The sequence below is a fragment of the Anomalospiza imberbis genome, chromosome 3 (genome assembly GCF_031753505.1).
Source record: "Anomalospiza imberbis isolate Cuckoo-Finch-1a 21T00152 chromosome 3, ASM3175350v1, whole genome shotgun sequence".
In the NCBI taxonomy this organism is placed as follows: Eukaryota; Metazoa; Chordata; class Aves; order Passeriformes; family Viduidae; genus Anomalospiza; species Anomalospiza imberbis.
The window spans coordinates 56936864-57070903 of NC_089683.1; the positions used below are offsets into that span (position 1 = coordinate 56936864).

The 134040-nt window shown below is 38.5% G+C and overlaps 2 protein-coding genes across 6 annotated transcripts; both read right to left on the reverse strand.

Moving 5' to 3' along the window:
* Positions 1-48648: 48648 nt before the first annotated feature.
* On the reverse strand, positions 48649-59921 carry ALDH8A1 (aldehyde dehydrogenase 8 family member A1). Its single transcript, XM_068184541.1, has 7 exons — positions 59642-59921; positions 55489-55636; positions 54955-55110; positions 53064-53213; positions 52174-52430; positions 51211-51372; positions 48649-49773 (listed from the first exon to the last, which is right to left on the reverse strand). Exons 1-7 carry the CDS (start codon positions 59777-59779, stop codon positions 49321-49323), a joined length of 1464 nt encoding a protein of 487 aa, XP_068040642.1. The 5' UTR covers positions 59780-59921; the 3' UTR covers positions 48649-49320.
* Positions 59922-62188: 2267 nt separating this feature from the next.
* HBS1L (HBS1 like translational GTPase) lies at positions 62189-121444 on the reverse strand. Of its 5 annotated transcripts, XM_068184539.1 has the most exons (19): positions 121283-121444; positions 118580-118645; positions 116668-116805; positions 114342-114536; positions 113519-113677; positions 87247-87355; positions 78870-79126; positions 78235-78400; positions 77086-77203; positions 74533-74679; positions 73828-73902; positions 72969-73086; positions 72716-72784; positions 69407-69511; positions 67304-67394; positions 65591-65699; positions 64886-64986; positions 63819-63963; positions 62189-62858 (listed from the first exon to the last, which is right to left on the reverse strand). In XM_068184539.1, the coding sequence occupies exons 1-19, from the start codon at positions 121323-121325 to the stop codon at positions 62847-62849; spliced, it is 2223 nt and encodes a 740-aa protein (XP_068040640.1). In that variant the 5' UTR covers positions 121326-121444; the 3' UTR covers positions 62189-62846. The 5 variants fall into 5 exon arrangements, with proteins under 5 accessions (XP_068040640.1, XP_068040636.1, XP_068040639.1 ...); XM_068184535.1 differs by lacking the exon at positions 113519-113677; XM_068184538.1 differs by lacking the exons at positions 113519-113677; positions 114342-114536; positions 116668-116805; positions 118580-118645; positions 121283-121444 and adding an exon at positions 113376-113397.
* Between the last annotated feature and the right edge of the window lie 12596 nt (positions 121445-134040).

Sequence of the window (134040 nt, forward strand, 5' to 3'; positions counted from 1 at the left end):
TCTGCAGCTCTCAGTGTTCAGCCTTTGCATTAGAGGTGATCAATCTTTATCCTTTGCGGAGGCATGATGCACCAACACTGTGTCAGAGACGCTTATAAAATCAGCATATGCCTCATGAGAGGACAAGAGAGTAAGTCCACATGCTGGGTTTCTTATGGCTCTACTACATCACTGTATGGCAAATGCCAGCTATAACAAATTATGGGATTTTCATATACCTACTGATATAAGCAGCAAATCTGTGATAATGCAGACAACAGAAAGTCTTTAAAACTATATCATAGAACAGCTCTCTTAGTGAGCTTGTGAAACAAAGGTGCACGATAAAGTGTAATGCTGCAGCATTTCTCTACCACTGCCATTTTCCAAGCACACACTGTCAGGAGAAATTCACTCACTGGGCTGCTTCTGATTCTCATTTTTAAGCTATTATTGCAAGTGCAATCCCCAGCAATGAGGTAACAGAGATATTTTAGTTTCTGTGTGGGAAGCCTCTATATATCAGGCTTGTGATCGCAGGGATCTTCCAGAGCATTACACCTTCCTTGCTGACAAGAGCATCACATCAGAGTTGTGCCAGAGGGGTGGAGAAAGCAAAATGATGCTCACACAGCAATGTCACCCACAGCATCACTCTGCTGTGGTAACACGGATTGGAATGCCTGCAACCAAACTGAGAGGAGCTGAATTTCTATCAAAAGGCACAGCCTCAGAGAAGGAGCCTTACAAAGGGAATCTGATGAGATATATGTATATGCATATGTGTCTGTGGATATGCACTTCTGTAGGTGATGCCATATGGGATGCTGTGCCTCTGGCTGGCAGCCAGCAGGCAGTGGTTGTTAGAGCCTGGTTCCCCCTCCCAGGAGTGAAAAAGCTGCCAGCTGTCAGCTGCAGGGATGACTTTCATGCAAGATTGTCCTTGAAAGAGATAAGGAAGCATGAGGATAGTTAACCTGATCATAAGCAGGTCACTTAACTGTGAGCAATTCGAGCAGATTGAGCAGGTATTATAGAAATGTTTTTCTTTTAGTTAAAATTCCAGTCCCACAGGAACAATTGAAATTTTGTAGATTCATTTTTTATGTGTAATGTTTGGCTGTAAGATGACTGAAAAGAAAATCAGTTCTGCTTCAAACCCACAAGCTTTCTGCAGTTTCCTATGGTAAAATATTGTTACTGAGGCACATTGTTTCAAGGAAACTTGTTTTCCTGGAAGCATCTGGGAGTTTAGAAATAATCAAAACAATAAGACAAAAAATCGAAATTACCATTAGGTCCACCAATCAAGCTAAGTAAGAAAAGAAGCTTTTGAAATCCTTCAAGCCACAGTTACAGAAAAAAAGCCAGTCTTCAGAGACATGACTGACAGTTTTGTCTTTTAATCTCAAAAGCTGATTTTGCAAATTTTAAATTTTAATGCAATTAACTATGGTCACAGAAGGTTGTTTGGTGGGTAACCTGATTTAACTATCAGTAAGACATATATGCTTCTAACATGCAGTATAGGGTGATCAAACTAAAACCTTTGTTTATTAATTGGGTTATAAAGGTTAGTGCCAGTTGTGACTATTAAGAGTATTTAGCTTTATGTCATTATTTTTCCTTGAGAAATAAGCAAAGCCATTTGCAAATCTGAACGAGTGAAGCCTTGCCATGCCTTTGCAGTCATCAGTGCCACTTCCCTGCTGAAGACACCATGTTGTGCTCTGTACACCAGCACAGAGGGGTAACAGGACCTTGCAACAGCAGCAGAGAGGCTCACTGTCGGGCTAGAAACAGGACCAGGGCAACCAGAGTCCTTTGCATGCATGTTACATGCAGAGGTTCAATCTGAGTCTTGCCTTCCCATCTAACACAAGCAGAAATAAAATGAAAAATGCCACAAGGCTTCAGACTACACCTTATAGTAATATACCCATCTCTCAAATGGCAATATCCTCCTTCCTCTGGGTCACCCAAAGTGGTCTGGGTTCTCTTTCCCTCACCAGCTGGAGACAAACAGCAAAGCTCAGCTGGGGCTATCTGATGGCAGCAAGGGCACACCAGGCACAGAGTTAGTTCATTACTGAGCACAGCCTGGCCTTCTCGTGCTCGGGAGGAGGATGTGCAGGATCCTCACAGCAATTTAGGCAACCTGGCCTGCAACCAGCACATTCCTGTTATCAGCACAAAGGTGATTTCCACAGTCACCCAGTTCAGCCCCTAGCATAATGGTTGTTATGAAATGCAACCCAAAATCAATACCATTTAATAGAGGAACGTGTGAAAGCATGTAAAAGGGCTGGCAGTGAAATTCTGAGGTTAAGCTGTAACTTTTCTAGCTCCAGGTACAAGTATAGGGACTTGAGACAGACATTTAACATTATTTCTTCTACCATCTCTAGATTTCTAAGAATAATTCTGCATTTCTCAAGCCTTTCCAGAAGGAAGAATGAAGATCATCTTTATGGGACAAGAAAATTTCATCTGGAAAAGAAGGGCCATTTTATACTGTGAGAGAACAGAGATGTGTAACTGCACATATTCATTTAGAGCAGGGAATATGGTGAAGTAAAACAAGGAAAACTAAAGCACAGACATGGTTATCAGTATGAAATCTTCTCATTTACTTCCCACTGTGTAATTTATTCATATCATAGCATAGGGAGCATCGAAAGAAACAAGGAAAAAAGTGGTTTGTCAGAGTTCAATCAGTGCTGTTGAAAAAGAAAAGGCCATCTTTATCCTCTAGGCAGCCCTTAATTGTGAACACAGTCCAACATTCTTACAAGGATGCTCATTGCAACGTCTCAAAAATAATTAGTGTGGAAAATGTTCACAATTACCAATTTTAAAAAGGCCAGAGGAACTGAGACATCAGTGTGAATCCCAGCTTCCTGCTGCACAACACTGGAACAACAGCAGACCAAACCAGCCTGTTCACCTCATTATGCTGCTGATGGGGACTTGTGTTCCCCACATCCCCTTCCAGCTCTCACAATGAGGGGGAAACAGGTATGCAATAAGGACAGTCTCTCTTTGTTGAATATTTTATGGGAATGGAGGGATTGAGCCACTCCATTTCTTTCCTCTGCCTCCAGTGCAATGAAAAGGAACTTCAGGGCAGCAGAGAATAATGCCTGAAGAATTTGATTCCTCAATTTTTTATGCCTTTTAAAAGTTTTTAAAACCCTACTGCATGAGGATAATGGCATTTTCCACCAAAAGTGCATTGCTGCTGACAATGGCAAAGCATTGAGTATTCAACCCCTGCTTTCATCCAATTCCCCTCTGTAATCTCCCAGATAAGAGCAAGCAAAGCGTTTTACTTGTAGACGTTTCATATCCCTCCTGGGAAATTAAAAGTTGCAAAAATCCACTGTGGGATACTGGGAAGCTTAAGGGAGAAATAATGAGCTCTTGTTAGTGAGAAAGGAAGAAAAGTCTGAGGAACCTGAGGACAGAACTGTAAGGAAAGTCAGCAATGACTGAATGGCTCTGGAGAGCAGGATATTAGCCAACAACAGTGAACAGATCATTATGTATATGGCCTTAAGGGACTCCACCCAGAGATAGCAGGGAAAGTTTCTGCAAGACAGGAGGGAGACATAAAGTTTCTCATCCCTTTCTTTCAGATTCATGAGAAAAAAGGAACATCACACTCTAAGGATGGCTCCATGCTGAAGGACAGCAGTAACCCATCTGGCCTACAAAATGGTAGGGAGAAGGGTCAGGCTTTTGAACTGAACTTCATTTCAAGTAAAGAATTTACTTTGAAGAGCCACAAAATTTGGCATCCCTTCATTTTTATTGTTGCAAGTTATTTGCAGCGGAAATAAAGAACAATGACAGAGAGGATATACTCAGTTTTTGAAGGAATTTTCCATTATTTATAGCCGAAGAATGAGCACCAACATGTTTTACATTTCCCACTTGCAGATGTCATTTGATGCCTGGTATTAAGTGTCCAGGTTGCCCACTGCAGCCTACCTGTGGCCCTGGGCTGCTAGGCAGTAAGAGTTTTTAAGTGTCTTAAGAGTTTAGGGCACTCACATGGACTGGGACAGCAAGTGCTCCCAGCAGAGGTGAGCTCCATGATCCCACTCTACAATGCCCAGCACTGTGTGAGACTGATGGAGTAGAAAAAAGCAGAGGGAATGTGTATAAGAGAGGCTCAGAGTCTGGGAAAAAGACATTGGGAGATGAGGGACAAAGTGAAGAGCTGAATATCAGCCGAGACACATCACCTCATGTGGTACCACATTCCTTACTTTTACCATTACTGGTTGTTCTTAGCACTCTAAAATAGACACACAGATCCATTTCAGGCGAGTCTCAAACCATGAGTGTTTAACAACATCCTGATATACAGGGTCCAGGCACGGTCCTCTGTGCTAAGACAAACCAAACAAGAAGTCACTCTTTATGTGTCAGTCTATAATGAAATGAATCTGAAAATTCAGAGTGTGTTATTGAATAACATGCAGCCATTAGTGAAATATAAATCTGTTTTTCTGAAACCTTAGATGACAACTTTCTAATCTGAATACAGATGGCTATTGACCTTATTAGAGCAATACACATGTAATGAGGACTGATTCCAGAGAGTAACCATTTTTTGGGTACAACGTATGGATGAACAAGTCATCTCCTCCTCTACAATTTACTCTTGCTTCATAAGCAGGAATCATGACCAAATCAAAGGAAATCAGAGAAAGTCCCAGTCAATAGTGTTCACACTTCTGTTTTCAAATAGCTACTTTGAAGATAATCAAGGAAAACCTGACTGATAATGATGAAATACTTCCAGTTTGCAACCAAGTAGGAAGAATATTATAGAATTTTAATTAGAGAGAAATGGATGAGTAGATCAAGAGAATTCATACCAAGGAGTGCCAAAAGTGATGGATGAGGTGTTAGCTGTTGAGAAATTTTCATACTTCTGAAAATTTCAGATGCATGTTAGTGTTTTATTTTTTACTAAAGCAAAAATTGAGGTAAATTCATTTAACTATAGCTGACATCTGTTTCAGGCAGAATTATGGCAAACTAGGCCAGGAGTTTATGACTAACAAGATTGGAATGCAATGGAAAAACAATCCTGATCCCACATTCCAGTGAGATTTCACTTCTGTTTGATAAAGTTACCAGCACTGGTGTAGAAAATTCTGATAAAATCAAGAGAAGTAGTGATACAAACTTGTGATGAAGGAAGTGCACCTGTAGCCTCCAGCCCCACAGGCAATAACATGGCTGTCAGAGGGGGACTGACATAGATGTGGTTTTACATCCACATGCCCTGTGGAACTGGGTTGAAAATTCAGTTTGGAGACTAAGGACCAGAATGGGAGCCTGCCACTCTTTATGGTATGGATGTGATGTTTCATATGGTTTTAAAATGAAGAGTATTGTGGAGTGTGGAGATGGCCTTTGATGCCAAAGTTCAGATTGACACAAGAAGATCTGGCAATAGCATAAGAAAGAAAAAAAGGAGGAGGGAAATATGCCAAAATTGCAAATTAACAGTTATTTATAGGAATTGTTTGGCTGATAAGAAATGAACTGTGTGGAAGATACACACATTGTCAGATTCTATCAGGTTCATAAATCCTCCCCTTTTTACTGACAACTTAGCTAATAAGCAAAAGTTTTAGAGGCATGTGCACAGTGGGGAAATGAGCTTTTCAATGCACAGGTGGTCCAAACCCCAGAGGGAAACAGCCCCATGTGGGACTGGGACAGGGACGCAAGAGGACACATGGGACCTTATGGTTGGCTCCCTGGAGATGGGAATCTAAGAAGTCTAAGCCAGAAGAGATCTGCAGCTGCCAGCTGCATCTGAAAGTGATTTCCACAGATAAGACTTGAAGTACTCCCACTTCAAAAGGGCAGAGATGGCTGGCCTGACTGCAGGCTCAGAGTGAACTTACAACACTTGTGAAGCTGAGTTCATCTCTAGATTCAGGCATGCTGGTCATGAAGCAGTAACAGAGACTTTCTGCATATCTCAGTGAAGAATTTATTCTGATGCTGAAGTTTTAATTTAAAAAATAACTAATTCTATTACACTTTTACAGACAACTATACCAGAACATGATTTTCCCTGGCACTGATTTGTGAAATATGTAAGGTAGATAGATATGAAATATATATAGCCCATGATTATGGGCCAAAAAATAACCTTCAGATTCAATTTGCAGTACAAATCTGCCACAGTAATCAATAAAGTATTGTTAAATGCTAGGGAAGAGAGAACAAAAGGGGAAGTAGCATACCAGAAAGATACCACTTAGATTTCAATCAGCTGTCAAAACCCTTCACTTTTTAACCTCCAGCAATTCAGCATTGTTTGACATTGTCATTTGTCTCCTTTACTTACACAGTCACTCTTTGAATGCCTGCAGCAGCCTGATGGGAAACATTAGTGGAAAAAGATATTTCTGAAAAGACTTTGTTGTGTTTGGAAGAGCCCAATTCAATAGCGTTAAGAAGAAAATGTGATTCAAGAGGGCCACATACATGCTTACATTTTTATTTTTAATCACAAAAACAGAAGGAGAACTAAAAAAAGGTTTAGAGTGTTGTTTTTTTTTTTTTCCCAAAGAGAATTTTAGTGAAGAAGTGGGAAAAACCAACTGAAACTGGTTAAAAACAGCGTATCTGACCAGTATTGTCTTCTTGTTACCTCAAGTTCCCTCTTCTGAGTATTTTTCTAGCTTTAGCACATGCCCAGAGCAAAGCATAGCAGTGAATGCCTCCAGCTTTGAACAAGCTTCCTCAGACAGCCCAACAAGTCCAACAGACTGTGCTGTACTTCATGCTCCCACTCTGGAGAGGTCAGGCTCACCAGCAGTGGGTCACAATACCAGCAGCAAGATGGTTGCTCACAGACTGAAGCTGTCCATGGTGATGCCCCAAGTCTGGCAGTCCCCAGGACATGGGTACTGTCCCCACATGACACCAACAAAGTAAACGTGCTGTGTTATAGTCCTCCCAAAATTCAAGATCTTTTGAAGAATTTCACCAGCCTTACAAAATGCCTCTCTTCTCTGACAGATCCTCTGTTACAGAGGAGACAGCAATTTTTCAAGAGGGAATATTCTCCATGCAGTAGGTCTCTGTGATGTAACTAACCACTAACATGATGAGGAGATGAAGCCCCTGAGGATGGTGCAGCCACAAATCATTGCTCATTACCTACCAACAGCAATGCAAACTAAAGCCTTACTGGCAGGTTTTTTTAATCTTAATAATTTCACATTTAACAGCTGGGAAATGCACCCTCAGGAAAAGGATTGGCGAGTCATGGTGGTCACCAGGGAGCAGGATACTAAAAAAGAAAAACAAGTAGTGATTCATAGATTGCTGTAGTGTCACTGAATGTAGCAGAGCTCTACTGGTCCATGTAAGCTCTGGCTCTGTCTGACAGGACCAGATCTTGTCAGGTCTCTACAACAAATATGTGGGCCACACTGCCCACATGCTAATTCCTCATGCTGTCCCACAGATTTTTCCAGTCTATCTACCCCTGCACAACTCCTTTGACAGTGTGGTTTTGCAGCACAAATATTCACATTAAATACTGCTCACTGCTGATAAAGGATCACACTGTCATTTTCACCCAGGACAGGTGCCAGGGAGCTACTGCTCAGTCTAAGCGGGGAAGTAAGATATGCTTCAAGGAGGGAAATCATAAGCAGCAAATTAAACACACTGAAAGTCTCCTTGAAGAGTCATCTGCAAGCCCTTGTGCTTATCCAATGCTGACTACCCAATGAAAAGCTCATTTGATTAGGAAAATAGGCTGACAAATCCATGTGACTAAGAAAAACACGTCCTGAGGAGGCTGTCCCTGCTTCAGTACAAAAAAGCACATTGTGAAACCATGATGTGGGTGGGAGAAGCAAATTCCAGAATTGCAGATGGTATGTGGCAGCATACTGATCACACCCTGACAGGACTGTCCTAGCTCCACACAGGCAGTTTGCTTGAAGGAGATAGAAAACAGAGAAGCAAATATTCCTGCAACACAGGAATTATTCTAAACAGTCACCTCATAATCTGCATGAAATTGTCCACCATGGTTAGAGCTGTTTAGTTTATTCAAAAAGTCTTCATACTCCTGGGGTTTGGGCTTTGAGACTACAGAAACTGGGAAAAGGACTTTCCAAATCAGCTGTTAAACTGCAATACATTTACTTTAGCTCATTACATAAAAGTATGAGTTCTGCTTTTAAAATAATGTAGTTTCCTTTTTTTTGTTCTAAAGTCCTATGCAAACTGTTAGCTATGTAGCACTAAACTTTAGAAGACTTGACCTTGTTCTTCATAACAAAAACATGTGGTAGGGAGCCTCTAAGATGGAAGGCCTGCATTTCAACCCATACACCACATTCAGCTGTAAAAACAGTCTTCACACTCCTCTTGAGAGCTATTGAGCAGGTTTAGCAGTCTACTGCCTCAAAAGGAATTGCCTTCATGGCCCAGAGAGCCAACAGCCCTATTTTACCTAATAGTGAGGGAGAAATCGGAAGGGAATTCTGCTGAAAGGCCATCACACACTGGTAAGTGGAAATGGGAACAGATTCAAGTACAGACATACAATTTTTGCTCCTCATGACTGAGAAGCATGTGGAATTTTTGCCCACACTGCAGGCTTTGTTTGACCCAAATCTTCCCAAGACATGCACCTACAACTCATAGCCTGAGTTCAAACATTTAAGAGATGGCAGCATCCCTGAGTCCAAGAGAGCAAATTACATCTGGAAACGATTGCCATGCCTTCTGGGAGACCTGTGGTGAATCCTGGACCTGCCTCTGATCCACCTAGACTGCCTAAACAAGCAGACTCAGGTCTGCAACATTATTTCCAGTATACTCGATGCTCAGGATCTCCAGAGACTGGGATAGATTTCAAATTGTGCAGAGGTGGTGAACAGATTCAGCCCTTGGTCACACACCCAGAAGTTATCAAAAACATATTCTGCTTCTCCTGCCATGCTTCTCTTGTCTCACTTGCCTGCTTGGTGGTCTTCAGTTCCCTGAGGTAAAATAACAGCATTTCCTATCACTCTTCTCACACCTTTGCAGATAGTCACAGTGAAATTTTCTTTTTAATGAACATCAGAAACAGGCCTTATTGGAGTGAAACACGTGCCATGAACAGCAACAGAGAACTTCAGGATGAAGAAATATCTCCAGCTCAAACCAGATCTTGTCAGTGTAGATGCAGATTCAGGCTCTATCAGCCTTTCCCCCAAGCTCTATCCAAAGCAGGCAGAAATACTATTCTGCTCTAGCTGGATCAAGCAAACAGCCAGCCAACAAACAAACACACAAAGCTCAGTGATTTAATTTTGTAATAGACAATTTGCAGAACAACTACTCTACAGTAATAGGGATGATGTTTCATATAATTACATCAGCTATATACAGGCACTCTGACACATTTTTGCAAGGATGAAAGATTAAAGTTTGTAGTAGTCTATTTCTGTTAGGCAATTGGACCAACTGTCAGAATTATCAGATGCCATTTAACTTGGATGCCTTGTAATCTGGGTGCCAAATTTAGGACATATTAACACAGGTTTTCAGGTTTCAGGCACCAGGTAGTGGCAAGATGGTTTCAGACCCGTGGAAAATACAAGCTCTCCACACCTCAGAAAGGATACTGACCTCTTTACACTTTAAACCAGGTGATACAGCTAGGGAAAAAAGATCAGACAATCTTTCAGGTACACAAGCTGTTGAATGGAATGAAAGAAGACTCACTATATTTGACTGATGCTGTGCACCTGCAGACTGAGTCACATCACAGTGCAGATGTAGTCTTTTACATCATGGCTCAGGGAACTGAAAAAGTTGTTTGCTTGTTTTACGTGACAGCTACCAATTTCCTATTGAGAAACAGAACCACTATCTTTTAAGCTTCTTTCTTTGCTTTAGTCACTGGATCGTGCTCTCTTATTGGAACAGCTCAGTGGAGAGTGGGAAGGCTGAAACACAAACACCAAATGGTAGGACTTTTCCTCCAATGGCACTTTAAAAAAGTAGAAAGCCATGGTGAGTTGAGCAAGATGATAAAATAGAAATACAAATGTGCATCACTACTAGAACAGTGAGGAAATAAATTAAGGCAATGAAGGAAAATGCCTGATCAAAATGTAGTCATGTCCAGGTAAAAATGCACTCATATAGAGCAAGGCACACTTTTGCTCCTATCACAAGTATACAACCTCATGTGTATAGGACCTCACAGACAAATATTAGCCCTTACTTAAATAATTTTAAGGACTTCTAATCATGAGTACTGAAAATTTTTATGGTCCAACTTATTGATTAGGTGCTAGATAACTTAATTTTTTAAATTCTAAATAAAGAAAACAATCCTCCCAATTAATTCTAGTGCTTACTAAATTTTTTCCAGTACTAATTGAGCACATTCCTAACTAGGCTGAGCCATTCAGTATAGCTTACTGCAGTACAGATAATCATATTATCCTGTGCACACTGTTTGTTTCCTCAAAAGCTTTTAATTCAGGCTGTAAAAAACAGTTATAGATGGAACAGGGCCTTCTGGGCTTGGAGAGGCTAGAAAAATGGCAGACAGTTTTTTCCTCCCCAGCATGGCTGTACCCCGACTGCTCTGGGCAGGGAGAAATCCTGATAACAGGTGGAAATATACAGAAGTGGAACCATATATGTGCTGTCAAAAATCATACTTATGGCTTTCACTGAAGAGCTGTGAGCTGTAAATTTTGCATTCTAGCCATTCTCCCTTCATTTTTAATAAATAAAAAGGTGCTCTTGCAAAAATCAATGACTCAGGGAAAGGTTTGTTTGCTCTCTGAGTGATTTGGGAAGGCAGAGGAGAATGCTGCTGGGGAGTTCTTGGCACAAATTTACGGTGCAGAGAAAACAGCCTGCAATGGAAGTTGGGAAATATTTAGAAAATTTTGAAAACAGATTGTGTTATATTGTTCTTGTCTCAAGTGATGTGTGGATGGTGTTCACCTCCTGGCGGGAGGGACGGGGGTGAATGGCTGAGGAGGGAGTCAGTGGAATTTGCACACTCCAGTCTCACTGGCTTGTGCTTTGTTTTGGTACAGGGGAGGATGGAGGGTGAGGAAAGGATCTTGCTTGTACATCTGAAAAATAAAGATGTTTTTTAACTATTGGGAATATATTGTCTTGTATTAATAGTTTATGGGCAAATGGTAGCAGGGAGAAAAAAGGTGGACGTAATCTTTACCCCTGAACCAGGCAGCACAGTAAAGTACATATTTAGACAGCCAAAAATTTTTCCATATTAAATTTTGCTAAAATTCTGTCCATTTTGCACAACATAAGCTGTCTGTTTTGACAGGAAGGAAGGAAGAGGGTGGGGTAGGGGAAAAAAGTAAAGAAGAGAGGAAGACAAAGCACATGAGAACAGACACATGTAGCACTTCCCATACAGTTCAGAAAAATATGCATAGCCTTAGAAGAATTACAGCACTTCAGGAAGCTTGGGGTTCGATTAGGATCACCTGACAATTTAACCAAAGCAGCCAGTCCATATTGACCCCTAGTAAACTGCCCCATATTTTCACAGCATTACAAGAGGGCATTTTCAACATGATTGTTTGCCTTCTAATTACAATCAGTGACGCCTTGCTTATGTAAGATTACCCCTATTACATCAGGTGTAAAGCAGATCACGGTCTTAGAAAAACTAAAGCTCAGTTGGCTCTGTTTCTGAGCAGTAATCTTATATTTCAAGATCATTGCAGTTCAAGCTTCAAGGACTGCACAGTGTTGGAACCCTGGATGATGAGAATTTTAAACTTTCTGTGCTGAAAGGCACAGACCCACAAGAGAATACTACATTTGACCTAAGGCTGTGGAGAAAGCTTCCAAAATTGATTGGTAGCACTGGGATTACAGGTGTGTAGTTTGAATAGAAGTGTGTAATATCACGTGGTGGAAAACTTAGAGTTTAAGATTTTAGAATATAGTACTATCTACAAAGTTAAGATGGAGGTTGTAGGGCAGTGACTGGCCCTTCTTCTTCACCTTCTTCTTCATGGGTTTCGGTGGTGTTTTGTAATTGGACAGAAAAGTCCACATTGCGGGACATGAGGGATTAGTTATTGGGTTAAAAGTGAAAATAATTTAGCTGTCATTTCTTAATTGGATAGGTTAGCCTTAAAAGACCTTGTAGAGAAAGATAGCTAGCCATTTTGTAGCTTGTTAGTAGAATGCTCATGACTTGTGAGACTGTAATATAGATAGGAAATAATAAACATTTGAGTCTGAACATGAAATATCATCTCTAGTGCCTTCAATCCCAACCATGACAGAGGCAAAAAAGAAGTTAAAGAATCGACAGCTCAGCTCAGAATGCAATGGGTTGACAGTCGCTGTACAAAAGAGCCAAGTTTTCACCTTCCCTGCCTGCCACTGGCTGCAGCAGTCCCAGACACACGACAGGAAGGGAACTGGAACTGCCACATGAGGTTACAGAGCAAATTGTCTTTGCATGGTTCCTAGCATCACTAAAGGCCATTGCTTAGGGGGAAAGACTGTTTGGCAATATCTAGGCATCTAAAATTTAAAGTCAAGAGGGAGTCAGATGTGTGCTCCCCAATGCCCTGTGGCACACAGCCCTTCTACATAAGCCTTCCTCTCTCCTAGACTGGGAAGGGGCAGGCACTTGCCTGCCGAGTGCATATGCAAGTACTCATCACATCCTGCTCAACCAGAGGGACCAGTGCTAGATTTCAATATTCACTACCATTTCATTCCACTTACATGATCTTTGGGAATCCTTAGGGGAGTGTTTGCACAAGCTAGTCTGAAAAAGAAGGTCAGCCAATCCTAATCTGCTGAGAAACTGGCAGCCCTACAAGCTCGTAGCACCAGAACTCTTTTGCTTTCAAAAGCAGCAACGTCAGATGCAAACAAGGTCAGGTCAATAACCTCCAGTTTGGTGCCAGTGTACGTCATGGTCAGACTAGAATGGACAGTCTTGCGAAATGTGATAAAGCGCTTTATCATATCCACCCTGGCATCTAATTTCCATGTTAACCCCTTGCTGAGTTCTGTATCCTCCATCCCTTAAATATTGTCATGACATGACACCATAGTTGGGGAGATGGGAATGTTTCCATGATAGTTACCAGTTCCAGGCATTTGTTTACTGCACACTAATTGTGTCACTGAGTCACTAGCACTCTAATGTATGTGATGCACTGGCTGCTGTCTTTCAATGCATGGTAAACCAACAGTAGCATTAGGTATTGCTATTTTTATGGCCAGCAAGAGCTGTGCAAATGTTAGGGTGAAAAATCTTAGCTCCTCTTAAAAAAATATAAGAACAGTTGTTTACTACTGTATTCACATCTTCTTCTGCATTCTTACTGGAAGCAGTCAATCAGCTATTAAAATAGGTTACAACATGTGAAGAGATAGAGCTTATGCTTACACATGCAAGGGTTTTACATTTTTACCTCACGAAATCATCACACCAGAGACCTGGTTGCAATCATACTTCACAATTGAGTACAAAGGAACAGTCTCTCTTATCCTATCCAAACTTTCAGTCCTGAGCTACAGAGTTTGCATTTTGCATTCTCAGTTCTGAAAATATAGGGCCAACAAAAGCTAGGAACGAGTTTGTGAAACAGTTTTGACTGATGACGGTAAGTTTGTTCACAGTACATTGCCTCACTGAGCAGTAGGAGGCCTTTCTACAGGCATGAGTCAGTGTCTGTAGCTGTAACTAGAAGCCTAACAGCAGGTTAATAAGAAATCTAACACAAAGGGATCGCCAAGGACTAAAAATCATGCTAGTACCTTCAACAACAAAAAGCTGCTGCAGGAAAAGAGCACAAATGTCCTTAAGCATGCTCCTGTCACATATCCCACAAAAGCATTTCTCCAGACTAGCACTGGATGGCTTTCTGAGGGAACTGCTGGCAATCAGAACTCCCAGATGTTTATTCTGGGTTGATTACAGGGCTCAGCTCCAGTATTCTCTGAAGTGCTCTCTGAATGGGAGCACACAAAGAATTTCAGTTGCCCTGAAATCTTCCCAAGCAAATTGGCACGTGGACATGGTGGTACTCTTTGAGACGCATCTGAAAGCAAAAAGTGATGCAAGCCTGCATCATAATGAGACATCAGATGGTTAGAGGTACATCAGGTTCTGTTAATGGATTACTAAACCCTTAAGGAACAAATAGTACATTTAACCTGTACGTCCTGAAAAGATCAGGGGAGCAAAATGATCCAATTTATTTCCTGTGCTCCCTTACAGGTCTTGCTTTCTAAAGACCCACATTTTTTGGCACAGGTGTCTTGACAAAATTCAATGGTTTTAAATACTTAGTACAGATGCACTGTCACATTTTTCATCATACACACATTTGGATACAGATCTCTCTATTTTTCTCTTAAGAATGGATGGTAGGTGTTATCTTTGATTATGGTTTAAAATTTAAAAAACACTCAGGTGCAACATATGCCAAAAGTGGCATTTGAATTAACAGACAGCTTTGAATGAAGCACTAAGTATTATCACATATTTCACTTGTATACCCTACTCAGTTCTTCCATGCTCATCATGGAATATCCATTGACTTACTTTCATTCAGCCCAACTGAGCAAAAAATTTAGCAGGTAGAAACCTGCCTACTTTACAGTGAAGGCTGAAAGATACTTGTTGGTTGGATGATTTCAAGTATCCAGCTTGAGAAAGTTTTCATCTGTCCAGGTTTTGAGCTGAGGTAATCACATTTTATTGGCTCTACACCAGAGCAGTTCTCCCAATTGAAATATGATAGCTAGAACATTCATCTGCTGAAAAACAGTCCATCTGGAATGATGAATCATCAGCTCTTGTCTGCCAGTACCCACCCATACAAAACGTGTGTGTCAACCATCCTTTGGATTTACCGAAAGTGGATTTACCACACTTGTTTCTAAGGAATCCGCTAAATTAAAAGCCCATTCATTAAAGTACAGCTTTAATTCATTTCAGGCTCTTTCATGCCCTGTCATGTTGTGGATATTCCTATTTCACAATCCAAGCAAGCAAAACAGAACAATCTATCCTTTGATTTGTCAAAACATTCACATGAGTTGATGACAAATATCCATCATGGAAGAAATAAGAGTTTTCACATGATGCCTAAAAAAGAAATGTTCAAATGGAGTAACTTCAGTAAACAATTTAAGTTATTTTGAACAAATATTTGTGCAAATCAGGAAACAAAACACTCATTTTGTTTTTCAGCTACTCATTATAAACAACAAAAAATGAAGAACATTTGTGAATTCAAAATTACCACCAACTCCCTTCTTTCCTCTGATGTTTGTAAATTGTCTGCAGCAATGTCCCACATATACTGAGCAAAACTGCTGATCGCTGTCAAAAACGAGACAAATGGCACTCAGAGAAAATCTTAGACTGAAGATGAGGTGATTGACCCTTCCATCATGCACTGTCTGAAAGGGGGCTGCTGCTGATTTGTGAAGAGGCAAAACAAAAGAGCAAGTTTTTCTGATTCTTGGGCCAAAGGGCTTGCAGCACAGTTTGTATCTCTACCCTTCACTCACAATAAGAGGCCAGAGTTTGCTGAGCTTGTTTCTCCCAGCTGCTTCTTGAGCCATGCACCAGATTCAGTTTAGCCTCAGTTATGTGACTCAAAAAAGCAATATAATAATTACAGAATACTGGTAAAAACCGAGGGAATTTTAGAGTCTTTTAAGCATCTCCTCTCCTCACATGTCTTTTTTTTCCCTTTCTTAATTTCCAGATTGAAAGTTCTCTGGTGCTAACGGCTTTTGGTTTTGACTTAATAAACCCTGCACAGGATGTTTTAAGCTCTCCTATCTAAGTGCACTAGAACCCTTAAGGGGTTCAGCCCTGAGGACATTGACTATCTATAAACAGTAGGAAAATGATCCATCTGTTAAGAGGAAATTGTATTGCAAAACCATACACAGCAAAACTTTGATTTTGTATACACTCCACAGCTGAACTGCCACCATTTTCTTTAAAAATCTTTTATTGCTTTCCTTTAATTTGATTCACAGTTTGCTCCTTTGCATTCAAAGGCTGTTGGTAAAAAAGGAAACTGGAGAACTACCATAAGCAAATACAAGAATAGCAGAAGTGTCTTGGTACATTTTTTTGGTCTAATCTTGAAGTTTTACCTTTAGAAGGTCAGCAAGAGGGTACCTACTGACCATACTGGACGTCATTACTTAGGCAAAACAACTAATCTTAAATTCATTTTTACTTTGACTCATAATAATTAATATGGAACCTTTGAAATAGACTCCTCTTGCCTTGACTCACTCTTTAAATTGGCTGAAAACTCAGGGCAAGGGCCAGTTTTCCAATGAAGGGATACAAAAGTCAGATAAGCCAGTCCAGAGGCAGCAAAACTACCCTGTTATTTTTCCCCTTAGAGGACATGCCCACAATGCTCCCTACCACAACTTTTTCTGTTGAACTGCTTGCAGAAGATTATGCAGGGGATGCCTGTCTGACACCCTCTGGCAAACATCTGTCTCACAACTTGACAAGTGACTCACCAATACAGTGAAAGTTACATTATGGGAAAGCAGTCCCAGAGTGTGGAAAAAGAGAATTTGTGGCATAAGAGGGAGAGAGGGAGAGAGGGAGAGAGGGAGAGAGGGAGAGAGGGAGAGAGGGAGGGAGCTCTCTAGCAAGCTCAAGCCCACTAGAACAGGTGGTTTTGGTTTTTCAGCTCAGCTCACCAGGGATAAAAAGGGAAATTACTTCAGCCACTTAGTTCATCAAGATTGTATTTAACAACCTCAGGTGGGAACCATCAGGCCATAGGGAGCCTAGACCAGTTAAAGGATGTGGGAAGTAGGTATGAATTACACCGATGGAATAAAGGATTTGAGTTAGATAGACAGACAAACAGAAGGATTTACTGTAACAGCATCACTTCTTCTCTCTCAGTTTCTCTGCTCTACCTCCACTCTTTTCTTACCAAGAGATGGAGGCAAAGCAAGGATCACAGTGCTACAGAAATTGAGACAGTTGCTGCCAGAAAAGAGGTAAGAAAAATGCATTTATGTAACTTTATGAACATTTTGCTTACACAGGAAATTTAATCAGCAAAGATATCATGTACTTTAGGGCTTCCTAAATAGCAGTATTATCTATAAAAGGAATGAATGCTATTACATTAATTCCCCTTCCGGAGACAGAAGTACATTTCATCCCCTTTGCCTTCTTGGCATGCCTATAAACCCCAAAGTATTTACAGGTAGTGCACTCCAGGGCTACTGAGCAATGAATATTTGATTTGGGCAGCTCTTAACCTCTTAAGCTCTTCTGAGTACCATATGTTGCATGATTCAAGAGGTGAGTTTTAAAAACTCTAGGTTCTTTCGTACTAGTGACTTCCAAATTACTCACTGCTCTACAGATGTGGTAACACAGCTCCTGCCTTGTGAAATACCCTAAAATCTCTCCTATTTCAGAGTTACACAACTGAAAATCACATTATAGGTCTGAAATAACAGACTTTTGTTCTGAACTGCAGTATCCCCGAACATTTCCCAAGCCCCAAATCCATTTGGTGGAGAGGAAAGAGGAGGAAAAGCTGTGTCCATGTGCTCCTTGGAAAGATATAGATCTAGTCATGGTTTAAGTTCATGTTTCCTTGTCAATCTCTTATGGTCCCAGAAGAGATAGCAGGAGGGGGAAAAATAAAAGCTGCCATAAGCTGACTTTTCCTGGGTTATATTCTTCTCTGAGGAAGAATATACATCTTGCTTTTACACATCTAGCTTGCTAGAGAATTCCTTAGGCAGCTCCATGTCTCTGCCATGCAGGAGCTAAGGAGCTTCTTATCATGTCTTACAGGACTCTGCAAGTGTCTGGGGCTTTAGTACAAAAATTAAAATATTGTGAGAAAGACTGCTTATATTATCTTTGCAATTTCTTAAAACAACACTTCTTATTTCCTGTTTATTGGGAAGGAAGAAACTAGAAAGAAAAGAACTACATATTAAATCCTTTGAATCTCCCTCTTTTTAACAGTTAGACTACATGGTACCTGTAATGTTTGAACCTCTCCCACCTGAATATCCATGTTATATATATAATAGCCATACATAGGAGCATGAAAGATGTACATGTACATAATTTCTTTTCAACTTTGTCAGAAAAAAACATATCCTCTCCTTTCACTCCTGATCCAGAGGACCCTCATTTAGCTTTATACCTCTGCTACTCTAATTCTCAGGGCATTTCTTGCACGGTTAGTCCGGCCTGCCTGTTGTCTGATTTCTCCCCACCTGGCTCACCTTATTGTGAAGGATGTTTATGCACAGACAGGTGAGACTTGTTTAGCCCCTCACATTATTAACTGACAGGATTTGTAACAATGACTACAGTTACTGCTCTGAGTGATACCCCAGCTGGGATTTATTTCCATGGGCTCCTGAGCTAGTCAGAAGAGAATGGAATGTCTCTTCAGTTAGAAAGCAGGCTCTGCAAGGGGACTGTTGTTTTCTTCCACCTGTGTGATCCAGAGAGGACAAATAAAATCTCCTCTAATCCCAGCATGTGACAACAGAAATGAGGAATACAATGCTGTCACAGGAGATGAGTTCAGACAGTGACCAAACAGAGAAGCAAATGAATTCATGGGCAAAACCAATTCCATCTTGCAAAATCAGTGTAAATAAAAAGAAACAAAATGCAGCAGGAAGGACTGTGAAAATATTTAGGCAAAATTGTTCATCTTCATTTAATGGAATCAGCAAGTCTTTACTAACAACGCTGGCCATATGTCCAGTAAATAACAAAGTCCAATGCAGCCTTTTCTGATATTCTCAGTCCTTTTATCCACTTGAGCAATAAGCTATTACTCATTTATATGCTGTCACATCAATAATTCAGTGTGGCTATTATTACACTTGCTGGGGAATTTCCCAACAAAATAGATTTTTATTGGAGACTATTGACCAGTCAAAACCAAGAGATTTTAGGCAAGTTGTATTGGAAGACAGGAGCTTGTCCAGAATTTGTCCTGCCACTTTTCCTTTGGGGCATCTAATGGTATAAAGGTTCCTTCAAATGTTATCAAAGCATCTCAGCTTCTTGAGCATTCTGCCATAACCAGCACTAGCTCACCCACCAGGTTTCAAGATTTCAGGCTCCTTGACTTGACTTTGGATCATAAGGAAGAGCCTCAACTACCAGAGCTCTATCAGTTTTTCCTCCTCTCCTTCCCTTGCATAGTCCTATAAAAAGTTATCCCAGATGATCAGCTTTCCTTATTTCACATTGCATTTCACTTTTTCAGGTCTGCATTTTAGTTTTAGGAACAATCTATGCTGCTAAAATACAGAGACACTACAATTTGTATAAAGCAAGGAGCTTTCTACTTGAGAGCAAGTTACTTCCCAAGACATTGAAGGACAAAATTTGAGAACACTTCTCATTTCACCTTATGCCAGTGTAATCTTTGATGCAAATATCTGAAGAGACAATTTCTTCTTCTCAAGGTGAACATTAAAACCTGATGGGCAATATGCTGGCCAAAATAAAGCCACACAGCCACATTAAGCACTCTTAAGGCAAATGAGCTCTGTTTGTTAGCCATGCTGTTGAAAGAACAGAGAATTAGAACAGAACAAGAATTAGAAGTGTTTGAAGACATCCCCTCAGGGCTAAAAAGAACAAGCTGAATTGGACTTTTACCATGAAAAGTACACTACCGAGAGCCCTAGCAGCAGAAAGTCAGTAAATGAAATTAATGCTATACTTGGGCACTACAGAAGAAACAGAACAAATGTACAGCACATTAATTATGTCTGTGTAATTGCTCATTAATCTGAAAAGAGAGAAATTATGTTCATCATTCATCTACTTCAACAAATGACATTAGAATAAATCAACACTTTCATAAGCTTGACAAATATGGGGAAGAAAACATTGTGTTGTCAAAGAAAGAAAGCCTGAAGATTCTAATCCAACCCATACCAGTGAGTGACAGAGGACAAACAGGTGTTTGATACCCTGAGAATTAGAATAAATCAAGGTCATAAGGGCAAAAACAAGGAGGGCATTCTTAATCGTTTTTAGATTACAACAGGGGAAAAAAGAAGTCCAGGTTTTGATCTTAAGGAAAAATTGACAACTTTACCCAACTTTACCCTACTTTGCACTGTTGTTATTATTATTTTATTTTTTGTTTAATTCCTGTTCTCAGGTGTCATTATAAAACTGAAAGAGAAGGATACAAAATCGAAATTATCTTCCTGGAGTCAAGAAAGTATTTTAACTGTTACTACATTTTACTACACATTCAATTATGACACAGTAAAAATCGACTGCTTGTTAATAGCATCACTGTATAAAACAGAGTGACTACAAGCCTCTTGGTAAATCTTCTGAGGATTGTAGTTCTCTTCAAATAAGTTGTTAAGATGTGAAGGTGAAAGACACAAGCCAAAGCTCTTAAGCATGCTCCTGCTAATTTGTCAGGTGCATCAAATAAACTATCAACACTTCAGAATAATTCCCCATATTCTAAGGGAATATCAGGGTGGAAAAACTCAACATTGGTATTTTTTTTTTCAAATACTGACCAGTTCAGACATCTCTGTGTGTGTGTGTGTGTGTGTGTGTATATCCCCAAAAAGAAGGAAATTAAAGTTTTAAGATCCCAGCCTTTGAACATAAGTTTGCCATTAAAAAAAAGAAAAAGACACGCAGTTTCAGCTAGGCAGAAATGCTTCTTTTCCAAAAATGAAAGTTATTTTGATATTTCTGTTAGGAAGAGGTAGATATTCCTTTCAAGACAGCATAAATATTGCAGTTCTTAAACAGGAGGAGACCTATTATTGTTCTCCTGTCAGTTTACTAATCCTGACTTCTTCCATAGCCCCCATTGCACATCCCTGAGCACTGCAAAATCTTTTAATCTATTTATCCTTATGGCACCCCTAAGAGACAGCAAAGCACTGTTATCCCCATCTGCCAGGTGAACTGATGAAGGGATGCCAGTCCCTCGTAAACTCACCATGAGCAGACCAAACAAGGGCAGAGCAATATCCTTCCAGCAAAGTGGCAGGAGACTTTATCCATGGCTAATATACCCCACCAGATGAAGAAGACTTTGAGTCTTTGCTCCCAGTTATGTAAAGAACTGAATTCTTCTCTTTGTCATCTTGGATATTTTCAATGTAGTCCAGCAGCTACTCCTGCATATTGTTTGGTACCACGTTTGAGCAATGAGACCACTCCAGGAAAAGCTGCAAACAGATAGGAATTCTGTAAAGTAAGTATCCACTTCTGACAATACCCTCTATGTTGGTGCCAAAAAAACCTTCCAGTGTATTTTGTTCACTGTTGTCTCTACACAGGAGGCTGCTTCTCCTGGCACACAGCATAGGAAATCTGCACTTTCAACACAGTGCTTGGAGTGGCCCTGAAGGAGTCAGATCTTGCAGCACTGAAGGGCAAACCTGAGTACAGCACCTCTGAGTGGTCTGCCAACAGTAATAGAAAAAAGGTGGTTGAAAATGAAGCAGAGATATAAATCTAGGCATTCCTGATTGCTTGTGAATTCTGGTGTTCCAGCCCCTGGACTATCCTCACTGTTGAGCCATATAGATTTTTGAAAGGAGATAAGAAGCATTCCTGCCCTGACCAACCAGGAGTGTTTTTATCCAGGAATATATTAAAAATGTATTCTCTCGACCATCTGTCAACAAGATGAGCACACATGGGCTGGGAATGTTAATCCATGACATTGTCTTCCTTCATCTCCTCCAACTGATACCTAGAGTATACAGCTATGTGAGTCTGATTTATGTAGAAAGAATAAAATCATTAAGCATGGCTGACTTGGCCAAAAAACTTCTAAGACAGAGGTAGCTGTAAGCATTTGGAAGGCATAAAAATTAAGAAGGAATTTAACTGGCTAGGTTAATCCAAAGGATTGGAAATTGTTCTATATGGTGATGGTTAAGTACTATCAATTTTTATACTAGTCTAATGTAGAGACTAAAACTTGTAAAAATCCCTGTTTTCTCTTACAGCTCCCAGTAAGACATGTATTGCTAGAGTAAAATAAGGTTGTCTGGATTTCAGTATCAGACTCAAAAAGGGCATAAATAAAGGACAAGTGCATGGTAGAGATGAAGAAGTTCAACTTTTGGGCCAGTATACACAAGGCACAATATATTAAAGGCCCAAATTGCTGCCTGCATATTTTCCACCTAAAGGCAAAATGGGCTGCAGTCATCCCTATTTGCTACTTTGCCACATTTCACAGCTCAGTCAGCATAAACCCCAAAGGTTTTTTTATTTACATTGAAGTCAACACTACAGGAGAAAGCAGCAAACACTTCTGTCTATCTCACCACAGTGTTACAGATTTGCTTTCCCCCTTCTGCATTCTAGTCTCTAATTTCTGTTGTATTTCACAGACTCACAGGCTGATCAAGATTGAATGGGAACTCTGGAAGTGATCTTGTCCAAACCCTCTGTTCAAACAGGGTCATCTAGAGTTGTTTGCCTAAGTCTACACCCAGATGTCTTTTGAATAAATATATTTATATTGTCTAAGATCTTTACTGAGCAGTAAAGTCTAAAACAAATTAGAGCTAGCATATATTCTAGGAAGTAAATGCTTTATGCTTCTAGACATAGCGATCATTTAAGTTACGGATGTCCTTAGAGAGCACATACACGGCAACAGGCTATCCACCTACAGCAAACCTTAATGTTGACTGTTACTGACAGTCATCTAAGTTAAATTTCCTTCATGTTCAGTCTAAAAATATAGGATGGATGAATAGAAGATCTGCATCTCTGAAAGTCATTTGAGATTTTAGGTAATATTGATGGATTGGACCTGAATCTCTGTCCCAAGATGTTACAATGTAAACAAACCTAATAATCATGAAAAAGGAGAGCAATGAGTAGAAAGAGATGTCTCTTCCATCTTTCAAGAGAACAATGGCACAGAGAAGAGATGAGCTTCAACTAACTTGCACCTAGTTCAGTGCCTTGTACCTTGATCCGAGGTGCCTGGATCATCGAGTTTGAAAAACTGATCATCCAGCCTTTTCCAAAATACCTTTGTTTCAAAGCTGTTAAAAATAATACTGCTTACCTATGAAATATGGCTGTAAACAAACATTCAAGTCACAGACACAATATTTTTAAGAATAGTTCTGTGAGCACATACTGATGGAGCTTTTACAGAGATTGATATGAAAAAATCATGTTTCCCTGCTATTTGGACAGGTTTTACTACAGCATCAGAAAGCTTTTGCATTGAATGCAGCTCATCACAGCACCAGGCTGCAGGTTTCAATCGGGTTTCTACATAACACACACTGCTTTCTTTATAAAAGCTTGACTGATAGGACAAGTGTGGCTCCTGAGCCGGAGAAGCACATTAGCAGTAAACTTTCCATACAGGCATAGGCAATGGCTGTAAACAGCAGACTAATGGAACAGAGTCAACGGGGATCTCACAATCCATGAACTGATTATGTAAATGTCCTCTGATTGTTTACTTGACCTATTCTAAGCATGGCCTAAACACAAAGCACATGGAGTTTTTCAAATGTGAATGAGACTCTACTAAACATCTAGACACTTTCTTCTTGGGGGTGTTTATCTCCAGTTCATTTGACTTTCTCATACCAATAAGTTAAAGGTCCAATTGCCACTGGAATTAGGAGCCAGCTAGTTGGTATCCTTTAGAAACACTTTTTTTTCCATTCTGACATATTCTTCAAATATGTCAGAAAGGAAAAAAAAAGTGCATTATGAAGCGTGAACAGTATCTATTGTAAATCTTGATGCTGAAAGTGATCATTTCAAGCTACAGGTTCATGCACCTATAAAAGGTTACAGTAGGTGTTCTTTGGTTTATTGTTTTGTTTTTTTGGTTTTTTTTTTGGTTTTTTTTTTTTTTTTTGCTTAGGTTAGGGGGTTTTTTTGTTTGTTTGTTTTGGGGTGGGTGTTTTTTTTTTTTTTGTTTTTGTTTTTTGGGGGGGAGGGGGTTTGTGGTCCCAGACAGTTAGTTTTAAATGGAGAATTGTGCTTCATAGATAAAGCTAATATAATGCTGGAAATTGTGTGAGGCACAACTACAGTACTATGGATGTCCAGTTCACATTCCAGCAACTTGTGTACAAACCCTCCTATCCATCTCTCTAACCAAGCATATATTCTTTCTCAGCTTATGCAGGCACTCTACAGCATGTACTTATCCCACCTAAAGCTCCAGTCCTTCAGTATTCCTGTCACTCCCCCATAACAGATGTCAAGATCTGAGGTTTGCCATCCGTGGTCTGCATGCCACAAGTGGTGTTGAAAACTCTTCCATGGTGAATATGAGACTGGTGGCAGCAACATCTCTTGACACTGGCTGCACCGATGTTTCCCCAGGAGCTGCTGGGTAAATCCCCCATGTTTCTCACAGAGCAACTGGGACTTGAAACAACTAGCAACCAACACAATCATGCCTTTAATGACAATGAAAATGCCAAGAACTTGGCAAAATGAGATAGGGATCATTGGATTAGGATGGAAGGAGGGCTAGATCATCTTTACCCCTGAGGTGAAAGAAGAAGAGCAATTAAGAAAGAAGGATAGGATTGGATTCCTCATTTTGGCAGACAGGAAAAGAAGGGAAGGAAGGAGCCAGAGTGAACTGCTGCTTAAGGGTGTGTAAAAGGAAGCAAGGAGCTTAAATTTGGGAAGAGATGATGGGTGGGAGTGAAGTCTTGTTTTGGAAAGCAAGCAGGTACATGCAACTTGCCCTAAAAGTTAGCAATTGCTGCTGCCTTGAGTAGAAAGTGAATTTCAGAACAAAGGGTTTATGGCAGAGACCCGCCTGCCCACTCTCCCATCCCGTTTCTTTTACAGGAAGAGAAATCAGGAGAAGGGCTCAGCTTTGGAAACATGGCTCCACGCCCAGTCCAACTAGTGTCAGAACCAACGCCCCAAAGTGCACCCACAGGACTACAGGGAGCCAGAACAGCTCTGAGGGCAGGGTATCTATCCCATATTCCCTCCCAGGTAAGTTGCCTACTGACAGGATGCTTTTCCATTGACGCTGGACTACTGAGAGAGTACTGTGGAGCAGCTTCCAGATCTATGAAAGCAGAGATAACATTTGCAGTAAAAAAACCAACCAAACAAATAAAACCAAACTCACAACACGTGTCCACTGAAAATAATGCCAGGGAATGGCAGCCATAAATTTTTTTTTCTTTTTTTTTATTGACCACTAAAGCGCACTACAAAAATTTTATATTACTGAGGGAAAGCTCTCCCACAAATGCCAATGTAATTTGACCTAGTTAAGCAGGTAATTCTTAGTCCTGACTTCAACAGAAATCAGTGATTAAAGTTATCCATAAGCATCTGCAGGATCAGAGACTGTGTCCCCACAGCCAGCTTTTCCAGTACAGTTCACAGCATTGCCAGATAATCATATTTAAGACTGTATTTTAGTATATCCAATCTATTTAGCTGGTAAATTGTGCATCCCAGAATTTCCATAAAATATTGTTGAAGATTTGTTTTTGTGACTCCCAGTTGTCCTGATAATTTGCTTTATTTTTTGTCAAGATGTGATTCATTAAACTGATTTAAATGCACTTTGATTTTTTTTATGTTTATATCAATCATGTTTACTGAATTCCATATTTGTATTTTTTGTGATATGCATAATGTTTAGAAGTACATGAACAATATACTCACTAACGACAGAAATTACCAGCTACAAAGGCAAGAAAATTATGTTCATTCCATTATCTAGATTCACCAACAGAAATCTCATAGATGAACTCTATTCTAATACACAGCCAGATAAGCAATCTTCTTATCTCATAATGATTTCTTCTCATTTAAATCTCCATTACTTCTGCCATCTCATTTTTATGTAATTTCCTTCTTACAGGTGCTGTTATGTTAAATTTCCTCAAGCAGACAATAGATATTACGTTTTCTTGATATCTATTTCAAAGCCTTTTATGTGGAATGAAAATAAGTGTTGAGAAGCTACAGGAAGGTTTTGTGTTCTCATGCTCTCCCAAACTATACATATTCTACACTGCAAACTCCTTCTAGATGGAAACTACACTCCTTCTCCTTAGAAACAATCCCATTACCAAAGGTAAGGATTAGGAAGCTAAGTGCCAGGCTTAAAAAACTTTTAATTTGATATAATATTATTGCTCCTGATACTGGGGGGGGGGGGGGGGGGGGGGAATAAATCCAGAAATTCCCTATAGATTATCAGCTGAACCATATTCTGCAGATCTGATGCAACAATATCATCCTTGAATTCATTCCTGCCCACCAATACAAATTTCTTCCTCTAACAACCCTATGAACCTCACCACATTTGTTTTTTCAAGGCATAGGTTTGGAATCTGTTTCTAAAAGATGGAAGAGTGAAACCAAACCTGAATGAAGTGCAACTTGCCTTTGGCAACTGTACATCAACTAGACTAAACTGATAATTTTTCTCTGTGCACTTACTGAGGCTGCACTCAATCCCCTCATCGAGATCATCAATAAAGATGTTTAACATCTTTGGGGCCTTGGGGAACCCACGCTAGTGATCGGCCACCAACTGGATGCAACCCCATTCATCACCACTCTCTGGGCCTGGCCATCCAGCCAATTCTTAACCCAGCAAACAGTGCACCTGTCCAAGCCGTGGGCTGCCAGCTTCTCCAGGAGAGTGCTGCGGGTGACAGTACTGAATTCCAGGTAGACAACACCCACAGCCTTTCCTTCATCCACCAGATGGATCACCTGGTCATAAAAGAAGATCAGGTTGGTCAAGAAGGATCTGCTTTCCTAAACTCATCCTGGCTGGGTCTGATCCACTAGTTGTCCTGTATGTCCTACATGAGAGCACTCAATCTGTTCCATAACCTTCCCCAGCACCAAGTCAGGCTGACAGCCCTATAGTTCCCTGGATACTCCTTCTGGCCCTTCTTGTGGATGGGTGTCACACTGGCCAGATTCCAGTCATTTGAGACCTCCCTGGCAAGTCACAACTGATGATAAATTATGGACAGTGACTTGGCAAGCTCTTCCACCACTTCCCTCAATACCCTCATGTGGATCTCATCCAGCCCCATAGACTTTTGAGAGTCTAAGTGGCCCAGCAGGTCACTGACTACCTCCTCCTGGATCACAGGAGGTCCATTCTGCTGTCCATCTCTGCCTACCCACTCAGGGACCAATTGCCCTGAGAATAACTGGTCTTTCTGTTAAAGACTGAGGAAAAGAAGGTATTAAATACTTCAGCCTTTTCCTCATCCATGAACAATGTTTCACCCTCTGCATCCAATAAAGGATGGAAATTTTCCTTGGCCCACCTTTTGTTGTTGATGTATTTATAAAATATTTTCATTGTCTTTCATAGAGTAGCCAGATTGTGTTCTAGATGATCTTTAGTCTTTCTCATATTCTCTCTCTGTGATCTAACACCTTTGTACTCTTCCTGAGTTGCCTGCCCTTTCTTCTAAATGTCAAAAACTCTCTTTTTTTCCCTGAGTTCCTATGAAAACTCCCTGTTCAACCAGGCCAATCTTCCCTGATGTTTTGTCTTTCAGCACATAGGGAAGTGCTGCCTCTGCATCTCTAAGACTTACTTCTTAAAATATGCCTGGCCTTCCTGGACCCCTTCATTATTAAGAACTGTTTCCTAAGGGACTCTCTGAACCAGTGTTCTGAACAGGCCAAAGTCCACCTTCCATAAATCCAAGGTAGAGGCTTTGTTGACCACTTCCTTAATCCATCAAGAACCAAAAAGTCCTGTAGCTTTGTGGTCGCTCTGCCCAAAGCAGCCTCTGACCACCACAGCTCCCACCAGCCCTTCCCTGTTCATAAAAAGCAGGTCTAGGAGGATGCTGCCCCTGTAGGCTCCCTCACCAGCTGTGTCAGGAAGTTACCTTCCAAACGCTCCAGGAACCTCCTAGACTGACTCCTTTCCACTGTGTTGGGTCTCCAGCAGACACTGGCAGGTTAAAGTCTCCCACAAGAACAAGGTCTAGTGATGGTGAAACTTCAGCCAGCTGCCCACAGGATATTCCATCTAACTCTTTATCCTGGTTGAATGGTCTGTAGTAGACTCCCACCAGGATATCTGTCTCAGGTCCTACACCTGAAGGGAATTGCAAGCATTTGAAATAATGGTCCTTAAATCAATGAATAATTCTAACCACTGCATGTTGCTGAAAGTCAAGAGTATGTATGGCTCAGATAAGTTCATGTATGTATTTTGACACTCAGAAGAGAAGAGGTTTTGAATTAACACGTTTGAAAAACTGTATGAAGAACAGCCTGAGGGCAAATGATCTAACAATTGTGTCATGACATGTATTTTAGTAAGAAAAATATTAACTGCCATGGTGAGGTAAGTGATCCTTTAGACATTTGCAGACAAAAGAACCACTACCCTGCTGAGTTTTTAACGACTTGAGAACAAAAGCATCTCCATTTAGACACCAGAAGTATTTGACCCTCACAACCCACTGTTGCTCTGTTCACTAGGTTGTGCTCATACTGTCCTTCTGGTTCAGTGTTGAAGTGAAACCTCGACTGTCCTAATTCACCATCTGTCAGTTGGATTTGCAGTGTGGTTTTAGCATATTCAAACTAGATTATCTGAGCAAGAAACTCACCCAAAAACTCTTCTCTATCCACCCATGCACCATATTTACCCCAGTCTATAATGGAGACGATAAGTGGTTAAATTGATGACTTGTCCTTCAGACAGCCTCAAACCACTGAATGATCAAGACTGCTGTGAGAATTAAAAGATATAGTATCAAAACTTGCAGGTACTAGAGACCAGGTTTGAGTTACCCATCCCAGTTTGCACAGGTAGATGTTCAGAAATGTAGGTTGCATTTTGGCTTTGGGAATAATTCTCAGTGTTCCTGTTACAAAACTCTAATGGATGTCTCCATCTCATCTGCCTAACACTACTATAATTTTATAGCTAAACACGTCTGGATTTTCTCCCTCATCAACCAGTCTAGAATTACTCTCACAATATTGCAAAGTTGGGTCATTTCTGATTCTTGTTTCCTCTTGTCCCTTTTAGCTGCAGCACTGAATCATGCCACCTTCAGACCATGTAACTGGTTATCCACAGGCAAGGCATGTAGCCTCACAAACCACATAATGCAAGATCCAAACAGGGTTGCCTAATGCCAAGGAACCCCTGCACCAAAGTACTAGGACACCCCTCCTTGCTGCTGCTTCTCTGTGTTCATTATCCTGAGTTCTTCCTGCATCCCAGTGTGCTGAATATGGCTATACTTTGCAGCTGAGCAAAGCCTGAATTCCTTGTGCCCATAGCTCTCCTTCCTTTCTTGTGCTCAACATGACAGTCTCATCATTAACCATTTTTCCCCTGAATACTTCCCACAGACTGCCTTAGCCCAAGCTCTCTTGGTCGTGGGTTTGGGACACAGCTTGAGAAAGGCTCTGCACTGGAATGGGAAAGCACTGTAATGCACCTGCAGCAATCACACAGACACAAAGCACAGGTCTCTGCAGCACCAGGTGTCCAAGCACATGGTCTCCAACACAACCTGCAGCAGATCCAGGGGATGCTCAAGGTTCAGTGACCACTGAGAAAGCTCTCTTCCGTGATAATTCTTGGCTGCAGCCCTAGGAAGCATCATCCATGGGAGCTCCAGGTGAGGATAATGCAGGGCATTGTGGGGGAAGACTACTGCATCTGCCTTCCCACGGCTGCTGTGTGCCAGGCTGCACCCGTGCTTGACCCATTTACAGTTGCCATGGAGAGAATGAAGTGTATGGAATTATCACTCCTCCAACTGCAATGAGATATCATGGAAATAAATATCTATTTGTGAATTTAAAGGGGAAATACAATGAAATAATTATGAAACTCTATGTCCAGTGACTGCTGACAAACATGCATTATTTGACAAAGCTAATCGATCATCATCCTTTGTTATCAGCAGACTGCAGCTCTACCCGAACCAAACCTCTTAACAAGAAAAAAGAGGAAATTGGGCACAGTTGTGGCACCATTCCTTTCAAGATTTTCACATTCAAAACTCAAATACTTTTCATCTTAATGGTCTTATAACACAAAAACGGATTAAAGCAGCATTAAGCCAGAAATCAGATTTTTATATGCAGTGCAATTTCTTGCAAATTCTTGCATAGGCTGGTCTCCCTCCCAACAATTAGAGTTCTTCCCTCTGTAATTGTACTGTAGCTACAGCAGTTACTAAAGAGAATAGCACAGTGAGATTGCAGAGAAGAGCTCCTTCCAAGTGCTACTACTCAGCAAGGTTTCTTAAAGAAAGAAACGCTGTTATATAAAGGTTGAGTTGATAGGAAATGACCAAAAATGCTTCATTTAGGCCTCAGTAAACATTTTATACATCTTAATGGTTTTTTCATTTGTTTATTCTCTTTTTCTGCTAAAGTGTGAATTTATGAATTTCAAGGGTGTAAAAAAAAGTTAAGCTATTGCAAGCAACTCTGCAATCATGAGACAGCTCAATTTTGCAAGCTTGGTGGCTGATGGTAATTTTGGTCAAGCCTCCGGTTAAGGATATTTGCAGCACATAATAGCAATAATTTATTGAAACTATGTGAACTCAGTGCTATCTACACTCACATGTCAGTGGATGGTCCTTTATTAGCCATTTATGACTATGTAGCTAAACACATTCATTAGTTTTTATTTTCACTTGTTTAAAGAACTTAGAAGCCTAGATGGGGATCAGCATTCCCAAACATCACCTGCATTTGGAGGAGCTTAGTCTTATACTAGAGATCTGATCCCACTTTTGTTTCACTGAGTCTTCTGATTATTTTACAGTTGTGATAGCAGGGAGAGACAAACGAGCTAAAGGAACACAGTACAAAAATCAAGGCATATAAAGTCTATTATTCTAACCGAATGTCCCACAGGGAAATGATTCAGGGCTAGCAACCCTGAAGACGGAGGAGGGGAAACTGTGCTAAAGCACATTTGAGTGACACAGACACAGGCTGTGGGATTGTGAGGGTTTGGATTTGGTAGTTTTTTTTTCATTTTGTTTCATGGTAAAGATTAAAGTAGACAGCTGAAAACTCAGAGGTAGGCAATGTCTTTCATCCATCTTAGAGACAGAGGGAGGCAGCTTATCCTGCAGTAATGCAGTGCCATCTACTGATTCCTTTCTTTAAGGAAAAAAAACGAAAAAAGAAAACCACACTAAATTATATCTTCATGTTAAAGAAAGAAAAGAAAACCCACAAAAAAACCAAACTAAATTACCCCTCGTGGTAGGGCAGGTGTAATCAGCGGCTGCAGCACCAAATGACAGCTGTCCTGATTCTTATCAAGAGCTTTGCAGCACTGCAGCTTATCTGTCTCAACTACTGATAGATAATTACAGCTAAACCCAAAATATTTATTTCACAGGTGTGAAAAACCACAAAAACAGTATGGAAACTTTTTTAGAAAAGAAAATAAACACAGAATTTCTTATCACAGAAGACTTCATGACATACAGGGATCTCTGGATGCTGGCTGTTACTCTAAATCTGATTTATCCCCATCCTATGAGTTGAGGTTCAGGTGCAGGTGCTTTCCAGAAGCCACACATTCCCATGAGCTAAGTGCTGGGCTACGTGCCCGGAAATTCCACATATTTCATTTCTGCTTTCATTTGGCCTGAAGACACCCATCCCTTTGTATTGCTGTGTAGCTGCCCTTGGCCAGGAGACAGCTGCAGGCTGCACAAAAAGGTGGGGAATGGGATGCAGCTTCATAGTTGTGACTTTGGCACGTGACCACCGTAGCAGGTGCTAAATGGGACTGCTATCCCTCACCAGCAAATCTATGCTTTATCTTCTTTATTCCTAACTGAGAGGAAGATGAGTGAGAGGAAGACCAGACAACAAGCCTGGGATTTAGAAGTGCCAAATACACCTCATAGCTTCCCACAGATGAGTTTTTTCCCATATTCTTTCAGTGAGAAAGAGCAATTCATAATGCAAAACCAAAGATAAACTTTTGCACATTTTTGATTAAACAAATTTTTATGCACTAGTGCAGCAGTTACCTTTTCCCAAAGATAACATTTTTTTCCTTCAACTTGAAATACTTTCCTGAAAACTATTGTTTGCATATTAGGTTATAACAACACCTTTAACATACAGAGTCTGAGACGGTGCATTAAAAACAATGGTGAGCAAGCTTCTAGAATGGTAGAAGAGCAGACCCTGAGAGCTTTAATAGTTCAAAGGTGATCTATATTCACCATTAACATGTAATTTTCAATTTACATGGTACATGGAAAGTAGTCCTTTTGCCCTATTCTGTCCTGGCAAGCTCTCACTTGGATACCATACCCAGGATGTGGTGCCACTTTCATGATGTGTGTGAAGAGATCCAGTGGAAAGCAGTGAACAATGAGAGATCTGGAAAGCATAGCATACAAGGAAGACTTGCATGAGGTAATACCACCTAAAAAATAGCTACTGAAAAGAGAAGTAATAAAATTTTCTTGCCCATCACGGATAGGAGGAAGATGTAATGACCTTCATGCACAGTTAGGAGAATTGAGGTTGCATGCTAGCAAAAGGCACTTCAGCAGCAGAGGTAGAGATAGGGGAATAGGGTGCCTGAGAGGCTGTGGACTCCCTTCAACCAGAGGTCCTTACTAACAAATTTAATAGAAATACAGGTATAATTACTCTGTCCATAAGCACAGCCTAGACATGAGCTTCGTGAGGTTCTTCAAACCCTTCTTGCTCCATGAGCAAGGGAAAAAATGAGCTTCCTTCCAACCATTAATGCAGGGTCAAAATACAAGTACAGCCTGATTTTACACATACTGGTGTAAATCAGGAGGTACTAAACTAGGGGCAGTGGAACTACGCTGCTATAAAGCCCAAAAAGATGGCCTTTAAGATCATTAATCTAGTGGGTTTTACTGTAACAAAAGACAATTTCTAGATCTTTTATGTACATATTCTAGTTTCTTTGTTATGTTCTGTTCTGGATTTTATAGCAATAATGATATGATCACCTCATTGCCCTGGTATCTAAGTAATGTAACAGGTGGAAAAAATATTAGCCAGGAAAAAGATAAGTTGATTTGATGCCCCTGCACCATATTTTAAACCCACCAACAGAAGAATGCAGTTGAATAGATTCTTTTTATTAAATTCTACTTAGTAAACCAGTTTCTCTGCCTTCTGTGGCTAACAGGTTCACAAAACTTTCTTTTTTAAACTGGGTAATTTTGAACAGGAAAAGTGTTAATTAAAAAGTAAACCAAAGGGCTTAGCTAAATCTTCTGTTTTCTCTGTGTTCCAGTTGCTCATCTGTAACAGAGAGATTGTAATTTTCTCACCCCAGACATCTCTGTATGATTCATTAAGATTTGTAGGGCGGTTTGCATATTCCCAAGTTATTAAAATAGATCACAGCAGATAATCCAAACACTACATTAGAAATTAATTTCCCTTTACTGGACTTTTGACAGAATGCAGAAAATTACTGGAAGATCTGTGGTTTTTCTTCCAAGATATACAATCAGGCAGTGTGACTGCCCATGCTAAGTCCAGCAAATAAATCTCTCAGCAGCCTCAGTGGGAATGGGATCAGCTCATAATTTCCCCATTTTTTTCTACAGGAAGCCTGAGACCTTGCTGACACAGTGAGCACTCTCCAAGAAGTACCTCTACTTCTGCATTTGCATCCTCTCCCAGTGGATCTCTCTTACTAGCACCTCCCAAAAAGCTGGTCTGCCCCTTTGTACATGGATAGACAGCTTTTAGTGCACACAGGAGTATTTAAATGTACTTTCTATTTAGCATGGAGGGTGAGCAGTCAACACAACTTTGGTTTTGAGGTAATTTACTTATTGACAAGGATCAGCCTAATATCACCTATTGCTGGGTGGAAATAAGTGCTCTTTGGGGTAAAGAGGATGCACAGTCTGCCTGGCTGCATGAAGAGCATCATCCCTTGTAGCTGTGATAATATTTAACTGACCATGTGTGGACACTCTTATCCTAGGAGTAACAAGTTCAATTTCATGTTTAATCCACTTCTGAAGATAAATGCTGAGTGTGAGTAAACTAAGCAGGAAGAAGACACTCATATGCCAGGAGCTGATAAAGCAAAGTTTATCAGACTTAGCACAAAGCAAGACACACCTGAAGCTGTGGTTATCAAAAGCCCAGGTTCCAGGCATGAACAAATCACCTTAAAACATTTGACCACACATGAGTAGCCTGCCAACCAGGAAACAGGTATTTAGAAGTGTGAGGCAACGGCCACTAACTCGCCAAGGGTATCTGGGTCAAAGTGTCCTCACTTTCAACTCTTGATGCCATTGACCCCAGACATCTTGATTTGTCATGGGTTCACTTCCCCATAGCTGGGAGAGTGCCAAGCAAGGACAGCTTCCACTGAACACTACAGCAATGCTCTTGCTTGAGCAGTGTAATATCTTTGCTGTTTCTCATATTATTTGATAATTGTGTCCTATAGTTTTGCTCCAGCAAAGCTCCTTAGTTTCCACTGTTTCAAAATATAATTCTGAAGTAAGGAAGCCTTAACTTTGGGTTATTAACTTTGAAAGCCAGATTATGACTTCCATTATTTATTATCACAACAGACTATTAAAGAGGCATCTCCACCCAGCTAAATGCAAGATTTTGTCTCTAGGCATAATAATATCTCTGAGAGCTGTTCAGCTTTAGTAAGTATTTAAACATATATTTAAATTTAAGCATGCAAGTTGTCCTCTGACGTCAGTCAGAATTCTGTTTAAAAGTAAATCACAGACTTTGTTTTCTTTTACTCAATACAGCATAATTGCTATGGCAATAATCAGTAGCAGAGCACTTGTGGTGAAAGGCAGAATGTTTTGATTGTCATGTGGAGATTCACACCTCCAGAATTCAATTCTTTTACTAGCTGCTGCTGTTCCTCCTGCTGGCTCAACAGACTGCAGTGAGTCTTTATTAGCTCTGATAAGCAGCACCAAGACAATGATTGCCCCACTTGCTCTGAAAGGTCACTTAGCACTAAAGAATTAACAAGGCCTTCACTCCCTGTACAAATAAACACCCCAAAGATGATACTACAGAACAGGTGTTTAATCTACAAGGAAACTTCCTTTTCCTTGGCAAGGAAAGCATTTAATTCACTTCCTCTATAAAGAACACCTGATGGACTCTATTACGCAAATGCTAATCACGATCAAAGCAGTTCTAAGAAGGGATATCCAATCCCTGATCCTATGTCTGTAGTCTCCTTGTGTGTGCACAATATGTATTCAATTTTTATCAGAGTTTTATGGAGCAAAGAACAAATATAGTACCAACTTGTCCACCAAGAACAGAAAAACATCCCCAACTAGTCAGACGGAAAAATAGATATGTGGGAAAGAATAAATGAAAAAATATCACAGCAGACAGAATAGCAAGACAGAAGTTGCTGTTTAGCCTTAAAGTCACTGGCAAGTTCATAACAATTTCTGAAACTATTTGCTATGTTGAAAAACCTGAGACCTCTTAAACTACCTGCTTTTATAAGGTGCTCTCAAGGCTGGCGCTGAGCTATTTCTTGGGAATTTTAGAAGGAAAACTCAGTTTCCCAACAGTGTCCTCATGACTCAGTTGAAACACAGTTGGACTTTTGCAACTTCCAGATATTCCCTCCTCCCCTTCAGTAACCATGCCCAGTATAAAAAAGTCAGATGTCCTTCCTTGAGGTCACTGTAGGATAATTAACGATCCAGTGTCTTGCTACCACCTGCCACAAAGGCTTATGGTCTTTATATGCAATCTGGATACAAGCTGCTACAAAAGACAACATCCACACAAATAGTGAGGTCCCAAGGGTGTCCTGGGATTAAGGAGGCTCTGATGCTCTGTTTCAAAAGTAAAGCACATGCAACATCCCTGAAATTCAATGCAAACGCTTCTCTGATAGCAAGAAATGCACACTAAGCCTTTGAGATTATAGCTGGAAAAAAAAAAGGTAGGTACTTTCTTAGCATGTTCCTAGGGAATCTGTATTTATTCTGACAGTTTTCATGTAAAAGGATGGTCGCATGTAAATAAGTAAATAAGTAAAAACACTGAACAGTGTTTGTAAGACCTACTTCACAATGGATCTGAAAAGTCACTATCTCTGCCTAACTCAGCTGGCTCTGAAATGGGAACACATCAGTGGAAAACTTTTTTGCCTCTGCTACCTATTTTTGGACTTGCCAAAAACATATCACCTAGATTTTTCCAGTTTTCAGCTGATAAAATGCTTGTTGTTTTTCCCTATATATTTTCATACTGATAAGCTTTTTCATACAGAGTAACTGAGCTTGCCTTACCTCAGTTAAACCCTCTTTCATAAAGCCTGATATCTACGGTCCATTTCATAATGTTAAGAGTCATGTCTTACACAACTGTAAATGTATGACACTCTTCCATTTACACACTACGCTAGTTTTAAGTCTCAGCATAGAAAGTGGAAGCTGAAAAAAAAATCCCCAACAGAATTTGCCAATAGAAGTGGCTGGACCTTTTCACAGGCATAGGTTGATATAAATTTCAGGCAAATATCCAAAGATTTGTTATTTCAAAGTATATCACATCTGGATCTGGTCTAGTACCTGAATCTGAAGCCTTAGGTACACGGGTTACTCACAGGAAAATCTTTCCTGCTAACCTTTTAGTGCTTTGTCCTTTTGCTGTACTGTACTTCAAACTTGCAGAGGCAAAGGTAAAGTAGACAAGAAAAACATCACTGTAAAAAGATGAGCACAAAGAGAGTTTTTAATAATGAGAACAAAATTTAATTTTTTAGAAGTTGGTGAGCTTCGGTAACTAATTTAAAAAAAAATCTTACTTATGATTTTAAAATATTTTTGAAGTCTTTCACTGTCTTTAACACTGGACACTGAACCCAGTGATAAAGATAAATAAGCTTTGAGATGGAAACCAATATCTTCTCCTTGTCCAGAGAAATGCCTGAGAACTACTTGCTGGGAAATTATCTGTGACATGCACGTAGGAAAGCCTTGTGAAAATGTTCTTCACAAATTCAAAAGTACAGAGCTCCTCCAGCCATACACCTTCCACAGTTTGAAATGAGTACATGTGACCCAGTATGAGAACTTGGTGTTCCTTTTGTTTAAACATTAATCAGCTTTTTCAGAAATAGCAGAGCAGTTTCATTCACTTCTTTTCAATTTATATAAATATTAGATTTGTAAATACATAAAAAATCACTTTGCACTTCTAAAATTTAAATTACTACAAACCTGAAATGTAACTTCATGCAATACTTGGAAAAAAACACATAACAAAACCAGGAGGGAAAGAACTGAGAATACTTTCCTAATATATGATCAGTCAGGTAAGTTTTCTACAGCTATCAACAAATTTGCCTCAAGAACATTTCATTTGCAGTTCATCACCATTAAAATGCCCCTAAACTTAGTCCTCCTTGCTATGTATTTGCACAAAAGCTTACAACTGTCAGACTTTAGTCTTGCTCAAGTAAAAAATACAGCACCACCACTCCCTGCAAATTATTATTTTCATAAAATTTTTGTTGTGCTCAAGGTAAGACATATAAAACCACCTTAATCCTGCAGCCTAAGTCAAACCATTCCTCCAGTAAAGAGCCACCAGGCAGAAAGGAAAATTCCTTTTTTGGCTCAGAAGTTTGTGAATGCTGAGAAGGAGAGAAGACCTCTGTGGGCAGGGGTAGTTCCTCAGCCTCCTCCCATCCCATCCAAATCAATCAGCAGGGCAGCTCTACACACCCTTCAGGACTGGTTTATATTTAGAAATTAATAAAGAATAAAAAATAGCAAATCATACACCCACTCTGCTTTGGGGAAACAAATGTGCTAGTCAACGGAAGATATAAATAATCGCATGATGACACAACGAAACGCCTCATCCGGTGGCTTCAGTGCAAGCCGCTGTCCAGGGGCCAGCAGAGCTGCTGGATGTATTCCATTAGTCTCTTTCTCAAAGAGATGGATTTCTTTTTTTGGGAACAAGCCCAGTTCACCGAGGAGTCATTTTTTCCCCCATCAGCTGAGATCAGTCACCAGTAACTCATCACTTCTCATCCAGCCCATGCTCTTCACTTGTAGCTGAGACTTTCCAGCAACGATACCACAGCTGGCCTGCAGGAAACACCCCCGAACTCCCTATTCATAGTCTGGGAAGGGCAGAGGAAGGGGAGAGCAGGCAATCAGATACAGAGTGATAGGAAAAGTGTGACCTTCCTTTCCCTCCACAGTGACACCATTTTCTCCCTCAGCTTTAACCTTTTAAAAACATTCAAGAAGCCATGTGAAAACTCACAACCTCAATGCAATCTAGACATAATAACTCCAAATTTTTAGATGCAAAAGAAAATCCATAGTGCTAAGAACTATAGATACTAGGCCAGAGAAGGTGAACGTGACCAACAGCTCCATGGAAGACCCATTCTGGGTTATTACTCCACCAACTACAGGCACTTCTATTAAAAACTGGCTTTATATTTAATTAAATAAGTTTGACATGCTGTCCTGAGAGCAAGAAAACAGGAGTTTTGTGTACCTAGCTCTCCCACTGTGGCACAGTTTACCTTCAGGGAATGGATGAAAAACAAATCTTTATCAGGGACCTCCATGCCCCCTCCCTGCCAGCTGCAAGTGACGTTGGCATGAGGCAGAAGTCATAATGCTTCTAGACACTCATGTGAAAGGATTGAGAAGCCTGGAACATTCGGGTGCTAAAAGCACAGAGGATGGCAAGTTTATATGGTGGCTAAGCAGGGGCCTGGGAAATTGTAACGGAAGTTACTCAATGTCTTGCCATGGCCATCCAAAGCTGGCTCTGTCAGTCTACTCAGCTTCACAAGAACTTGCAGACATGTGACCAGAGGCATACAGGGACAGAAGAGCAAAATAATGTAATGGGCTTATAGAGAGGGAATTGAGATTTTTACTGCTTTCCAGCTGCCTTAGAAGAAAAGAGTGTTGGAATGGCAGGTTGTGCTCTCAGGGTGGTCCACAGCAGGGTGTAAAATTGTTGTGAAGTTTATTTACATGCTCAGTCACTCTCTCCAACCTCTAATAAGAGCAAAAGCAGCATGAAATGAGGCCCCAGCTACTGTGAAGAATTGCCAGATAATGAGATTTATGGAAGAGTAAACATGTTTATACACATCCCTCAGCTGTTAACCACTATATCAAGCAAAAGCAGACTGCCACATAAAGGGTTAAAACAGATTCATAATTAGAAGGGCGACTACAAGACCCTGGTGCAATCCCGCTGTGCAGGACAAGGAGGAGGGTGGTGAGTGTGTACACACACCTCCCTCTGCTCACAGCAGCAATATTTTTACTCACTTTGCCAGATAACAGAATCAAAGAATCATAAAACAGTTTGGATTGGAAGGGACCTTTAAAGGTCATCTAGTCCAACTCCCCTGTCATGAGTAGGGATACCTGCATTTACATCAGGCTGTTCAGAGCCCCTTTCAACCTGGCCTTGAATGTTCCCAAGGACCTTAGAGCAGCTATAAATTGCAGAGCTTTTTGTTAGCTGGGCTATCACTGCAGTCCTGATTCAAGTTAGTGCTGTAGCTCAAAGCCTGTGCTGCCCAGTGCCTCTTTGAGGAGCAGCACATAGTGAATGGTTTTGATTCCAGCCTTGGCATTAACCTGGCTGCCAGCACCTTTGCTGGTCGTTTCTGGGCACACAGAATGAGTTTCTTCTTCTTAGTCCCAGCAGGGCAGAGCTGAGGCACTACTGCAGAAGACATTGCTTGGTCTGCCTCCATTTGGCAAGGAGTGAATGTCGGTCTCTGGGGCAGTAAATTCTACCAGCATTTCTCTGTATTTTACCTATGGTTTTCTCAGAATTAGGGGTGGTGGAGGAAACAACTCTAAATAATAACCACAATGCAAACATTTTACAGTAGAAAATGCACCACCCTAAAAATGGCACAGAGCCATCATTTTAAATTACACAGGGCAAGGGCAATGCCCCTTTAGAAAGTGTCATTTCAAGGTAATGAGGATGTTGAGGAAAGACTGTGTGACCCTGCCCATATTTATCCTCCCAAATAGGTGGGGATGTGTCACAAATCACTGTTACCAACCTGAGCCACTCCTCATTCCCGCATGGCAAGCTCTGCCTTGCCACCAAGGGACAAAGCACAGCTGCCACCATAACTATTCCATAGGAGCAGCTCACAGCCAGTTTATCACTGTGAGCCTGCAGCAGGGAGCCAGCAGTGCCAAACTACAGAAATAGCAGCACTCCTTTTATCACCCAGGGTTTCACAATGCACAATGCTGTGCCAAAAGGTCCATGGATAGGGTGGGGATATTCCCCTCACCTTTTCCCAGGGCTCATCACTTAGTCTTGATTTTTACAAGAAGTGTAAGAAAAGGTTTCTCATTTCCAGGTGTGGCAACATGACCCTCACATCTCAGTTCAGGATGTGGTCTTTACAAAGATTGGACTGCACAAGATGCATCCTGAGGAAAGGGTGCAGTGCCACTCTGCATGACTGCTGCCTGAGACCATGAGCTGTATTAACCTTCTGGAGGGAAAGGGGGGAAGTGAGACTGCCCCTGATCTAAGATATACAGTCACCTTAAAACAATACTTTGGTCACATGGTCTAATGACTGTCTCTTTACCATTGCTCCATCCCACTCAGCAACAATTGCTGTTTTAAGTGGAAAGTTAAGAGCTGGAGCTGAGCTTGGCCAAACTTCCTATGGTGATGACCAGAAGCCAAGTATTGAGAATGGGCTGAGTCCACCCAGTTCTGCAGGGCTGGTCTGAGCTCACCCCCACACTTACCCATCCAGAGCAAAACTGTCCCTGATGGTAAAAAGGCATCCATTGATGTTGGAAGAACAAAATGCTACATTCAGCATCTTTCCTAGGAACAGAGAGCACTTTCCTAATTCACATTTTTCCATCATCAAAGTGTCTCCCCTACAGAGAAATGAGAGTTATTACCATTCTGATGTTTCAGATACCAAGTGTTCTGCATGGAAAACTACAGGACCACAAATCATATCTATTCAAAGCACGATAAATTCAGGGCTACATAAAATAAAACCAAACCAAATTTCCCATGAATTTCATTTGTGAAACCCCAGGAAACTTCTACTTTAGTTAAGAACTAAACAACCCTGATTTGGCACACCTAATGCCCCTGCTGCTCTGATCATGCAGGGCTTAGTCCATGCACATCACTACTTTGAGCATTTACATGTCTTAAATTTAACTCAGAGGTTAGCTAAGTAGCCACATGTGGAAAGAGAAAGAGCGCTGTGAATTAACCATAAAAATTACCTGACTTAGCTTCAAGGAACAGAGCTCTTTCAAGAGCACTCAAAATCTGACAGCATCCCAGTGACAACTCCATGGAGTACAACTCCAGCCCTTAATGGCTGTTTCCTAAAACCAAAATAAGTTAAGCTCTTATATTATTTCATGGCAGTGAAATCCAAAAGAAAATTTTGTATTGTTCAGAATATTGCTATATATTTATTATTTTCCTGTGCACAGATGAGTGTCAGCAATTGCTTTTTCTTTTTCTACGTGATTTGAATGATCTAAAAGGCAAAAGCCAACACCCCCTATAAAAGTTATTTAATTTTTTTCTTTTCTGAGCTTTACCCAAGTCCAGTCCTCACTTATATTCTGCTTCTTTACATCTACTGTTACTTTAAGTATCTTTATTTTTAGATGTAGATAAATTGATTTACAAGATTCATCTACAGTGAAGCAAGAACTAACCAGCCTTCCTGTATTACTGTCTGACCTCCCAGTGATGCACACTGAAGTCTTTCACTCTTTCTACCTCAGCTCTGCTCTAACTCATCCCTACCAGACATCTAGCAGCCAGAGTACACACCAGCTGACATCTTTTTCCTTGAGTTCCAGCAGTTAGTTTTCCAGGATGCCTGAAGACAACTTAAATCATATTACCACCAAAGAAAGGAATAAGCAAGAAAATTTCAGCCAGGAATATTCTGCCTCTCCTGTACAAAGCAATTTTCTTCTCTGCTGAGATTAGTCAAACCATTCAGAACATGACTGCATGAGGGAAAAAACTACCCTCAACTGACTTTGAAGAAATGTCTTGCAGGCATTACAGTCTGTCCTTAAACAGCCTCAGCAGCAAGAAGAGAAATGCTTCACATTTCCAGATGTAAGATGTGCAAAGAAGGTTAATTAACTAAAATTCATACACTGCTTTGAAGGTGGAAAGACCTTCAAAGGAAGTGTTAAGAACAGATAACCATAATCCATCTTTACCAACCTCATAAAAAGCAGATCAATGCTGCATAGAACACCTACAACAGAGAAATTGTCCATTTATAGGATTATTCATCTAAGTTTTACTTAGGGCCTAAGGAGTTGCTTAGAAACTGATATTTCCCAGCTGTCTCTCAGTCAGAGCTGGGATTTCACTACCTATTTTTGACAGGTAACCCAAATGGGACATTGGAGTCAATATGGCTGGAACATTACAACATTTTCTTCAGCATTCAGGGCTCATAGTTTTGATGCTTTAAAAGCAGATTTCTGACAGCTCCCTCAAAAAGTAATTCTTTCTGTGTCTGTCTAAATACATAACAGCCCAGCTAAAAATGCTGTTTCTGTTGCACAGTATGCCCATTAAATATTTCGTGTCACTGACTAACACTGGTGAGCAGCAAAACAACAAGTGAACCTGAGTACATGACAGCACATTTCTAAATATTAATTAGGAAGGAATTAATGAGCATATTTAAAAATCAAACTGAAGTGTACTTCTTGCTGTATTTTGTCCTTATCCTTACATCCAAACTGCATGAACTGCAATAACTTAGCCAAACCTCAGGAAGAACAATGGGAGGAATTACTTTCCTTCCCCAGGGATGAACAGCTACATCTCTCAGGCAAAGAAGCACAAATTGCTTTGGTAAACAATGTCCTAATTCCACAGTGGAAAAGAGGTATTAATCAGACCCTGGGAAGAAAAGTGAGTCTTAGGTAGGATGACAGCAAAACCAGAACCAAACCACCAGCTGACTATCAAAGGTAGACATTGATTTGTATCAGCTGAGAGGAATGTGACCTCCTCTAAACCCTTGTTCTCAAAAGAAGGTAGTTTCATTATTTAGATGAGGGGATAGTGTTAAGCACTACAAATACGTAGCATATTGTGCCATAGAGAGCTCAGGAATCTAAAAAATTTGTTTTCTTTCAGGCAGCTCTTGGAAAGAAACTGAACAGGGAAGTAAGGTCTCAGACCAGAGTGAGATTTTCTTTGGAAGTACTTAGATCAATGCCTCAGCTTGCCCTCCTAACTGAAGCATCACACTATGGAAACTGCATATCTGAACAGTTATGCACATACACACACTTATTTTTTAAACATAAAGCAAAGGTTTCAAAACATATTACCAACAGAGGAAGAAGCCTGAAGCTCCTTGCAGGGGTCAACTGATTAGAAGAATCTCACAGCGCTGTAACAGCAAATTTCTCTCTGAATCACCAACAAACTCTGGTGCATGTGGCTCTTGCAGGATGCTGGTTTTCACCCCTGTCCCATATGACTCAAAGCCACAAAGGCCAGAGATATATTTGACCATCCAAAAAAACACCTCCACACTATGCATTTGAATAGGCAAAATGACAACTCTGGAACAAAATTATTAATTGTAGGAATATAATTATGGGTTACAAAAGTATCCTTTCCATCCTCAAAAAGCTTAGTGCAGTTCTGGAAGCAAACCAGCACAGGAAGGAGGTAATTTCCTAATCAAACTTCTAGGGTTATCTTATCAAACCTACTCAATGTTCTCTACTTGGAAAACTGACTCCAGTGTCTCCTTGGAAAAGAGAGACTAAAATATAGCCATTCAGCAGGACTGAAATTACCTACTTTCAGCTAATAAGTACTCGTGATATTTCATCACATGGATATTTCACCACAAGAATCCCAAAGAGAATCCCAGACAGACATTCTGCTGTTTCCACCAACAAACATTTTGGCATTCATCCTATTTTCATCAGTGAAATACAGTCAATTCACTGCAGCCAAGTAAGTGTAAACAAATCAGTTTTAAAAAATTAAGGCAACATTAGGAAATGTTCCTTTTCTTTTTCTTTTTTTTTTAATAAGTCAATCCTTGAAAATGCCATTTTACAGCTGCAGAAAATGTGACTTTGCCTGACTTTTTTGTTGGGTCAGCCAAACTTGAAGAAAAACATGAAATCTCTCTGTAACCAAGGATAGACTACTGCTTTAATAGGCATTGTTCCCAAAGGAAGAGAAAATCCAATTACTAAAACGGTAGCATAATCTTCTCATTATTATTTCAGGAGCTCAGAGTTAATTGGACAAGTTTAGCACCCTGTGAATGAATGTGTGTCCTAATTTCACAATAAATGGTCTGCAATTGCTTCCATTTCTCTGAAACAGGAGATAGCTCTCATTAGCAATACCCTGGAAGAAGCCTTTTGTGGGTTTGAGTAATATTACAAACCCCTTCATTAGCATATCTGGGCACCCCACAGAAGCTCTTACACACAGAGAGAGAGTTCTTATTTCTTCTTTTATGTAACTGCACAAAGGCCCCACATACCTATGGGGAAGCTGCACAAGTGCTTTTGCCTCAGCCTCCACTGCAGCCCAGCATCTGTCTATCACCTCCTCATGTCCCAGTGGGCTCCTTGGACCAGGCACTCCTGCCTTCACTTGAGCCAAGCTGCCAGGTCCAGCACACCTTCCCAAAGCACAGGACAAAAACAGAGGAAGCATCCAGCTGAGAAACCTTGGCCTGATCCACCTGACAAGTCACAATTTCCATCTTCCTCTTTCCACCTTAAACAACTGCCCATCCAGGACTCTTGTGCTCCCTTCTGTGGGGGCATCTGCATTTTCTAGGATATTATTAAGGACACCTGGTGCCAGAGAGAAATGCCACAAGGCAGGCTATGCCGTGTTTAACTCGTCACCCGCCAGAGAACACACCTGTCAGGTGTGCTCCACCATCTCCTATGTTTTAAGAGACAAAACTTGCTCTTCAACACAGAAGCCCAAGAGTGTGCATCTGCCCCTCTGGACTCATCACTGACCCCTGCAATTTCTTCCTTGCATATAAACACACACACACACCCCTCCCAGTTGTCTTGGTAAAACAGGTGTTTGTGAAGCCAAAAGGTGTTGCAAAACAGCATCCTGTGAAGCCAAAAGATGTTGCATCACATCATCCAAGTCCCACACTAGAAGGACTTTTTTCTTTCAGAAGTTGGAGTAATTTTCCTCCCTTCAAATCTCTCTGTTAAAGAGAAGAGAAATAGATGCACAACATAACAGTAATGTTATGTACAAAGGTAAAGATTATTTGCAGATTTAGCACAGTTCTGCTTATTCTCTCCAGCATCATGCTGGCTCTCCTGTTAATTGCAATGATGTGGCAGAGCTCAGGCTGAGTTCTATACTGTCAGGCTGCTTTGGCTGAACTGGTATTCTCACACTGATTGCACTTTCCTCATAATCTCCAAATCCATTTCAGCTGCTCCTTTTCAGGAGGCAGCACCATGTACATAGCTTCTGGCTGCATAACTAGCCTTCAGCTGCATTAAGATGCATCCTGTTTAACCAGTTATAATATTGCAAGGCTTCCCTCTTTTTCTCATCATACCCCAATCTTCACCTAAATTACAACTGCTACCAACAGAGATTTGAAAAAAGCCTTGTGCATTGTTGTCCTTTAAGTACAAACATCACCCTCCAAGCACAAAAACAAATGCTTGGAAAGGAGGGGAACAGAATTCAATGAAGAAAATGTCCCAGAATTTCCTGCAACTGTTGTTGGTTTCCTTTATTCATTATATTTAGCTTTCTATAGAATATTTAATTACCATCTAGGGTGGAAAATGAGAACCTGGTCTTACTCTAAGACTAAGGAAATTTAATTCCATTTTCATTTTCCACTCTCCCACCACACAGAAAATCCATTAATTTAATAAGAAGCTTGAGGAAAAGTACTTGGATACTTCAGCCAGCAACCTTTCTAGAGCTGAGACAGGTGTTGAGCTCAAGTTTTAAGTCTGAGCAAAAACTTAAACCTCAGCCCTGAAGACAAGCCTGGAAAGAAACTCCTCACAGTTCCCTCACAACCCCACTGTCTTTTTTTTCCCCTTTTTCCTTTATTTGTTGTTGTTACTAAGAGGAAAGTCTTAAGTATCTGACTCTATCTGTGAAGTTAAATTTTAAGGTACAGCTTTCTGAAGTTTGGAAATTCAAAGTTTGGGGTTTAAAACCAGTGAAGCTTACATTCTTAATCTGCACGTTTAAGTTAGGCATGAAACTTTCTCTGACCCAAAAAGTCAAGTCTGTTTTTATCCCTGGGAGTTTTACAAATACATTTTGCTTTGCCTAAGTTACAAATACTGTGGGAACATGGACATAGCTTGATTTGGATATAAACATTAGAGTCGATGTGTCCCCTCTCCAAACTACATGCAGCGTCTCCCCAAGCAAAGCTGCTTTCAGGCATTATACAATAACTGGGTACAGACATAAACAGGCTGAGAAAAGATCTGAAATAGAACAGAAATAACCTTATGCTAATTGAAAGCCGTAAAGGATGGCAAATATATTAATACTTCCCCATGTAAAGTAATCATCTCACACCAGTGAGATAATCTTCTAGTGTTAAACTGAACTGTACTCACTCCATCAGTAAGAATTAACAGATGGAGCAACTCTTTGAGATTTACATAACAGTAATTAAACAAATCCTCACAATGGCCACATGATTTAATGCTCAAGCCAGGGCAGTCTACAAAAAAAAAAAAAAAAAAAAAAAAAAAAAAAAAAAAAAAAAAGCTTTACTGTCATGTTGGAATTTTCCAGAATGCATAGCCTGAAGAGCTCCGCAAGAGCCGTCAGCCTCATAACTTGGTTCAGCGTGCCTTGTCCTCCAGGATATCCTCTTCACTGTCCACTTAGAGTAAGAGCAGAAAACTCAGAAATAAAGCAGATGTAATAGACACCTTCATTATCTGTAGGAAGAAGTCTGTGGACAGCTTCATCTGTAAGATGAGACAGTTATTCATACATGTTGCTACACTGGAAGTCAGTCTGAATAAAAACCATGGGAAAGCTTATAACTCTTGGTATATAGGAAAATTCTGTGTGCCCACAGAGAGCTCCTGGTACAAGCAGGTAACCTATCCCATGGCACCTGCTTCACTGCCACAAGCACCAGCAGCTCCCTTTGGGGCTAGGACTTGAGGCTGGAGGTAGGCATGGGAAATGCAAGAATTACCCATTACTACTGGCAGGAAATGTCCCCACTGGGTAATACCCTCACATCTGTGCATGTGCAAATGTATAGAAACCTAAAAGGGCAAGAAAAAGCAGAATAAGCAAAGTACTTGAACTGCATATTAACTGTAGAAGGAAAGAGCCTACCCATTAGAGATGGAAAGTGCAGGAAGGGACAATATTTTGTATCTTCACATGGGCTCTCTCTCCTGCCCAAAAGTCAGCAGCATCATTAGCACCGGCAGACTTCCCTTACCTCTCTGAGGTGCTGGACACCATGATGATGGAATGGGGTTTCCCAGAAGTTCACATCTGAGAAATCTTCACAGCCATGCTGGACACAGGGCCACCACCTCCATACCCCACACCTGGGGGTCCTGCAGAGCTCTGTCCCCATCCCATTACTCCACTTCTGATGTCTTGGGCCAGAATCATGTAGATGACACACAGACCTTTGTCTCCAGCATACGAAATACATCTGGAAATCCAGCATCATATTTAATGCAAAGATAAAATCAACCCCTGAAAGTAAATTCATCTCATTAAACCTGAACCTAGACCAGATCCAGATGGGGGAAGGTATCCATTTATTTCTACTAATTGTGCAATACCTCATCTGCTGTTGCTGAAAATGTCTGCCTCCCACATGCCCCCATCACCCCCTAACTAATGAACTGTTTCACAGCTTTTGGGTTCTTACGCTCTTCCAAACAGGATGTGTAAATAGAAAAGAAATTGGCAGAATGAAACATACGCTGATATAGCTGTTTATTCCCCTCCCAGCTGAGTGACTGGGGATTAATAACACTAAAGCAGGTGTTCTGCTGCCACCACATGGTCATGAATAGACCTAGGCATTTTTAAAATAAAATGCTTCCTCAGAACGCATGAATTCACTAAACATATAATTTTTATGTATTTCCTTGATATGCCTTCAACTGGCAGTTCTTGTACCAAATCCACCAAATGCCCACAGTTCCAACCTGGCTGCTAGGTCTGCCCTGCAACCAGGTGGTATCCAGAGATGTGAGGTGTATCCAACTCTGTTTCTCTTTTGTTGAAAGCAAACAAGTCTGTGATATACCCGCTTAAAAAAATCTCTGCAAAGAAATGAGGAAAAGTTGGAAGTGGTTTTATATTTTGGTGACAAACGTTTCCAACAGTTCATTCTCTCAGGAGTAAATTCTGGGTTCTATTAATGAAGAGTGATGCTGTTTGTAATGCAGCCAATATTTTTGAGCAGGGATGTAAAAACCACCATCACTGAGGTCTTGAAGTGACAAAAGGCTTTAATTTCAAAATAGTCAGAGAACAGGTATTAGGATGATTCAGCTCTCTACCATAAAGTAGGTTATAATTAAAACATTTATTGTCTCCATGAATATCAAGAGAATCTAATGACTCCACAGTTTAAAACCACTTAGTAGGTTGAAGATAGTTCCTCAGGCTTTCAGTGTAGTGTAGCATCAATCCTTGTCTGACATCAGTGAAGTGCAATATGGGTGGATGGGACCCCTCTGTTTAGAGTGAAAAAGAGCTGATTCCCCTTTAGTCTCACCACGTGCTTGCTACGTTGTCCCTCAAGGTAATTCACAAATCAGAGCTACTGTCATATATTACTCTTTCTCCAATCTGCCTTAAAGGGACAGATTTTTGAGGCAGGAATGTCAAAAATATCAAAAATATTTGGGCTCTGTAAGACAGGCAAGTCATCTGGCTTGGGATGGCTTGACTGTGGAGTCCACACTGAATTTCTCATCCAACATGAAAAACTGACTTAAATATTAGCATTTGGGATGATCATTTTCAGCTGCCATTGATATTACTTGACCAAAGTTCAAGAAAGGAATGACCACAATAGCAGCCTGTATTCTAAGGAGCCATTTTTGGTAACTCAAATTGCTGTCATTTATTTCACTCTAAAATACTTACATTGACATATATCAGTGCTTTATTGTGATGGTTTTGACCTCAGTGAAGAACTCATAGGAATCCTTTGCTCCCTCCCTGCCTATGCCTGAGGCTTTCATCCCACCAAATGGCAAGTTCAGGTCTCTCACAAGCCAGCAGTTGGTCCACACCAATCCAGACTGCAGCCTGTGTGCCACCCTATGAACACGTCCCACATTGCTGGACCACACCGTGGCTGCCAAGCCGTATTTCACACCGTTGGCTCTTCTGATCACCTCTTCTTCTGTATCAAATGCTACCACACATGTCACAGGACCAAAGATCTCTTCTTGCATGCAACAAGATTCATCCTTGACTTCAGCAATAACTGTGGGTAACATGAAATAGCCTTTCTGGTTGCCAGGTGGGAGGGCCAAAGGATCCACTCCCTCTCCACAGAGGACTCTGGTTCCTTCAGCCTGGGCTTTCTTCACATAGTTCCTTACCTGGGGAAGCAGCAGAAAAACATCACTGCTAAAGGACACCAAATCCCAAGAGTTCACATATCAGCAGGAGCCTTTGAACAACTCCAGCTGGAATATGCTGCCCTCTTACAATAGAGGGCAGCATTCCCTAAATTTTGTTGTTATGCTTCTTTCTATGCCAAGCTGTGTATTTCGTACTGAAAAAAGCAGTTTTCTATTTCCTAACACTTACTAGCCTAGCAGACAACACTGCTGGCCCTTCCCACTAAGTATTGTCAAAAGGGTAGGACCCTTGGTGAAAATACAAGTGGTTCCATAGCCTACCTCCCTTCTCTCAGGAGCCTGGGTAGTTTGCCATGTATCCCACGCCATGGTTTCACTCATTTACTCCAAGGAATCAGTATTTTCCTGCCTCACAGGCAAGGCTTTTTAAATATTTACATGTCACTAGGATGATGAAGCCATGAATGCTACAGAAAATCTCATCAATAAATGATTGAAGATGTTTCTGTGGCTGCTGCTACCATATGCTTGCTACCTTGAACACATAGGATGTACTGTTGACCTGCTTCTGCTGTTCTGCAGTTGCTGCCTGGTTTCTCTCCTTACAGAAAGACCACAGAGATACCACAGGACTTCCTTATCTTTTTCTTCTTTTAGACATCTTGGTAGGTAAAACTTGGAAGTTCTCTGTGGTGCTACCAGACTAAGGACCTCAGGAAGTGGGTGTTTCTACCACCCTACTTTAGAACAACAGCATTTGGAGAACTTTCTGAGGCATCAGGAAAGCATATCAAAGGTCTGGCTTTCTCTCACTCTGTGGTTTTTTGGTCTGCTTCTTGCGTCAGAGAGTTCTGGGATATGTGCATCTGCTCTCCCTGAACTCTGACACCACAACTTTCATTTCATATAAGCCACTAAAGTAGACTGTGTCTAACTGTGCACCATCTCAGCTGCTCTCCACACACACAGACCATTACAAATTACTGCAAGCAGTTCTAGGAAACTGTTTGGTACAAGCCAGAATTTGCCAGAGCGATATAAAAATAAAACTTTTAACTTGTCAACTAACTTATTAGCCAAATTAGTGATCTTAGCAAATGCACCATTAAAATCCAAGAAAATGTTGTTGAACAACATTTGTGCATATAAATTCATGACTATATGTGAGTATAAATTCAATCATTAGAATTATTTCATTCAAACAGGAGGAAATATTCTTTTGCTATTTTAAATTATTTTCCCTAGGGAGTTTGATTTTTTTTTCAGAGCAATCACATGATCCCAAGCCACAGGCAAAAGAAACCTCATTAAAAAGATACCTTATAATGGCTTTGAGTTATCATCCCTCAGAGCTAATCTTGGAGATGACAAGATCCTTTCCTGCACAGTCTGAAACTACCTTTTGTAGCCCTCTAAAATATGAGATGAAGTCACATAAACTCCATGTAACATCACCTTTTCCAGATGTTCTTTACTTATTAGTGCTCCCACATCAATTGTAGGATCTGAGGGATTCCCAGTCTTCCACTTCTTGGCCTCTGCCACAAACCTCTTCAAAAACTGACTGTATATTCCCCTCTGAACAAAGATCCTGGAGGTGCAGAGACAGATTTCACCCTATCAAAAAGAAAGAAAAAAACAAGAAATCAACTATATTGGTTCATATTACATTGCACTATTGACATGTATTAGGAATTACAACCCAGTTCACTCGTGTCCCTGCATCCTCAGGAGCACAAACTACATTAACCAACACAGCAAAGTGGGATTTTTTTCCAGATAAAAAACAAAGGGAGAAGGAAAAGGCAAAACAGTATCAGTATCATGCATCATTACCATAAGTAAATTTAATTTTATCAATTATATGTTTTGTTCTCCAACATATTTTATAGGAAACATGATTTCTAACTTTGAATTATCTCTCTCTTCATTTCCTGATAATCTTTCTCTGATACCAAGCTATTTTTCTAATGCTTGTCTAGATACAATTTCCTGACTTTGGTGCTCTCTCCTGAGGGTGGTGGTGAGGGAAGAATAATGTTGGTAAAATTTTGTGGGAAGTCCCCTAATTTAATTCTAACAAATAAACAAGTTTCCCACTTACTTACGCAGTGGGACTTAAACAGCTGCTTCCCTGAGAGATAAGAAATGTATGTACTTTGAGAGGAGAAATAACACCTTGCTATCTTCTGATGGAGAGCACGAAGATGAGCCTTTTATTACTTTGCTTCCCTCCTTGTGGAATAATGAAACATTTTTCATATTTTTCTACTTAGGACTTTCTTAAACACGATCTTGAAATAGACCTTGGCAATTTGAGATTCAGATCCAAAGGTAGGTGCAGCATGCACACAAACCCTCAGACATGGTCCCATCCTGCTGCCAACAGGGTTTATGTGTTATAGGGGCAGGAGGCACCTGGTTGGCAAAGCTGGACCTCACGGTGGTGGGGACGCACTGGCTCAAGTCAGCATCATCGAAGATGATGGCGGGGTTTTTGCCTCCCAGCTCCAGCGAGAGCCGCTTGCAGTGTGGAGCGCTTTTCTCCGTGATCCGCTGGGCCGTCAGCGTGCTGCCCGTGAAGGAGATCAGAGGCACGTCGGGGTGACACACCAGGGCCTCTCCTGCCTTGGCACCTGTTCCAAACACGACATTCACCACCCCAGGAGGCACCCCTGATGGGAACAAAGGCACGCGGTCATTGTACCCTCCTGTCACTCCAAGGGTGTCACTTCGCTTTGTTTTGTCCCTGAAGTTAGAAAGTTACCAGCAGCTCAAGGGTGAAAAATACTAACCCTTAACTTCAGTAGTAGCTGAAATCCACGATGTTAGACAGATCTATGTGTCATGGGTTAAATGATAAAAACAGTTCCACTAATCAAGCTTGTCTGATGTGCATCATCAGAGATGCAGTGTACAGTCATTCAGGGAACAAGCAATTGTTCTCCCAGTTTTAATTAACAGTGCACCAAATACAGCCGTGACACAGTTACCAAGAGCTGATTCTCACTCCTTTATTCTCTCACAGCTCCTTTGCTTGCATCACAGACTTAGAACATCCATAAATGGAGTGCAAGAGGGGCAAAATTTTCATCAGAAGACAGTGTTAAAAAATGAGCAACAGCTGGAGTGGGGAGACAGGATAGCATGAGAACAGAGAAAACCTTTTGTTCTCCAGTGCAACATTCAGCTACAGCAGTCTTTCCCAAAGTCTTTGAGCACCTTCTGATTTCTGCAACTAAAATAACCTGGTGCACACACAAACATTTCCACTCTATTCCTGTTTCTTAGCATGCTACAGGACTTACCTGCTTTCTCCAAGAGTTTGCACATCATCCAGGCTGTGACAGATGTCATCTCACTTGGCTTGGCAACCACAGTATTTCCACATGCAATGGCAGGAGCTATTTTCCAAGTCAACAAATACAGTGGCAAATTCCAAGGGCTGATTAAACCAGCTACAAAACAAAACCACAAAGACAGGAGGTCAGTCTGCTGGGATACAAAACTCATTTCTCTGACCTCAAGCAGTTATACACCATTTCAGATCTATGAAAGGAATTTGGCCATGGCTTTTATTTTCAGACAAATAAAATAAATTTATTGTACAATGAATTCACAGCATTTCTCACAGGGAGATATCTTCTTAAAAGACCTGTGCAAAAGATTCTAAAAGAGATCAGCTGAACTCCCTGAATAAGTTTTGCTGCTTCTTCAGGGCAGAATCTTATACTCTCATGTTTTTTAGTGTTTTGCAGGAACATTAATACAAGGTTAGCCATAGCAATCATTTACAGCAACTTGTCTGTGGTAATACTTAGTGTTAGCAAAGAGCAAGTGAAAGTAATTATAGAATGGTTTGGGTTGAAAGAGTCCTTAAAGATCATCTCGTTCCAAACCCCCAGGGACACCTTTCACTAGACCAGGTCTCTCAAAGCCCCATCCAACCTAGCCTTGAACACTGCCAGGGTTGGGGCACTGTCCATTTCTTCATGCAACCTGTACCAGTGCCTCACCACCCTCACAATAAAGAATTTCTTCCAAACATCTAATCTAAACCTACCTATCGTGGTTTGTTCACTTTGAAGCCATTAGCCCTTGTTCTATCACTACACGTCCTTGTAAAAAGTCCTTCTCTCTTAAGCTTTCTTGTAGGTCTCCCAAGAGCTTTCTCTTCTCCAGGCTGAATGTGCTAGCTCAGATCATATTGCTGCTTCCTCCTGCTCTTTAAAGTTGTTTCTTATTTTTCAATTTTAATAATAAATGAACTCTGTATAACATATAGTACATATTTTCCAGATAAATTTAAGTCTAACTTATGAGTGCCAGAATTTATCTCTATATAAACTGTTGTTCCCATGAATTGCTGAATGACCAGAATTATTTTCAGTAATTGTCTTCAGGAATATTTTCACTTTACATATTAATAGGAAATTATGAAAGAAAAATCTGTAATTGTCATGTGTGACTCCTTACAAAAGCCACGGGATTTCTTTCTGTTTGATGGAGCAGATTCAGTGAAGGACTTCTCCTTATGAGAATAATTTTACCAGAAAAAGTTGTGTTCTCCACTGCTCAAGAAAAGTTTTAACAGGGTCCTCTAAGATAGCCAATTTTATGTTGTAAGTAATTCAAGTGTAAATGTGGAGAACTTACATATATTTAATGTTATATGTTATTTGTACTATATGTATAACATAACCGAATAATGAAATTGTTACGACATGGTTACTTGTCAGCTCAGGACAACCACTTTATTTTCTGACGCAGCAGCAGCAGCATCTAGTGGCCGAATTCAGCTGTTCCCCAGCTAGAGTGGTTTCTTCATCCATGTGGACTCGGGTCACAGACTACTACTGCTTTCCCGAAGGAGAGGGGGATCCCTCTCTCCTCGCTGGAGCAGGAGCTCAGTGCTCTGCACATTGCACTGATCCACAGCTGTAATGCCCACAGACAAAACACAAGAAAGATTGTGAAGGTGAGAGCAAGAGATTAAGCTTTTTAGGTATGCAGTCTTTTTTCTTTTTTCTGCCATGAAGTCACGTAACTGATTTTACATGGAGTTGCTGATGCTTTAGCAGACAAGCCCATGTTTAGCACATGACTCTGAGATAATAAATGCTTTCAAAAAAATCTTTGCTGAGCCCCTACGGAGGCAGACATTCTGCCAAGCTTTTCAGCATGTGAGGATCATCATACCAACTCCCACAGGTGCCCTCGAGGTGTAGTGCACACAGCCCATGGTTGGCATTTCGGTGCATTCTGTGACGTGATGAAGGATGGAAGAGGCAAAGAATCGGAAGTTGTGCACGGCCCGAGGGATGTCCACCGTTCTGGCAAACGTAATAGTTTTTCCTGCAACAAAAACAAACATGCTGCTGTCATCATGGAGAGAAACACTTTTTTATAGTCTGCTCTGAAAGTTGATTTGTGTGTCTTTTGGGAAATGTCTTTTGTCCTGTGCCCAAGTAATCGCCAGCACAGTACAAACGTAGTCAATGACAACAGCTCCCCTCTAGTAATTTCAAATATCTGACAACTGAAGTCAAAGTCAGCAATTCCAAAAAGCAAGACTCGCCCAGGAATCCCAAATCCAAAACCTCCTCAAGGTTCATGCACATCTACTCCAATTTGTTCCAACAGTTCATAACATAAAAAAAAAATCCATCCAAAGCCACCATTTCAATATTCAGCAAGGCACACTTATTTGAGATCAACAGTTCCAGTTCTTACCCTGATCCTTTGACTCTGCTTGTGCAAACACTTCCAGGTCATGTTCAATCAGGTCTGCCAATTTGTTCAGGATCTGAGATCTTTCCAATGGACTTTTTGAGGACCAAATTGGGAAGGCATCTTTGGCAGCTTTGACAGCAGCTTCCACCTAAAAAAGCGAAAGAGTGATGGTGAATGCTAATGAAAGGCTTAAGAAAATATTAAACCCTCAGCAGATACGTTTATATTTCAGAGACTAACAATCCAGAACACATTGCTGGGGAGATGACAATTCCTTAGAGCTTCTCCATTATTATCAAGACACTACCCCATAACTCAGTAAGTGTTACTGAAACAGAATATCTAGAAAAGAAACTTCTACTGGAATTCTTGTTTTTCTCCAAATTACAGCAACGTGTAGGGCACCCTCCAGGCCTGGAAGAAATGCTGGCATGGTCAACTGGAACCAGCAGGTGCCACTGGCCAAAACAAAAAGAATCATTTTTCTCATGGAGGAAAGAGTAAGAATCTCCCCAGAGCAAATGCAGCTTCAGTCTAAACATGCACAACCCATGCAACACAAGACTTCAGCCACAGCAGGCAATGACGAAAGTAAGGGGCTGGATGCTCTGCTAGCTCTTGATTTCCACCATTTGGTTCAAGCAAGGACTAAGAATATATTTAGGGAATGGACACTCAGAGGAAAATTTTATCTTACCTGATCACAGCTAGAAAGTCATTAATGCCCTCACAGAAAAAAAAAAAAAAAAAGTTCCTTTTTCAGCTCTGGGGGTTTAGTCAGTTCTCTTTACCAGATACCTAACAAAGACTAGAGGTAAGAATCATTATATGCATTTATACAGATACACACCACTCCTATTAGTATTTTGCTTGAGATGTACATGACTGCTGCACGGTCCCTCAGCCTGACATTTCTGAACAATGGCAGATTACCAGCACTTTTCTGAAGCAGACCTATCTTCAAAGGATAAAATTCAGCAGAAGGCTTTCTTTCTCATCAGTCATTTCCTCTGGACTCTTAAATGAAGTTACCTGCATCATTCATCTGTTGATTTATAAGCAGTTCCTTCTTCATGTTTACCAGTTTCACACTAACTAAAGATGGTCATCAATATTCTTCCATATTTTAATTAACTGCCCTATTTCCCAACTTTTGCTTCTTATGTAATGCTTATGCCATACTCCCAATGTCTAATATATGCATCAAAGTGGTGATTTAGTCAAAGCTGCCTTAGCTAAGTTCCTAAAATTTTGCTCGTACAATTTCTTCAGTTTTGGAAATCTGCCAAAATCAATAACTAGGAGGATGCTGATGTAATATTGAACAGACCATTATGACCTCTCTGAATGTTGCCATATTGCTAGTTCCCATGAAGTCACTGAAGGCTCCTTTCCACCAATTCCACAAAACCGAGTTAAAAAATTTGTTCCTTCAGATTGTGACAGGTCTTATAAAAACCATCACAAAATAATTTACAGATACTCCAAAGACCTTTTTCTAATGAGGGCACAAAAGTTCAAGCAAGCAAAAAAATAAAATCTATCTACCCCTTCTCCTTCCCCCTCCCACACACGCCAGAATTTATGGGCCCTGTAAAAATAACACCCAGAGTTTGAAAGCCAGAACAACACCAGTGCAGGGGGCAAGGTGGGAAATAAACCAACGTGCAGAGAGTCACATGGATCACTAGCCAAGCTCAGAAACCTAGACTCTTCTCTTTCGACTGTAGTTCAACAACCTCCTGCCCAAGTGCCGATGGCAGCAGGCTGTCAGCCACTGAACAGCTGAAGCAAGACCAAACCAGGCCTGGGAAAGGGGAACTGCACCTTCCTGAGTGAGTCCAGTGCAGATGCCACGCTACCCTGAAAACATTCACCCTCTGAGAAACCATACCACCTTCACTAATGGTTCTTTCACCCTCCCATCCTGTGGTGCAGCTGCTGCTCATTTGTCCTTTCCTCTGTGGCCTTTTCCAACAGGTGCTGCCAGAAGAGGAGACAGTCAATATTGTCTGCATTTTTAACCCTTCAGTGGGTTTAGAAGAAGGACAAAAATACTGCTTTTTCACAAACAGCAGAAGAGAAAACCAGCGAAGGAAGGAATTAAGTGGCAGTAGATTCATCAAATAAAAGTAAGAGGACAAAAGGAGAGAGATTTGTAGAGAAGAACTAAGCATACAAAGGTTAAACAGTTACTTAGTTTGACTAGCAAAAACCAGCAAAGAAAGTAAAGCCACAAAGAAAGCACACATAAGAATTCAACTATGAACTCCTGTGTCTGAAACACTTCCTTCTGCTTTCCTCTTCTGCATGAGACAGACACAGAGAAACAACACACAATCCAGACCCACCATAAAAGGTTCCTATCAAAATACCCCATGCTGAACTGCCCTCAGGACAAGATGTTTACTTTTGCAGGGGATGATGTGCAGGAGCCAGGTTCTTTATAGAGAAGGGTTTTTAAAGTAGATATTTGCCAGCATTAACTAGTCCTCATCAGCCTGTCTTTTGGATATACAGGGCACCTGCTTGTCTTGCTGTGGTACTGCTATGTAGAATTTAAGATATCTAGCTGGGAAACAAACTAACCCCTAGAAACAAACTAACCTCCTCAGTGTTTTTGGCAGAAAGTGGCTGAAATGGCCACAGCAGCTCACCTGGTGTTAAACTCCGGGGTCAGCAAAAAACTCACTGTCTCCCCTTGTTTCACCTAACTTCCCAGTAAAATTTACCAAGATAACATGCAACTGGACATTGAGCCTTGCTAGAAACCAGCACCTTGAGTCCTTTGCTGAACTCTGGTCTACATGTTTATTTGGTATCTCTAGATAACCTCAAGTAGTATGAGATTGCATTTTCTTCAGCATATTCCATCAGTCACCAGTCTTTAAACTGGGTTCCCATTGCTACACACAAGCACTAACTGAGAAAGCTGAAAGAGAAAAGCATTGCTCTTAGGATGATTGAACTGTATCTCTAGAGTGACCAGCAGCCTCCATCATTCTCAAATCTCTCTGGTTTTAATGATTTTGCAAATGAATGGACAGGAAGATTTGCACCTGCACATCAAAGAGCAAACTTTTCAGGCATAATTAGGATTGGAATGAACTTACACAGATGTATTCCAACAAACCCAACCTGTTACTCTTTAACCCTTGGTCATCAGCATCTAACAAATATTTACCCAGGTGAAATTAGAGTGCAAAGGTTTCTATTAGAGTGCAAAGGTTTCTGCTGAGAGAAGCTGTCAATAAGGCTGAAATGCAAGCAAAGGGAACAGCTACACACTGTAGTAGTCTGTTTTAAGAAACATTTTCAAAATGCTGTCTGTCCACTATTTGACAATATTTTCCGAGCCCTCTGTGCTATCCAAGCCTGTCCAGTCATTTTCTGCTTCAGTAAGTTTGAAGCACTATTTTGGAAACAGACTTGTAGGTCCCCTATAAAGCAGCATCAATGAAACTGCAGCTCCCCTGATGCACATCATTGCCTATCTACACCTGAATACGTACAATGTTCCAGGAAACATTCACCCCAATAGAGACCACAAGACCAGGAAACCCTATGGATGCAGAGGACAGGGTATGTTATAAAGAAAACACTCATCAGAGTCACTGAATATCCAACTGCTAATATCAAAACCAGAGAGGTCTGAAAGCTTTTTTGCCATCTTCAGAGAAGAGACATCAAGCCAGAAACCCCTTTAAATGAAAACTGCAAATCTTCAAGACACTAAGGGAGAACACAGTTGCATATGGTGCCTCTAAATTTATTTACAGAAGAGATCAATAAACACTGTTCTCACAGATTGTTTATATTTACAGCCTGTCTGGGTGTTATTGTGAACGTATGCACAAGGCATCTCCCACCATGTGAGCTGAAGGGGCTCCACACAAGTTACTGAAGCTTTATTGATTTACACCAGCTTAGAATCCAGACCATAACTTTCTAATAGCAAAATGTAAAAAATATTGCAGCATTTGCTGCCACAGCAGTGCATTATGCAATACTACAATATAATCAAGAATTTACTTGTTTAAGCATTGAAGTAATCATTTTTCTGTTCTCTCACCTCCACCTTCTCTCACTCAAAAGGTTATTGTTACATGCATTTAACATTTTTCACTTTTTTGTACATGTGGATAGTACTCACCTCTTCCTTGCCACTGTCTGGAACCCTGCAATAGACATCTCCGGTGGATGGATTATAGGAGTCTGTGTAGGAGGAACAAGGAACAAATTTGCCACCTATGAAGTTTTCCAGCACTAAGAGAGCCTTTGAATGAGCCATTGTTGGCTGCTTACTTCACCTGTGATTTTTTTCAACAAGGCATCAATTTAGATTAGCATGTCTGTAGGTATTTGCACAGTGAGTCCGAACTCCTCCCCCATCTCTCCGTCTTCCATGCACCACTTATTTACAAGTGGGAACAAACCCTGGCAACAACAGCAGGAAAGAGCAAAGGGGAAAAAATTGTATTACTGTGACACTTGGTTCTTTTCTAGGAGTTGAAGCAAAGAGGGAAGAACAGCACAGTTGCTGGAAACCAGCTTTTCTCTGTCTGTAGGAAATGACATACTGAAAAAAAAAGAGAGAAAAAGAATGGCTCGACAGGGAAATTTCTACCTGTAACAGTTTTTGAAGTTACAGTTTGAAGATATTTTGCAACAACTAAACAAAATAATTCAACACTCAAACATCTGGCCAGGAACCTGCTTCTAAGTGCCAGCAGACAAAAGACACAAGACCAGCATATCTGCAGCTCATGTTCACCGTTCTATCAATACTTTTCCTTGTATCCCCAAAACCAATGCACCTAAAAACCAAAAGATTTTAAGCACTAAGAAACTCTTTTCCACCAATATCACCAAACATCAAACAATACAAACAGCTGAGTGACCCCTCAATTCAAACAGTTGAGAAGCACAAGCTTACCTGGTACACTCTTACATGCTGTCAGAAAATCATCAGGTTTTTTTCTCCCAAAAAAAGCAAGACACTGGCTGTCATGCTTTCCCTTCCATAGATATTCCAGCGGAAGCCACCTTACTAGAGAGAAGCCTGTTATATATAATTAGTTTTTCCATTAACTTCCCAATAACCTAAACTCTCCGGTAAGAGCTGTGTAAAAGACATTTTCTCCAAGACAATGCTGAGGATTATCAAATTGTTTTAAGATTGCATGCCACCTCCTTGCTCTCCAGAGATATTCAAAACACTACTCCCAGAGAGCAGTATGTTCTCACCAGGAGATTGTGAATATCTCAGTCAGGAGTTTAGGAAGGTTTTGCATCCTAGACAACTGGCAAGCCACCAAGTTTCACATGGATCAACATGGAAACATATTTTGATAGAAGAAAGGTGATATGCTTCTATTGCACAACAACAGATCATTTGTGCTTCAACCAAGTGGCACCTCTGGGCAGAGTTCAAATCTGTGTTGAAAGGTAGTGCAGTCACATTGCAACTGGATTATGTAATACCTCTTCTTCTCCCAAGCTGCAAACTGGGAAAGCATGCAGTAGCTTTTCAGTCATCACAGAAAAGTGAGCCCCAAAATTTAATCCAAACATGTGTGAGAAGAGTTACCAGAGGTTCACCCTTGTCCATAAACGGTAAGGAATTTATGCAAGTCTTAGAACTGAAGACTGTAAATGCCCCCTGACTTAAGGGCAACCTAAACATTTTCAAAGGTTGAAGGCAAGCTCAAGTGGAACCCATTCAATGCAGGAGCTTAGCAGCATAAATCTCTGGAATCCAACAAGGGCACCTAAACCTTCACAGTGGCATGTTGAAACTGATAAATATTTAAGTGCAATTTTTGGTCTATAAAAAGACAAAACAAATAGTGGTAATTCATAAACTTGGCAGTAATAGTTTGCAGGTATTTCAGATTCTTAAGTTTTTACAGAAGTAATTTCCACATAAAGCATTGCTGATACTTCTACAAATATCCATGCTCTCAACAGTACAATTCAACTATGTGGTCAAGTACAGGTAGCTGCTGAACTGGGGCTAAAGTACCTAAGTGCAAAAAAAGTTATCTACCAAAAAAAATCATGTGGGAAGAGTAGGTACAGACCATACAGGACTGTGAACTAAGTAAGAACTATAGCATTTTTGTGTTCTCCACTACTCTGGACACAGCTTTACTTCGGTTAATCCCCCTAGACCAATGCTTGGAGCGAGTGCTTCAGCTCCTGCCTCCCACTACTAACTCGGGGCAAAGGTGAATTGTCTCCATTCTGCACTCACATACAGGTCCTGAAATACCTGAGGTCCTCTCAAAATTCCTACCAACATAACTTCCAAGTTGCAGTAAAGTGTGTCTGTCCTGAGCTGGAGGCAGCAGAAGGACCCTCCTTTCAGCTGTGAGGGTTCATCTGCCCCATTACTGAAAAGCAGGAAGGACTTACTGGCGTAAGTCAGCACAATTTGGCTTCAGCAGACACCGCAAGATTAAACTGTCAGCCTTTGTTCAAAAGAGCCCTAAGTCTGGATGAAAGAGATGTGTATGTGAAGTAGCTGCACTGAGTAACATGGGAAAAACTGAAATTATTTCTTCAGAAAGCCAAGCTGGATGCCAGTTTCGCATTTTAAGTCATAAGTTTACTCTGAAACTTCTCAGTTATGGTAAGTGGAGAATGATTTAACACAATTTAGGAGTGTTTAAGTAACAAAAGACGAGGGAGACAAAAATGCTCAGACAAATTAATTTTATTATTCTTACTAGTTAAAAAATTAAATTAGCCAAAGTTGGCACAGCTTCCACTACACAGCAAAAGAAAATTTCTTTTTTCTTAAATAAATTTTGGGACAGGGAAAACAATCCCATGATAATACTACATGCCATTCTCTTGAAAACAAGGTAAATAGGTTTGTTTTTTTTTTTCCTGAATACGCATTCAACTCAAACCTAAAAATATTTTAGACCAATAAAGTTACTTTACTGAATTAATGTGCAGCAAAAAAGCAATCAAAGAAAATATGTAAACAATTTATGTCTGGAAGTAAGGAGTTTGTTTCATGATAATTCATCATCTTTTTCTCTAATTCAGCTTTCTAATATTTTTCCATCAACTTCTCTAAGGGCTAAGTTCCACATGGAGAAACTCATGAGATTCTTGAGATCAAGAAGTGCAACACTTGCAGTTCCTTGTCAGTTGGCATCTTGTTCTGCAGCAGGAGAGACTGATGAAGGGATCCCCAGATGATTCACACAATTCAACTTTTGTCACCACCATCTTCTCCCCAGTTAATTGCACTTGTTCCTTCAACTGAAATAACTGGATTCTTACATAGAAGATTGGATATCTGATTGAGTTTTGCTTGGACGATGGAAATTCTGTCACCACTGTCATTCTTTAATCTAAAAATATAAGCAAAAGGAAAAAACCTATGGTGAAAAATTAAGTACTGAGTGTAAAATGATCTCAGTGTTTTTCAGTATTATATAGTTGTGGAAAAAAATAATTCCTTTTCCACTTAAATTCTCAGAACAAGAAAACAAGTACTAAAATAGCAATTCCCAAATAACATATCAAAGAGGTTATTTAGTCTCAAATCTACAAACATTAATCTAGCTCTAAATATTGCAGATCTAAATAGAATCCCAGTCACCTCAAATTTAATGAAAAATAGGTTCAATCCATCCTATTTCTGGATCTTATTTACGACCAGACAGAGTTTTAGGAGCATTACACATCCATAAGGCCTCTGACTGACCTAACACATCATTCCTACACATACAAGGAGAAACCAGAAAAGCTCATGCTCAGATTCTAGGTTTTGACATTAAATGACTCAGGCTTAAATTCTCAGTACCAGAACTTGGTTAATGCACAAGATTTTTTAAAGGGACAGATAGAGGGACATTCACATTTTTTGCTTCTAGTAGAAGATAGAACATTTATGTTTAGCCCCACAGTCTTTGCTTCCTCTCGCACGGGATCAGAAAATGTTTTCTGGCATCAGTAAGAATCACATGTACAACTGTCTTTAAATATAAAAGAAAAAGATGTTGGACCCAACACAGTTAAAATGGCCAACACTTCTTATTTAGAAATTGCTTCCAGTATATTCATACAGACAGATTTCAAAAGCCTGATGTATTTCAACTCAAGGGGAAAGAAGGGAAATTCTAAACACAGTAATTTTTAGCCCTAACAAATTAAAGAGAATCATGACAAATTTTCCTCACATCTTCCTGCAGCACTGTCTCTTTTTTAGCAGAAAAAAATTCACTCTTTGGGCTAGAGGGTGTAAAACAGGTCTTAACCATAATATCATTCCTCTGCAGTACAGAAAGTCTATTACAAAAATGCCATACCTCTGTAACAACTCCTGCAGCAATAGTGGAACCACTGTAGCGTAACATAAACCTCCCCAGCTCTTTAAAATCTTTGTACAACTCTAGAGCAACAGGTCTTTGAGTCTGTAGTTCTATTAAAGCATTCTGGCCTTTAGCCAAGAATCTGCAGGTAAAAAAGCAGAAAACTCTATTAGAAATGTATGCGTGGATAAATGAAGAAAAGAACAATGAACAAATGGGAAAAATCATTTTAGAAAGCCCAGAGTACAATTATCAAACTTGATTTCAAGTATTAACCCAAGCCATGAGACTGAAAACTCATTTGCTTGGAGTATACATTTTAATAAGGCATCTAAGTTTTCTTCAAAAACTTCTTGGCACTTACCACAGCATTTAACAAATTGTTTTGAAGCTAATTATCTCATTAATACCTGTTTTTTCATGTCAAGTGGAAATCAAGTCTTGTTTCAACCCCACAACTAAAGAGCCCATTCATTACTTTGTAGAAGTCTGCAACAGTTTCAGCCATGAAATTTCTGGAGAAGGATTATTCTGAAAATGTTGTATATCTCAAATAGCATTTTTATATTAATTTAAAAATATTATTTAAAATAACTAGAGGGCTGTTACTCTAGTTGTATGGGAAGATTCCCTAAATTTCTTTTGCACTGACACATTGTCTAGTCAAGTGTGTTCTAGACAGTTTTAGCCATCTCCTGAATTATACAAGGATCCCATGCTTTAACAGTAAAAGAAGAAATACTGTTTCAAAAAAAAAAAAAAAAAAGAGAGAGAGGGAGAAAAAAATCCTTTAAGTTAAGAGCTGCTGATCTAGGATTCATTCCCAATTATGCAAGTGACCTTAGGCCTAAATCACTGTACTTCTCAGGTGCTCTGCAGTTATCAAGAGGGCAGGAGATTTTTCAGTTTGCAAAGCACATTGAAATCCAAACATGAAACCAACTAAAACAATAAAAGCATATTCTTATAACATACAATTGATTCACAGTAGAACCTGTTTGATATACTGTGTATTAAACATCAACCCATTTTTTGAGTAATTATTAACTATTCATAACACTTACTTAGGTTTTTTCTTTGTCACTTCACCAGTACTTTTGTGCAGAACACTCAACAGTCTTGTAATAGTAGCAGGTTCACTTACTGTTTGATAGTGTAAAAGCACCTGAAAATATTTTTTGCAGTTATTAAACATCCTATAATAATCAGCAATCCTACGTATTAATAGTTGAAAACAGCAGCTTGCTTTAAGACTGATTTTTTTAAAAACAACTACTTGTAAAACTTCTCTCACAGGAGTGTGTGCCTCACATCCAGTAACTGTTCCTAGTTCCTAAACTTTGTGATCACAACTGATACAACACAAAGGCCATATTTTATGTCACCATAAATACATTTTTCATCCTTCAGTGTTTTGCTTTTGCCACCTCAGTGCAGTTCCGTAGCATGAACTGGTATTTTATTTATTTAAACAAGTATCTTAAAAGGTATCTTACACTTAAGTGCATCACTATATTTCCACAAGATGCGACCTTCTAAAGCCTAGCTGTGGTGTAACTCACATTATCTGAAATGGCTCAACTATGTATTAAAAGCCAGTAAGAATATGCATAAACAGGCACAGTAGCTCCTTCTATCCTCTTCAAATTACAGAAGAATCTGTTTCCTCTGGAGAGACAGAACCACTTCTGGATTCTGACTGTATCTCATATGCAGGAGGTCAAACATAGAGAGGAAAAGCCCTGAACACAGTTTTCACAGAGACTTACAGGAAAACCTTTAGTGATTGGAACCTCAATATTGAAGATGAGAACTCGAGCTCTGAACCGAGTGCAAACTTTTATGGGTTCCTTGGGATCACAAAATACACAGCCCACACTAGAAAAGAGAAAAAAAAAAAAACACAAAAAAACCAAACAGATATCTCTTGACATAGAAGTGTTAAATAATTATCCTTTTCCAGGGCAGTGATTAAGACAAGCAAAGGAAAAGCAACACTTCTTTAATACAAGAAGGGTGGTGAAGGGGTGTAGGTGTGTGGCTATCCAGGAACACTGTATCGAAGCCTGTAACAAAATACGTTCCTAGACAATGTCTATCTTATTTTGTGTGTATGCATGAAGGGCTCTGTCTAGTTCAGTGAACAATTACGTCCATTGCTAATCAGTTTCTGAAAATGTCATTGTTTCCTGTGCACAGATATTTTTAAGAATTAGACTTTCATTCAGAGATTCAGGGTTTCCGTTCAACAGCATAAAATACTGCAGGGTGCCCAAAATTGCAGTGCTGCTGCCTGTGGCTCAAGTATTTTCTGGATAATAAGGGGACATCCTGATCAAGATTCAAAACCTGAGATTTCAGCAACACTCATTTCCAAAAAAATTCTACTTTGAGTCACAAGAAAGCTGCTGCTTGTTACAAGCTGGTAAGTAAACTAGACATAGCTTTTTCACAGGGGCTAGTTTTAACCATCTGAAAAGAAAGGAAAATTAATCCCACACAGGTAAACATGACAGAAGCAAAAAAACCAGCATGATTAAACAATACATCAAATTTCATCAATATCAAGAGGACTTGAAAATTCATAGCTTTTTTTGACAACCCTAACATATCTCCAAAAGACGAATGACATCAAGGTAACAAATTGACTCAAGACTTCATTCATCAACTAGAACAAGACTTCCCTCAACCTTTCGCCACTGAGAATCCCACCCCACTATGAAATGGCCAACAGAGAATATCTGTACTTTTCCCTTACATCAGAGCACAGATTTGAAAAATTATCAATGCAAGGAGATTTTCAAAGAGTAACTTGAAAGTTTGCTGTCTAAAGTCCAACTGAAATGTAAAAAAGGTGAATAAATTGTGGATCCAATTATCTGACCTGAACAACTGACACTTAAAATCTTGAGGCTAATGCTTAGCATGAATCCTACAGACTGGAAAAGACATGAAGAGATTTGCTGCACCTCACTATTAAGACCACCCCTTAGCAAAACATTTAGGAAAATAAATCTTACAAGTAGCTAAATGTGTTGAATGAACAGGTTCCATCAATTCCACTTGTACAGATTGACTAAGTACAAAATGACAGTTGTTTGCATGTGTCCTGTTAGAATAATTGATAATTTGAGAAGTTCTTTAAAAATTTATTTTATTTAGTAACATGGGTTTAATTTATTTGGCAGTTAAAATGTCCAAGGGGTAGTCTAAAAGAAAAGGGCTTGGAAGGTTACTGGTGTCAGCACTAGGGGAAAAGGATGGAAACTGACAGTATTCTTCTGAGGCTGCCGTTGCACATGCAGCAGATGTTTCCAACGTTTGTACATGCAAGCCAGGTGATATGCATCACTTTGGTTTTAAATATCCTGGTAGCCACATCATTCTTCAAGTAAACCGCTGTAATATAGCCCAGTATAATAGTTATACAGCTTTTCATTAAAAACAAACCGTTACTTAGACTGAAACCCAGTTTTGCTCACTTGATTTTGATGATATCCATGCCGGTCAAAGTGAGACTAACGTGATCTCCTGCTGCAGCCCAATCAACTGGTTCATCGTGCAGTGTGATTCCTGGAAATGAGTAAGAACAGAACCTCACAGTGAAGTACCTAGGTTCTGAGCTACAAACAAACAGCTCTGTTTGGGCCATTTGTGCTTCATCAACCATTACTCATCAATTTTCAGTATGAATGGGTTGAGAGTAAAAGCTTTTTAACTGAGAAGACTGAGGAAGCATTTCTTTCCCCTTGGTGAGGATTCACTATTCTCTCTCACCACACCCTGCACCATAACATGGCCTTATTCGAGCCAGAGGAGGGGACCTGGCCCTTGTCACCAGCACAGATGACGCAATCCTGAAAACGCTGTAGTACTAATATCTCCATATCTGCCCCACCCATCCTTTGAGGCACACGCACACCCTAGACCGCATCTTTCATATACTTTAATGGTACTTTGTCAACTTTCATTTACCTTGAGTGGGTTTGCTGACTCTTTCATAAAAAGCGTAACTGAAGCCTTCCGTTCGCAACATCATGTCTATTAGAAAGCATCTTTACATCCAATTTAATTCTGATTTTAATGTATTTTAATTTCTTTAAAAGACAACCTGACTGAGGGATGAGGGCAAGACTAATTAGCTCTGACTGAACATCCTGAGGTTTCTGGTGGACACCGAGAGAAAGAAAAGACCCGTTTTTTTTAGAAATACTGCATATATTTATAGGATCTAGTTCTATTTTGCTGCAGATTGTACCTCTTGACTTGCAGATTTGTTCCCAAAACCACTTGCCAAAAACATGCCAGAAAGCATGATTGAAGTATAATCATGTTAAGTATCATTTTTTAAGCAGTGCTGATAATTATTGATATATCTGTCATTATCACAGAATGAAAGAAATTCAGCCTCTTGCAATGAACAACTTGAATCCTAATGGGCACACTGCCTTAAGTAAATACTGTATGTTAAATTAAATTATGACTTCTTTACATTGAATATAAATAGTAAATGCTTAATAGGCTTATATGTTTATCTTATATGCCCAACCTTCATTTGCATTTCAGTCATAGGAGAGGCAGTACAAAAGAAAAACCACAGAATTGTGCTGCAGGAGATACTCAGACAAAATATATCTGTTTCCATGGTACTTCCTCCACTCCCCATATAGAGGAGTGACTACAGTGGTCTGCTACCCAAATTTATCCACATTATTGTAACATTCCTATGTATGTGAATAATGTGCATAGAACTGTGTAAACTGATAGACTGAAGAGCTTCCCAAATTAGCATTGAACAAGCTGGGTTTGGAACAGAACAGACAACCAAACCAACACATTGCTGTATTCAGGCTAAATACTTAGATACAAAAACCTATTAATATCTCAAGGACTCAATTTTTTATTCACTGGCCAATGTAGGAAAATCATAATTTTATCTTTCTATTTGAATATGAAGCAAAACCAACTCTGTAGCACGAAGACAGCAAGCTTAATTAGGAAACAGCTAAGCACTTAATGTCTAGCTATTTCTTTCCAGAAATCAAATACATTGAAATTTAAATCCAATTTTCTTCTATTTTCTAGCTGTTCAAGACAATGGTATCCTGAAAGTTTGATACTTTCAGTGACAAATCTTACAACATCAAACAGGAGCGATGACTTTATTCTCAAGCTTTTTCACAACCAATTCATAAGATTAATTTCTAAAGGTTGTTCAACATCCTCACACTTCCTAACAGCAGAAACACTCCACAGTAAAGCTGAATACTAATGATTCCTGTACTGAATATCTTTATAGACATTGCTGGAACTCAAATGCTTTTACAGGCTCTTCATAAAGCAGTGTCAAAAGCCACAAGGCTATAACATTTGGATTATCTGATAGGGTAAAAAAAAGCATGCAAGATTTCACATACTCTTCACAGACATATTTATACAGACACAGTCACATCTAAAGAAATTCGTTTTATGCTTTCACAATTTATGTTTGACAGTTAGTATCAGTTTGACAGTCTGTTACCATTTCAGTAACTGTTTCTAGCCCAGTATTGACCTGAAAGTAAACACGCTTCTGAAGACTGTACCTTTTGCAGTGCAAGTTTCATTGGGAGGCATTGCCAAAAGTCGTTCTCCAACCTGAATATAGCCTGCTTCTATTTTACCAGCCACACAAAATCCTGAACCTTGGTCTGTAATAAACACAACAACAATTTCAAAAGACTTCATAATACAGTCAGTTTCCCATCAGAAGTTAGTCCTTCACCAATGCCTAGACAAGTTTTTAATATAATGAAATTTTTTTCCCTTCTCAGCAGAGTGTTCAGTACTTGCAAGTTAGCCAGCTGTGCATCATAATGAAAATGAAACATTAAATTCAAAACCTCTAGATCTTATGTTTTTCAGAACTAAGCAAGAAATATTCTTCTTTAAACAAATGTAGGTAAGTAAAGGTATTTTTTAGTTTTTTCAGTATTAGACTAAACCCCTAAATTTCTAGCAATATTATTTAATTCAGCACTTTCACTATAATTACAGATAAAAGGAATACGACAGACCTCTCATAATAATTCTCATGCATACAGGTGCAAATTCCTATGCCATTTATTGTTTAACTGAGTCAGAATCCTACACACTCTGTCTATATATTACTTTTACTCCTGGAAAAGTCAAAGAATGATTCAGTACTATTTAATATAGTAATAAATATGAGAAACTGTTATAACTGGCTAAATTAAAGTATTTCTGAATAAAAGATCTGCAAAGTTTTCATCTTCAATGTCCTAACAGTCCGTTCATCATTTGAATTATATGCCAGTTACTTTTCACAGATATGCTACACATGGACATTTATGCACATACACCTTAACAAATGCTTCATCTTCTTAGCATGTGTTTGCAGTTGTGTTTAAAAACAACTCTCTGAACTGATTCTACAATGACATTTTCAGTATCCATACAAGCAACAAATAATCTTTTGCTGAACATCAGAATTCAGCAATATAAGCAGCATCTTAGTATTTTGTGACTCTAATTAAAAGCTGAATTTAAAAGAACAAGTTGATCTCAAATTTTGAGGTCACTTACTATTGATTTGCTCTTTGCATTCACCACAGATATTGATGAATGCTTCTGTGTAATGAATCCTTCTATTCGAAAAATATTACCAGTATGCCTGCATGCTAATTTTCCTCTATGCATTCCAACAAATGAGATGAAACACAGACAATTAATAGAGGACATCCAATATCAAACAGAAAACTGCCAAAGCTGGTACTGGCTAGAAAAAGAATACCCAAGTCATATTACAGACACCACCTCAATACAGTACACAAAACAACCTCAAGTTGGCTTTGCAAGCACTTGTGGCAACCAAAAATATAACCTGATTCCAGGTTCTGAACCACTCCCAAGCACAATCAAGAACCATTTATCTTTTGTTCACATCATCACCAGGTTTGGCTTGGTAAACCAATGTGGTCTTTGAAGCTTCACCAACTCCCATGCTGATTGCTTCCTTAAAAGTGTCAAGTTCCTTCAGTTCCCCCTGAAATCAGTTCAAGTGCAAAATGGACAGTGGGGGAAAGAATCAGAGCATAAAAAAATGGCCCAATTTCTGTGCATCATGGTATTTGGGTTCTGCCAGGACATGTTGTTTGTACTTAGGATTTGGTCGGTGGACAAGGCATTTTAGGGTCATAACAGTCATAATCTAGACAGAGTTATAATATGGTAGGTGGGGACTGATGCAGCAGCAAAGGGATTTACAGGGACCTCAGATCAAGAGATAGTATAGTTAGCCTGGAGAGAATGAATATTAGGAGGACTGTGGAGGATAACAGCTGAAAGCTGGCTGAGGCAGGTGAATCATATGTGAGCAGCTTTAATAGAGAAAGGGGTTTTCCAAACTATATAGGAGTACACTCAGCACTCTCACTTTTTACACACTTCTATGGACTCCTGAGCATGCACAGGTACTGGAACAGAGCTGAGAACAACTTCTGCTTCATGTACTTGTATCTGCAGCTACTTCCTCTGGTGGCATCAAAGTTGATTAAGTTTTGAGATCATAATGTAAGAAAAAAATAGTCTAAAGAAACACCTAAAAGGCCGCATTTAGTGATAAACCCTCTATATGTAAATTGAGTCATTATTTTTTTGCATACTTTAGAAAAATAGATGTAGTCAAAACTGCTCATTTTGTGAAACTTTGCTCAACCCAAAAATTATTATTGCAGCTGAAAAGCTGTGATATATTATTTTGAAAGTTCTCAATCAATAATTCTAACACACTTTCCCACAGCTCATGAAAATAAAGAGAAAAAAATAAACACAGAGATGGCATAGACGACAAAACCAGTGGTATCACACTAAGGTAATTTCCTATGCAACTCTTCAATATTTAGCATTATGGCTTCAGTTAAATCTGCTATCTAAGGGCATGCACAATATCTAGTGTTTTCTCAAAGGCCCACATGAAAATTGCACAACCTGGTATTTCCAGGTTTATACTACTTACAATTAGTATTTTGATTTGATTTTTTTGTACTTCCCCTATAAACATCCTAAATAGAAAGCAAAATTTCTTAAAATATGAATTTAATAATCATATTTGATTACAAATATTTACAACAGTTCAAATCATCCTGTCATTTGGTTTGCAATGTTTCTCAAGGGACCTACAGAATGTTTCAAATGGGCTGAGTCTAGAAGCCTTATTTCTTCTAAGTTACCTGCAATTGTAAATGACTAAATGGAAAAAAAAAATCAAGTTTACCATGAAAATCTTTCAGGCTCAAGGCACTCTATTTTCACCAGACAATCAAAGTAAGAACTGGTTATAGTTCTTGCTGTTCCTATCTTTATTAATGCTAGGGAATAGCTCACTGCCTTAAATCCTTGGCTGGTTGTAAGTCTCACCACCACCACTATTTTCTTCCACCTAATCTGCCCAAATTTTTATACAAAAATAAAGGAACATATCATTATTCACATCTACAACAATGAGCAGAAAAGGAACAAGACAAACTTGTTTAAAATCTAGGACTAGAAAGCAAAAGAGCTCAAAGCCACACTCATAAAAAGTTTGAGAAATATTGATTTAGTCCAGCAGAACCAGTTTGGGAAAGTCCCACATTCTGTCCCACAGAACCATGAACTCATTACACAGACAAATAATTGGTCATGCAGATTAGCTTCTTCCATTTCTTTTCCAGGGTGTTTCACCTTCAGCAGTACCATCTAAAATTTGGCAAAGAACAGAACTTGAAAATGTCCTATTCTGGTCTAGGACTACACATGAAGTTCCAACTTTAAGTCTTATTTTGACAGCATTTTTTAACACTTGTGTTAAATATCAGTAAAATGGTGGTAAGAACATTATAAAAACAACCAACCTTTAAAAACATCAGCAACACACAGTCTGAATGGTTTATCCACTGATCTCTGTGGTGGCTTGAAAGAATCTGCAAATAAATTGGTAAGATCTTTTAGAATGTCTGTATGTAATAACTATCTCAGCAACTTCTCATTTAGAGAAATTAATTATTTTGCATTCCATTGACTTTGTCTCATGTTTTCCCCAAAACAGAAGTTTTAACACACACAGGACTAAGAGGTGTTATTTTAAATGAGGAAAATTGCACTCACCAATTTGCTCCAACAAACACTTTCCTTTATACCATTGCGTGAGGTCACTTGACTGACCCCTTGTGACTAGATTTTCACCACCAAGGCCACTTGTTGGGATATAAGCCACATCTGATTCCTAATAAAGAAAACAAACAGATGTGAAGCATACATGAACAACAGAATCTCCTAGCAGAAGCAAGAGGTGCATTTTTTCAATGTTATGCATCTAAACTTCAAAAGAATAGCTGCCACATTCGTATTTCCCCTGGAGAAGGCAGGTTACTCAGTGGGTTCCTTTGTGGTTACCTCTTGCCCGATCACTCTGCTCCAACAAAGAGTTGGAGATGATTAAATATGACAACTAGAAACTAAGTTCAAGTAATAAACTCTTCCATGTTTGACAGGAAAACTTTGGTTTGAATTGCTACTTTATGCATAGGGATTGCAGGAAGACCACCCCCAGTCCAAATGAATAGTAGTTGGAACTCAGAAAATATGAGAGGAGGGATCTCATGAGCTCATAATCCACACTGATACCTGCTCCAGTATAAAACACTCTACTGTCATTCATGTAATCCTGAACATTAAGATAGACAATTCTTGGTCTCTTCTGCTTTGTAGATAACAATCCCAAGAAACTACAAGTGATCTGAGTACCCCAAAGACTCAACAGACCTGAACAAAGATGATGACACAAAGGGTATTAAAGAACTGACTACCCTTATGCAGGACTCAATGTCACCCTACCAGGAAGAAAAGGCATATGCTACATTTTGTGCATGTAGCAGGAAAGTGACACAAAATAACCTGACTTTAGAAAAAGCTCATCCCACCCAAATGCTTGAACAAAGCAACATAGCCCTCACAAATACATTACCTTAAAGCCAGCTTGCTTAAGAAATTGGCCGAGCTTACTTGTAATTTCCTGAAATCTTTCCTGTTGCCAATTGACCTAAAATAAAGCACAGATTATGATGTGATAATAAAATGATAGATTTTTAACCATGACTTGAACATACAGCTGCATGTCATCAATTCTGTAGTAGAAACAGATGTATAGTTGTAAGCATGAGATTTCCAGGTGCATTCATACTTGAATATATAAGAGCATACACATTAGCAATTACTGATCACAAACACCACTAAAATTGCAAGCCCTTTTAACAGTAATTTTTTTTAAGTTTACACAAAATTCAGATTCAGCAAGATACATTCACTACAGTAGTAACTTAAAACATAAATAGTAATCTTTAACACACTTTACACATTTAAATAAAACTATTGAGGTCTTGACCTAAATAACCACGAAGATGATCTTACAGATTCCACTGAGATCAACTGTTATGTCAGATTTCCACAAGTACAAAAGGGACCCATACTCATTTGAGCACCAAAATTGACCTTCTGTGTACTTTGAAAACACACCCAGAAATAAAAAGAACAGCATCGTAAAGTCTAAACATAAGGGACGGAGCTGGAAAGCAAAGAGCAATGCTTTATTATAACTTTCACAATACTGATCCTTAATATCTACAAATCTAGACAGAAACCCTTCACTTAAATGAAGAAAGTAAATGTGTACCTGGTCCATTTTGTTGACTGCAACAGCCAACTGTGTCACTCCAAGAGAGCGCACTAATAATCCATGTTCTCGAGTTTGTCCACCCGTCTCAAACCCCACTTCAAACTCTCCTCTGCTGGCATCCACAACCAAAATTGCCACATCAGCCTACATTATAAATAAAAAAAAATTAAAAATAATTTTTAAAAAGTGGTTAAGAGGTGGAAATAATCTGGGTAAATACCTCAGTCAGTAACATTTCACACAAAATGTACTTCACACAGAAAGTATCCTGATGTGCTTCAAATGTAACCGAAATTTCTCAGTCCCATCTGTATCATACCCACTTTGGTGAGATATTATGGCATTATGTCATAAACCAGCACTTCCTGGTTAAACACAGGACAATTGCTGGTTTGGGGAACCTGTCCCCTTCAATCTACCCAGATATAAACAAAAGCAGCCTATGCTCAGAAGCTTTAGAACACAATGTATGAGCACAATGTGCAGTTCTCTCTGCCCCAGTCTGTACACCTTCTTAGTAAGAAGCTGCAAAAATTACAAACAAATCACCACACTATACAACTGGGACAATCAGTTGTACTGTACTGTTGACTGTATGCTGGATGTGAACGCTTCACAGTCCACTCAACACACTGGAGCATACCAAAATCACAAGATGGCAAAAGACAAAGTAGCCTATTTCATCACCTAGACAAACCCTCTGCCAAAGCATTAAGAGCAAACAGTCTACAGCACTGCACAAAAGTCAGCATGTAAGCACTGAGAAAAACACAGATCTTGCTGTTAGCCTTAAATGCTGCTAATATTTCTTGTACTTTTCCTGCTTTGGTAAGTAATTGCTAGTTAGATCATCATCATGTACTAAGTGAAAGCAACAGAAGTGAACAACAAAGGTAGTGGTGTTGACAGGCAGGTGTAGGACAATTTCAGAGTACTGAGGCGAAAAAGTGGTACTTTTCCCCTTTCCTTAAATGCTTATGCTTCAGAATTCCAGGAAGAGAGTCCTGATTATGAACATCCCTGGCCTCATCCTAGGCATGAAATCCCCACAGCTCAGAGACAGCAGAGTGTGAGAATGGGAAAAGGATAACTGATGAATTTCCTCAGAGCTCCCAGCCTCAGAAGTGCATTGCAGTGAACTTCTTCAAAAACACATCCGGCATTTTCTAAATTATAAAAACAGTACCACAAGGACTTATTGTATAAAAGGCCAGATTTTGCATAACAGCAGTTGGGGGCTCACCTCCTAACAGCATTCTTCACAACAAAAAGGTTTTTCCCAATTCCAGCCATTGCTTCAGCACTGAGCCTACTCTAATAGGTAACAGAAAGTTGCAAAGTTTTCAGTGATTCCTATACAGGCTCCAGAACAGACCAGTCCCTCATCACCCTGAGATCTGGAACACAGAGATACCAAGCTTCATTCGGTCAGCCCTGTCTTCTGCTGAACTGATACAATTGCTGGAGGACCTTCAACTTTTCTCTTAATACTTCTGTCTGTGTTACTTTTCTCCCAAAATAAAAAAAAAAAAAACTATTTAAACAACAGTTGTAAAAAAATAGCACATCTGATTCAATATTTTCCACTGCTCTGAAACCAAAGATTCAGTTCTAATTTTAAAACTCATAAAACTACAACAACACATATTCCACCATATAGATGGCTGTATAAACACTACACCATAATTTGCAAACTTCTGACTATTCTGCAGCCTAACCATTGGGTCACAAGGTCTGAATTCTCACCCAGGCTCTGCTTCAGAGCTAAAGGAGAACTTGGGACAAACCAGTCTTCCTATATTGCAGTTCTCTAAGATCATACTAGCAGTACTCATCCAAGTACTCAACAAAGATCTTCAGCTATAACCCATATTTCAGACAGTTATGACACAGACAAAGCAAAAATCTATACACATATTAGCTTTGGAAAAAAAAGATTGATTAAATCTCTACCTAAGAGAATCAATTTTATTATTTAAAGAAGGGTACCTATAAGTGAAAAAAATAAATCACTCCTTTTATATCATGTAACCACGTTATGTTTTCCCCATCTCTGAGGTATTATTTCCACAAATAATAACCTATAGGAGACTGGTAAGTGCCATACTGATTTCAATGGGTATTGTCCAATGCTACTGACTTCACCTACTGTTCCTAAAACAAGTGACATGCAGTCTTTACAAATACCCTCTTGACAAGATAAATGCATTCTGTATAAACTTTATCTGTTTTCTCATCCCCTATAAAATACACTGTAAAACAGAAAAATGTGTTTTGCTTGAACTATAAATCCTTTTTCTTTAAGCTCAAAATTCACTTAAAATCTTAACCTACGATGTGATTTTCACAGAACTACCTATTGAGTAGCCATATATCACATTTGAACAGCTTTCAAAGCCCAAGTGATTTTATCAAACTGCAACTTACTATTAAGATTCTTAAATAAAACCATCCTCCCCAACATTAGCAAGAAAAAAAGAAAAAAAAACTATTTAAGAAGAAGTTACAAATAATACTGATAATGGAAAAAGCATTTTAGACCATCTTTACCTGTGCAGCTCCTGTGATCATATTTGGAATGAAGTCCTTGTGGCCTGGAGCATCCATCAGTGTAATAACTTTAGTCGGTGTCTCGAATTTGGTCATACCCACATCCATTGTTACTCCCCTTAAATAAAGCATATATGCAGTGTACCATTAAAACTGCTTTAAAACTTCCAAGATATAAAGCAAGCCATTAAAAACACACCATGAAATTATACCCTTCGTATCTTTCACTGATTTAGCCTTCACCATAGGTACATCTGCATGTTGGAAGAGCAGACCTCTAAAGCTGCCATTTAGTAAATCCAGTTGTGAAGAAAAATTCCCAGAATTCCCAGTACTACCATGCACCCTTAGACCGTGTCCAAACAAGCACAGCAAAAATATGAAAATTGAACTGCATATTTAAATCATTACTAATTATACTTTTGATATTTAATTATTCAAAAAAGGTATCAGAGTAAGAGAAACACAGCTGAGTTAAAAAAAAATAGGTGGTATAGGACTACAGAGATGCAGTTAGACATTTACAAAGTCCACAGGCAGAACTCCTGATTACCAAGGAAGGATCACAACACACTTGGACTCAGTTCCACATCTCGCTAACCTCCACATGTTCTGCGTGACACACAGGATAGGATCCATCTCATCAAGTGCAAATACCTACAATTCACATGTCTGTATCTGGGTTAATCATCTACATCTCCCTTTACAATCAAGACAGACAGGAACTTTCAAGGGACAAAACACCTTGTAGTAGAAGATACTTTTAGTATGCTACTTCCAATCACCAAAAACTCCCAACAACCAAATAAGTCCCCAAAAATCCCAAACATTTACAGATGACTCAAGAGAGGGTTTTTTTTAAATAAAAAACTCACAGCAAAGAGAAAATAGAATCAATCAAAAATACCAATTCAGAAAACTCACTTCTTCAGTATAAAAATGCAATTTTAAATTTCATATTTCAAATTAATAAAGGCCTTTTATAAAGCATACAAATATAATTGTTAAATAATTTGCAGATTTTATTTTAAAAGTAATGTAAGTCACATGTGATGAACCAACATTTCAATGCTTAGTTTATCAGAGTATCAGACTAACAAATGCTGTTCTTTCACAGAAAAGGTACCTCCCATCAAAATGTATTTCTACCTTTCTCTTTCTTCACCAGTTTCATCCAAGACCCATGCATAGGCAAATGAAGCTTTACCAGCCTTTTTAGATTCCTGTTCGTATTTATGCATAGTTCTTTTGTTCACATTTCCCAAAAGGTAGAGCAAATGACCCATTAAAGTACTTTTGCCTGCATCAACATGTCCTGTGGAAGAAAATAAATATTACAGCAATTTTATTCATTTATGCAATTTAGGCAAAGCACAAGAAATATTCTAAATGTATGAACATCACATGCGCTGATAATGCTTCTGTAATCCATAGAACTTCATAATCCTGTGAGACAGAGACACAGGAAGACAGTCATTATGACAGTCACTTAGCATGACAGCCATACAGCACCTCCAAATTCATGCTAAAAAGAACACACTGCAAAAATGAAACCAAACCAAACCAAACATGTTCTGTACGCTCAAAGGGACGCTAAGTCAATCTCACTGTCCAAGTCAAAGACATCTGAAAGTACTCCCTCCAAAAAATGCAGATGCAACTGAAAACAGTAAGAGATTCCCTTCCCTGGAGTGAGGACAGTTTTGCTTCTGTATCACTTCCAGCTTCAATCAACGCAGTTTTTAAACTTTATGTTTGTCAGAAATGTAATTTAACAGTATTACCTATTACCACCAAATTCAATAGTTGCTTTCCTCCTTGTCTCTTCTCCAACTCTGCTTTCACATCTATTTGTGGTTTTGCCTTGCTTGACTTTTTTGCTGGAGTAGGCACCATATTCTGCTCTTCTGAAACCTGCGCTACTTGGGGTGAAGGAGTAGATTTTGAGACAGCCTCAAGTACCCCAGAAGCTACACTGATGTCTTCAGGTAACAGTCCTTTCTGAGGTGTATTAGTGTGGCCATTTTCCTCAGCAATTGCACTAGGGGAAAAAAGAAAACACAAAGAATGCAAATGGAAAAGAAGACATAGAAATAAGGGAGAGAAATTGAGTTTTCCATTCACTATCATGTAAGCCCCAAGGAGTACGTGATAAGCCCATTAAGGTGGAACTGATAAGCAGCTGCATAAAAACTGCACAGATACCAGCTCTGAACATCTTGTCTGAAAAGCAGCATTGTTTACAAAAGCAAGATAAGAAGAAATCTTGTAAAGTATATGAAACAGATAAACAAGCTTTCCATAGACCCTTCCTTTAACAGGAAGGGAAAGGACAATTATGCAGAACAACCACAGAGCAGGTTTCCTCTGAACTAAGAGCCCAAGTCAACTTTGAAGCACAGATCCTGAAACAGTTTCCACGTACAGTACCATTACTACAGCTGAACATAGTAATGTCTTATTCTGAGAATAGCAATATAACATAAAGAGCTGATATTAAGCACATATAAGCTGCAATTTAAAGTGCAATGCTTATACAGAACTACAACAGATGAGTTAAGATTTATCAACATTGAAAAAAATTGTTTCATGCATCCAACAAGACACCCAGGACTAAAGAGATCTGGATTCTCAAACTCCCTTTTACTAACACCCTGCTCTCCCACAAATCACCATACTGATCCTAATGGTAAATAATCTCAAATGTATTATTTTCTTACTTTCTCTTTTTATCTCCATTTTATAAATGAAAATATTTTCCTGATTGACACAAGCTTTCTGAGAACGTACATTATTGTTCTTTATCTGTCATAGCAAAGATGATCACTAAAAACAGACACTAAGTAATATTTTAAAGACGGCAAAAGCTTTCTTACTGCCTAACAGAGTTGCATGGTGAGGCATTAATGTAAGAAACAAGACAGGAACAGAAGCAGTTATTACAGGTCTGCCAACATTCTATCACAGCAAATGTCAATATACAAACCACTGACTATTCAGAAAACGAAAATCCCTACAAAACACTATACTTAAAATTTTATCCAAGGGGAAGAAGCTTCTTCCTCTGGAAAACTGGAAATCCTTTCAAGTTCAGAACCATCATGCTGCAGACTGCTTTCTCTGGAACAGCTGCATGCAAGCTCTCAGAGTCAAGCGTTTCCACATCCACAGTGAAATTTTCACTCTCCACTTTCTCTTTACATGCCACAATTAACTACCCAGTTTTAATCTTTTCAACTTCTACAAACTAAACTATTTGTTTTGGTACTATAGAATCCCACAGTATGACATCTCAGCTTTTATTTGACATTACTTCCATTTTCTGCCTGCGTAGGAGTATTTGCATTGCATTAGTCCCTTTCGATTACATAGATCTCATTGAACAGTACAGCCTAAACATGTAAATCTACTAAAGAAAGCTGTTGAAGAGTTATGATCTGAAAAATTAAACATAGTAAATATTCAGATCAAATGCAAACTTAGCCTCTCATTACAGCAATAAGTAACATGGGACATTTTATGGCTCCCCCTCCTTCCCCAAAGTTTCCGAACCCACCCGTGTTATCAGTACTGAAGCTGACTGATTGATTTTGACACCTTTTCATAAGGCCCAAAGCCAAGTTTTTCTCCTGATTGTGAGACCAAAGCAAAAATGCCAACGCTAATTTTTTTGGCTACAAAACCCAAGGTCAGCTTCTTGCCTCAAGGCTGAATACCCAGATTTTTTTTTCCAAAACCCAAGGTCAGGTTCTTGTCTCAAGGCTGGATACCCAGGCATGCTTCCCAAATCAGCTAAGCAAACAACCTGTTTTATGCCAGCCATGATGGTTGCAGGGGTACAGATAGTACCCATGCTTCTGCATAAAGGATAGACAATTCCGAATGAAGTCTATTTGATATTAAATAAAATATAGATGTATAAAGTCTAGTTCTATTTTTGTATTAAGTCTTTTCTAAAAAGAAGTTATTCTACAAAATATTCTAAACCACTTGTAGAAGAAGGACAAGTTTCTATCAAACTACTGCCTTGGGTCACACAGTCTTGACGTTCTAGAATTCACACTACAAAGCAAACTGTTCTGTATCACCAACTATCATTCCCATGTTACAGACAGCATTGCAGTTTGACAGGCTGAATAACCTTGATAACACTTGATTCTTTAAACCACAACAATAGCTGGTCATCATTGCTTTACATGTAGCAATGAAGAAAGTTGATTACACACAAATTATTCCACAGGGAAAAAAGTCACTACAACTATTTATGCTTTCTTTTACTGGAAAAGGTAAGTGCATTTCTATAAGGCTGAACAGAAGGCTCTGCTTTTAAAATTCCTTAAATAGTACATAAAGTTTTAGCTGAAAATCTACTTTGGAATGGCAAAACAATTATTTTCTCCAATGTCTCTGCAGGGAAATTTTACTTCATGAAAACAGACTGGAAACAATCAAGTTGATAGAAGGCAAATATACAGAGAATTGTGGTAACAAAGTTTTCTACATATTGTAATAAGGTAATAAAAATCATCTGAATTATGTAAAGTATACCAAATAATTTTTGTCTCAATAATTTAAGAGAGACTCATGTATTTACAATTAATTTGCATTAGACAACTTTCATCAAGATTAAGACTCTTCCATCTTTTTTCCCTTTCTTCAGGCAAACCAGTTGAGTCTCAGCATAATATCTAGTATGTTCACATTGAAGTACCAGGACTAGTGCCAATATGCAAAGGTCACACTGAAATGCAAATATGGTATTTTACATTGGTATCAAGTTTTCTTCCTTGAAAGTCTAATATTTGAAGTTCTGGAGAAAACTATTTGTATAAGAAGTTGTATCAAAACAGCCTTTACAGCTAGCAATAGTTCTCTCTCCTTTTCAGTGTATGCATTTCTTCCCAAACCAAATTTTCAAAAGTGAAAAAAAAATTAAAAGGCAGTTATTTAGATGAAGCTCAAAGTAATGTGAGCCACAAACATAATTCTCCTATTTTTCTATAGCTTTCCAAAATATATTCAAGCATTGTCACATCAGCCTATTAACAGTCAAGAATGTATTTTCATAGAGAGGTAATTTGCAAGCCTCTAAATTTTATTTCATTAAAATAGGTAATGATTCTTTTTGTTATCCCAGATGCTAAGATCTTCCTGCAGGCCAAAGCCTATGTCAGTAAGGATTCCCCGAAACAGGATGGATTTTGTGTGGTAGAATTCAAACTAATTACAGCATCTGAAAAAACCATGGTTATTGCCAGAGACCATAGGTACTCTTGCATTGCTATGTAGCTTTTATTGCAACCACCACTGCTTAAGGCTGCCAAATAGCTTTTATTTTGGGTAGTGCAAAGAAAAAGTGCTAGATACAAATGAAATTAGTGAAAAAAAGCTCCAGCCATCATTAGGCCTTGCTACTTTTTCAAGGGTACAGTATTTGTACAGTCAGTCCACTGCTAGAGTTTAAAAGTTTACTGTGTTTTGGAAACCTGGAAATAAGCTGTGCCACAACAAACCTAGACTTGCTATTTCAGAGAAGAAACATCAGAATGGAGAGAGCATATGATCTACTTACAGAGTACCCCTAATAACACAATTCAGCTTTTTGCTGACCAGCGTCAGGGAAAGGGACAGCAAGTTCATTGCTAGGTACCTAAGCAGGAAAGTGGGCAGATTAAATTCCAGTCTCATGGAAGTACATGAAAAGAAATGACAACAACAGCAACAGTAAGACCCTGACAGTTATGCTTCATGGCAACCAGATGAGTAGTTTATTAAAAGCTTGATAACAGCTCAGAAAAATGCTAAAGAACTCCATTTCTGACAGTCAAACAAAAATTAATGACATTGGAAATGCTCTTCAGCTAGCCTCTTCCCACAAGGTTTTACAAAATTGCTGAACGGAAAACTCCTGTCAGAAGGCAGTACTAGTGTGTCACTAGTGCAGGCAGAAAGTATCTTTGGTAGCAAAGTTCTAGCTTGGTCTGAGCTATGACAACCTACCATATGAAGAAAAATTTATATTGGAGGAAGACCACTTCCTAAACCATTGCTTGCATCAATGTTTGAGAAGCTGATGAACTATCAAAAGGAGTCTCAGTTTGCCAGCTACTGCTATCTGGTAACATGGAGCCATTGATTGGTTATGTAACTCGAATTCTTTGAAAGGACAAAACTTATGCTGAACTTGTATTATGAACCTTGCATGCACACTGAGATGATGTACTCAAGGAAGCCTGACCATCAGCAATTCAGGCACAAATGTCAAAACAGTCTATCACAGCTCTTTTGGAAATCAGCAGACAAACCAAAGCCTGGTAAGGATCAACATCTAGTCAAAATTAAAACTGTCAGGCCAGAAACTTCCTATGCTGTCTTGCCAACAAGGACCATAACAGTAAACTGAATAAAATGTTATGGTCACATTACTGTTTTCTGGGGAATATTAATAAATACAACATACGTTGTTATAAGACATGTTAGAAGGCGTTCAATCTCCCACAGGTATTGAAAAGCTCACACCACCACGCATTCAAAGAGGAACCTGAAAGCTCATCTGCTCAATATTATCTCTTCAGAATTTAGCTTTTAAACATTATTTTCAATCTTCTAGTCTCGATGCTGGGTGAATTATTTTTACACAACCAACTCTTTTGGAATACTTACAGTCATTACAGAAACGTCTACATTTATTTCCCCTTTCAATATTATTAATTACAAAATATTGGTCAGACTAGTTAAAATAATCAACCCTTTCTTGGTCACAGCCTCTTCTGGCTTCCTTTATTACTTAACAGAAAGAAAAAGCCCAGTAAACAGTTTTGCTAGAGCATCAGTTTACCAGCAAACTCCATTTTCTGCAGACAATCCCACTAAGAATACCCAGCAACAAAGGCAATCAATGCTCAAAGCAATTAATGATTTCTAATAATCCATCAATTTCAAATAAGGTTCACTAATTAATATGAGGTTATACCTCAAAACAAGACTGAATCATAGACTGAATTGTTAGTCAAAGAATGGGGGTGTTTTGCTAATGCAAGGCTGCTGCTTTTAAAAACATGTCCAAAAATTACCTTTAAGATCCCATACGGGTAACAACAAAAACTAGTTCATATGTACTGTACAATTTCCTTCTAATGGTATCTGCACCAGCACCATACAAATACTTTGTAATAAAAGTAGGGGGCACAGTTACAGATGTTTTAGAATCCATTTAGAATGCTTTGAATAATTTATACTGGTGCTTTTGGTCAGTGACATAAACTATATACTTTAAAAAAACTGTATTATTATAAACACCCTGCAGTAAATTAACAATGAAACAAGAACATAAAGAACTTATAAAAAGGGTCAAAGGAACAAGTCTTTCTTAGGTGTTAAACAGATTCCTTCTGTTCCTTAACAGCTTATCCTTACCCTGCCATTAATCCAGAAAGTAAATGCAGAGGAAGAAAACCAACCCTAATACTCATTGAATTGAGGTGGAGGTTCATGCTTTGTTTTTCATGTTTAGAAACAGATGATTCTCTGCTTCTATAAAGTCAATGTCATAGGCCTTGCCTCCACAGCAGTCTGTTAGACAAAAGAAGGAGGCCCTCATCAGTCACCCTGAAGAAGGAGTCTTTAAGACATGCAGGTAACTTTACCATTTAAATTGTATCTTCTTTCATATTCATTGATTGGCTGTGCTCCAAATCTCATGCTCTTTTACAAATCATTCCACTTCTTACCTATTACTCTTATTTAAAGCTAAATACCTAATGTATATCCAATTTCTACAGTAAAAAGAAGTTAGTTTCCAATTAGTATTTCAGCAGTACCACTAAGTGAGATGAATTAAAAAACATCTTCACAATCAGGAATGACAGAATAGTTTAGGTTGGAAGGGGCTTTTAAAGGTCATCTAGTCCAACCCCCCTGCAATGAGCAAGGACATCTTCAGCTACATCAGGTTGCTCAGAGCCTGGTCCAGTCTGATTTTGAAAGTTTCCATGGGTGGGGCATCCACCACCTCTTTGGGGAATCTGTTCCAGTGTTTTAATACCCTCACTGTAAATAACTTCCTTACAAATGATCTAGACTCTCTTGCAGTCTGAAATCATTACACCCTTTGTCCTGTCAGAACAAGCCCTCCTAAAATGTCTGTCCCCATCTTTCTTATACACCCCCTTTAGGTACTGGAAAGCTGCAATGAGGCAACTCCAAAGCATTCTCTTCTTCAGGTTGAGCAACCCCAGCTTTCTCAGGTTCTCTTCATAGGAGAGGTGCTTCATCCCTCTAATAATCTTGGTGGCCTCCTCAGGGCCCATTCCAACAGGTCCATGTCTTTCCTATGCTGAAAACCCCAGAACTGAATGCAGCACTCCAGATGGGGTCTCACAAGAGCAATATTAAGGATCTATCTAGAGGATTTACCGACAGGTCCTGATGGCTTAATCTTTTTTCTGCCACTGAATTGTAAGCAAGTATGATACAAACTATGTCAGTGTCCCTGAAAAGAAGCAGAATGGCTGAGAACCATGTTGGAGACAACCACATTTCATCATAGACTGAGTCCTCACTAGCCTATCCAAGAATTACTTTAGTCTACAGATGAGGAAGCATTCCTCTTATCTCCTCCTTCCCTGTGGAGCAGGCACACATACTAAGTATCAGAGATACAAAATTCTGTATTTTCTCTTTTTTAGAAACGAACATTTTAAATTGCCATTATTACAGATTAAAAAAAAAAGTCAATCACAACTACATAAAAGGAGCTAACAGACCTTCTTCACTCACTTAACATTCCTTTCTTTTTCTAAACTTCTATACAAATTAAATTACTACACAGAAGTCCCCATGAAAAACTCCAACTTCTAAGAAGTTTAATAAGAACATAAGAGATGAAGGTGCATGGAAGTTCATGAGTCCAGTCATCAAACCCAGAGGCAGTGATTAGTAGACAGCAAATGAACAAAAAAATTACGCTTCCTTTATATATTGCAAATCTCAAACAGTACACACATAATATTTTGAAAGTCACATAAATTTTTCATTTGGAGCTTATTGCATCTAACAAGATTGGATGAAGGTGATGTCTTTTAGCAATGACATTTAGTAGCATAAAGGAAAAATGACATCAGTTTCACACCTTGTATTAAATGTGTTTAAGTAGATGAAACTGCTTGCTTTCCACTCAGTTATCAAACATGCACAAGATACTGTAAGATAAAGACTATGCTGCCCTCTTACTCCCAAAAATGCTTTCCAGATCAGAACTAAAAACACTGCAGGATGAGGTTGGGATGTTGGCACTTACACTTGAGAATTTTTTGACCTCAGGATGAACTATGGAATTTCTTGCCACAGAATAGATAGCTATTGTAAGACTGGGTTCAAAAACATAATAAGGGTGCCTAAGTAAGAAAAGTACATTAAGCATTCTTAACAGAAATACACAAAACTGAAAAATAAATAAAAATTGTGAGGAGCCACAATGATATTTCATGGACCATATTCCCAACATACATGGCCTGTCCTTATATATTTCTTTAACTATTCACTGCTGGCTATTGCTGTAAGTAGACTCTGATTCAGATGTCTTCTTCTTGCTCTCATGAGACATCCACCTCAACAGTTCCAAGTCAGGATAAAATTAGAACCACACTAATTTAGCTATAGCACAAGTAGGACCAACTCTACAACTCTACAACAGTTGTACCCTGGACACCTGTTAAAGTTAATAAAAGCTGCAGAGGAAGGCATGGTTTAGCCATAAGTGATTGTTTTCCCCATCAACTATTCTTAAATACATTACTTCCTTTGAAGAACAAGCAATTACAGTTAAGATTTATTGATTTCATAATTCCACTTAGAGAACTAAATTTAAAATAAACGAACACCAAGAAAGTTCAGTATTCTATGAAGCGGATGTTTAAATAATCTGACTACCTGATATCTCTATGCACTATTCATAGTGAAAGGATTTGTTAAACTCAAAACGTGAGGTACCATCTTCTGAAAGTAATTCTGAGTCAAACAAGAAGCTGAGATGGTTAGTTCTGAAGAGTGACACTAAAACTGCTGTGAAAAATAGAAAAAATAATAAGAAAACTTGCTACAGGTGCATCAGTCTGAAAGAAGTGCTGCTGATGTACCTTGATGTTTGAGGGCTTGGCTTACCATGGAACTTCAAATCCCATAGATTGTTTCTTTCCAGACACTGTCATTTTGGTAATTTTTGGCACAATTTCAGATTCCATTCTGGCTGACTGGGAATCCCTTGTTTTTCCTAGTAATAGACAAAAAGTAAGTTTGAACTTAAGGTTGTGACTAACAGGTGTTAAATATAAAGTTTAACAAGTCCCATTACTTCTCTCCAACCCAACAACACCAGTCCTTCATGACCAACTCTCACATTTCAGTGTCTTATGTGAATACATTACATAATTAATCAAAATAATCTAGAGTTAGATCGATTGTGAAAATCTCACCTCTATCTCCAAGCATTCACATGACAGCTACACTACACAACAGCTTTACTAGAAACAGCTCTGCAGGATGCCAGAATCATTTCATGCATGAGATAAAGAAATAGTTTGCAGCTCCTGACTAGATGATTGGATTAATTCTTCTTCAGAGTTTTTCTTTTGCCTTAACATTGCTAACATTGTAAAGCAAAAAAATATGTCCAATTCAGGGAATTCTAGCAGCAGCACCAGCTATGTGTGGGCTGCGAGGCCTTCCCTGAAACCTGAAAACAGAGTTGTCTCCTACTGAATCACACTCAAGAAGTCAAGCAATACTCCAAAGCTAGCTAATTTCAAGATTATTTAGAAATAATTACCAGAACTGAGTAACTTAATTATGTAAAGGTATTAACTTTTACCATAACTTAAATGAAAACACAATTACAGTTCATTCTTAATTTTGTGAAACTAGTTGCACAACTAATAGCAGTACAGTGTTAATAGTTTCTTATCAAGCTGTAAAAAAAAGATAAATTATTTACTCTGCAGAGGAAGGGTTTATGTAAAAGAAGTAAACTAGCAAAACATTTCCTTTACACAGTTCCCTTGTTATTATTTTAGGATCCATTCCTCCTTCAAGGAAAAAAACTTCCTGCATTACAGCATTTGTGACAGCTCCTGCACATGGTGTTCTGAAGGATGTTACACACATGACAAAACAGGACAGCAACCCAAATTCAGAATTAAGCTGCAATTTTAAAACACACTTTACCTACAAGTGTATCTGAAAACTAGAAAATGCCACTACTCTTCCAGTATTGGACCAATTTGGATACTCAAGAGTCAAGTGAATACCAAGTTACTCTTTCAAGTATTTTAGATACATTACATTAGGATGAACTATTGGAGCCATTTGGCCATACTCATTTATGTTAATGCTGCACTTCCTTCTAAAGCACAACGGTTACACCTTTAAACCACAAGATCAAATTGGTTTGCAGGTTACATAAATGATTGCGGTCAAGCCTGCTGAAGATTTCAGGCAAGGAAGCAGAATACCACAGACATGTCTACAACAGCAAACCAAAAAAGCAAACAATCACAATACAGATGGAGACATCCTTATTTATCTGATGACTTGGTCTTCATTTCCCTCATTTGTCTTATCTGTTGATATTCATTTTATTTATATGCCACCTGCAGATCTCTGGAAGACATAGTCTTGTGTGTGGTTTATGAAAGAAACAAAATTAAGAGAAATAAAGGCAACAACAGAAAGCATGGTTTAAAAGAATATCAAATCATGTAACTAACAAACATAAATATTCAGAATATAAAATTCTCACTGGACAGGGCCAATTAGTTAAGCACAAAGATTGTGTTCCATCTTCCAGCTCTTAAATAGATGGCTTACAGCATTTTTTTCATAAGGAAACACTTCAGTTACAGTCAAAATTACATTACTTTTGTTGCCAAATTGGTATGATATTTTCTGCATCAATTCTAACAATTTTCAAGCAGACATCATTTTCAACAGACAAGTAAACATGAATGCTTTACATGTCATTTGAAAGCTGAATTCTCAGAAAATACCATGTTTGAAATCTGGCTACAAGGAACTATTAATTACAAATAACACAATTAAATTTGAATGAGACTAGTTGAAAAAAAAGACAAAAATTAGTATTATATAACTTGAAAATAACTAGCAATCTATTAGTCTGAAAGTCAAAGATTTTACAAAACACATATTATCTAATCAATTCCAAAATTAAGCTTTGCTCTGTACAAATAATGCTGCAGTATTTGACACAGACTTGAAGTTAAATTGTACAAGGAGACTTAACACATTCAACAAATTGAGTATTTGAGACAGAAAAAAACCCTTAAAACTAGAATTTAGGAAACACTACAAGTTGAAAGAAGATACAAAACTAAAAATCACAAAGAACAAGAGAAAGTAAAATAAAAGTCCATTAAAGCTGACAGTTTGGGTAGTTCTTTATTTATAGATACTTTAGTTTTATAAGTAACAATAACAATAATAAATAATTATATAAAGACATAAATACTAAAGCATAGGTGGAGCAAGGAAGCAGGCTGGGATCATATAAAGTCAAATCAAACCATAGAAATAATCCAGGAATGGCGACATTCAAACAGATGAAAAGGCAAGGCAAGAATTATTAGTAACACTACTGATAGAAGCATCAAATACAATTTTCAGCCTTCAATGTTTTTATAACCAAGTACAATAAAATCACACAGAACATTTGAGATAAGGCCCAAGTCTGTCTTTTATGCATTGCAGGCGCCATTAAAGATTAATAACTATGGCTTCGTCACAAAGGACAGAAAGCTGGGAAAGGAGTATACTTTACTATCTAATCTATAGGGAACCGGAGAAAACTGCATGATAAATTCTTATCTGCTCTAGCAGGCAAAGCAAAAGCTATTCTGCACTTAACAGATTGCATGCAAATCCTTAAATTGCACCTTGGAACTAAAAGGAAGTCAATGTACAAAGCTGATACAATTCTTAAAACACTTCTTAATCTACAAGCAGGGTACCCTACAGCATCTGAAGTGTATTACAAACCCAGAAAAAACATAGAAACAGTAATCCCAATCTGATTAGGACAAGAGCAGCTGTGGAAAATCAGCTTCTGAAGGGAAAGGAATACAAGGATATACAGACTTTTACCAAGAAGGCCTTCATAAATTTCTTCATACTTACTGCCATTTGGACATTCTCAAACACATACCTAGGTAATTCAATGGCAATACATTTCCTAAATCAAGAGTACAGATAAAATAAAACAGATATATCTTTCACAAACTCCAAAAGTCCCAATACCGCATTACATTTCACTACTCTAAGCATTGCAAGAAATAAATCTAAGTGTGTATCCCTACAAATAAATGCACTGATTGACATAACACTAGGAAAATGTAAAAATTTTTCTTCCACAGAAACACACAGTATACATTTATAAATCATAAAAATTAAAACTGAAAATAAAAAAGTAAAATCTTAAAGGCTCATTGGCATGATAATTCTCACAATTCAGAATGTTCAGAACCCCAAACTTCTAGCCTATTTTAAGCAAAGTAGCTTCCAGAGAGGTATCTGGTACTTAGACTGCACAGACAGACTACCCAGGCTAAAGCACACAGTAGCTACAAGTTAAACACTACTACAAAACTCAAAGTGTATTGATGAACCTTATCTCAGTATTAAACTGAGATCAGCCTAACACCAAAGGGAACAGACAGACCTGCACTGCCATTAGTCCAATACAACTGGAGTGCATGAAACCTTGACAAAGTTTTCTTCTATTATTCTTGGCTGTGTTTTTACCTTTCCTGTGACTGCCAGTTGGTCTTCTGACTTAACAGACTCAAAAATCTGTTAAGGCTTATTCAAAAAGTATTACTAATGACAGCTGATATGAACTTCAAAATTGTTAGCAATACAACCCCAAAATCTGATGACACAATAAACTACCTGCAGGCTGATAAACATAGATGATGGTGATGACACAGACAAATACATAAGTAGGAAGGAAGTAAAACATTGCGATAGTCTTTAAAAATTAACACAGTCTCTCTAGATGTTCAGGATGGAATAGCAGAAGTATATAGATTTAGTCAACCACCTCCCTTTACTGTGAGCCAATCCCTCTGGTCTTCTTTTCTAAAACTGATTGTAAGCAGTACCTGTAGGAGATCTGTACAAACAAATCAGAAGATTACTCTGGCTACATTATCAAACATAACAAGCCTGACACATCATTTTTTTCAATTTTGATTCATATATATACTTAACACTGAATGTAACAGGAAGATAAAAATTAATCTTTTCTCTAATTCTGTTGGAGCTATGGAAGGTTTCAGTAAATGGAAGAGTTGATGGTCAGTCTAGTCTGTTCCTAGGTGGTTTAGAGGTGAATGAAAAGAGGAATCTGTCAAACAGCCACTCTCTCAAGAAAGACACGTTGATACCAAATGGATATTGCCATATTTGGAGAAACGCACACTAGCACTGGGTATTTAAATCCATGCTGACTTTGTTCAGACGACCATATCTTTTCAACAGCAGAAACAAAATGCCACTGCTTTCAATTCCTATACACAGAAGCTTCTCTTCCCAAGGAGTCTTTCACGCATCAAATTGCAGATTGGTACTGAAACTCTACACTCAATGAGCCCACTGCACAGAGAAGCCTGTTTCTGATACAATGAACCAGAACATTTCATGTGCCTGAATTCAGCTTGAAAAACAAAGACAAATGTCAAGCCAGGCATGTCTTGAGCCTATGCTTTTCCAGATAGCAATCCCATTTAAATAAATCCATGTCTACTCACAAACCAACTACTAATGTTATAGAAGCACTGGCAAAGGATCACACCTTCAAGGGAATTATGTTCCAATTAACTGTAGGCAGCTTGCAGTTAGTTTTTCAGTTGCATGCTTTTGACATTTTTATTGGTTATACTGATCCTTCTCTTTTCAAAATTGGATGTGCACTTGAAGGCAGCTGCATACTATTTGAATTTTGAATAGGGCTGAGGATCTTACATTTAACTGACACTTGAGAGACTGAATAAAGTTACTTAAGCAGGTCCTCCTAATGCTGTCTAAACCAGCACTGCCATGAAAAAAACACACATGCAACACCATGCTTTCTAATCTACAAGATACGGTTTGCATCCTTTCCTCTGCTACAGACTTTCTATATAACCACAAACAAGTCACTTACACCTCTGTCTGCTGATTATACAGCAATAGCCACCAATTACATAAAAGAAAACAGGGCACTGGTTTTGTGCACCATGTCCTGAGCTCGGTGCACGTCATGAGAAGACACAGCTCCATCTGAAAAGCAGAATTAATAACAAAGGTTCCTCTCAAGATAATACACTTCCCTTCCTATATGCTCTGTTATGATTTTAAATTAATTTTAGGACCCTCTGATTGTGAAAATATTTCAAATATGGACTACACATGAGTGAGTCAACCAGATGGAGACACCCATTACACACAGTTTCATGCTCAGAACCATGTATTACCTGTTTGCCCACATATATCTGGGTTTATAGTAATATCCAATAAATCCACCTTGTCACATAACCCACCTGAGAAACGTCAAACTGTTTACATTTTTCTATTTATGCCACAAACCTCACGAGCTTTAAGTCTTTAAATAATTTTTTAAAATTTGCCTTAAACACAGTAGAATTTTATTTTTACCCCTTCAAATGTTACATGGGAAAAATACCATAAAGAAATATCAAAACTAGTCAAATTAGAGATCTGCTACTGAAAATTTGTGTTGGTTTCATAATTAAACTGAATTATTTTACACTAATGACTTTTACAAAATGCTGTAGGATATAGTGGTAAATTGCAGTTCAGTTAAGTTTGCACTGGGATGCAGTACACTATCATCAGTGGCATTGGTATTGTATATTAGTATTGTATATTAGTATTATCAACATATCACAACTCTGAGAACAATATCAGAAGTCCAAGACTCTCAACAATGTACCATCAGTACATAATATGACTATGGAACTCAGAACATCCTAGATTTCCTTAATTTAGACAGCTTCCTAACCTTTAAAACATTCTGCCTGCATATGATTTGCTGTGCATCACCCCTATAAGTCATCAATTAAATGTCTTTTGATGCAACAGCAGTGACAAAGTCTGCATGTGTGAGAACTTCAGCTTACAGAATTCCTTCCATATGCAAACTTTAGTACTTAAATTAAATTGGTTCAAAATAGCCACTTTTAGAAAACTGTATGACATTATGCTTCTATGAACTACAATATACAAGTGGATGCTACTGAACATCCACAGCACTTCCAAAAACAATGCAACAGTCCAAAAGAATAGAAAAGATAACTTGCTAAGTCACCACCCAGTGATGAGACACAGCCATTCTAAAGATATTACTGAAAACAATTCTCCAAACAAGAACATTGACCTTTTTCTTTTTAAAAGAAAGGTTATTTCCTAATAGAAACCACAGTCAGGGCTTTCCAGGTAACTTGGTCTCATTGTTATAACTATTACGTTCTCTGCAAAGTTTCAGAGGGTGAATATGTTTTGGTTTTTTTTTTTTTTCATGAACCGAGAGTAGACATTTTCACTGAAAAATGCTGAAAATAAAAATGTTCACTTGTTCCTAAGTACAAGAAATTTTTTTGTTTGTTCTTAAGGTTTGATACAAGAGGGAAGAGAGATACAGTGAGTTCTTGAGTGGTGATATTCCTGAGTTTCTCCATCATGGACCAGTTTTCTGGGATCCACAACACACAAACAGCAGAACTTGCTACCCCAAGACTGAAGTTCCAAGTTCCAGAAACAGTTTGCTTCACTAGATGCAGCTGCAACACTGGGTGTGCAGCAGCCACAATCAGAAGGGCTGGCAGCCTGCTACACCCAGCTGGCACCCCTCACCTCTCTGGCTTTACTTTCAATGTTTGCAGCTTTCAGCAAGTTGAGATCTCTAGTCCTGGAGCTGACTTTTTTTTTTTTTTTTTTTACTTCCAAACAGGGAGAACAAATAAACTGGAAGATAAAAGATACAACAGAAGGTTTTTAAAAAATGGCACCGAAGGAAGATATTATTTGCATAAACTAAATCCTTCAAGTGATCTTTCCACATTCTGAAAAACCACTTGATTTTGCCTCAGCAAACAGTTTGCATATGGTGTTATGGCTTAAGTTTTAAAAACGAAATCCCTTCAACACTTCATCAACATTCAGTACGTAGCTGCTACAACTGTTTTTGTCCAGGCTGGACATAACTGTGTCACCTGAACTCAAATTCTACCTCTCCTGTGGTCTCCATACTTTCCTACCACAGCAATAAACTGGAGGCATAAATTTGTCCTGGATAAATCATAAAAACAAACAAAACTGGAGGGCAAGAGAAGAAAACCATATAGTGAGAACTGGCAAATAGCAAGACACACAGATTATCAAGAACAGATGAAGACTAGAAGAATGAAAAATAGTCAATCAGAGAAGATGAAATAGTGATAGAGTGACCATGAAAATAAAAAAAGATAGTATTAGTGAACAACCTAACTTGGGAAAAACTGTGTATAAGGAGAAGGAGAAAGTAAGAGGCCACATACTCAATGACAAGTTATATGCAGAGCTAAACATGAACAAAGGAAGAAGAAAATGAGCAGAACTGAAAGCAAATGCAAAGTATGCCTGGAAAAGAGCAAACATGGAAAATAATAATGGCCAATTATTGGAAAAATAGGTAGAAAATTGGGAATAGCTAGATAAGGAGTTTGAAATTATCAAGTAGAAAAAATGGAACTGCAATAAAAATGTGGAATGACATGAGGAAATAAATACTATGTTTAGGGCACAAAGACAAATTCAACAAAAAAATTGAACACAACTGAATAAGTCAGAGGATTAGAAGGACACAGACACGCATGTTAGATCAGGTTGAAGTGGATGGAGAGGAATGTGTTATAACAAAGCAACAACATGTTTTTTTTCCTGTCTGAAACATAGCCAAAATTTCTGGAGTCTCACCATGTCTCTTGCCATCAATACTACCTCCCCGAATGAAGCCAAATGATACAGAATCCAGCAGTCAGTTACAGCTGCATTCTCTTGCTCTTCTCACCTGAAACATCTTCCTGTGAGAATTTTCTGGCCATCAGGACTTATTTAATTTACACACGGTCAAGCCTGCAAGCAGCACAAAATTAATGTTACCTATTAAAACTATTTTTTCCAAGTGACTCCTTACTGCAATTATTCCATCGAATTATGTACATTTCATTTAGAATATCTAATGTTGTCAGAAACACATCTCAGAGAACAGTGTATATTTTTATATAAAAGATTTTACTCATGTCTATTACAACTGGGAGCTTTCAGCATTTTCACAACTTAAACTTGTATGTCTCAATATTTGGATGCTTAAATAAACATTCCAATTTTTATGAAATCATGCTTAAGCTACACACGACAGCAAAGAAATGCACAGACCAGTTCTATATGTAGACCATTGGTACAGTCTTTCCAGAAACATGGATAATTAGTGTGGTTTGCATTCATGGTTTATCTGTTAGGGGAAAGACGGGCACTGATGCTATAGCAAAACTCTTAAGATTTCCAGTTTCACTAAGCCAACACTTCCCCTGTAAAAGAGCGGAGATCTCCTGTACAGAAAGGCAGACTGGGGGGTGGTGCATGTTTTCCTTTCAAGAGTACCCAAACATCAGCTGTCTCCTTTTGAGGTTTCCGACATATAAAGGTCCAATAGGAACTCAACTATCAAAACAGCAACTTTCTCATCCACTAAGTTTTTCAAAAGGATGTCCCTGTGATATTTCTCCTACCTACTGCTTATAGTTCAATGGACTAAAATTCAGTCCTTCACATGACCGTAACTCAGCACAACTCATCCTGTAACTACTGAAACCTAATTTGTGGGAGGTGTATTGCTCTGCACTCTAGCAATGCCAATGATACCCATTCTCAATCCGTATCTGAAGCTACGATCTCCTGAAAAAATAATTTATTAGATATTTGCAGTTGCTCTGTAACACCACCTTTACTCTCCCCCAGATACACAACCATAAGTCGTTGGTGGCGTTTTCTAACTCAACGAATTTTTCTTAAATGACTGTGAATTGTCTTTCACTGAGATTTACAAAAAGCTCAGTCTGATATTTCTGAAGCGCAACTTCCTACCATAAATGGTCATGTAAAGAGCAAAGTCAGCACTATGGGCAGGATAACCCCAAAAATACATCCCCTTCAGCCAGTAATTTAATTGAACAGAATACAGAGTCCATGCAAATTACCAGAATTTCTGTTAAACCTTGGCCCAAAATGAGTATGTAAAACTGAAAGTACAGTATGTACATTCTATTACAATTATATCAAATTTCCAAAAATAACAAATAGCAATTTCAGGTTTAATTCATAGCTAATGTTATAATGCCAGAGGATGGTGCTATTTGCACATCATACTCATACCCTTTAAATGTTGATGTTATTTATGCAAGTAAATTCCTGTTGATTGTATTGAAGGAGTGCAAGGCATTTTACAAAATTTCCTGATCCACTTTTATTTATGCAATACAACTACTTCAGTATGAAACAGAAGTTTAAGAACAGTGAACATGAAAAACATAGAACCAAACTGACAGTATTTAAAGAGTAAAATCGTCTTAGATTTGTTCAACTTTTCCACAACTATTCTGCAAATTTTCTCCAGAAACTTAATGAGCTGCCTTTTAAAGTTGCAGAAGAAAATGTATTTACTAGCCCTACATGACTGTTTAAGCTGCAAATATTTCTAGCGTTTTTAAATTCCAGAAAATTGCAAAAATTTTGTGTGGTGAGAACTTCTAGGCAGGACTAGCTACAGCCTTATTTAAATTTAGGTTCTCTGAATTCTCAACCCTCTCACTCTGCTAGTGCCATTACAATCACACTAGATCCTCTCCATGACTTCAGGGATGGCAATGCAGACAGCATAAGGCAATGCCACAGCACAAGGCACATTTCAGAGGGGAAGACTGGTGGCTTCAGAAGGCCAAAAGTTTAATCACATATCAAAATTTTTTCAGTTACTGAAAAAAGCAGTTCAGGGGCTTATGTAAGATGTGATTTTAAAGAAGCAAGTGTTCAACAGGTTGACTTTAGGTTAAATGAAAAAAAAAAAATCAAGGTCCAGCAGTACAGCAATTACTCATAATACCATGTACACACAAACATCCATCCCTTACTGTAAATTGAAATACAAACGCATTTAATAAAAAAAAATCTAGGAGTCGTTCATGAGTACAAGGGAGAAACTCACTGACACTGACTTTTGCATTTGTGCTTGTAAGGTTATGGTAATCAAACAGCAAATCCTCAGAGATGTCCCCTTTCAGTCTGTGGGTTTTTTTTTTTTTTCCTTAAAAAGACAAAAGACACATTCTACTTACATATTTTACAAAAAGTCAGCCAAATACCCCCATTTTGAAAGCTTTACCTATAATGAAGATAAAGGAAGAGACAGTATTTACTAGAACTTCATTAAAGGTAAAGAGAGTAGGAGTGGAGGTATAGGATTGCCAGCAGAAATGGAACTGAATAGATGGAAGCACATTATGTGGAACAGTTTGTAATTCAAGGGGGCTTGCTTTGGTTTGATGAAACTGACTTCTTGATCGTCCCTGCCATGCCCACCACCTCCTACTCAACATAGATGGAGACATCTTCCCAAGCTGGTAGTTAGGGTACTTCTTAGGGATCTGGCAAAACTAAGTACAAAGTCTATACTATAATTGACAGAAGCTGTGGATGATACGGGTATCCCCCACACCACAGCAAACGTTCAGACTCTTGATGTTTTGGGGGGCTTTTTTCTTCTACTCAGTCAAGAGACAACCTTCCCACTAAAAAGTATTTCACTGTAACTACTAACCATCTTTGGGTTTGAGCCTCAGTTCAAAACCATCTTTGTGTTCAGTATTTGTTCATATAAAGAACTCAAAGCAAACCTAAGTTGCATTTTTGCTACAAATACTTAAATGCCTCTTGAATTCCACAGTCCATAGTCATAGTGGAGATTTGAACTCAAGAAGAATTGCTCCAGGGCATTGTGCTGCTTTTACTAAGAAAGAAAACTGCTACAGAGGAAAGAGATACGAAGGAACAAAGATGAATAAAGTTCCAGAACCTTTTCTTCTGAAACATAAATAATATTCTAAATAGTCATAATATTAAAAATGTACCAGAGTATTATGGTTTTCTTTATTGAAAACTACAATTACATACAAGAACACACACAAAAAAAATCATTGCCAACAAAAAACCTCTCTCCAATACAGTGAAAACAAATGTGTTATTTTAAATTTCAAAATAAAAATCATTAAAAGGTATTACTTTGACCAAATAAATTAGACACAGTCATTTTCCAAACTGTCAAAAAACAATGTTTAGTCTTCCAGTTTCTTGATCGGAAGCAATATTAATAAACTGAGGAAACTGACAAGGAAAAAGCTGACAGTATTAACCAGAATGGAAGTAATGATACTGAAAGGCAGGCTCCAGTGAAGATAAACCCAGTAAAACACAAGACTGACATTCTAACAAGCTCGCCTTCAGAAACAGTTGTGTTCTATGCAAGGCTGCCAGCTCACTGAACCCAAGAATAAGAAATTAAATAGGAGCTAAGATGTTACACCTAATACTTACTCTCACTTTTTAAAGCAATCTAGCAGAACAAGGCCTGCCCATATGTCCCCAAGAAAATGGGAATTTTTTTCAGAGCAGGTATTTGTAGCAGTGCACAGAGAGACTTTACATAAGGTAAATATCTAACTACTGTAAACAGCTTACATTAACTAATAAATACACATGAATAATGGAAAGGTACCTCTGATAGGTGACATGTGCCAATACAGAACTGCCAGACCTAGGAGCTGATAGGCTCCTAATTACCAGAGATGTAATCAAATGCGATAGAGTAGGAGAGATGGCATTTACAGTTTTACAAAACAGAATAGCTCAAAGGTACTGTAACTTGAAAATCCTACCTCTTTTGCTATTGCAACTAATCTCTCATCCAAAATCTCTTATTCCAACTGATCTGTTAATATCCAAAACTTAGGCAGCTACTGAAAATGTATAACCTTGTAATAAATTAAAAAATAGATTAACTGAGTTTATTTTTAAAAATTTAATCTTTAGCAGTTAAGTGCATACATCTAAAAGCCACCTGAACAATTACTTTGAAGCTAAAAATGTTAACAGTTCAAATTGATACCATTCAGAAAGAGTAAATGTTAAGAAACAATAAATCAGAAACAAAAGGAATTAAAATACATTGATCTTTGCACATGTGAATCAGGTCAACTTAAACATTTCACATAATCTGTTCAAAGGAAATATTCTGAGTGAACACACACCCTTTGACAATGCTTCTTGTACCAGGATTAAATGTAAAATAATGAAGCAAAAACACTTAAGAGAACCAAGAAAAGTAATTAACAAGGTGCTATTTCTCCTTTGCATTTTTTCTCCAATAAGACTAATATTGATCAATCTACTCTTCCCCACCTTAACTGTTCCAAGATTTCCCATTAAGGAATGATGTGTCATGCCACTGGTTCAATTTTGCATTATTACTCAACATCAGTATATTAAGGGGGGAGGGGGGGAGTTAAAAAAAAAAAAAACTGCAGGATCACAATTTTTCCCTAGAAATTTCAGAAGAAAAGCAAAGTAAAGTTTAACACTTTTTCTTATATCAGATTCAGCCTAAAATATTTTTTAAATATTAGATTCACAAATTATTTCTGTGTAGATGGGACAGTTTAAGTATTCTAGAGGCATTCAATTTAAAATTATAATACCAGGAGAAAACACTTAAGATTTCCTCCTTCCAGTTTAGTTTTATTTTCAGTGTTCTTACATCATGAAACCAAAGGTTGTAGGTGCACCATCAATATGTTACAATATGCTCACAACCTATGATTCACTACTAGAGATTACATTTCACAATATGCTATTATTTAGCAGAATGCTTTCCCTATTTTTTATTAGATACCACTTTAAAGATCTTCCCCTCTCAACACTATTTGCCACTCATGGTGGAACATCAGAAGAGAAACAAAGGGAAATGAGGCTTCAAGTCCAGTCACACTCACATCTGATAGTTCTTGGTAATTTATCCATAATCTAATGGGATATGTGAAGTTGTGCTATTCCACATGTGACTGCTCACAACTGGAAGAGACCTTGACTGCTCATAACGATGCTGGTGAACCAGTATTTTATTCTATCTTACTACTGGCATTAAAAGCTCAGCTTTTGTGATATAACTAGCCACACCACCACTAGTATCTCTTGCTGGTAGACTTTCCAGATATTCCTGCGCTGTAAAGGACACTTTCTTTGTTTGCATGTACCTCCTAAACTCAACCAACTCCGGCCTTTTGGAAAGAAAGAGTGCAATCTCAGTTTTGTCCTCAGTGCTACATGGATGAAAGCTCAACTATCACACACACAAACCTACTCAATAGCAGCTATCTTTAACAAAAGACAATTAATAACCAAATACATGTACAGGAGAGGATAACCACATTCTCAAAGCTTGAGATAGAAACTCTCAGATAGAGAAGTTTGATACTACTAAGTCATACTTGACTGTCACGTTATTTTCTTCTAATTCATTTTTGTGAAATTTTCTGTATGCCTTCACTGTAAGATCAACAGGCTTCATTCAACATCTACTTTTGCTGCTTCCTTTAATTCTAATGGAAAGCACCCTACTCATTTCCTAAATAAACAGAATTAGTTTGCCACACTGTCATCTTGTCCTGTTCATAAATAGAGTATATTTGAGGAAGGGCAAAAATGAAAAGGAAGCAATGGCTAATAAAAATACAAAGGAAAAAAAAAAACCAAAACAAACAAACAAAAAAAAAAAAAAAAACACAAAACAAAAGACCAAAAAAAAAAAAACCAACTTCAGCATTCTTTCTTATTTAAATAACTTACTGGTAATCCAAAGAATATTTGATTGCTAGGTGTGAAACTGCTAAAGTTCTCTGAATTTAACTTGCAAAACAAACTTAAGCTACATCAATGCAGTAGGCAGATCAAAGGTACTTAATTTATCTGCAGTCCAGAACGTCCACAGTATCAAAACCAACATATTAACAGAAAATATATGTATGTATATATATATATATAAATAAAACAGAAAAACGTTCGCACAACTATTAGTACAAATATAGAGACTAATTTTAAGCTATCTGAAAAGCCATGAAGTTTTCCTGGACCATTGCTATGCAGTTTGTACAAACACCAAGTTATAACAGCTTATACACCAGAAAGACATATTTCCCTAAGGAATATATTATAGATGCTACCAGCAACAATGAACATTGCTAAAAATTTAGAGAACATACCATTAATTTGGTGATTTATTTGACAGTAAGCCTTTGAGTGGCTAACTGATACAAAATACTAGAATTAAGCTCTAACTGTATTTATCAGGGAAACCATTGCAAGAAAAGAGTGCAGATACTGGCCAAGCTGAAGTAAATCAGGTACAAAAAAACTACTTGACATGCATAGCAGCACACATTTGAAAAACACGAAATTATATATATTATTACCCTCACAATTTATTTATTCCACACTTTCCTATGAACTCATATGGTATCAGCCAAAGTGATCTGATTTCCAGCATAATCAAAGAATAACTTGTTTAATTAAGACCAGAAAAAAATAACACCTAATATTACTATAATCTGAAAAAGAGAGACCCATATTTAGAAAATAACAACATATATATAGATGTAATGTGGAACATAACACTGGAGGCTGTATTCTCCACTGCCAAAATAGTTCAGAGACACAAAATGATTTATAAAAAGCCTCATATCTGGGTTTAGAAGCAAAATTGAATATTGTAAAGTACAGTCTATAGTTTTAGACAAGCTTTGGAAGATTTATCAGAGGTGGATCAATGCCAGAAAAACCTCATTTGCCAGCCTGAAGCAGTGCATTTCACTCTGTTATGACTTTAGAAGAGAACTTGCATGGACTCAACTTCATTGCTTCATATTTTTCTCTACACTTCATATTTACAGTAGCACTTGTAAGCACAAAGATAGCATCTACAACCTTGAAATAGTTTGTTTGCATACATGTTATCATAAAAATAGCATCAAAAGCATCAAATTTAAAGCACATTTCTACCTTGAAAAGTGTCTATTTAAGATCTTGGGGTAGCACTTTTTTTTCAACTCAGCACAGCACTTGGCGTACACACAGTTACTCTATCTTGCCTAGTGGACAAGAAAAGTTAGTCATTTTCCTGTTTATGTGGGTCAGCAACAGGGAAGAGGAAAACATTAAAAATAGGAAAATGTGATTCTAAAACCACAAAAAGTTGCAGCAGGGACTCCAACAAGGAGTACCCAAAATAACTTCAACTCATATTTTGGAATTAATTAGATACAAAATTTCCATTTAGGGTGAGTTTCTATATAAGCAGTAAAAATATAGAAAAAGAACTGAAGCAACAGCCAGTCAAAGCTCCTGCATGTCTTTGACAATATGGCATTACAACTTCTGCAGACATAAGTATTTTCCACAATAAAGTCAGCCAGTTTTCCAAGCTTCTGGCATTTTAAGCATTAATTTCTGACAGTGGACTCATGAGTTTTTATTTTAATGGCCATTTCAATCATTACAAGTATAACAGAAGGGAGGAAACTGGTACATCACATATTTCTAAGTGTCCTCGCTGAAGACTGAAAGGCTGTGAACATAGAAGCTGAGATGATGAAAAATGGGTCATAATCACCCAAGAAAAATACAGTTCAAGTGTAACTAGAGGCACACACATGGTGGCATTTCTGTTATGTCTGATATATATGTGCCACAATAGACTAGACTATGCAACTAATGTGCTTTGTAACAATTCTGAATCATCCACAAAACTGAAGAAGCACATCCAAAAAACTGTACAGAGATGAAGTTTGCAGTGTTGACACAAATTTTCTACGGAAGAAACAGTATTCGTAGTGAAAAACTCTTAGCATAAACAGACATTGTGAAGCAATTTTGTGTTTAAAGCTTGCATTTTTACACCATCCTGGCTTTTACTTTTTAACTTATTTTCTGAATTTTCCCAGGTTTCCTGTTAGCACTCAAGCTCCTTTTAACCAGTTGGTAATGTATTTTAGTCTGCTTCTTTTTCTCCCACTATTTTGGATTTGACATGCCACTTCTAATGTTTAGATGTCTCACTAGGTTAGAGAGCTGAAATGCATTAGTTTTCAACTGCAGAACACTACCACATCAGCATTCCCAACAGCATTCCTTTGCTTTGAGTACTCTTCAGGTACAACTTGAAGTACAACTTCAGGTAGGACTGACAATCTTTAAATTGATACATAATAGCACTGCAGCAGCAGTGATTCATTCATCCTTAAAAGAGGATTTTTTAAAAAATCTGACTCCAATCATACATTCCCAACAATCCAGAAATCCCATCTGAGAATTTAGTAAATTCTTCACTTTACCTTCTAAAGACACTGAGAAAACCAAGCAATAGTTGATCTTTACCGTGACCTAAATGGATTGAGATAGGACACTGTAAGAACAAGTGGAGCTACAGCTTCCCCAGGATCTCTGGTTCTTCTGGAGTCCCAAAGTTCTAAAAAGGACACAATCATTTTTAGTTTCATCCAAGTTCTCTTAGCTTCCAAGCAAAACACCCAATTTTCATACATGATACAGTCAAGTATGGAAATGACTGACTTTGTATTGGTTTACACTTTGTCCTAACAAAAGTAAACCAAACTAGTGTTAGAGGACCATGAAGGAAAACTCAGAAAAAGCCTGGAGTGTCACTTTTTCCAGTGTAGGTGTATGAGGAGAATCTCAAAAATGTATTTCAAAGGATTTTAAAAAGCTTTTCATTGCTGGTGACACATTTTTCCCTGAAATAAGCCACTTCCTTTCTAAAACCCACACAGTACCTCTGTGTCAAGATTCAGTAACTTTGCAAAGTCTGTGTATATATTTTTCTTACCCAAAACACGGAAGTCTTAAATTCTCATTTACTTTCCATGATTTAAGATATATCATGTCAGATTTCAAACATTTCCATTGAGAAAAGAATACATTTTCTTTGTCAAAGACAGAATGCATAACATATCTGAGTATAATTAAGTACAACAGGACCTCATCCCTATAGCAGGCATTTGACAATTGTAATGTTACAGAAAAGTTACCGCATCCAACTGAAGTTGGGAATAAAAATTTCTTCTCAGCTACCAATGTATAAATAATGGATTTTCAAATGAGCAAAATCAAAGCATCGGAGCCTGATATGATAAATGGCAGTAAAACCTGAGGAAATCTAAAGGTAATAAAAATATATTGTACATCACCGTTAAACTTCAGAAAGTTTGCTCTTCTTTGGAATTCTCCCTATAAATAAAATCCAGAAGTATCAGTTTGTCTGGTTTTGCTTGGGTTGTTTTGGTCATTGAAGGCTCCCAACTTCATTTGTCCATTAACCACAACCAGAAATGATAATAGTTATCTGTCAAAGCACAATAATCTGCATTCTGACATTTTGCATTAAGAATTAACCACTATCACAATGACCATCAGCAATGTAAAAAGACAGAAAACAAATAAGTATTTGTCCATGAAAAGAGAAACACGTATAATTCTGAACCAAAACCAAAGCTTGATGCATTCAATTGAATAAAAAGAAAGAGGTAATTACACCAAGTCACATAGTGGTGATGTTTGTGTGAGTTTTTTCATTTTTTAACTGCTACTAAAGCAAAAATGAAGGAAGTTACTTATAAAGAAGAGGCAAAAAAAAATCAGAAAATGAAACATTAATAAAATGCAATGTAAGCACCTGCCAATTTTATTTGTTCTTTTCTTGAAACTGCCCACACTGTGTTACCAGTTACGTCAAAATCCTGAATAAATGCAGAATAAATAAAAAGCATAAACCAAAGATACGTGTCAGTGAAGAAATACCTGTTTCTCTATTAACATCTATTAACTGCTTATCTATAAGAAAAAGAAAGTAGTAAAGCCCAATATCTATAAATCTGGACTTAAATGTGAGGCACATGCTCTATTCCTGAATTATCTGGCATGTCATGAGTAAAGCTTTTCAGCTTCCTGTGCCTTACTTTCAACTTTGACTCTCTACTGTGAAGTTTGTTTCTTATTAAATATTTATAAAAAATAGACCTGTTCTTGGTGCTATTCTTGAGAAACTATCATAAAACAAAATAGCCAGTGCCACCACAAAGACAGCTCAACTTCAGATTCTTTGCTGCCCCAACAACAACCAAACCAAATAGACTCGGTTCGCAGTGCTTTTTATTTCCTGCAAGGACTGCACATTTACAGACATCTGACCTCTTTCTTGCTCAAGCATCACTAAAATCAAAAATCTTAATGTCATAAAGTGGTTAACAATTCCGTTAATGGTGCATAAAATGGAATAGAACCTTGCTCAATCACCAGTATCTGTTTGCTCTGTAACACTAATACAAGCAAAAAGAAATGAAAATGTAGTTTAGCTAGAAAAATAACATGCAGAAACTAAACGAAAATGCAGATGTTTTTCACTGAAGGTACCATTACACATAAATACTTTCTAGAAATTTGAATTTTAAGAAAGATTTCTCAGAGAACCTGTGAATACCAGCTACATTTCCTGAAACAAAAATCTTTGCTTGCCTTGACTACAGTGAGAACAACTTACTACAAGACTGTGCTTCAAATTGCAATCTTTGAATATCACTAATACCAGAACAAAGGACACCTTAGAAATGTCAAGAACATATGCCACCAGTCAAAAAAGAAGAATCTGTATTAAGCTTTCATTCTTTCATGTTATGGATAAAAAGACTCAAAAATCAAAATAATATCCATTTTCATCTGCTATTACCTCCACATATGGACAAAATCACAAAACTACAGTATATTCTGAGGTGGAAGGGAGCCACAAGGACCAAATTCAGCTCCTGCCCCTGCACAGCACCAACACTAGAGTCACACCATGTGCCCGAGCATTGTCCAAACACCTCCTGAACTCTGTCAGGCTGGTGCTGTGATCACTTCCCTGGGGAGCCTGTTCCAGTGCCCAGCCACCCTCTGGGTGAAGAGCTTTTTCTTATAACCAACTTAAACCTCCCTTGACACAACTTGAGGCCATTCGCTCGGGTCCCATCACTGATCACCACAGAGATCAGTGCCTGCCCCTCCTCTTCCCCTCATGAGGAAGCTGGAGACTAGGATGAGGTCTTCCCTCAGTCTCCTCCACGCTGAACAGACCAAGTGACTCAGCTGCTCCTCATACAGCTTCCCCTCCTGGCCCTTCACCATCCTCATGGCCCTCCTTTGCATGCTCTCCAGTAGTTGAATGTTTTTATGTTGTGGCACCCAAAACTGCCCCCAGCACTGGAGGTGACCCTCCCCAGTGCAGAGCAGAGTGGGACAGTCCCCTCCCTTGCCTGCTGGCCATGCTGTGCCCGATGACCCCCAGGACAGGGTTGGCTCTCCTGGCTGCCAGGGCACTGCTGACCCATGTTCAACTTGCCACTGACCAGGACCCCCCGGTCTCTTTCTGTGGCTCTGCTCGCCAGCCTCTCATTCCCCAGTCTGTACGTACTTCCAGGATTGTCTCACTCCAGGTGTAGAATCTGACACTTGCCCTTGTTGACCTTCACTTGGTTGGTGATTACTCAACCCTCCAATTTATTGAGGTCTTTCTACAGGGCCTCCCTGCCCTCAAGGGAGTCAGCAGCTCCTCCCAGTTTGCCATCATCTGTGAATTTGCTCATTATCCCTTCCAGTCCTGCGTGCAAGTCATTTACAAAGATGTTGAAGAGCACAGGGCCAAGGATGGAGCCTCACTAGAGATGTCTGATGTCACCTCACTCACTATAAACCTTTGTGCCTGATCCATGACCCAGCTGCTCACCCGTCTCACGATGTCTTTATCCAGCTGCATGCTGGACATTTTGTCCAGAAGGATCCTGTGAGAGACATTATCTAAAGCTTTACTGAAATCCAAAAAGATTACATCAACTGGATTCCCTTGGCCAACTAGACAAGTTACCTCGTAATAAAACAAAAAATCAGACAGGACTTTCATAAAGCCATACTGGCTGTGACCACCAACTGTGTTGTATTTCAGATATTTTTCAATACCTCCCAGAAAAATCTTTTCCATAACTTTATCAGACACTGAAGTGAGATTAACAGGCCTGTAGTTTCTGGGATCTTCCTTAATGCCCATCTTGAAAAGTGGGACAATGCTCACCAGCTTCCAGTCAGCTGGGACCTCAGTGATGATGAGTAATACTTCACATGCAACTCTCCTCTAAAATCTCCGTAATCTTATTATAAAAAGAGTAAAATAATTTTCACTATGTTTTCATAAGTCTTAATCTTAAGAAATGGTTCAAAGATTCTCTTTCAAATATCATTTTAATCTCTACAGACTACAACCATTTTACAGGTTCTAGTCATATTCTGGTCTTATTATTACCAGAAACTTATAGAGCAATGGGTTATTTTCTAAAGGAATCCTACCAACACTAAGCATACTATCAATTATTTGAGCAATGTACTACTGACATACCTCAGAAGTCACTGACATTTGTTTCTAATGAGCCATTTTTAAGCATGCAATGTAACAAATCCACAAACCAGATAAAGAATACTTCCATGATGACACTAGAAGCTGATGAGCAGCTTCTTACAGATTGTTTATCTCAAGAATCACCTAAAATCACAAATTGCAATTAGCTTTTACTTTTTGGTAATGGGGTGTACTTGAATAGACCACACAAAGGAGCAACTGCTGCATAATACAGCAATACTAAAATAGAGACCCATTCCCACTGAACTGCATTGAGACAGCAATTTGGGAAGACAAAGCATGTGATTAAATAAATAAATAAATCACTATTGTCTTTTTGTTTCCTCACATTGTTCTCCAGTGCAGACAGGTAACTTGGACTAATGTCAATTCCTATCATCTAATTAGAAGTCTGGAAGCAGTAAATAGAACATAAAATCTAAGTTTATCAGCTGCCTACATTTCAACAAAATGAAACAAGAAAAAAAGATAACAAAAATTCAATTCTATTAAAAAAAATCACCAAAAACCAACAACCACCTAAAAAAACAGAGGAGCATCTCCTTTCAGCACTTTAGGAAATTTACCTTTACTATATTAATTACAATGGGATGAAATATTTGCTTGAAATATTGATCCATAAGCAAATCTAATACAAAACAATTTTAAAAATTTGAGAAGTTGAGTACTTTAGATTTGAAAAAGATGTGACTGAGTGTCTGTATAACCCTAGCTCACGTATGAACTACTGCCCTTGTATAATGGCACTGTAATTAAGTATGTATGCTTCATAAAAAGACAAGCCATATCCTATCTTCAGACAAATCTTTTGTCCAGATATTCATTTTTGCAGTACTATTTTGCATAAGTGAAGATTTTCAGAATCTGTTGATTACAGAAAAATGTTTTTGAATGGCACAGTAAGGAAATAGGCCAAAACACAAGACTGCAAATATTACCTCCCTGCACCAATTAGTCTCTTAGAAATAACATTTTGAAATACTATTGTGCAACAGTTTAGAAATTCAAGCAGTTTGCTGCATGTGAAATTAAAGATCTTGAGAACTGTCCAAATAGATTTCGACTTATTTTCTCCAAAGGAATCTTCTGTGCAAAGAATGTCCATGCAAACCAGGACAAGAACTGGAGTCTGTTTCCACAACAGATATAAACATTACAGAACATTCAACTCTATTTCTATCAGGTAAGTTAACAAGAAATTGCAATTAATTCCGTCCTTTAATAATATGCATTTTATTTACATACATGAAGCAACATCCAGAAGCCAATTTTGTATTAAAAATAATCAGCAGCCATTTAAAAATTATACAAAATAGATTTGATATAGTAAACGCCTTAGGAGTACACAGTAGTAGTACATCTATGCAGTTTAATATTATCTTTTTCTGTTTATATGCAAACACAGACAAGTATTTTGCAATGTTAATATGTGAATTCCAAAACAAGTTACACAATTAACCCATATTAGCCAAAGATAGACAGTAGCTGCAAAATTGGGGGGGGAGGGGAATTATACACATAAATTAAGAAAATAAGCTCACCATGTCAAGCATAAAACAGGCAGATTTAGTTTAATAGAATTCTAACATTCATTAGGCACAAATCCTTCAGTGCAAAGGCCACAGTTGTTATACAAAAATGCCACATACCATATCATGCAGTATTCTAACACAATTTAACCTGCCCTTGATACCATATATCTCATTCGCAATAAATAACTAAAGGAATAATTCAGGAAATTATTAAAATACCTGTTTAATTTAAAAAGCAAATATAGAGACAATATTTTTTGTTTAGAAAAACAGAACTATAAAATTGTCTAGGCATGAAAATAAGTCTCTGTGGAAAATTAATTGGAATTCAGGTTAATCCACCACTTAGGTACCTTCTCCAGTGTTCAGCCTGCAGGTCTGTATTAATTCAAGGCTCACTTCAGAATTCAGGATTGCAAACTGAGGAAAAATCCCTCCCCTACTGTTTACACACTGAACAGCATATACTGCTCCTTCATGACCACTAACACCAGAGTCAAATGCCAATGAGAAAGTAATTAAATATGAAAATCTAGCTGCCTAACAAGATCCAAAGTTGTTTACTAAGGTAACAGTCCACAGTAAGATCCACAATTAGCATACAATGTTGATGCTCTTTGGCTTCACTTGTTCAAGCTGTAATCAGCACTAAAACTATGCCAAAACAAAGCTTCATGTACTCCACATTGCCCCCTACTACTTGTTCCAATGGTATCCACAGGACCTATATTTAGTTGTACGTCCAGTTCATGTCTAAAATTGTAACAAATGCTAAGGAGTTTTATGCAAATAAGGGCAGCCAGAGGAATGAGAAAACAGACCAGAACAAAAGAGAAGTTAGACAGAGAAAATAAGAAAATATTTAAGATGGTAAAGCAAATATATTCAATTTTAAAAGACCCACATGTATTAGAAATCTCTACTGACATTAATGAAGTCTTCTGGAGTATCTGAAACACAGGAAAGCAAAACCACCTACAAATTTAACAGGCACGACTTTGCAATGCCAAACTTTGCATTCATATTTTATGTTGAAAAATTAGAATTTCTCTACTAGAAAAATACACACAATTTTGGGATAAGTGAGCTTTAATTACAAACTCTGCTAACAGGACCCTTTAGTCAGTAGGAAAAACAGGATTGGATTTTCAAGCAGGGGGAAGTTAAAGCTTGCATTAACTGCAGAGAAATAGATCACTGAAAAGCATTTCATATTTTTGACATAGTAGAATTTGCTATTATAACCAATCAATAAAACAATCAGTAGTACAGTCAGTATCCACCAGATGTCTATACAAAGTCTTGTCAGGAGATCAATTATGCTCCTGCTAATGAACTTATCAAATCATAGTATATACACTGGATTGTATTATTTAATCCTTTAAACGAACTCCAAATAGGTTAGGATAGATTAACACATCAACTAGCACATAAACACTGCAGCACTGTCATTATATAAAATTTTTATTTATTAGGGTAAGAAACATTTCATTCACAAGGTCAAAGCTCACACTGCTCTTAGTCCTAAGTGACAGATGCATCAACTAGACAAGCAAAATATACAGACCATTAAATTTGTACCTGAGAGAACTGAACATATTTCATTTTATTTTATTTAGAAACAAAATCCTAGTGCAATCTGAAGTCAGGAATAAACCTGAAGGTTTTGTCTTTTTTTTTAATCTAATATGCTCAAAAAATTGGATTAAAACTAGATGAAAGTCATATATTCTGTTTCATACTAGCTGCCAAGTTTAGCATAAGTTTATGAACACACGTTTTTCTAGTTGCAGCAGTATCTCTATTGAACTTATTGCTGTTCTGAATCTAAAATACTGGCAATGAACTGGAAATATATTAGAGGTCATAATGTGTACTAAAAGTTAAAACATACATGCAGCTACTAATTTGAATAACAGGGCACAGTAGTAAGTCCAGAATGTTCTGACTTCGATCTTTCATCTAAAGATTCAGAGTAACAGCAATGTGTACAAACAGCAGAAGAGAATGCATTTCCATTTCTGAAGAAAGTTTTCACTAAAAAAGATGAGAGGCAAATACAAATAGCACTTAGGCTTTGCCTTATTTTTTTTCCTCCACTGAGCAAAGACTCTCATGCTACAGTTGACAGTACTGAAACATCAGCACTTCTCTGAAAAGCTTGAGAATAAACAATAGAATCCTAGGGAAACGTCTTATGAAATACATGCAGCATGTACAGACTTATAAATTGCTGGTTTAAAACGCTGGATATCCCATTTTGATAGCTAACTGGAGTTGTGGGGCACAACAACAATTTAATTGCTTGTTCCCCTACAAATTTGGTCCTATCATAAACTGCACATGTACTACCACAACCAGAACTGTCAAAACCTGAGGTCCTTGAGGCTTTTAAAAACTAAAGGCATTTCTGTTGTAATAGTGTGATCAGTATAAAGATAGAATAATGACATTGACTGGAAACATCCATTACAAGACTGGCAGTTTAATAACATACCTTTATCAGAATATCTAACCTTAAGAACATTTAATAAAACACTTGTAATATAAACTGAGGCTCCTGCTCCCAAACTATACACCATATAGTAAAAGTAAATTACTTTACAAAATAATTCACTGTTCTTCCCAATGAAGTGTATCTTTAACACCTAAAGCAATATTTCAAGAAGTGTTTACAGAATTCTGTACATGCAGTATCTGTATAGTAGAGTTCAAGACTTTCCAAAAGTTAAAAATGTTAAACTGTCAGTGAAAATTATGCAAAAATTAGGATATTCAGTGCAACACTTTACAAGTTCACATACAAATTTCTACCTATCAGCAAGAATTGTAATATGCCAATTTAAAAAAATAATAATTTTTTAAAAATCATTTCTGGATCATAAGTAGGTCCTATATTAATTTTTTAAATACAATTCAATATCAACACGGATGCCTTTTTTTTCTCATTAATGTCTTGTAAAAGCTTTTCTTTGGTTAGCTTTCACAATATCATCAGGAGATGCCGATTTGAAGTCAAATGGTGTTATGGCTATTGTAGGACTGGTTTCCTTGGGTTTTACATCTTGTACTTGTCTACTGTATAGGAAAGTTTTGTGCATCCCCACTGTGCGCCGCTTATACCCTTTTGGGGGATAACGGAGGCACAATGTTAAAGCAAAAGCTGAAGGTCTAGCACGCAGCGCCTTTATCCATGAAAGGGACAAATCCTGCCTCTTAAGACCATGCCCTTTTTTGGGTTTTCTGTTTGTTTTGGCAAAACCAGAACATTTTCCTTGTTTTTCTTTTACAATTTTTGTTTCAGCACTTAAGATATTTGACTGTCCTACCACACTTTTCTCTGTAGATACATCTGCACTTTTTACAAGGACACTTAAATCAATGTTGGCTCCTTGGGAGGGCCTCAATTCAATTACATTGTGCAAGGGCAAGTCTGTCCTTTGCTGAGTTTTATCTATTTCAATAGTCTCTGCTATTAAATCCGAGAGTGATAAATTCTCAACCTCCTTTACTGGACAAACTTCAGAAAGGGCTAGAGAAGACAAAGATCCTGTTAGCTCTGGCATCCCACCTGAAGTTTGGGGTTGACTCACTAGCTGTGATAATGATGAGCTTCCCAACTTCCTATCAGTGAGACTTGCTGTTGACTGGGTGTAAAGATCAGCCAAAGAGTAACAGTGGCTAGCACTGCTTTCCTGGTGCTCCTGAAGCAAGTCAGCCAATGATGTACTTCCAGATCTTAACACTGGCAAAGCAGCCATGTCTGAAGAGAGGCTTTCTTGCTTTCTACTTTGTGCAAGCGAAGAAAAATTTTCAAGAAGTTCATTCTTTTTATTTATAGTATGACTGACTTCATTATCAAGAGCCGAGTTTCCTAAAGCACTTGCCAAACATGGAGGACTATAAAAATTTGCTTTTCTATTACAATCAGAAGTTTTTGAGGAAAAAAGAGGAATGCTGTGTTCAGGACTCAGAGAATCACAAACCACATTCTGCATCAGCAAGGATTTCAAGTCCTGTGTTTCCTTGCACTCCAATGGGTTACTTCCTATGCTAGAGTAAACACCTTGACTGCCAGGAACCAAACTTACTGCATTAGCACTTTCTGGTAGTTGCTTCTCTGCTTGTTTATTCACAGGTGCACAAAACGATCCTTTACACAAATCATCACTGAAAGCAGATGACAGAACCAGTGAAGAAGATTTCAATCCTTTCCTTTCACATGAAGGTATACTGGATTTTTCAAAGTTTGTAGTTAAAGAATAAAGAGCTGTATCACTTTTGGCTGTCAAGTTTCCAAACCCAGATTTGTTGGTGTTGTCAGCAAAATTGTCTACTGCACAAGAGAAACTGTCTGTATCAACACACATTTCTGGACAACAATGTAAGTCTCCTTACCTTACAATAGCCAATAATTTTCAGATGGAAGTCCAGTCACAATGAAATATCCCATTTTTTAAAAGTTGACAGCAGCAACAAAAAAAAAAAAAATCAAGAAACATGAAAAGGCATTTAATTACTAAGTGTCATCCAAAGGTAAGGAATGTTCTATATGTAAATCACAGTTATCTACTGAAATACATAAAGAACTTTAAGAATCAGCAGAGAATGCCAGTAAAGACTACAAATATTTAAGTACAAATCAGAATAAGAAAGCTACTGTATAGACACTACCCAAAAAGGGAGATACTAGGAATGGGAGATGTCGGTTTACCAAATAAATAACAGAAGCACTAATAATTTAAAGATGCTTTCCAAATTTAAGGACATGCATTAATTCAGTTAAGTCATATATTATAAATCAGAAATGTATCGTGAACTGCAGATGGTCGCAGCTTGAATTTAAACTGACAGAGGTGTTACTTTGACTTCTCCTCAAGAAAAGCTCTTTCCTTGAAATGTTTTAGAACACACATATAGTAAGTCAGTCTTCTTTCATTTTCCTAGAAATGACTATTGCAATGATAAGTGTCTTTACAGTTTGTAAAGCCCAAATTAAACCATAGATAGAAATGAAATTAATCACCTTGAATGTAAGCAATTAAATATAAGTATACCTTTTGTAGTCTTTGCTAAAATCACAGCATCCTTATTCTTGGTCTTCACATTTTGCTTACTGCCTTGTGAAAGCACAAGATCCAAAGCCTTTTGTACATCAAATTTAGTATCCAGTACTGCTTGCACTATTGCTTGTTCTGGTATGGACTCGGCCAAAACTTCTCTCATTTGATCAAGGCATGAATTAAGACGGGCTGAAAGAAACACATTACTGTTATAAGCTGCCCAAAAATATGTCTCCAATAGCCTAACCACTGGCACCACACCTCTGATTAGCAAACAGAAGGAAAAAACATTACAATAAGGGTTAAAAACTTTAGAATTTCAATCTCATTTAATGCCCTGACAAACTTTGTTCCCACACCCTGCAGAATATTTAACCTACTTCAGATATTCCAATGAAGAACATATCACTGACTATTTATTAATCTAGAAAGTCCTAGTACTGAAATATGTTGATGTTGTAAAATAACTATCTCCACTGCAGAGAAGAAATACAAACAATCGCCTTAAAATTATCCAAAGCAATAGAGTAAGTCAACGTGGAATCCCATTGAACAGCACATTTTAAGTGTTTACAGATGCTACAATTAACAGCAACAGTAAAACAGCATTTTCAGGGTCCTCAGGCCTTACCAACTGAAAACCTGGATCAACACGGCAGGTTTCAAACTACCTGTAATTTTTACAGTTTCTAAAACTGTAATATATTTCTTGGCTGATAAAATAAATTTTCTTTGGAGCATATTTCTGCAACTACAAGCCTTTACTAAGATACTTGCTGCACAACAAGAGAGTGAAAATTCACCAGGTTGCCACTCACTGGAAGCCATACGAACACTAAAGAGCAGAATAAAATCTTCCTAAAAATTCCAGCTTCTGCCAGTTCAGATTTTAGAAAACAGGAGCTAAAGAACAGGAAGACAGTTACATATTTTTATTTCAACACTTCCTGGAAGATGTTTAAAGAAGTTTGGGAATTCAACACTACAGAATTCCTACCTCCATGAGGTTAGCAGACTTTACCCGTAATTCAAATAGCAAGTGAATGTTCCCCAGACATTTGTCCCACAAAACAAGTGCGGGCAGAGCCCTACACAATGTGCTGGTTGCCATTTTACCATCTAATACTCAACAAGAAAAACCTTGTGAAACTCTTCACAGCCACCGTGGCTACATCAATAATTTTGTATTAATGGCCAACACTACATACTGTATGAAACGTAATAGGTCTTGTGAGACCACTGCTGTTTTCACAGTAGAAGTGGGTATTTTGAGGTTTCTTTTCCCTCTTTTTTTAGTCCAAAATGTTACTTTCCTTCCAGTTCCAATACCAGGTCTTAACTGATTGAGTCTGTCAAAAGCATTCTGCAAAGCCAGAAGACCGCATTGTCTAGATCACCTGTACCATTATACTGGCTCATTCTTTCAAATTGTCCTCCACAGCTTTATTTCCTGCTGTAAAAACATGTATATTATTCCCCAATGTATTATATTTAACCATATCTCTAAGAGTTAGCTTAACTTCTACCAAATTATGTGACATGAAATCAAAATTCTTTCTAATTCACTGTTGAGTTTTCTGCAACTTTTTTAAAGTACCAAATTTCAACACACTTTAGTCTGATCTTTTCAACATTTTAAAAATAACCCTGATTATTTCCAAAACATTAAAAACTATATTAGTTATTAATACTTAGGAAAGAGACTTGTGAATCTTCTTCATAAATCAAGCAATTAGGCAATTAGGCAACAAGTTTAAAAAACAAAAGCAAGTATGTTTCCCCAGCCACTCAGCTCAGAACTCAGCTTGTAACATGGAGTTCATGGCTGCAAGACTGAATGGAAACAAAAGTCTTACGAACTCAAAAGGTAAGGGGAAGAAAAGATTGTACAGAATATTGGCTACTCTTTCAAGGAAATTTGAAACTTTGAAAACCTCTTAAATACTGCTAATTGCTATAATTTGGAATGCAAACCAAAAGGAAATAATTCTAATACTCAGTTTGTAATATTCAAGAGTCAAGATTTGAGCTGTCAGTACAGCTGTTCTAATGTCTCCACTTCACATAAAATTTCATTATTTCTAGTAAGAAACTAAGAACACATTTCAATGTATGCCACCAAGTTACAAGCGGTACACAAAAGGTAGTTATGAACTTGAAGAATGACCACTGAAGGTAGTTCCCTGAAGGATATTGCTTTATAACAAGATTCCAAAACTGTGAGCAATGTCAGTCAAGTAACAAACATTAATTTAAGACTATTCTAGTAAATCTTTAATTCATGTAAGAGATTATTCTGATAGTTGCTTTCTATAATTACCTCTATCAACTTCAGTCAACTGATGAGTGGGTATAAAACAATCAGCAGCAGCATCAGTACCTTCACAGCCATATTCTTCTTCTAATGGCTCAGCAAACGTGGCTGGTTTGTCTCGTCTGGAGTAAATAAATTGAGCTGCTGCATTAGGTAAAAAACAAAGTATTAAAAAAGAAGTCGGTTTTTATTTTCCTCCTTCAAAAGCAAAACATAACTAAAAGTAAAATAAGTTAGGATGCTGAACTGTTGCAGTGGTTTCAAAGGGGTGGTGAGACCCTGCTGTGTAATAACTACTAACTGAGGACTGCACAGAGCATAGAACAGCTCATGCTAGAATATAAATAAGTTGCCATCACAGTGAAACTACAGGCTGGGCAATATCCTTGTATCCATGGAATGCAATAATTTTGCAAAGTTCAGCACTACAAAAAAGATTATACTCCAGGTTCGAAAAACAGTATTTTCTATACAAATCTATGGCCTAATGTGAATTTGAATTTTCAACCACTTTCCATTTGAATTTTAAGAAGCTGGCGTGAAATTAGCATGGTTTTTATAGTATGTGACTGTAAGAATGTACTGATAAGAATTAAATGGAGTTGAACACATCCTTTCTTTCTTGGAATTTCATTAGAAATGTAGCCCATGAGTAAAAACACATAGTCACACAAAACTTTAAACAAGTGCATGGTTTCACTCTGATTTAGCAACATTAAGGCATATACAGACAAAAATCCTTGCTGAACAAGAGCCCCAGTCACTATACTCTCTCAGAAATGTGCAACGTATAACGTAAACAAACTGCCTTACGCCATGAAATATTCTCCCCAGCTTTGAAATCCATACTGAAAGCAGGTGTATATCCAGAAGTAGCAACTCCTAGCAACTGTTTCCCAAATGCATACACACCACTTCATATTCAATCGCCACAATTAAAGCAACTATTAAGACTGTTACACAATCTACATCCGATTATTTTATAATTGAAGCTTCCACACAAAGAGTTCTTAGGAATATTACTGTGCAGAGTCAGGAATTAATTTTGCCATTTATCAGTCTGTACTTGAGTAAAAGGCACACATTGTACATTTTCATCACTGAAATCAACAGCATGGGAGGACACCAGAGTTTTAAAGACCTCATTATCTCAAGTTCCTGTGGCCAGAGGTCATACACTACATGACAGTCACAGTGGATTAGATCCAAACCAGTTACCTGCAGTAGCACAGCCTCATATCAACACCAGCTGTACTATTTCCAGGGCCTACACAGCTCTAGAAACACTGCCACCAAATCTGGGGAAACCGAAACTGATAATCTTGTCAGAGACTTGACTGGACAACACAACTTAATGGTTCTACAGCCAGGCTGAATTCAGCTGGGCTGAGCCACTCCAATTATGCCTTACCTGAGCACACAGCCACTGCTATTTTTAAACCTATCTGGCAACACTGCAAATGCTGGAAGGCTGATTAGCTCCACGTGATCTTGTATGAGAGGTCCAGCACTGCAACCCACAATGAGACTCCCTATCCCACATTTACTCAAGGGCGCGTAGAAGACATCAACTACCAGGTGCACCATAACAACTGTCAAGCCCAGGTAGATCCTACTAACCACAGGAAAAGATACCATATGTTTCAAGATTATCAATACATTCCCACAGAGCAGATTTTTACATTAACAAGTACGTTCCAACCATCTAGAATAACATACATGTAGGGCTCAAGATGTGGCAAGTTGTCTAAGGGGACTTTTGAAAGTCCAATGCCTAACACTACATAACTGACTGAAACAGGATTATGGCCACTAGGCACTTTTGAAAAGTGTCACTAGCTTTTAAAATTTGTTTTATTTAGAAATAAATATCAGAACAGGTATTGATGAACAATACTTAATAATTATTTGAACTAACCTGTTGAAGGAGAAATGCAATGATCATCTTCTACTGATTGGCCATACACATCATCATCTTCAAAGTCTATGAAGCAAAAACAGCAAGATTAATCTGCACAATTCCTAAATAATATTATAATTCAATTAAGTTTTGCACAAGGTTGTATGAAATAATGCATTTCCTGTATTCCAGAAGTACAGTTAGGTTCTGTTTATTTACCTAGGTGAGAAATAACCTTCCAAGTTCCAATAACAGAATTTTCTTAAAATAACATAATTTAACATTTAATACTCTATTCATTAGGCTGAACATTATCAAGAGCTACCATATTTCACACCTCCTCCTTCAGCATCTCCTTTGTCCTCACAGACTAAATCTAACTTTCTACATTCCACAAATCTTTACCCATGGCACTTCTCTTGATATTTTTGCTTGACCTCTCAGCATTCACCCCAGACAGGCAGGTCAATTACAATTTCTACTCCAACAACTCAGGATCAGCATTTCTACTCCATTCCTGTACATTTCTCACCTTTCTTCTCTGTATTATGCTCACACCCATCCACCTTTCAAATGAAGTTCAGCAAGGCAAAAAAAATAAATTCACAACTCCCTCTGAATATGCAAAATTGTTTCAGGTAAAAAGCAAGTATCTTATACAGTTACTTAAAGATAAAAATATTCTTTCCTCACAAAAAAAAAGGCACCAAGAAATAAAAAGAGTAAGTTATGCACCTTTCTCTCCAAAAACGAATCCTAGTATTATGCCAATCTTAAAAAAAATGTGTAATTTTCACTAAGTAATAATGAAAGACATGAAAAAAGTAACAAACTATTATTAAAGACAGTACTACACTTGGCAGTTTCACAAGTAACCTCTTTTTTATTGTTGTAAAAGACAGACCCCAGCATGCACTGACCACAAAAATTAGTATTTAAAAATTACATAAGTTACAGTGAACAGAGTAGAAGCTACTGAAGTATTCCAGCTGTATTGCCAAGATACTTGCAGATGGAATATCACATTTGGTTATGATCACAATATCTCAGAAAGGAAAGGGGAAAAACACAGAACATTGTCAAATAAAGACCAGAAGATCTAAGCCCCAGAAGTCTTCCTATGAAAGGAAACCAAAAAAAAAAAAACCCTAAAAATATTTATAGCTTAGAAATGGGATTCGTATTTGGGCATTACAGAATCGCATGCAGCATAAAAAAGCATATCACATTTAACAGAGAAGAAGACACAAAATCTATTTCATTTGGGTCATAAATGAGTCTGTGTGACTACAGAAGAAACATATGGTACAAGAGTAAAGACCTGACACCTAACCTCACAGTCATGTTTCCAACAGCAAAAAGCAACTTAATAGCTACAGCAAATTACTGTGTATGTCAGCAAACTCATTACAAGAGTCTGATGAGTGTATCAACACTGAAATTAGTTCTGTGGGTTGCACACTCAACTTCTCAAAAGCCAGAGACTCAGCCGAAATCAACATTTCAACCCATCTGTGATGAAAAATGGTCTCTAGAGGATGAAAAATCAAGCAGAAGAATTCCCAATCTAGTTCAGGACTGTGCTTATATTAGGTAAATTTACACTAGCAGAAACTGCAAGGTGGGAACACAGCCAGCACAGCTCACATGAATTTACAACTTTCAAGAAATACCAATACCAGAGTGCAAAACCCAATTTGTACTACTATAATACATAAAAAACATGTAGTCTGTTCACTCAACAGAAGAACAGAGGTGAGCTCAAGCATTTATTGCATTTTTGCAATAATCTGACAAAGTGAAGCAACAAAATTGCTGCTGTCTCACCAAAGGGCTCTTTAAAATATCAGAACGAACTGAAGTGTGTCCATTTGTCCATTTCTCCACAGCCCAAGCCAACAAAAATAAAGACTTTCAGGGAAAAAAAACCAACTCTGATTTACAGTTTGCGTAAGTTAATGGGGCCAAGGCACAAAGAAAGCTGCAGTACTGCAGGTACAAGCCAAGTTCTTATGGAAGAACTCATCATTCCATGCAAGAAGCATAAGTAAAATGTGACAGGTCCCTGAAAAAGAGATTATTCCCTAAACGCACCATTCTATCTTTAAGAATTGCATTTCTTCCTCGAGTAACAGCTGTTAACCCCTTTCTATTAACATCAGCAACCCTTTGCCAGACTTTGGCCGTGAATACGGATTTTTAAGTTTTTCAAGACTAAAAGATGGATGGATTCAACCATACTGAGGCTTTTTTTTCCAAGTCAGTGCCGCTACCAAAAAGCAGAGTAAATTTGGGCAGCCCAAGGCAATGCAGCTGTGGCTTGGACCACGTACCAAGGCCACGTTCTCCCCGTGTGGAAGCTCCCGGGAGCGCCCGGCAGCAGGAGGAGGTCGTGGACGGCAGAGCAGCCGCGTGGGCCCGACCCTCCCCACTCTGGCGGGAAACGGGCCAGGAACGGGGCGGGGAGAGGCCTCGCCCGGAGCCGCGTCCAACCCGCGCCGGAGAGGTGAGCGGGCGGCTTTTCCCCTCCCACCGCCCCCGACAGCCCCCCGGGCCCTCCCCTACCGCCGTGCGAGCCCCGCCACACCCTCCTGCCCGCCACCACCGGGACGGGAGGCCCGGCCGGTGGCAGGGGCACGGGCCGGGCGGAGCGCGGTGGGACCGGCAGCTGCGGCGGGCTCCGCAGCTCTGCCACCAGCGCCTGCTCGCCATAACCGCTACCTTCATCGTAGTTATATCCTCGGACGTTCCTGTGCCGGGACATGACGGCGACAGCGGCGGCGACGGCTTCGCTCGCTCGGCCGCCCGCGGTGACGCTGGCGCGGCCGGCCTAGGCGGCCATGTTGAAGTACGGCGGCGCCCGGCGGAATCCTCTCTTGCGCAGGCGCGCAGGGCGCCGCTTCCGCCCTCGTGCGCTGCTGGGCATGCGCACGGCCCGTCGCCCGGCTGAGGCGGCCCGGGGGGCGGAGGGAGCGCGGGAAGCGCCGGCCCTGGCGGCCGAGCTTCGGGGTGGCGGCCGGGCGTGGCCCTGGGAGCCGAGGGGGAGCTGACGCGGTGGTGGCTGGGCCGGGTTTGGTGTCCGTGATCTGGGAGGCCTCTTCTAAGCTGGATAAACGTTGCTGTGATTCTGCAGGGTCTAGGAGCATAGAGTCTGTCTGTAGTAGCTGTTTAGTAATGTGAGTTACAAGGAAAGTCTAGACATGAAATGGCAATTTTCCATCGATGATGAGTTCGATTCAAGCCAAAAATGGGAAGTTTACATGCACACATGTAAGCAAATGCTTTAAAGTTTATTCAAAAATAATTGCATCATTGATGAAAAGGGAGTATTCCATATAGGCTTAAATTCACTAAGGATAGGCTTATTCAAACACACTTGAAGTAAGTGTTTGTGATGTGTGTACCACCACAGGAACAGGGTTTGAAAGGCTTTGAAATTAAGTACAAGGCCTTTCTCAGTTCTGGATCTGAAACAGCTCCAGTTGACCTGGCTTTTTGGTGACGAGTAGCCATTGCAATCCAGGGACTGACGAGTGGCCAGGCTTAAATGAGCTGCTGTAGGTAAATGCAAGCTGTAATAATTAGCATTGCTGTTGGCAGTGTTAAGCAAAATGTCAAAGCATTAGGCTCCACGGAGCCTTGATCTGACTAAATTGGCACATTACTGTGACTTTCTAATGCCGAGTTTCAGCCTGCAGGAGCAATTGCACTGCCAAGCGTTTGGATAGCTGAGGAACATCCCTACAGCTGCTTCTCTTGCTGGGGCAGACAAGACCTTAAGCTCTGGTGAGAAAGAGAGTTGGGATAGAGATCCCAGTTCATGAGCTCCAGCTGTGACAGAAACTGTTTCCATATCTGCCAGCCCAGTTGTTCCCCTGCAGATACCTGCATTCATCTGTGGGCTCGGGAGCTGCTAGGCAGATGATGCCATTAATATTTCTGAAGTCAGGTGTCTTCATCTTTAAAACCTTCAATAATTTATTTACCATCTTTTCATCCAGTCTTGAGAATACCAGAAATCAAGTCCTCCTCCAGCCAGCTGCATGCTTCAGGTGTCCTCTGATACCCCAGCACACAGCCACACATCCCTACGAATACACGTGCCCTGCTTCTGTACCTGCCACCCAACTATTGTCTTGTCCTTGGCCACATGCCAAAGTTGTCACTGTCTACCACTCCACATCTTTCCTGGTCACTGCCAGAGGCAGGGAGTATTAATTGTAAGCCTAAAGTTTGTGTTCATATGCAAATAGTATGCAAAGTTGCAGATTGTTTCCTTATATTATTTGCATATTTCTAACTAATTTCTACAGAGAAGCACATGTGGCTGAACAGGTTTAGGCTCTATATAATGACTTTCATATAGTGCTAGGATTAAAACAGAATTGGAAACAAAGGTTTCTGCTTGATACTCGTGTCCTGTTGGCCTTTAGTGTCCCAAATGTTCTCTGCAGCAGAGGTTTGACATACATTAGTTGAGCTAATCCTCACCTGTCCCAATCTCTTGACATGAGTCAAAGATACAAAAGTGGAGACTTGCTGTCATCCATTATTACTACAGCCTGGGTAGCACACTTCTAAATTCAAAACCTGATTCCAACATCTGCTTTCTGAGCCTTCAGTGAAGTAACTTGAGCCACTGTATCATTACAACTATATATACCAGTCTGCTTCCAACAGCTTTACTTTGGAAAAGACACACTTTCCAGCCTCTGAAATTACTTCAATCCCATTCTTCAAATGTTAAAAACTCCAGTAAATATTAATCATGTACATTTAGCTTTTTTTTTTTCTTTCAGGTAGTGACAGTTCTCGTTTCTCACATCTGACCATTGTGTTGCGAAGATATTTCTTTTATCCTTCTTATTGATGCTTTTTACATTAATCACCAGCTGCTTATTAAATAATAAATTTTTCATGTTTGAATTTTTTTTCATTACTTCTCTTGATTTTCAGTGACTGTGACCTCCTCAAATAGGATGCTCATTTTATTTGCTTGATAGTCAAATGTAACATTGTTTTCAAGATTTCAAAATTAGTTCAAAACAGGAAAATAAATAACAGTTGTAAAAACATAAAGGTGAATATAAGGGTAAGCCAATGGAGAAGATTGTATACTATGTAGTCTTTCCATGGCATTAACAGTGAACTTGAAATGTTGCTATTTTTCTTCATTTAAAGTGTAATAGGTTATATCATAAAAGATATAAGGAAAAAAGAACCCAAAGACAACAATTTCTTAGAGGAGCACAATTATTTCATATTATACTAGTATCTTCAAAGAGTCATAAATACACTGTGATTATTCCTTACCTTTTCTTAATTCTGAGACATATGTAAATGTTTTAGGGAAAGATGTTCAAGAAATAATGAGCTTTAGTTCTCAAGCCCTAGCTATACCTCAGTTAGTGCTACTTGTGCGTGAATGCAAAGGTCATGAAAAGTATTCATCTGATAGCAAAGCAGTCTTCTATAACTAAACATTTTTCCTTCAACCGCAATTAAAGCACCTTCAGAGAATCTCGTCAGTCTGGCTCCAGCAGCTCTGACTGAGGAATGACTAACCGGGTCACTTCTGGCATCCATTTGCTTCCTGCCCACTGAAATTATATTTTACTTTAAGATGTGTGCCTTAAGAAGTGAACTAAGATCACCGGTCTCGATCCAGGTGACAGCATTTCTGGTAATCCTCTTTTTTTCAGCAATCTGCTGGGCACTCCCAGCCCCAGCACTATGATTTTTTTTTTTTTTTTTGTAACTGTAAGAATCAGTTAATAAAATACTTAATAATTTCATTTTAGCTAAGTGGAAAGTCTTTCATATGATGTTATTTCTTCTTAATGTGAAACTGCCAAGCTTTTTAGTAGTTGAATAGTCTTAGTTACAAAACATTCAGTCTATTTCAATATTGCATTGTCCTTTTAAACCAAAGTCAAGGAAGGCTAGGAAAAAACCAGCATAATTCCAGATGTTTTACCATACTACCAGATGTGGCTGTTAAGTTCTAAAATATAGATATTATCAAGGTCAGTAAACACATTTCCAGCTGCTAAATGATCTGACTAGCTCAAAAGAATTGCAGTCAGTAAATACATGTCTATTTTTGTCTAAAATGATGCCATGTAGTCAGAAGCTGATTTAAAAGTTAGAAAACAAAGAGTATTAATAAATTATCATTTTGTACATATGGTAAATAGCAAGTGTCTCCAATTTTCCACAGTATGAATGAGCTTGTTAAATATATTTATTATTTCTTTGGGAATGGATCAGTGCAGAACAACAAGTTTCACATATGAGTGATTTATGTTAAGTCAAGACCTTACACAGTTTCAACAGGATCTATTAACAGCTAAGTTAGATGGCAGCTGATGGCAAACAGTAATGTAATGGCAATTCAGTCTGGAAAAGTGACCTATTTGTATAGTTTAACATAAAATCATTAAAACTAGAAAAGATTTTTAAGATTATCGAGTCCAATCCAACCATAAACCTTACACTGCCAAGTTGACCACATTTGTATTCCTCACAAGTATGTAAACTTTCTGTTACAATAAGGAATAAAACATTTCAGTGGCTTTAGGTAAATCTATACTTTTTGTAATGCTTTGATTTCAATCCCAAATTCCCCTGTCACCCTGCTGCCCCCCTGCTGACACTCAGACTAATTCTCATCTGCAGTGACCCAAATATTGGCCCAGAAAAGGAAGTTCAGTCTCTGGAAGGAGGAGAACTGCCTTGAATCACACAGCTGGGAGAGAAGGAGTTCAAATTCGAGCATGGTTGCCAAGAGCATGGTAGCTAAAGCCACTGTGAAGCACTCAATGAAAACCTATTCTATTGGTTTTACCCCTGAATGAAACCAATATTTTATTACAACAGAGTGGCATTCACTTCCAGTTGGTCTATGAAGTTGGTACAGCAAGAGATAAGTGATGAAAATCATCAGGGCTATGGGAAATATATGAAGAAAGATTAAAAGGATTAAGAGTTTGTCTTACAGAGAAGATGTACAAAATGGAACGTGACCAAAGTTAATACTAGGAGTGGCTCAGAAATAACGATTGGGTGGTTTTTTTTTTTTCATAGTAACAGCTTTTCTCAATTTCCTTGAAACTGAAAGAAGGCAAATTTTAAACTGATAAAAGTAGACAATTTTCATTCAGGACAGAATTAGACTACAAAGTTCATGAGCAAAATAAATGATCATGGCTAAAAAAATTAGCAAGATTCAAACAGTTTACATCCTTGTGTAGATGACAAGAATACTTCAACATGATCACAGTAAATATTTGAAGTTTATATAAAATTCAGCAAGGTATGAAAATTTTCATGTTAGAGATTCCATCTACTTTTCTTGTTACAAGTGACTGACAGGATAAGTTAAGGGAACTGCAGACCTAAGGCAGAGGCAAAATAGAAGGCTGTCATTATGACTTGATTGAATATGATGCATGTGTCCACACTAAAGCAATTTATAATGAAACATATATATATTGCATATAGGCAGCATTCTCTTGTGTATGATTATATACATCAATTTATCCAGCACTTTTAAAAGTTTGTCATGGATCCTGGCTACTACCATAAACCATGACTTCATCAATTTGTCTGTAATGATTGGACATATAGATGCAATCAAGCTTTCAGTAACAGCAGTGGGACCTTTTTCTACTGCATCTGTAGAAAAAAACACCAAAGTGAACTTAGATCCTGGTAAATGCCTTTTGAGAGACGTTACAGAAGTATCTGTAGCTGCAAATCACAGCAGGGTTTAAGAAATCATCACTTTCCTGTATAGAGTAATTAATGACACAGATCTGACTGGGACATTCCACTACTGATCTCTTCTTATAGACTTTAAATAAAAAACAAATGCTGACACATGTGTGCTTCTGGAAGGCACAGTAATACTTAGCTTGATGGGAAGACAGCTTGTTAAAGTCTAAGAATTATGTTAGAGTTACTCTGATTTTGTTTTCTGTGTTCTGCACTTTTACATTTTTGGACCTGCCTTTGACAAACCCAGCTATATATTTTGGGCCACTGAGTCAGGGAAACCCCCTGTACTTGCCTCTCTCAGAAATCTACTACCTCCGTGGTTATTCTGAGCCACATGAGACTCAGAACTGAATCTGTAAAACTGGGATGCATCAGGTTGAAAAGATTTATGTGGTGTTATTAAGTGTGTCAGGGATCATCATTTGATGAATAAGAAACGTGGCTTCATTCAGACTGATACTATATGTCAGTCTTTGACTAAAGTCTTTTGTTTCCTCTTCCCCCAAAAAAATTCACTTTCAAAGGGTGATTCTTCAAGAAATTATCAAGTCCCTCTTTATCTCTCGAATTATTCTCATGTACTGCACACTGAAGAATTCCATAGCAGGTATTGCTAATTCATCCTGCAATCACAGGATATAATGCACTTCAGATGCTCTTTAATTTTGCCTTTTTTTGCTTTGTCGTCATATTTGGTGTATCCTAGAGTCAAATGCAGTCCTGCAGCACAAAGCAGTGACTCTAGCAAGAAATGGAAATCTTGCACAATAATATCCTTTTAGTTCATTTTTTTCTTATCTGATAACCAGAAACTACTTAACAAGATGCTCATTTACTATCTAGTTTGTTTCACATGTTTAAAGTATAAAATTCTACCACTTGCTATTAGAACAACGTCCTATCTTCCAGGAGCTAATCTTTTATGGCAGATGCCCTGTCTTAAATGTATAAATCTATTAGAAAACCGATCTGATAAAAATTTATGCCTGCAAAATGATGATTCACTTATATCAATGTACTTGTCACTCAGACCTTAAAAAAAATACATAATACCACAGAATTGGGTGGGTGCTTAAAATATGCAAGACCTCGATAATAGGAAAACATTAGCCACAAAGTGTAAAGGAGAAACACCAATTAAAAAATAAAATTACCAGTCCAAAGCTTCCAAGTTTGTACACCATATATTAAGAACAGCAACATGTAAGTTTTTGGTCTTAGGGTGCTGCAGCAGCTACCTTGTGGGTGACAGCATGATTTCAGTTTAACTGGAGATATCTTACTCATCTCCCCAGTTTTCATAGCTGTGCTTTATAAAAGCAAACATGGCTTAGGCCTTATGAATCAATATTTTAATACTGGTATCCAAAGCTGAACTGATGAGGCTGTTCTAATTAAACATCATGCTACCTCCAAAAAAACTTACCAGAAAAGAATATTTTCTCACTTTCTAAGCTGTCTCTGAGGACAGGTTAAGTATAGAAATGTTTGCTTAGTGTGCTTAAAATTATAATTGTTTTATTTTATTTTGTTGCTGATTGCAGATATGGTGGACTTTATCTTTGTATTGAAGTCCATGTGTGCTTTATGTTTGTATCCACTGAATTAATTACCTGAAAGACACAACAGCATTGCAGTGTAAGCCAAATTCTGTTAGCATTATTTTTTTTCCCAAACCATGCATGGACACAATGGTTCTTTCTGTCTCTCTGCTATGGATAAAATACTGGTACATTGCACCAACCATTCCTGCAGACAATGCCTGTCTAACACCAGAGGCTAAAACCTCTGACTTTCAATATCAACTACATCATCTTGGAATGGAGGAGATCCCTGCAGCAACAGAGTCTCTCTTTGCCCTGCACTCATGGAAATAAAGAATGAACCAAATTTCCCTTCTACGCTAGTAATTTTCGTGGAGGCTTTTTTTTTTGGGGGGGGGTGCAAACTTTTATAGAAGCAAAGTTTATGAAAAAAACAATTTTCATATATTTAATCATCCTAAATTCAGTGGCAAGATGCAAGAGAAGGAATCAAATTAGTGCTTCCTCAGATGAAAAAAACATGTAAAAAAGTGAATGTTACATGCCCTGTGTGTAAGCAGAGTTTCACATTAGTCGTAGTGTGGGCCCAATGATGGGTCAGAGATATAGAGACAATTCTGGTTACAGCTGTGAAGATTAGTTAGGGGACAACAGATACAGTGCAAAAGAATTCGTGTTTCATCCCTTCACTGCTTGTGGAATAGCTTTTTATTTGACATAAATTATTGCTGTAGTCTGAAGTATGTAATAGAATTTGTCAAAGACTATCCACATTGCTTCAATTGACAGTAGGATATTCAGGACTTACTGAAATTCTTCTATTCAGTGTTTAATAATTGACACTCTGCAGGATTTAGAGAGTGAATTAAGTCACTGTCATCTACTTTGTTAGGTATAAAAGTGTATTAAGTGAAATTTAATCAAGAATACATTTTAATCCTGTAGCAATAAATTTAATAACAAAATGTCTACTTGCCACTCAAAACCCTTATTCTGGTGAAGCATTAGATAGATGCATCAGTAATTTGCTGGATTTCAAAAATTAGAGGTTATAATTTACAGCTATGATGCAATGCCAGCCCTCTGTATTGGTCACATAATTCTGTTAAAGGAAAGTTTAGAATGATTGGAAATGTTACCAACAGGATGAGTAAGGGCACCCTTTACAAAAGTAATAGAAAATATTCCTACTTCCCTTTAGTTCATCCGTGGTCATGAGGAAATCCACATTTCATTTTCAATAAAAGCTACAGCAGAATGCTACTAATACTGATCATCTTTTTATAAAAATTCATTTGGGGCCTGGTCCAAACTTTTAGAAAGTCAATAGAGATAAGTGGATTTGCTTTCATGAATCAAATTGACACTAACCAGACCAACAAAATATAAAAATAAGAGGATTTTGGTAGAACAAAAGCACAAAATTTTACATTGAGTTCCAGTGGAGTAAATTGTATTAGACACCCTATTACTGCTAGAGAAACCATGAGCTGAGCAACAAAATAATAGGTATAGCAAATTTCTTATCTGTGCTCTCAGGCAGTGAGAAAATGTCAATGGATGTTATCTGTGGAAACACAAGATCGTATTAAAAAAAAAGTGAAATACAGCAAAGAGGAGGCAAATAACCAAGGGCTGCTTTGAGCCTGAGGAGGTGGGAGAGGAGCACTGGAACCATCCAGTACCGAGCTTTTATTTGACCAAAGGGGAAGGCCTCAAGTGAGTTCTGCTAAGGACCAAGAAACTCAATTGGGTCCATGGACTCCTGATTGTAGGGGCCTTAGTCAGGGGAAATATCTTGTGTTTTGCTGCTTGGTAGGGTTTGCATTTCAGGTAATGAACTGTGCCTGAGGGAAGGGCCTTAAAGAGGCCTGGGCATGGTGCTGGACTTTTTTCCTTGGCAGGTGAGGAAGCCTGCCAGTGTACAAAAATACAGGGACTTGGCAACTACTGTGTGCTTGTATGAGCACTTCACCTTGCAATAAAGACATGACCATTTCCAGTATTTTAAAGCAGACTTGACATCTTAGATTTGAGTGCATATCAAGAAAACATCACTTCTCAAAACAAAAAGGAAAAAATAGGTATTTTGCAATCAATCGATTTGAAAATTTTAAGAAAACATCTTGTTTGTTGAAAAGTCACTATTCTTCAACCAGAAAAACAATGCTTGTCTCAGGGTGTAGGCTGTTTGGAAAAAGGATTATCTGTATTTTTTCCTGTATTTTTATCCTACTGAGAACAGCATGATTCTTCTCCAGAAATGACACACAAGAGCAATAGCAGTAAAACATTGGTATCTCAAAGATGAAAATAAACACATATGTATTTATGACCAGTCAAAACACTGTCAATGTATTGGAAGTCCACTTGTAAGTCTTACAGCAGAGTTGCACTTGTACACATTACATGATTTCTGTAGGCTCCTGAAATAAATTAATGTTGTCCAAATGAGCATCATTGCTTTACTCTGCAGACACCTTTAATGTGATTACACATTAAATTTACAGGACTTAAAATTTTCACTTTTTAACCTGTATGAAACTACCATATCTTTCTAAAAAAAATTCTGTTCAGGTATAGACCCAGAGGAACTGATTTTTCTCTCTTTTATGTCATGCTCTCATTCTGAAAAGAATCCCAAGCTATGTGTGAAATAGTAGAAAACTGTATTACTTACCAAAGTAAACTAAAGAACCCAGGGTTAGTCACTGCTTCCGAGCTTCCAAGGCACAGAATGAGCTATTCAAATCTTGTTGTGATGTTTCTCTGTTGTAAATAACCAGGGAGAAATCAATCAATTGAGAATGGAGGAAAAATATAGCCACAAAAAAGATATATACATGAAGAAAGGAAAATAATAATTGAGGAAAGTCAAAATGATTGCATATACTTCCTTCAGCAAGGGCAAAATCTGTAAAACTAGGTCTATATTCAGTTTTACCCAAACAGATTGCTAATTTTTATGCTATCCTATCTCTCTGGAAGCTAAATTTGTCTCTTACAGTACTTTACACCAGCAACAAAAAGCAAAACACAGATAGACTTTCAATGTATTTTAAATGTGATCTCTGCATCAGCAGTATTGAGGAGAAAGTTTTAGCTGGTGAAAGGGTGAATGTGTTGCTTTGATGTAAAAAGATTTATTTCATGAGAATGCTCAAACAAACTGTTCCAGTTATAAGCAATGTGACTATTTATAGTCTTAACCTAATACAGACATAACACACTTGACTGTGAACAGTAAACACTTTGTGAGGGTTAGAAAGTGAAAAAAGAGCTGCTTGCAGGCACTGCCACATGGTGTACAGCATTTGCTGAGAACAACAATGCAACATCTGCAGATTCCCACAGGATGTGTAATTCTTGTTATTTCAGGGACTCATCCAATTTATTTGACATTATTGTAAGAGTCACATAAAGATGAATTGATTTTGGTCCTTAGCTTGTCATGTAAAATACTGGCTAAATACAGAGTTTATATTTGGATAAATGAAATAAAACCTTCCTATTCCCGTACCCTGAATAAGCACTTTCACCTTGTTTAAGATCATTCCAAAAATAACAGGAAGCAGGCAGGTAATAGGTACTATCTGGCCTAGCATTATAATTGCAGCCCCAGGCAAGAAGGGAATAATAGATTCTTCTATACACATTTTCCCTACAACCAGATCTTCAAGGAAAAGGGGCAATTGTAATAATAAAGAATCCAATTCTTTAAAAACCTTTTAAAAGCAAATTGATTTAATCATTACTTTAAAAAATCAATCATTTCTACCAGTTCTATGCAGCACAGACATAGTTGCTTAGTCTGTTTTTCCTCTTTACTTGAGGGACAAATGTCTGATAAAAACAAAGTATGAAGAGACTTGTATAACCACAGGTCAGCAGGTGAGTAAAGAAAAGTAAGCTTGTGCTTAAAAATGTAGATCTCAATTGCCAGAGTGTGCAAATGCTAGATTATAACTACTCTTTATTAGGCTTTCTGATGATAGGAGTTAGGGAAGGCATGAGCTGGGAAGGCATGAGCAGCAAGGGAAGCTATACTGCCATGCTAATTCTGGGAATCGTGTTGTACATCCATCCATCCGTCCATCCATCCATCCATCCATCCATCCATCCATCCTCTGGTTATCCATCCATAACCAGCTACAGGTACATTCCCTGTGTTGCAAAACTCTTATATTAATGGTGATTGTGACTTAAGCTGTCGTTTGTCAGTGACCTTGGCTTCACCCTTAACAACTGCAGTGAGCTCCAGTTCCATGGTACCTGTTTGTACTTCAGCAGCCTCTCATGAAGTAAACTTAGCCTGGAAAAGCAAGAAGTGAAGCCCACACTTAGCCTTTCAAGTGGCAATGTGGTTGGAGGTAGAACAACAATGTTGAAGTGACTCAGTGACAGGAGAGGCAGATGGGATCACGGGAAGAAGCAAGTGTGGCCTTCAGGGATCTGTTTGCCTGGGACACACACACACACAAATGTGGGTGATCTGCAGGCAGCTGTGTAACACCATCACCTTAATGGTGCAGTCATGACTTAGGACAGTCCCTTCTGATAAAGGATTATAGCTAAGCCAGCATCAGTAAATGTTTTTTTTTTAAGCTATATATATATTTTTTCATTGTTTGATTCATGGACATGAGAGTTCACATGATGATATTTTTCAAAGAGTGCCCCCATTCATTAGTGTAAATTTTTTCTACTGAGCACAAAGTGGTTGGTTATGCAATATTAGTGTGACAAATCCTGGGGGGATTTGTGCACCATCAACAATAAGGGCTCTGTGCTCATCAAATACATGGCCTGCAGATGATCAGTGAATATGTCTGAGCTCCCAGCTCACACTATCTTGCTAAACTTGTCTGGGCTGAGGAAACTTGTTTTTTCTCTTTCCTGTGGGCCTCCCACTAAGAAACAAAAATGAGCTGATTTCAGTATTTCCATCTCTGCTCTGCTCCCACCTGATTCTGAAAAATCAAAATGTCTCCCCTTTAAAAATCCCAAAATTAAACACTGATCTCTGCAAAACCAATAAAACATTTACAAAAAGGTGAATGAAACCTCCTGCCTATGTGCAAAAGACAAGTAATTACCAAAAATTTGTGTGATTTGTTTAACAAGAAATACTGCGCTTCATTATGCTTCTTTCAACAGCCAGAGAAGACTGTAAGGCTTTGCCTGGTATCAGCAGTGAGAGCTGGAAGAAAATACTTTTTGTTCATTTATAACCCACACACAAGTTCCTGCTGATTTACAACTTAGCTCCAGCATTCAGTAATAATGGAACTAACTACCTTCAATCTTGAGACAGGTTTCATCTTAAAACAAGTTATTTACCTGGTTTCCGTGCGAGTTTGTTGTTCCTTTCTGACAAACGTCTTTTTCTGTCTTGTCCAGGAATACAGATAATTTTAAGGACTTTAAATCAAGAAGTGTCTAACGTTATCACATAACCTGGCTTCCTACATATACTACCTAAAGCAGTTATTATTTGAATTGACTCATGGCTTTTAGATGTACTGTTTTATCCTGGTCTCTTGAGTAAATGCTTGAAAGACAGAAAAAGAGGTCAAGGCCTGCAGCCAACAGCCACTGACCAGTCTGTTCTGGCTCCCTTTCTACAACAGATCTTTTGGACTACATTTATAGGCAAACCAGACTGGAAACTGTGCATTGACTTGGAAAACACATGACATGGTTTGAATCAAGATCCAAAAATCCCCACCACCCCATCCCAACTAGATTTATTTTATCCAGAACTAATGGGAAAGGTTTGTGTGACATGCTGTCCACTTCATGACACCCACACATTTTCTGGGGTAGGAGTGCCAGTTGTCAAGGATCAAAGTGTGCTAAAACTGTAGAAGTACCAGAAACTGCTGAAGGGTGCATGAGTGTGGGCTCTGACCCTGTTATACTTGCATGTGTAAGAAAAACTCCATGACCTTTATCTGAGCTTGCAGTCACTCTCTTAGGTTTCTTCATCTACAGTTTACTTCTCTGCCATTTATGCAACACCCCTCTCCACATACTCCACTCCTCCCATCTATTTGTCTTGACTACTGAGTATCTAATAAGCATAGCTCATATACCATAGTCTCAGGATCTCCAAAATGTGTATTTTTACGTTTTCGACCTGCATCCCACTTCTTG

Coding starts and splice junctions, on each gene's coding strand:
- HBS1L (XM_068184539.1), bottom strand. CDS start 121,325: ATGTCCCGGCACAGGAACGTCCGAGGATATAACTACGATGAAG. Junction 78,401..78,869: donor ATTGAATTTGGTGGTAATAG/GTAATACTGTTA, acceptor TTTCTTCCACAG/GACATGTTGATGCAGGCAAA. Junction 69,512..72,715: donor TGTTGCTGATGTTTTTAAAG/GTTGGTTGTTTT, acceptor TGTTTATTACAG/ACCAAGGTTCAGGATTTTGT.
- ALDH8A1 (XM_068184541.1), bottom strand. CDS start 59,779: ATGGCTCATTCAAAGGCTCTCTTAGTGCTGGAAAACTTCATAGGTGGC. Junction 53,214..54,954: donor GAGGGCACCTGTGGGAGTTG/GTATGATGATCC, acceptor TTTGTTTTGTAG/CTGGTTTAATCAGCCCTTGG. Junction 52,431..53,063: donor CAAACTCTTGGAGAAAGCAG/GTAAGTCCTGTA, acceptor TGTTCCCATCAG/GGGTGCCTCCTGGGGTGGTG.